At 36.1% G+C, this 144,179-nt stretch overlaps 3 protein-coding genes and 4 pseudogenes across 4 annotated transcripts; 6 read left to right on the forward strand and 1 right to left on the reverse strand.

The window, feature by feature from the left end:
* The first annotated feature begins 14,511 nt into the window (after positions 1-14,511).
* LOC118610130 lies at positions 14,512-14,630 on the forward strand (annotated as a pseudogene).
* Position 14,631: 1 nt separating this feature from the next.
* Positions 14,632-102,980, reverse strand: DEFB125 (defensin beta 125). 2 transcript variants are annotated; one of them, XR_001597429.2, is made up of 2 exons: positions 102,683-102,980; positions 14,632-15,769 (listed from the first exon to the last, which is right to left on the reverse strand). XR_001597429.2 is itself a non-coding variant. In XM_016148866.2 (2 exons), the coding sequence occupies exons 1-2, from the start codon at positions 22,531-22,533 to the stop codon at positions 15,435-15,437; spliced, it is 393 nt and encodes a 130-aa protein (XP_016004352.1). In that variant the 5' UTR covers positions 22,534-24,310; the 3' UTR covers positions 14,632-15,434. The 2 variants fall into 2 exon arrangements, 1 of the variants encoding a protein (XP_016004352.1); XM_016148866.2 differs by lacking the exon at positions 102,683-102,980 and adding an exon at positions 22,476-24,310.
* LOC107512893 (beta-defensin 127) lies at positions 83,998-84,545 on the forward strand. The gene has a single exon (XM_036229549.1). The coding sequence runs from the start codon at positions 83,998-84,000 to the stop codon at positions 84,343-84,345; it is 348 nt and encodes a 115-aa protein (XP_036085442.1). The 3' UTR covers positions 84,346-84,545.
* LOC118610593 lies at positions 89,948-90,066 on the forward strand (annotated as a pseudogene).
* LOC118610528 lies at positions 96,064-96,182 on the forward strand (annotated as a pseudogene).
* A 9,378-nt stretch (positions 102,981-112,358) lies between the features above and the next one.
* DEFB129 (defensin beta 129) lies at positions 112,359-114,691 on the forward strand. Its single transcript, XM_016148794.2, is given in 3 exon segments — positions 112,359-112,416; positions 114,200-114,521; positions 114,523-114,691. Coding segments are annotated over 3 exon segments (549 nt in total).
* A 21,750-nt stretch (positions 114,692-136,441) lies between these two features.
* On the forward strand, positions 136,442-136,560 carry LOC118610256 (annotated as a pseudogene).
* The last annotated feature ends 7,619 nt before the right edge of the window (positions 136,561-144,179 follow it).

The raw sequence follows: 144,179 nt of genomic DNA on the forward strand, positions 1-144,179 counted from the left end.
CCTATAGGCCTCACACTGAAGCTTGATAGCTCAGTACCTCTCCATATGTCCCTGGTGTTCAAGGAGCTGCCCCAACACTGGGGCTCAGAGCAAGCAAGTCTGTCAGTGAGTAAGACCAGGCATGAGCCCTGTAAGAGGAAAGTCTCCGCTTCCCGCAGCCCTCCATCTCACTCAGTTACAACTTCCGCTGTTTTTCACAGCCAGAAGTTGTGGGGACTTCTTTTCTCAGCACTGGAATCTAGGTTGGGGAGCCCAGTGAGTGGTCAAAACCTCTTGCTCCTCAGGTGGAGGTGGAGGCTCTGCAGCCAAGATAGCCCTCCCAATTCTTGATCACCACACGTGGTTGTGGGACAAGGTGTTTCACGTCTCTGTCCCTCCTACTATATTTAAGTGACCTAGTAGTTAGACTTCTGTTCAGCCAAATGTCTGGCAACTCCATGTACTGGTAGCTCTGTAGTTTTGTTACAATATTGGTGTGGTCACTAGAGGAGGTTTGTACAGCTTCTATCTTCTATGCTCTCTTGAATCTCTCCCTCTAACTGTTTTATATGCTATTATTGGAGGTATAAAATTAGGATGTTTATTTGTGATTTTCTTTTTTTCTTAATGTATGTATTTATCACTATAAGTTCCCTCTTGAAACTCCTTTTGCTACATCTCAGAAGTTTTGATATGTTGCGTTTCCATTTTCATTTGTTTCAAGGTATTTTTTATTTTGCTTCTGACTTCTTCATTGATCCATTAGTTGTTCACAAGTGTGTTGTTTAATCTTCACACATTTGAGAATTTTTAATTTTCCTCCTGTTATTGATTTCTACTTTCATAACATTGTGGTGGGAAAAGATACTTGGTATTATTTTAATCACCTTACCTTTGCAAAGGCTTATTTTGTGACTGGGATGATCTACCCATCATTGAAAGTTGGGTAGGTAAGGGTATAGGGGGTCAAATATATGGTGATAGAAGATTTGACTTTGTGTAGTAAACATACAATGCAATATATAGATGATGTATTATTATATTGTACACTTGAAATATATGTTTACTAACCAATATCACCCCAATACATTTAATTAAAAAAAGGAAATTGGATATTAAGTCCCCTTCTATTATTGTATTGTCTTCTAGTTTTCTCTTCAGATTTGTTATTATTTGCTTAGTATATTTAGATGTTCTCATGTTGGGTGTATATTTATTTACAATTGTTATATCCTCTTGATGAATTGACCCTTTCATCATTATATAATGGCCATCTTTGTCTCCTGCAAGTTTTTTGCTTAAAACCTATTTTGCTGGATATTAGCGTAGATACCCATGTTGTCTTTTTGTTTATGTTTGCATGGAATATCTTTTTGCATTCCTTCACTTGGCACATATGTGTCTCCTCAATGCTGCAGTCTCTTGTAGGTTGCATATAGTTGGTTCTTGCTTTTTAATTCATTCAACTACTCTATGTCTTTTTATTGGAGAATTTAATCCATTTACTTTTAAAGTAATTATTGATAGCTAAGTACTCACTAATGCCATCTTATTGTTTTCTGGATATTTTGTAGTTCCTTCAGTACTTTCTTCCCCTCTTGCTGTCTTCCTTGTGGGTTGATAGTTTTCCATAGTGGTTTGCCCTGATTTACTTCTATTTATCTTTGATAAAACCTACTGTAGGTTTTTGCTTCATGGCTACCATGAGGCTTTTATAAAACATCTTATAGATATAACAATCTATTTAAAACTGGTAACTTAAATTTGATTGCATACAAATACTATCCTCTTACTCCCTTCTCAAATTTGTTTTAATGTTACAATGTACCACTTTTTATATGATGTATCTATTAACAAATTATTGTAGCTTTAGTATTTTTGATACTTTTGTACTTTAATTTTTATATTAAAATGATTAACACCATATTACAGTATTAGAGTATTCTGAATTTGACTATATAATTGCCTTTACTAGTATGTTTTATATTTTTATATATTTTTATGATACTAATTAGCATTCTTTTATTTCAGCTTGAAGAACTCTTTTTAGTATTTTTTTCAACAAAGCAAGTCTAGTGGTGATGAACTCCCTCAGCTTTTGTTTGACATAGTCTTTATCTTTCCTTCATTCTTGAAAAAAACTTTGCTAAGTGAAGTATTCTTCATTAAAACTTTAAAAAAATTAGGTAAAATATTCTCATTTGGCAGGTTTTTTTCCTTACTAAATTTGAGTATATCATCCACTTTCCTCTGGCCTGCAATGTTTTTAAAAAACATTTTTAAGAAAATCACCAATAACTCTATGGAAGTTCCTTTATATGTGAGAATTTTTTCTTCCGCTTTAAAATTTTTCTCTTTGTCTTTGATTTTAGACAGTTTTATTATAATGTGCTTTTTGGGTTAAACTTTTAAGAGACCTATTAATTTCATGAACTTGCATGTTTAACTTTCCCTGTATTTGGGAAATTCTCATTTACTATTTCTTTAAATAAGTTTTCTGCTCCTTTATCTCTTTCTCTTCCTTCTAGAACTCCAGTAATGCATAGATAATTTCTCTTAATGGTAACCATAATTGATGTAAACTTTCTTCACTATTTTTCATCCTCTTTTCTTTTTGCTCTTCTGACGGGACCATTTTAAATGACCTATCTTATAGTTCACTAATTCTTCTGCTTGGTCAAATCTGATGTTGTAGGTTTCTATTGAATTCTTTAGTTCAGTCATTATATTCTTCGACTTTACGATTTCTGCTTGTTTTGCTTCATTGCTTATATTTCTTTGTTGCTTATATTGCTTATATTTCTTTTGTTCATGCATTGTTTTTATAATTTTATTTAGTTGTTTATGTTTTCTTAGTTCACTGAATTTCTTCAGAAGGATTATTCTGAATTATTTGTCAGACAGTTCATAGATCTTCATTTCTTTTGGGTCAATCATTGGAATGTTATTAATTTCCTATTGTGGTGTCATATTTCCCTGATTATTCATTATTCTTGGGGACTTGCTTTGGTGTCTGTACACTTGAGAAATAGACACCTCTTTCAGTCATTACAGCTTAACTTTGGAGGGCAAAGCCCTTACCAATCAGCCCATCCAGAGATTCTGGGTGGGCCATACAGTGGTGTTCCTGGGAAAGCTTGCTACTGGAATTTTGGGAGACCTGGTGCTGAGGTGTTGATAGCCTGGGATGGCAATAGTCAGCCTGGCACTGGGTCCTATTAGAATCCTGTGTTCACATTTGTCCCCCTGTAGTCTGAGTCTGCTGGTGTTTATTGGGAACCTATGACCTCAGGAGACACCCACATCTGCAGGAGCTAGCTGGTGCTGGAGTGTGCTGGGAGAATGGTGTCACAGGAGCCGTCTGAGCTCACTGTAGCCAACTGGTGCTATGGTGAGCCAGAAGGATGGATTTACAGGAAACTACCAGGGTCCTGGTTCCATGGAAGTGGCCAGTGCTAGAGTGCTGTAACGCTAGGAGTCTGGGTTTGTCAGAGCCCACTGGGATCCTAGGGCCACAGGAGCTGCCTAGGGCCATGGTAGCCAGAAGGCAGTATGGTAGATTTGGGGCCTGGGTTCATGAGGGCTCTCTAGAATCCTGGGGCCAAGGAAGCTTCCTGGAGCTGTGGTAGCCACCTGGTCACTACCTGGTACTGCTTGAATTTACAGGCACCTAGGTTCATAGGGGCCCTCGGAGAATCTGAAACTGAGGAAGCTGCCTGTGGCCTGGGGCCACAGGTGCTGGTAGGTGCCAGGGTGAGTTGGGGATCTGGATTTGCAGGAGCCTGCTGGGAATTTGGTGCTGCCAGAGTCGTCTGAAGCCTGGGAGCCTCTTGGAACCACTAGAGCCAGTAGACTCAGGGTGAGCTGGGCACTTCAGTTTATGGAAGCCTGTTGGGAACCTGGTGCTGTAGATGCTGCCCGGGGCCATTTCAATCTGTAGTTGCCGAGGTGAGCTGGGGACCTATATTTGTGGAAGCCCACTGGGAACTTAATGTCATAGATGTCACCTGGTGCAGTGGGAGCCATATGGAGCCATGAGAGCTGTATATTTCTTCTTTTAATTCTGTCAGTGTTTGCTTTCTATATTTAGGAGTTCATGTCCTGAAACTCCCATAGGACTATAGTCCCCTGGACCTCTCCCAAGGTGCAGTGCCCACCATCACTTTCAGTAGCCTCCAACCTGATATCCAGACTATGCCACCATTTCTGTCGATTCTATGAGTCAAACAAGGCAGAAACTAGTCCCTCAGGTGGCCCAAACACTAGCCAGAATAGTGTAAGCAAATCTCACTTTTTCCCTTCCATCTGGAGGGCAGAGCTGAGAATTGAGTGGTTTCCTCCCGACCATGTCATGTTGCACCAAGGAGTGGGTGAGGCAAAAATGAGCAAAAATGCCATAAATGTTCCTAACATTGTTGAGTGTGGTTCTTCATTTGGTGAGGTGTTTGCTTGGTTAATGAAACTTCTTAACTGGTTTCTAGGGTTCCTACAAAGTGTCTCTGGTCCATCTGCTGTTTATTTGGTGCTTCTGTCGGGGAAAGGAGGGCCTGAAGATTTCTTGTCTATCGTTCTTGCTGATGATGTCGCTCCAGAGTTCTGAGTCATGTAGCCCAGAAAGTAAAGTTTGGTTCTCTCCCTTGCCAGATTGGGGGCCTCAGCAGAAACATGGTCTCTTTTTTGTGTTTTAGTCTCCTTAATTGAAAAATGGAGATAACGACAGGTTGTTTTAAGTTTTCATTGAAGTAACATATAAAAATTTTTAGAACAAATTGTGTCAAATATTTGGTAGTAGTTATTATTTGCTGTCAAAAGGCCTTAATTTTGAGAAACTCAACTATTACTACTGATCAATGCTTATAGAATGCTGGGTATATGTCAGGAACTGTATCACTAAAGTATTTTTAGGCAAAAGGCTTGTATACACATGTATATACCTGAGAGATTGGTTTGCTGGCCTGTGCATTGATATATTGTTGTAAATGCACACCTATGGGTGTGTATACTAAATACATATGTCCATGCCAGTGTGCCAGTACCTGTTTCTGTGGAGGGCAAGTCACAGAGGGTTTCACGTGTAGTACATGTTAATCATTTCAAAACACAGAGGCACTGATAAACATGTGCACCAATATGTCTGTGTCCTGACCTGGAGTAGATCCTGGCTATTTTCAAAGAGTTAAGCGCTGAGGACACATATCTGTTCAGGCAAATGGGAATTTTCCCAACAATGTTCACATAGACAAACCTTGTAGTCTTAAACTCTCAGAAAAAATACCATTACCTAATAATAACATAGATGCCATTCTAAGAACTTACATTTATGAACTCATTTAATAATCACAAAAACCTAAAGAAGTAGTCTCTTTTATTATTATTGCCATTGTACAGATGAGAACAATGAAGGGACGGAGAGCTGAAGTTTCTTGTCCAAAGACCAAGATCTAGTAAATGACAGAGCCCAGGTTTGAATCTGGATGATTTCGATTCCAGCTCCTGTGTGCTTAACATTCATCTTCTGTTGTCATGGTTGCATAAAGTCTAACCATAGCCATGTTTTCCCTAGGAAGCACAAAAAAATTACCCCGCAAAAAGAAGACAATGAGTTTTGATGGTAAATGTGAGGGAGATAAAGGAATGTGCAGAAATAAATGCAAACAAACAGAAATTAAAATACACAACTGTGAAATCAACAAAATGTGCTGCATGAAATCATCTTCAGCCAATCCTACTAGTATAATTGTGGAAGATATTGACTCCCCAAAATATGTCACCGCCAAAAGTTAACCTTTTCACTGAAGATTCTCAACTGTTTCTTCTTCTAAACATCTTCCTGTCAAATATTTTCATTATAAAATTGCATTCCATCCTCTTGTTTCTGTCTTTTATTCTGTGAAGGTTCATTATTGAAAGAGAGAAGTAGGATGGGAGTCATAGAATTTGGCGAAAGATTCTCAGTCAAAAAAGTAAATAAAAATCTGGGAGAGTTCAATAGATGTAGAAGGTACAGAAATAGGGAGATTATATTTCGCCTTGCTTACAAAAGACAGTGAAAAAGACATGGACAGGCACTTCATAAAACTGAGTACTTAAATGGTCACTAACTATAACATGATATGTCAGTACTCATTAGCTATCAAGGAAAAGACAATTAAAATTTCAGTAAGATGTTATTCAGCATATGACAAAATGGATGAGCACATGACAATTCCATATGGTGGTGAGGACGAGAAGAAACTGGAATCCTCATATATTGCTCGGAGGTATATAAATTAAAAATTGAACATATGCATTCCATATGCTTCACTATACTCACTTTAAGCGTACACAAAACAGAAATGGTATATGTATATCAAATCATCACATTGTATATCAATTTATCATGCCTTAAGTTATACTATTTTATTTGTAAAAAAACATAAAGTAAATAAAAAGGTTTCTCTGGGAGGAAAATGAATGAGGAAGATATGTGGTTTAGGGTAGGTAAAAGTACTGTTAGGTGTTGCTTACAGAGAGAAGCATAACTTTGGTTTGTGAGAATCTTCCCAGGAAAAGGGGAAGCCTATCAAAAGGGGACAAGAAACAAATCAATTCCCAAGCGCAAAAGTAGCTTGTGAGCTCCATGGTAGGAACTGAAAGGGAGACTACCAAGGTGGGCAGGAGATTATTATAAAGGTAGTTTAGAATTGATTCCTGTAATTGTTCTATAGTTTTTGAAGGGTTTGAAAGGAAAAATTAAAATGTCTGATGGGTTTTAGATATGATCTGGCAACTGTATAGAAAGATTGGAGTGAGTCAAAGTTATAATGGGGGACAAAGAGACCAATAGGATGCAAATGTTATAGCATGTATGCACTAATTTGCTAGGACTACTATAACAAAGCACCACAGACCAGGTGTCTTAAACAACAGAAATTTATTTTTTCACAATACCTTAGGCTAAAAGTCCAAGATCAAGGTATTGGCAGAGTTGGTTTGTTCTGAGGTCTCTCTCCTTGACTTGTGGATAGCTATCTTTTCCCTGTATTTTCCTTTCTGTGTTTATCTGTGCCCTAATTTTCTTTTCTTATAAGGATGCCAATTCTATTAGATTAGCCACCCACAATGAACTCATTTTAACTTACTTACCTCTTTAAATTTGGACTTTATATTTAAATGCAGCCACATTCTTAGGTATTAGGAATTAGAACCAAAACAAATGAATTTTGATGAGACACAGTTTAGTCAATAATAATGGGCAAGGAAAGTAATGGTTGAAGTAGAACAGTAGAGGTAAGGATGGAGAATAGGTGTTACGGAGGCAGACTTGGAAAGTCTTTGTGGCTAACGTGATGTAAGGGGGACAGTGAGGAACAAGAAGGTATCTAAGATGTATTTTAGGATTATGGTTTGAATAGTTAGGTGGAAGCCACTTTCCTTTTCTCAGTCTCTCTCCATCCTTCACGCCTTTTCTCTCTAATGTGGAATCTTTTGAAGTTATAGGTAGAGAGTGGATTTTCACTGTAATTTCAAAAATGGAGAAGGCTTTAAGGGTTGAAAGTAATATGGAGTTTATAATATAGTCCAACATTTCCATTTGGGAGATAAGCAAACAGGCCTGGAGTAGTAAGGTGACGAGTTACATCCTATTAGTGCAACTGGATTTCCCCTGCACCCTTTTCACTTCTTTAGGACTAAGGATCTGGAGTCATATTTACCCAATTCTGTAAGACTCCTGGGTCTATTTGTGGGCAGAATTTCTCTAGACATAAATATATAAAAACTCTTGGTACAAAAACAAGAAAATCTAAGAATTTTCTGTAGTCATTAGGCGTAGTCTGGGTTGAAGGTGAAGTAGTAATTGGAATCACAGTGCCAATCTCAGACCAGAATCTGAGATCTGGTTTCTGAGTCACTCTCTAGATAGCCTAAGGATATCCATCAGCTTTGGAACATGAATGTTACTTCATAGATTGCAGTGAGGAAAAAAGAGAAAATTGATGGGAAAGTACTTTGAGAAATGAGTTGAAAGGTTAGATGCTACCATTATTGTGATGATTGCTGTATCTTGTCTTCAGACTGTGTTCTCCAAATAATTATGCTTACAAAAGCTAGGGATAATTTTCAACTTTAGACCTGACTGGCATTGACTTCTAAACTAAGATTGTCTGCTAAGTAGGAATAACATTCTCTTTAACTGCACCTCGATAATTTTTATTTATGCCACTTGGTGCTGGGTTCGTTCCGCATTTTAATCACGAGAAGGCTCATAAAGCTTTCCCTTTCACCACATCTACATTAAGGAAGTGGGTCCTGGGTGGGAAGTGTAGAGGGTAGTTTTTTTGTTTTATTTGTTTGTTTGTTTGTTTTTTACTACGACAATCATTTTCCATTTTGAGGAAGCATAATGTCTAAACTTGGATGCCATGGGTGGAAAGTCCTGCTATTGAACTGGCTCTCCGTGCCTTTTGGTGCAAGTAACGAAAACTCTCTGAGATTTAGTTTCCTCTTCTGGAAAAGGGGTGTAATTCACTACACAAGCATACGCCTCACAGATATTGTGGGTTTGGGTGGGGATTTTTTTGGTTTTTGTTTTTGTTTTTTACGAATTAAAAACTTGTGGCAACAATCGGCAAAATGATTATGACTTTCTGAAGGCTCAAATGATGGGTTAGGATTTTTTAGTTACAAAATATTTTTTACACTGTTTTTTAGACATAATGCTATTGCATAATTAATAGACTACAGTATAGTGTAAACAGAACTTTTATATGCCCTGAAAACCAAGAAATTTGTGTGACTCACTTTCTTGCAATATTTGCTTTATTTTGGTTCAGTCTGTAACAGAATCTACAGTATCTCTGTGGTATGCCTGTAGATCCAACATCATGGAGCTGTTAAGATAAAGTGAGCTTATGCATGTAAACTACTTAGGACAAGGCCTTGCACTCAGCAAGTTCTCAGTAAATGTTGAGTTGTTTTGTTTTTTTTTGTTTGTTTGTCTTTTACTATTTTTCCCTTCATTTGGTTAGGATGGAAATGGTTGCCTCCTGATCAGAGCGCATGCCAATCTTTGGAAAGCAAAGTGTGAATAGGGGATTGTGGTAAGGGGTAAATGCTGAGTGAAACCATGAGACAGAGCCTTGGGCTAAACCTTGAGCTAAATAAGCAAAAGAAGACCCCTGGATCACACTAGCCTATCTCAGCAATCCAGGATGAGATATTAGATGAAAATGTGTGGCCAAGGTGGAATATGCGTTTGTGTCAAAAACTTCCACATTCAGGGACCTAGTAGCACCTCATCAGAGGCTTAGGTATTCAGGATCCAGATCCTAAAAAATTGTCTTACTATGAGAATCAATGTTGTCAGTCATATCCTGGGACAACTTAGAGATGTCAGGCTACAGAGGACTAGAGACAAAAGATATAATGATAGCTGGAATGAGCGTATTTTCTTTAATGGATTATGTAAGGATTCAGCAGGAATCTAAGGACCTAAGGACCATGCAGGCACCTAGATAGTCATTTCACTGATTCATTATAAAGGCTGTTAAAATTCTTTTATCATGAGTCTTAAATAGATACCTAGTTGTACTTGTCACAGTCTTATATGTGTCCTTTGTTTCTTGGGAAGGTCTGATGATTTCTGCTTTACTAGAGGGATGCAGTAAAATCCCCCACCCAATTTTTCTTTCCTTTTTTCATTTTCTTTGCAAGATATCCTGCATCTGCCAATTCTATAATTTCACTTTTGGGCCCATCCATTTATCAAAATAATGAGAAGAATAAACAAAAATGTGAAAAAGAGTAAAGACTACTATACTAAGGGTATTGATAATTTTAGTAATAATGGTTAGAATGAACTATTGAAATATAATGACATTCTTGGGAAAATTCAATAAATGCATGCATGTTGAATGACTACTGCTGGTCTTGACATGAACTAGATATGAGTAGTTATTGTCCTTCCTTCAAATGGACTTTATTCCTTTACTTATAATATTTCCATAATTTTTCGCAGTGTCAACACTGGTTCCTCCTTGTCTCCAAATCTATGTGCTTGCCAAGGAATGGGCCTATACCTTCAATTATCTGTTTTCCTCCTCCATTCATTATTTACTCAGTAATGATTTCTTGGGCACCTACCATGTGATAGGCACTGTTCTAGGTGCATGCCCCAGATTATGCCTAGAGCAGGACTTCAAACATTGAGTGATAAATTTATATTGCTGACCTGTAGGTTTATGTTTTGGATGGTGTAACACTCTACCCTTATATAATTTATTGTTTTTGACTCAGCCCTACCTAGGTCAACAAAACACACAGTGTAGACCCAGCTTCCTTAGCATGTTGGGTTCAGTTGAGAAATCATAGTATTTTGATTTAAATTACAGATTCCTTCTATCTATTTTTCCCTAAAACTCCCCTACTGGTAGAGAATTCCCAATTCTCTCTTTCTCAACAGAATGTTCAGACTGGAAAAATCAGAGTCAAGATGAGTCTGATTCCATGAGTCAAGGTGTAGATTCATTCTCCAAAATGATTTTTGCATCTGTAACTCCCACTTCTATTCCAGTTGCCCTCACCAGAGTTTAAGGCAGGCTTAAACCAACTCAGGGTTAGTCCAGAATTACCTTCTTTTGCTTCTAGAACAACTGAGTGATTGACAAAGACTTTCAGTTTGGAAAGCTGATCCAAGAGAAGATGCGGCTTCCAACCAACATCGACAGCCCAAAGAAAAATCGTGGAATTAAAAATTATAAACTTTAGCATCTCCAGGAAACCTAAGTGGAAACATTTCCATTAGAAAGTTATTCACCACATGGCTATGAAACCAGTTGTATTTTTAGAGACCTCTGGCCATGTTCAATTTGGAATCTAGAAACTTTCGCACCACTTTGAACCTGTAGCTATCTAACATCAACATACAAATTTTTGCTATATATTCTAAGACAAGAGCAAGTGTCTCCTCCAATTGATTAAGAGGAGCATTTAAAGCCAAACAACAATGGAGAAGTGAAGTAATAGGACTGGTCACTGCAAGAGGAGGTATCAATTGGAAATGAGATTGAAGTGGAGATGCTTGAAACAAGACCCTGTTGGCACTTGGGCCAAAGATATTAAGGACACTAGAGATGTCATGGTTGCTTCTGCATATGGAAGGGACTTTATGCAAGATACCTTGGCTTCTGCTGATATATACCAGGCTCCCAATCAGAAGCACCATCATGGTCAAGTGTGACAGACTGCCCTTATTATAAGCCTTTTTACCAGATCTCAGCCATCCCTATAGGCTGTCCTCCCATACATTTTCAGTTTCTCAATGATTCTATGAGTGAGATTCCATTCTTATTCCCATTTCCCTCCTCTCCATAGTCTGGCTACCTAGAGAAGCCTGGGCCAGGACCTTGTGAGGACAGCTAATGCCAGGAACAATTTAATGTATCCTAACGGGTGAGGAATGATCTGGCAGCACACTGATTGTGCTGAGAAAAGTAGGTCCATACTACCCAAAGCAATCTATAGATTTGACACAATCCACATCAAAATTCTCATGGCATTTTTCACAGAACTAGAACAAATAATCCTAAAATTTACATGGACCCACAAAAGACCCAGAATAGTCATAGCAATCTTGAGAAAGAAGAACAAAGTTGGAGGTATTGAACTGTACTACAAGGTTATAGTAATCAAAATATCATGGTAAAGCAGACACATAGATTAAGGGAACAGAATAGAGAGCCCAGAAATAAGCCCACACCTATATGATCAATTAATCTATGATGAAGGAGGCAAGAATATACAATGGGGTAAAGATAATTTATTCAATAAATGGTAGTGGGAAAACTGGAAGATACCTGTGAAAAATGAAACCAGATCATCTTTTTACATCATATACAAAAAAAAAAAAAAAAACGAAATGGATTAAAGAATTAAATGTAAGACCTGAGACCATAAAACTCCTAGAAGAAAACATAGGCAATAAACTCTCTGGCATAGCTCATAGTAATACTTTTTTTGGTATATCTCCTTTGGCAAGGAAAAAGAAAGAAAAAAATAAACAAATGAGATTATATCAAACTAAGAAGTTTTTGTACAGCAAAGAAAACCATCAACTGAACAAGAAGACAACCTACTGAATGGGAGAAGATAGTCACCAATGATACATTTGATAAGGGATTAACACCCAAAATCTATAAGGAACACACATGACTAAACACACACACATGCGCGCGCGCGCACACACACACACACACACACACACACAAATCCAACTAAAAAATGATCAGAGAACCCGAATAGACACTTCTCCAAAGAGGACATACAGATGGCTAAGAGGCATATAAAAAGATACTCAATGTCACTAATCATCAGAGAAATGCAAATTTAAACCACAACGAGTTATCACTTACATCTGTCAGAATGGCCATTACCCATAAATTAACAAACAAGTGTTGGCGAGGATGTGGAGAAAAGCGATCTTCCATGCACTGTTGGTGGGATTGTAAATTGGTGCAGCCACTATGAAAAACAATGGAGGTTATTCAAAAAAATTAAAAATAGAACTACTTTATGACCCAGCAGTTTCACTTCTGGGTATGTATCTGAAGAAATCCAAAACATTAATTCAAAAATATATAAGCACCCCTATGTTCATTGCAGCATCATTTACAATAGCCAAAATATGGAAACAACCTAAGTGCCGATCAGTAGATGCTCGGATAAAGAAGAGGTGGAACATACATACAATAGAATATTACTTAGTCCCCCAAAAAGAATGAGATCCTATATTGACGACAAAATTAATGGACCTGGAAGGTATTATGGCAAGTGAAATAAGTCAGACTGAGAAAGACAAACATCATATGATCTCATTTACATGAGGAACCTAAAGAACAAAACAAACAAACAAATCAACGATTCAGGGAATAAGCTGATAGTTGCCAGATGGGAGGGGCACTGGGAAGCTGGGTGGAAAAGTTGAAAAGATTAAAAAGTACAGACTGGTAGTTACAAAATAATCATTGGGATATAAAGTAAAACATAGGGAATATAGTCAATAATATAGTAATATTAATTTATAGTGCCAGGTAGGTACTGGACTGAAGGAAATCACTTCATAAATTATGTGGATGTTTCACCACTATGTTATGTTGTACAGCTAAAACTAATATAAAATATTTAATGTCAACAATAATTTAAAAATCAAAAATGGGGGGAAAAGTGAAGGAAATAAGAGGTTTGAACATCTAGGCATAAAACAAATAAGTCATGGGGATGTGATGTGCAGCATAGGGAATATAGTCAATAACATTGTGATAGCATTGTACAGTGTCAAATGACTTAAAATGGTGATCACTTCTTTAGGTATATAAATGTTTAAAGACTATGGCTTTCATCTAAAATTAATATAATATTGTATGTTAGCTATATTTTAATATTTTTTTTAAATGCCCCAAGCATCATGAGAAGATCAGAAGTTGAGGGTCTAAAAATTGATACCCTTAAATTGTCAATGTACATGTCTTGGGAAAACTTTGTAACCAGTATCTCAGTTTGAGTATTAATCATATATATTTTGAGACCTTATATTTATTGAGATGACTGCATGAACATGTTCTCAAATTTTTATTTGAACATTTAGCATGTGATGGCACTGGTCTAGCAGCTTAAGACACAGCTATGAGCAGAATCAAGGTGTGAGGACTATGTGTACATTATGGTGGTTGTGACTGCCCATAAATAAGTAAATAATAGTTCTGAAGGAGTGTAAAGAAATATGCAAAATAATTTCAAAGAATGTAACTGATAGGAAGAAAATAATACAAATTTGAGTAAGGAGTGGTTGCAGGACCTAGATTCTTTCTAAAAAGATGGTATTTGAGGCAAAGATATGGAAAAAGAGTACTCTAGGTTGAGGCAAACTGGTAGCCTAGGAAGGCCTTTATGGTAAAGAAATGCCTCTGTGAAGAGTTGATATGTTACCTGTGTGATGAGCTGTCAGCCACACCAAGAAATAGAGAAGAGCAATTTAGGTTGAGATACACTTGTAAGAAGGTGATCAGTTTGTCCCATTTTGCTAAAGACTTTCTTAATTTTGGTACCCTAATTCCCATGATCTGGAAAGACCCTCAGTCCCAGCAAACTTGGATGATTTGTCCAATGGTCTAAAATCTATTAGAATTTGAGGTCTACTGAAGGGTCAGTAGTCTGGTGGCCAATATCCAAACTACAGCCATGGTCACTGGCAGCTTGATCTAAACAAAAATATAAAAATTAGGGTAATAAACCTTAATTCTGAGACATTTAGACATCTGATACTGTGGTTCTCAGTAGCATCCTAGCCTTATCCCAAAATGTTAATAATTAATTAACTTTATAGTTAATGACTGCTTCTCTTTGATATCAGAGAGCAAATTTGCTGACCCATCAGTTACCATATAAATAACACTCACATTCATATAGCCACACAAAACACAGATACCTTACACATAACTAGCATTCGTGGACAAAATGAAGATCTGAAGAGGCAAGCTATGAAATTATCACAGTTGGGTCTACAGCCATGCTACCCTGAAAAAGCCCAATTCCATCTGATCTCAGAAGCTAAGCAGGGTTGGGCCTGGTTAGTACTTGGATGGGTGACCATCTAGGAAGACCAGGTGCTGTAAGCATAAAAAATAAAAAATATGGGATTGTAAGCTGACAAGTTCCTTGCAATCTGTGAGGTCAACCAAGGGTTTCCTCACCTAAAAAAAAAAAAATCATCATAGTTGGAAGTTGGACTTTTGAATGAAAAGAGCATTGGAAAGATAAGTAGAATTTGTGACGCAGCTTTTAATTTTGTATGATGTGCTCTCAAGATAAGTCCTACTTTCATCTCTATCTAGTTAAACCAGTGTTTGTTCTGAATGAGGTAGTTTTTAACTTCAACTGTGTTAGTTCCTAGTTGAAGCCTTAAACAAAATTTGACCTCATGATACAGATAAGCATTTAAAGTCAGAGCTTACAATAAATGGTGGGGGTAGGGAAGGGAGGACTTGTCTCAAACTTTTTATGTGCCTACATAGATTCTTCCATACATGATCCTGGCAGTTCCACACCAAGGCCTTCTTCTTCTTCTTCTTCTTTTTTTTTTTCATGGAAAAATATACAAACACACAAATGTTCACTTTTGACCAGATATTAGACCATACATTTTAATACACGTGAGGGAAGACAACTCAAGAATTTAACCCCAATAAAGAGAATCCTCATATCTTCTACACACTCCTCTTTACACATCTCTAATTGTAAGATAACTCTTTTGACTCTCGTCTTGGCAATAGTATTATGTCCATCTTCATGTTATCCAATCCCCAAAAGAATTGACCCAGTAAAATAAAATCAGTAGAATTGGCTCCATGGATATTATTCTCAATTGTTATCTTGAGGGTCCCATATCCAGGAGGAAACATTAATTAGCTGTCATCATTGCTCTAAAAAGGATGTTCCACAGATGATGTAGTACTTTTCATCATGGGAGTTGTGGTCTCAGCAATTACTTGTTCTTCTTCATCTGTGCCAATTGTTATTTGATCATTTAACCTAGTCACGTGGGAACCAGAAAACTCATCCTGAGTAATAGAATCGACAGTAAAATCTTCTACAGGGAATGGGGGAAGTAGTGGCCTTCGAGTGTGTTCATCAAATTTTATGGGAGTGCAACAATTAAGCTTGTTCATACAGAGAATTCTGTACCTTTCAGTATATAAACATTGTCTTCTGCAGTATCCTACTTCATTCTTCCAGCATCTTTGAGTTTCCCAGCCAGCTGCAAAGAATATAAGTAGGTCAAGTGTTAAATTCTAGCAAACATGATAAAGTGTATATTTAAAATTGTGATATATGTCACCAAAGAAATTGGTTGAGGGGGGAGGGGAAAGAGAGAGAGGAAAGAAGAGGAGGAAGAAAAGACAGAGGAGGTAGACATACTAACAGCTGATTCTTAAGTCAAGGCAAGAAGGATAAAAGGAGCCCTCAAGGTACACAGGAGGCAAAGATTATTTCAGGAAAGGACCAGAAAATGTTCAGTCCAAGTGTTGAGAAACTGCATAGTGTCTTTAAGCTATCTAGAGAAAGCTGATGAGTCTAAAGTGTAATGTACAAAGAGTAAAGGAGCATGATATAAAATGAGCTTGAAGTAACAAAGCCGCCCCCTAGTCACTTCATGCCATTATTAAACATTTTTATTTCTTTCAAAATATAACATGAGCTAATTTACTTTATTTTCTAGATGGTTAGTTATGATGCATATGAAAATTAGACTAGGAAAAAGAAAGAATAGAATTAGGAACACATGTTAGAGGATTTGGTCAGGTAAGACATAATTGTGGTTGCACTGGGGCCGTGAGAGTTATGGAAAGAAGAGGACAGGTTTAAGTCCTCAATTGTTGGGATATAAAGTCAGAGGAAGATGGAGAAACCAAAGTGCACCACGTATTTCTGAACTGAGTTAGGGTAGATTAGTGATACTTGCCATGGACAGAATAGTAAACTGAGGAAAGAACAAGATTTGAAGGGAAGAAAAGAAGGTAAGCTCAAGTATATGCTTTGGGGCATATAACATATAATAGAATGTCATGTTCTCAGTAGACAAGTTTAGACTTCAGGTGTAAATTTTGGAATCATTGCTTATGTATAGCATTTAAAACTATAATGATAGATAAAATATAGTGAGTTGGAATAACATGAGAAAAAAAGAGGCCACAATTAAATTCTGGTGTGTGTCAGGAAGAAAAGACTCAAAAGGAACAACCAGATAAATTAGAGCAAAATAGGAGAATGAGATTAGATGAGATTAGATTAGTTTCCCAAAAAGCAGACCTTGGGGAAAAATTGAGTATAATAATTGAATTGAGAGATGTTCTCCACCACTCAAAATCATTTTGGAATGGGAAATTTGGGGAAGTAAGAAAGCCAAAAAGAGATGAGTTATACAGTTGGTTACCACTGCGATTGACTAAAGTACAACCCCAAAGGGAACTCTGGCGGCCAACATATGAAACGAGCCTCAGAGTGATCTTTCTTGAGGGTCGAAGGAGCTGGAGTATTTATCCACCATCCTACAAGCTAGTAGTTGATAGGTTATCCCAGAGTGAGCTGATAATTCCCCGTCATTTCTGGATTGCCCTGTATATGGGGTATTTCACAAATAATCAACCAAACTGTGGGGAGACTGCCAGTTACAGCTCAAGATGGCATGCATGAAAATGGCCAACATCAAAAGGATACAAGGAAAGTGGTCTCAGACATGACTAGATTATGCAAATGAGGAAAATGTCTTAAAGGAAGGGGTCAACATTTGTAGGACAAAACTGCTGAGAGGTTGAGTGAGATAAGGGCAAAAGTGTCCATTGCATTTAACTCAATGAGTGTCACTGGTAACATTGCAAGAGTAGTTGTAGGAGGAAAAGAAACAAAAGTGAAGTTGGTTGAAATGTCAATGAGGACAAAAAAAAGTAGTGCCTGTAGACAAAACTCTTAAGAAGGTTAGCTCTGAGGAAGAGCAGAGAAATACAGAAGTTCTTGAAGGAAAATATGGGATCAAGCGAGAGTTTTTCACATTTGTTTTTAGAATGGGAAATAGCAGAGCATGTTTGCAAACAATTAAGAGGAAACAAATAGAAAAGAAGAAATTGATATACAAAAGGGAAATAAAACGACAGAAGGGCATAATCCTGGATAAGGTGACAAGGATCAAAATCACTATATGGCAGATTGACTAAGATGGAGAAGACACCTCCTCAGCTATGTCAAGAAGGAAAGAGAAGATGGGTGCAAGGGCCTACTAGTGTGAATGTTGGCAGTAGTAAAAAGAAAACGTTCTATTTGAATTTTTTACAGCATGAAGTGTAGAATAAATGCATAAACTGGGAGGAAGTGTTACGCAGAAGAATGGAGCCAGAGAATGAAAATGAAAGGAAGGTCAATACAAAATAGCTGTCTATGAAAGAGAGGAGATGAGCTCACAAGAGAAATACATTAAGATTTCTCAATAGCACAATAATTCATTTCAGGGGTGCATATTTGAATCTAAAGTGAAACTCATCTGGTATATTATATGATCATTTATCAAGCAAACCACATGACCATCTTTCTCAGTAAATTACCTGAGAAGTATCAAGGTTAGTGTGTTCTAAACAAAGAAAGTTGCTAGAACAAAGTTTCTATTTTGAAGGAAGCCTGAGGAAGAGCAAGTAATTCTCAAAAAACCTGTTTTGGATTTAATTTGATAATGTATGAAAAGTACCTTTCATGGGTTGCATATATAGGGCTTGTGATAACTTGGCTCCTATAGCCTCCTCGGGACATGTTGATTTTATTCCACTTCTCCAATGATTCATTCTCTTATTTTCTAGCCCCAATTTTGTTGGGTCATAATAGAATTTTCTGTAAGTTTCAAATGTAGACATCCCACTTCTTTCATCCAAAACAAAAATCTAACATTGCTTCTTCATTCTTCACTTCTACAGATTAATTTTTCTTTTCCTCCAGGGTACCCATACTTGAAACCTGGAGCCTCTCAGCTCTTCTCGTCCCTTCCTAAACTCTTTAAATCATATTCTTCTGTCCATTTTTCTCCAAAATTGTTTCTCACTTGCATTACTCTCTATTTATTTTTAACTATTACCTCCAAAGTAAAATTTAGGGAACAGCCCCTTGTTCAACCCAGTAATGAGCCCCTAACAATGGTAGACTCTATTCTAGGACCTTGAGGTATATTTGTGAACTAAACAGACAAAATCTTATGGAGATTACTTTCTAGCAGGAGAAGACAGACAATAAAAAAGAAGTAAATTATCTTGTATGCAAGAAGGTGATAAGTGGTTTGTAGAAATAAGAGAATAACAGATTTAAGCAGAATCTATTTGGAATGTCACAGGCACAGATTGCCATTTCTTAAACAGCAGTTAGCGTAGGTCTTGAAAAAAGGTGACAATTAAACAATAACTTGAAGGAGGGAAAGGAATTAGCCACATCGGTATCTGAGGCAAATGCATTTCAAGCAGAAGAAACAAACAAATAGCCTGGGTTGAGCAAGGTTTGTGTGTTTGAGGAAGAGCATTGAGCTTAGTATGATAGTAGGAGATAAGGTGAGAGAGGTCATTAGGGCCAGATTATGGAGGGCCGAGTGGCCACTGTAAGGACCCAGATTATTGTTCTGAGTGAAGAGGGGGCCACTGAAGAGTTATGAGCAGAAGAGGCACACGGACTACAGGAGGAAAGGGTAGAAGGACAGAGACTTGTGAGGAAGCTACAGCAGTAACGGGTAAGAGGTCAGAGTGACTTGAATCAGTGGTAGCAATGGATATGTTGAAATTGGTTGGTTCTGGATACAATTTGCAAGGAGATGTAACAGATTTCCTGATAATTATGGATATCACAGCTAAAAATATCAAAGATAATTCCAAGAATATAGCTTAAGCAATACAATGATTGCAATTGGGAGTAATCTATAACAATATATTTTTTAGAATAGTCTGGAATTATTATGTGTTTAGGACTTGTGGCTTCCATCATCGATATCTCAGAATCAAAAAACTAAACAATATAAATAACAACTGTATTATTTCAGGCACATAAGCCATCTAGCTAAAACATTATCCTATGTGAATCCTCTCTAAAACATACCAGACATAGAATTAAACGATATCAACTTCAAGATAGCTATGACAGCAGTCCATTGATGGACAGGTTGACTTGGTGAAAAGTTTATTTACAGAGATATCAAATGCTATCTCACTCAAAAACACACAAAAATAAACTTAAATACATCAAATAGTTAAATTTCAAAACAATCTATAAGGCAAAATCTATATATCAATAGGTGTAAAAACTATACCCCCCAAATAAAAGGGAATAGTCAGAAGCAGATAACTTGCAGAAAAATTAAAATACACGAGAAATATATATTTAAAGTTCGACTTCTCCATAGTCAAAGGAATAGAAAATTTTATGCATTTAGGTATTTTTCTTCATTTAAAAAATTTGCAATATTCAGAAATTGAAAATACACTAAGCAGACAGGAATAAGGTGCATATCTAAGAATTTTATGTTGAATGTTCATGTTTAAGAATGATTATATAGAATCTACTTGTTATGAAACATAAATACACTTACTAGCAAAGTAATAAGAACCTAAATATATAATTATAAAATAATAAAAATAATTTATGGACATTTACTCCATAAAATTTTATGCTATTGAAAATTCAGTTTTTGGAAAATATTTAATATGTGGGAAAATACTAAAGATATGATAGAAAATTTTAAAGTAGGCTACACATTTTTATTCACATGGTATCCAAGACATGTGAGGAAGAGCAACAGAGCAAAACCTAATTTTACTTCTTTACTACTTCCAAACTTTCTAAAACTTTAGCAAATAGTTCACAACTAGAATTGAGGGCAGGTATTAACGCTTTACCTCACTTACTAAATCAACATATCTCCATGTGAATCAAGACATAGGATCATAGGCATATTTATGTTTATTTCATGGAAGCAAATACCTTTCTAAGCAAAATATAACATGTCCAAATTTTTAGTTAGTTTTCCTAGCATACAAAGAACTTTTACAAATCAATAGGAAAGCATTCAGAAATCCAATAGAACAGATGTTCAAACTCATTTATAATTGAAGTGTGACAAATTTAAACAAAAATGAGATATTTCCACACATCAAATGAAATAGTTGAAAAAAAAGTGTGATAAAAATGTAATGATAAGTACATGGGAAGCTGACACATGCTCGTGAGAAGAGTGAAAATTACTATAGCCCATTTGATGAGTTGTTTGGCAATCTTGTGTGTGTGTGTGTGTGTGTGTGTGTTTTCGTGAGTATAATCATGAAAGGAAAGACATTTGTTTACAAATATTTCCTACTGAACTGTTTCTGATAATTAGACTGCTTTTCCAGCAGTAGTGGATGAATTAAATTAAGTAAAAAAAAAAAAATTCCCGAAGTATCCTACTATAGATGATTGGATAAAGACGCTGTGGTACATATATACAATGTAATATTACTCAGCCGTAAGAAGAGATGAAATACTGCCATTTGTGACAACATGGATGGACCTTGAGATAATCATGCTAAGTGAAATAAGCCAGACAGAAAAGGTTGAAAATCACATGATATCACTTATATGTGGGATATAAACCTAACAGCAGAAAATGAACAAGACAAACAAACAAAGACTCATGGTCATGGACAACAGACTAGTGGTTACCAGAGGGTAGGGGGAAGAGGGGAAGGGCATGTAGACAGAGTAAGGGGGCCAAATATGTGGTGACAGAAAGAAATCTAATTATGGGAGGTGAACACACAGTGTAAATATATATATGTTTTACTGTTAAAGTGTACAGCTGAAACTTACTGGATTTTGTTAACCAATGTCACCATAAAAAAAATTCACCCACATACCCCCCTTAAATTCTATGAATGCATTAATAATAATGAAATTGGCTTATATATTGATAAGTCTTTAAGACATAGTGCTAGTATATTGCAAAAGAATCCACATTTTTCATTTACACAGGATTTTTAAAAAATCTAGGCAATATCATACATATATATTATATAATATATATTATGATATATATATATATATATATCAGCTTGGTAAAAAGTTTTTTTTACAAAACCATCAGATGCTGTCTCACTTGAAAATGCACATATATATATTCGTATCTGCAAAGATATACAAGTAATTGGTAAGAATGACTGATTTAGAGATTCTGAAAGGGAAGATTGAAAAACTATTATTCTAGGATAGGAGAGTACTTTTCCCTAAACTCATATAAACCTTATAATACTTGATACTTTTTAATAATTCCAAGTATATTTTTCAATAAAAATGTATAATTTTCAGAAGTATTATTATTAAAAAGAGGGAATAATCTCATTCATTTGGATTAATATCAGAAGCTCCCCATTAGTTACTTAACTTTTTACTCTACCTTAACTTATCCCTCCTTCTAACTTAAACTTATGTTTCTCTTTCTTATGACAGCTCTGCAGAATCTACAAACAGTATGATACACTGTTCACCTTATCTCAGAAAATAAAAATGAGGGCCTCCCTTAAAAGTATTGTCACGACAAAAGAGAATTCAAGATGGTGCTAGGAGGTGAACTAATAGGACACAACAATGAAATAGGTACAACAATTAAATAACTAAAATAGAAGTGAAGTGAGTCTGAGTTAACACTGGTTAGTTTTATAAAGAGACAGAGAGATGCTCAGAAGATTAAGGGAACTCTTGCCTTTGGAGAAATGTCTCAGAAGACACTCCGGCTTGCTGAGTGCCTCTAACATATTCTTAGAATAGGAACATGGAGCTGCCATAAAACAGCATTTTTACTGCTCTTTATTGGCCCAAGTCTTTTCTTGTGGACCCTCTTTTCCCTTCATGATACATGGGAGCTCAATAACTCATCTTAGTTCCAGCATCCCAATATTCTAGGATTCCCTTACCTTTGGTCACTAGAATTAGTAACCCACATATAATGAAGGTTGGCATCAGGAGATTCATGGCTTCTGAGAGAGAGAAAGCTCTGTATCCTGAGGAATCCAGGATACTTTGCACAGCTAGATCTCTAAGAGGTCACCTTTACTGGCCTATCATGAGTGATAAATCGGAGAGTGGAAAATGCTATGCCTTCAGAACATCAGACTATTACTTGCACCATTGAGTGTGCATGACAAAATAATGCCCTGTTCTAGAAACCACAAGAGGAAACTGAGGCCTTATAAAATGAGTTATAATTCTGAGGAAGTGTAGGATATGATGGAAAAAAACAATTCCCAAAGGATGACCTCCTTAACTCTATATGGGGCCTCTCTGATTGCAGCACCATATCTATACAATGATAGCAGAATGCTATGTAAAGATCCCATTTGTTTCAGACCGATAGCTCATGACATCTAGTAGAGTATCCTCCTTTCCATTTGAGTAATTGCCCCAATCCACTTTGTATTCATTTTTATATAAGGTATAAAGTTTAGTTTGGGGTGGATTTTTCTAAACTGTGGATATCTAATTTCTGCAGTAGCCATTTGCTGAAAGGACTATTCTTCCATTGAATTGCTTTAGCATGTTTGTCAAAAATTTCTTGGCTATACTTGGTTCTCTATTCTCTTCCATTGGTTATATGCCTATTCTGCTGTCAATACAACACAAGATAATACAATACAAAACACTCTTGATTACTGTAGCTGTAGAATATACCTTGAGATAATGCAGTGATTCCTCCTGCTGTAGTCTTTAAAAAAAAAATTGCTGTAGCTATACCAGTTCCTTTACCTTTCAATAAAAATTTTAGGATAGTCTTGTGTATTTCTATGTAAGATTTCACTGGGATTATAATAGCAGTTGAGTGAGTTAAACCTGCATATTAGTTTGGGGAGAAATGATTTTTGCTATGTCGAATCTTTCAATCCATGAACATGTGTGTCTATCACTTCACTTACATCTTTTTAAAATTTCTTTCATTAGCATTTTGTAGTTTTTAGAAAATAAGACCTAAAGTCTTATATTACACTATTAACAATCAGGATATTAATGCTGATACATCCTACCAATCTTATTCTAATTCCCCAGTTTTTCTGGCTATTATTTGTGTATGCATCTGTGTATTATGATAATGCATGTGTATGTCAGCCCATAAAATTTTATCCCACCTGTAAGTTCGTGTATCTACCATCTCACTCAAAGTACAAAATGGTTCCATCACCACAAAGATCCTTCCTTTAATTTATTTTGGACCTTGTCAAAAATCAGTTGAGCATATTTGTATGGCCTATTTCTGGGCTAATTTCTTCCACTGATACACATTTATTCCTCCACTAATACCACATTGCCTTGACTATTTTACCTAAGCTTTGATATTAGATAGAAAGATACTTCCAAATGTATTCTTCTCTGTCAGTATGGTTTTAATACTCTGGGGCCCATGTTTTTAAAAATCAACTTTATAATAAACTTGTTTTGGCATGGATTTCTTTGAGTTATCCCATTTGTGGTTTACTCAGCTTCTGGACTGTAGGTTATTATCTTTTGCCACACTTGGGAGTATTTCTTCAAATACTTTTTCAGTCCAACTCCCTCTCTCTGTTATTCTTGGGATCTGGTGATTTAAATATTAGCTTTTTTTGTCAATGACCAATAAGACAACATACAAAGGAAAGGACATCCTTTCTGCTCTAGGTTGGAATATTTTGCCACACCAGTCTTGGGTGATGTGAGGCATTAAGGAAACCCAGAGAACTCAGCCCCATGTAGTAGTTCAAGTCCTGAGTAGTATCAGCCGTCCACTTTCCTCTCTCCACCTTTCAGAGTCATACAATGCCTGTTTATTGTATCAAGTCGAGAGTACTTTAGAAATAAGAGAGAGGACCTGGAAGGAATGGGCTATGCCACCTTGGTGGAATTGGAAGACAGTTTAGTTATTTATTTTTGTTTTGCCTTTTCCTGTCATACTCTTAGTGGGCACTTTCAATTAGAGAACTCACTTTTTGTATCTTTAAATGTTTTCTTTTTTGGGTAATTTTAGTATTTGTTCCACCCCAGGGTCTGATTGTACTGGCAGCCTGCGGGCATACCACAAGTTCTGTGGAACATCACGGAGTGCAGGAGAGGAACTGCAAGTTCATACCATCATCTGTGAAAGAGTAGGCTAGAGATGGAGCAGATAGAAGTGCTCTGTTGAGAGGTGATCTGTGCCACTGCTGACAAGTTAAGTCAGCTGATGAATTTTGGCAGCCGATATCAACCTACAGTCCCTGGAACACAGAGGGGCTTCTCAAAAAGTGTCTCATACTAGAACACAATAAATGGTCAGGCAACACTCTTAGTGTCGGTGAGATGCTATTCAATGTTAAAATACTTTATTGAAACTTTTCTATTGCTCTGCTCACTGCTTCAACCTCAGTTACCAACAAGGTTCCATTTGGTTTGTTTTTGATTTAGCAAATAATTCATATAGATAGGATAACTAGGTTCCAAAGTTAACAATCAGAAAAAGATTACCTTGATTCACATGCAGAGATGCTGTAAGAAAAATGTAAAATAGCAGTCATAAGCATATCATCTAATATATGTTCTAAAAACTAATACCACAAATTAAAATGAAATATTAGATGACTGTTATTATTTAATAATTAATATGCCTTATCTACTTTAGATGTCATTTATTAGCTGTCTTCTGTGGTAGATGATGGTGTATCTCACTTATACATTTTCTCTGGAACCTTTTTTCCTTCTTCTATATAAACTAGTTTCTTGATACACAAGTTAAAGATATGTCATTCTAGACTTTGAATTACTCAGCTCCTGAGTTGGCATAAATAGTTTTGATGTTGTATTTTCATCTTTTTAAAAAATTAATCCGTCTTTCTGCTGGAGTACATTTTGTAAAGAAAATGGGCTTGCAGGTCCTCTCCTGCACTCCGTGATGTTCCACAGAATTCGTGGTATGCCCGCAGGCTGCCAGTTCTCTGATTGAAGGTGCCCACTAAGAGCGTGACAGGAAAAGGCAAAACAAAAATAAATAACGAAAACTGTCTTCCAATTCCACCAAGGTGGCGTAGCCCATTCCTTCCAGGTCCTCTCTCTTATTTCTAAAGTACTCTCATCTTGATACAACAAACAGGCATTGTATGACTCTGAAAGATGGAGAGAGGAAAGTGGACGGCTGATACTACTTAGGACTTGAACTACTACGTGGGGCTGAGTTCTCTGGGTTTCCTAATGCCTCAAAATAATTATTCTAAAGGTGTGTGATAAAAATTCACCAATTTTAAGAAAGGTATTGGCAAAGTGGATAAAGTACTAAAGTGTGATACAACGATATACTATCTACAGAAAACTTAGTCAAGTGCAATGAGATAAGTAAATTGAACGTAAAAGGATGCAAGAAAAATGCATGAAAACATTGTTTTTAAGAAAAGCAGGAGTGGTCACATTAATATTAGGTAAAGAGATTTCAGAACAAAGAAAATCACTACAAGCAAAAAAAGGACAGTACATAATGATAAAAAGTCAATCCACCTTGAGGCATAATATTTCTAAATGTAATCTCAAAATTATAGCTTCAAAACACGTGAAACAAAAGCTTACACAGCTGGATATACAAATACACAAATCCACACTCATAATCAGGGACTTCAGCATACCACTGTCAAAAGTACTGCATAAAATCAGCAAGGATTGAATCAGAAGAATTGAACAACACTATAAACAAAGAATCTCTAAACTCAGAAAATCAAACACACACTTCTAAATAAGCAAGGGGACAAAGAGAATTTCTCAAATAAAAAATATATATTATGTATTACATGAATGAAAAATAAAGCACGATTTGTCAAAATATGTGGGCTACATCTAATGTGATAATTAGAAGGAAGTTTATAGCACTTTATGCTTATCATTGAAAAGAGAAAAGATCTCAATAATTCAAAATCCTACCTCAAAACTAGAAAGAGAGCAAAATTAACCCAAATCAAGCAGAATAAAGGAAATAATAAATCTATACTTATTGTTTACTTTACATTTTCTACAAATTACATTGTTCTGCCTATTTTTCTCTTATTTTGGGGGGAGGATAGTTTTTAATCCTGTTGATTTATAGATTTTCCCTTATAAGTTCTGTTTTAAATATTAACTATTTAATGTATTTGAGTTTATTTTTGTGTGTTTTCAAGTGAGACAGGATCTGATGGTTTTGTAAAAAAACTTTTTACCAAGTCAAGCTGCCCATCAACAAACTACTGTCAATAGCTATCTTGAAGATGATGCTACTCAAAGAGGTAGAAAATTCTAGATTGCAGATAAAAACAAGAATATGGGTTAGAAAAAGAAAGAATGGGTTCTATAACCAGTATGTTTTAGAGAGAATTCACACATGGAATGATGTTTTGGCTAGATAGCTTATGTGCCTGAAATAATACATGCATTATTATTCATATTTTTTAGTTTTATGGTTTTGAAATATTGGTGATGTAGATCACAAGTCCCTTTTGTGGCAGAATTCTTAAGCATTTTTATTTTCTTATTCTTATAATTCACCAGGCCGGCTGCTAGAGACCTCCCTTTGGTTTCCAGAAGCTGGTCCTATAGCTCCAATTTGCTGTTTCTCTCCTGCCCAATAGACCCTGGCTTCTTTTGTTGAGAGTACTCTGATTAATGAAACTGCTGTGGCTGCTGCTATGGGGAGCCCACACAAGAATCCATAAGTAGGGTGGGGAGAGGTATGGTAAGTTTAGCACTGGGATTGTAGGTACCAATACACCTGGTGGGGAGACAGATCCTGGAGTGGGTTACTCCCAGAGGCTTGTGAGCAGATTAAATACTGATGTCCTGAAGCATTCAACAGGAATCACTTTATTTTAATGTCCTTTGTTTTTCTCATCTGCCTCCTTCCCTTTCTCCTCCCTCCTTTCAGTCTTGAGGGTCCTGCCTCAGTACTCTAGATTCTTCTGGAAAGAAATGGGTTTCTCAAGCCACAACTTGTACAGCTGGGGTGGTGGGGGAACTCGAGCACTGCTTACCACCACCTCAGCAGGATAGGTTGCTACCAAGCTAAACAGCTTTGCCACCCCCACCACCTGCAGTGGTTTTCTGGTATAAGGGGAGGGAGGGCTCTGGTGGAACTCCTCCCTCTCCACTGAATCCAAACTCATATCTTCCTGCTCCAATGGTGTGCTGAAATCTCCTTCAAATAGGCTGGACTTCCACAAATTCTCTATAGATTGATTTGCAATTTCTAGAATACCATATAAATGACATTGGTCTTGACAACAATATTTGGATATAACACCAAAAGCACAAGCAACAAAAGCAAAATTAACAAGTGGGACTTCATCAAACTTAAAAACCTCTAAAAAGAAATGATCGACAAAATGAAAAGGGCAACCTACAGAATGGGAGAAAATATTTGCAAACCATATATTGAATAAGGGCTTAATATCCAAAGTATATTTAAAAAGTCATATAACTCAATACCAAACCAAACCAAACAAAACCTCATTTAAAACTTAGGGGAAGACTTGAATAGACATTTCTCCAGAAAAGACATCCAAATGGACAACAGGTACATCAAAAGATGTTTAACATCACTAATCATCAGGGAAATGCAAATCAAAATCAAAATGAAATGTTTTGATGCCCATCTGTTAGAATGCCCATCATCAAGAAGACAAGAAATAACAAATATTGGAAAACATGTGGACAAAAGAAAATCCTGTGTGCCCTTGGTGGCAATGTAAATTGGTACAGCTGCTATGGAAAACAGTATGGAAGTTCTTCAAAAAATGAAAAATAAAAGTACCATATGATCCAGCAATTCTATCTGAGTATATACCCAAAGGGAATAAAATAGGATATCAAAAAGATATCTGCACTCTCATGTTTATTACAGCATTAATCACAATAGCCAAGATATGAAAACAATCTAAGTGTCCACTGGTGGATAAACAAATAAACATGTGAGATATATATATATATATATTATATATATATATATATAATATATATATATATAATATATATATAAATCTGCATTCAACCATCAGAAAGAAGGAAATCCTGCCATCTGTGACAAGGATGGACTTTAAGGGCATTATGCTATGAGAGACAAGTTAGACAGAGAAAGACAAATACTCTATGGTATTACTTATATGTGCAACCTAAAAAAACCAAACTCAGAGAAACAGAGTTAAGAATGGTGATTACCAGGCACTACTAAAAGGGGTAATTGGAAATATTGCAGGTAGAAGATGAATAAGTTCTGGAGATGTGATGCACAGCATTGGGATTATAATCAATAATACTGTATTAATATACTTCAAAGTTGCTAAGAAACTGGATCTTAAATATTCTCATCACAAAAAAAGAAAAGATAACTATGTGACATGATAGAGGCGTTAGCTAATGCTATAGTGGATATCACTGCAGTATTTAAATGTATCAAATCACCACACCATATACCTTAAACTTACACAATATTATATGTCAATTTTTTCAATAAAAATAACCAAAAAAACTTTCAGCCCAAGATGGTGGGGGTAGGAAGATCCTGAATTCCCCTAAATTCCATGAACACATGGAATTTATACCTACAGACAGAGTAATTACCCCTGAAGAAGAACTGAGGTCCGACCGAACAGCTTCTGCACAACAAAGGAGAGAGATGACACAGAAACAGAGAAGAGCCAGACATGGCAATTTCCTGTGGCTGGGAAAGATCTTGGAAGGGTCTGTGCAGACTCCCGTGCCTTGGTAACAAGGAAAAAAACAGTGGTTTATAGGACACCTAGGCTATACAGGAAGGAAATCCATTTCTTAACCCTATAGCATCTGCCAAGTAGGAGGGGAGCTACAGAAACTCACTGTGGGCTCACCATTTGTGGCCCTCCCCTCCCCTCTTGATCACAAGGGCAGGAGCTAGATCCTGGTGCTCTGGCTGCAGGCTAAAGCCATCCCAGTGCACTCCATGCCCATAGCTGCTCGCCCTTGTTTGTTCCATCCACAGCTCTGGGCCTGTGCAGCTTGTCCCCAGGGCTCCCCATGGCTCTCACTCCAGCTTCCAGCTAGCCTAACAAAGCACCACAGCGCAGCTTGTCCCTATGACTCCCCTGGGCTGGCGCCCACTCCAGCTACAGCTCTAGCCTAGGTATGGCTTGTCCCTAGGACTTCTTGCAGACCATGCCTGCTTCAGCTACAGCCCCAGTGGCTTACCCCTAGGAATCCCTGTGGCTCGCAGCCACTCCAATGTCAGTTCCAGGCATCAGTGTGGCTTGCCCCCAGGACTACCCAAGGCCTGAGCCCACTCCAGCTACGACTCCAACTGCCTACCAAGGGGATCCTGTGCAGCTTGCCCACAGGACTTCCCTCAGCCTGTGCCTACTCCAGCTTCAGTTCTGGACCCCAGTGAAAATTTCCCCTGAAACTCCCTACAGACAAAAAGTCAGAGAGCTGGAAGACAAGGACATGGAAATCACCCAATCAAGACAGCAAAAGAAAAAAAAAAGAATTAAAAAAAATGAGCATACTTTAAGGGACCTCTGGGACAACATCAAGTGTACCAACATTCAAACCATAGGGATCCCAGAAGGCGAAGAGAGAAAGGGACAAAAAACCTATTTAAAACCAGACATCCAGGTTCAGAAAGCACAGAGAGTCCCAAAGAAGGTGAAGCCAAAGAGGTCCATGCCAAAACACATCATAATTAGAATGCCAAAAGTTAAATCAACAAGGACTTTGTTTTACTTCAAAGTCAGAAACAAACAGAAACAAAACTGTACATCAAACAGGTAACAACCATATTAAAGAAAAATAGAAAAGAAAGAATCCAAATAACTTTTAGCTATAGTACTTTTACTCCCCTCAGTCTGAAGATAAAAGGACCAAAAGAACTACAAAGAAAACTTAAATTTGACTTACTAGGCTATTAGGTTTATTGTTAATAGTGGTATAAGTGTAGTAATTCTGAAACAAGTTTATGTGTATTGTAGAAATGAGCAAAGGAAATAATATATTGATCTTTTGGGGAGTCAGACTTCTCACAGTGAGAGAAAGGAGCTAAAAATATAAAATGGTGAAAGGTAAGAATGATACATAATGGATATTTCCCCTAGTCTGTCCACTGAAATGACATGAACAATAACACCTTAGTGGCAAAGACCACACCTAGTTTCCAAATCATGCATTCTAATATTACTCCCCATTACAAAGAACCAGGGGTTCTTAGCAAAATGACCGAGTCCAGGGCTGGGGCTGGGAGAGTAAGCCTAGACCATCTTGCATAAGAAGAAAGAGTATGCTCAAAGAATGACAGGCAAAGAAGCCAGCTTGAAGGAGCTCCCACTGGCCAAATACAGGATGAGCATAAAAATAAGTAATGATAGCAATGGATTATAATCCATTGAATAAATCAGACTCTATGGATCCATATTGACAAAAGCAATAAGAAAGAAGGGAAGGTTCTTACAGTAAAATGTTAACTAATAAATGCAGAAGGAATGATAGAGTTTTCAAATCACTATTTGGCAATTATTATAGTAATTTGATTCAAGCAAGAGCCATCAATGTACTATATGGAACAGGATATTCACATAGCTTCAGATAATCTCCCCACAGGTTAGTTATTAATTACAAAGGGAAAAATAGTAACTAAGTAGAGAAATTTGGAGGACATGCCCAGGACTTGGTGATCGAAGTTAACATCACCAGGATGGGAACAAGCAACAATTGTCTGCCATCTGATAGTATCAATGAAAAAACATAGATAGTATCACTTTTGGGGTATTTCTGCCACTATGCATAGCCTGAATCTAATGAAACAATAGATGAACCGAAATTGAGAAACTTTCTACAACATACTGGCTCCATCTCTTCAAAATGTCAAAGTCGAGAAGGACAAAGAAAGACAGATTAAGACTGAAGCAACCAAAGTGTCCTACAATAGATGATTGGATAAAGGAGTTGTGATACATATATACAATGGAATATTAAAATACTACCATTTGCAACAACATAGATGGATCTTGAGATGATCCTGCTAAGTGAAATAAGCCAGATAGATAAAGTTGAAAACCACATGATATAACTTATATGTAGGATATAAATCTAAAAGCAACAAATGATCAGGACAAACAAACAGAGACTCATGGACATGAACAATAGACTAGTGGTTACCAGATGTTGGGGGGAAAGGAGGTAGATGGGCTAAAAGGGGTCAAACATGTGGTGACAGACAGAAATCTAACTATGGTTGGTAAACACACAGTGCAATATATATATGACTTACTGTTGAATTGTACACTTGAAATTTATTGGATTTTGTTAATCAATGTCACTATAATAAATAATATATATAGGTATATGTAGGAAGACACAACCCACTGCACTCTTTTTAGCAGATGAATAATATTAAATCGTGTAGATGCACTTCATTTAGTAATATTCTGTTGATGAACTCAAAAGAAGATTTGAAGACATCTTTATACATATATCTTTGAGTACTTATGTCTTTAAAAAAATGCTTTTAAAAATACCTATTATCAAAAAAGCATTAATTTGTTCATTCAACAAACAATTACATAGGTACTTCCCTGTGCCCATTACTAGTAAACAGAAAAAAAATCATATGTAGAGTGTCCCGAAGGACACCTTATTTTAGGGGAAGGGACAAACAAGTGAGCAAACTGTCACAATACAATTAGATAAACACCAACAGTAACAACACAGGAGCTATGACAAAAACAGGTAGAGGTACCCAGCCTTGAGGGATCAGAATAAATTACTCTTCTACATGTTCTTTCTCTCCAAATCACCGTACTATTCTGCACCTTCTCCTCTGTCTTTTACATTCCCCCAAGGCATGCTTAGTTTAAGACTGAACGGTGGTGCCTCAATTAGGGCTGCTGGCCAATGGACTGAAGTTATGTTTGGCACAGTACTTATATCCTTCTGGTCCACTGACCGAGCTCAACCCCACTTAAGGAGGATAATAAAGGCTTGAGTTCAGAGGCACACTGAATAGAGAGCTGGATTCCATAGAATCTACTGCCTGTCTACTGTCTTTCAGGAGCCATGAAGTCCCTATTACTTACTTTTGCTATATGTTTTTGCTCCTGGCCCAGTTGGTCTCAAGTAAATAGAATCTCGGGAAAGGAGAAACACCAACCTACAACAGGTCCTGCATATGGAGCCTGTATTACCAAACTGGCCATGGGAGTGGGGCACAGCTCTCACTGGGTGGCAAGCCCATGTTCACCTCACTTCTTCAAAACACCTCTATTATAAGAGACCTCAAGGCTCTAACAGTTAGAGCAGTGTCTATGATAGGAGCTGAGGGAGAATATTGAAAAGCCAAGGACAGAAATGATCCTGACATCTCAAATTTCTATCACTTAGGGCCAGTCCAATCCAGCAATGCCTCACTTCACTTTGTACAGCACTGGGTATTACTTCCTGAAGCAACAATTCTATGAAATTACATCTCCCAATTTTCTTGGTCTTACGGAGAAGGTCTCTGCTTCACCCTTCCTTGTTGTTGTTCTTAGATGTGGTGAACTAAACAAGGAAGCCTGTTTCTAAATACTTGTAGGACGCTAAGGTAGAAAAGGGAAGAAAACTATTATAGGTGGACACTGGGAAAAGATTCAGAACTTTTGGAAGTCTTATGTCATATTTCAGCCCTATTTGTCTAAGCATTCCTTCTTTTTGATTAATTCTATAATTTATATTTGTAAAATTAAGAGAGGAACACTGTAAGAATTTGGGAAATAAAAAAATTGGCTACAATTTTATTATCTCTTATATTTTCTAAGTTTTGACCAAGTTATATACATGTTTCTAAATGGATTTTTCAACTTAACATTTTATCAGAAAAAAATGTTCAGATCTGTAAATATTCCTTGAAGACACAAATTTTAATAGATGTTTATTTATTTTCGTACCAGTATTTACTTGGAAAAACCTCTATTGTGTCATTTAAGCTGTTTTTTCTAATGCATCAGTATTATAAATAGTGTCATAATCTAGTTCATAAATCATTGTGGGATTTCTGATATATAAATATAAGCTAGTTTTAGAAGCTCCATTTCCAGAATATGACATATTATTTCTTTTACAGGAACTGTTATATATTTTCAAGTGTTTACTCTTAGTTTATTAGTGTTTTCTTACTAATTTGTTTGTTTTACTTGATAAGTATATTAACTTTAATATTTGATATTACTATAAATAGTATGTGCTGGTTTTTAATACCTTTGTTGATATATAAATTCATATCTATATCACAAGGTATTTTTTAAGAGAAATGGCATACATTTTCAAATGGTTACTCTTAGTAATTAGTACTTTCTTACTAATTTGTTACTTTTACTTGACAGTATATTAACTTTGACATTTTATATATTGTAAAATATTGTGTGCCGGTTATTTTTAACACCTTTATTGATACAGAATTTATAGTCCATACAGTTCACCTATTATAATGTAAAAACTAATCAATGCCTTTTAGTATAATTAGAAAGTTGTGTAATAATCACCATAAACTAAATTTAGAACCTCTTCATCATCCTAAAAGGAAATCTTGCACTCATTAGTAGTCACTCCTCACTTGGTCCCACCAGCCCAAGTCAATCATTTATTAGTTACTTTTCAAATTTTTTAATTAATTTATGGAAGCACAAAATTTTCATTTTCATTTTAAATCTATTGATATTTAACTTTTCATTCTCCACTAGCTTAGAAAGTTCTTCCTCATATTGAGAAGTTATTCATACATGTTTTATATTTTCTATGGTTCTATTTTTTTAATACTGGACTATATCTCATTTCTAATATTTTAATATATGCACAAAGTGACAAACTAATTTTTTCAGGAAGAACTTTCTAACAGAAAGAGAGTTGTATAATAACTCTACAGCTTTCCTCTAGATATAGTTTTTGTTCTCAGCCAATAGGAGACTGTTAAAATTTATGGATGAGAGGAAATTAATAATGGTATGAAAGTTCCCTTAGAAGATATTTCTGGTCTATTGTATCCATGAAATTCTATGAATTTAGATTAAATTATTTCTCTCTCTCTGCTGCTGCTGGAATATTGATGACTTATATTACGTACTCTCATGGCCTTTTATTTCTAAACCAAAGAACCCCGAGAAAACTCCGAGTCCCTTTCTAGACAAACACAAGCAATTCAGGATTATTTCGTGAGATTAGCTAATTCATCTCCAGAATCCAGTGCCATTAGAAATAGAACATTTGATGTTTGGGATTTTTTTTTAAATTAAATTTGTTGGAGTGGCACTGGTTAATAATATTTATAGGTTTCAAGTGTACAATTCAGTGATACATCCTATATATATTGCATTGTATATTCACCACCCAAAGTTAAACTTTTTCCATCACTATATATTTGACTCTCTTTACCCAAAGTTTGAAGTACTTTTTAAAAATATTTTTAAAATTTTATTTTCTGTTATTTTTAATATTATTAAAAATTTTTAAATATTTTTCCTTTTTAACGTGGCAAAATAAAGATTGATTTTGACTTGCCTTAAAAAATAAATGGAACACTTAGAAAGAATATATGGAAGGAAGAACCAACAAAATGCCAAGAAACATGAAACATCAGGAATGGAAAGAAAGAAACAATAACTTGATCTGGGATTTTCATTCATATATCTGAACCGAAGAAAAACATTTGAGTGTCATGTCCATGGAGAAGTTTGTGAGAATGAGGAAAGAGAGGATAAGGAAGTTTGGAAAGTGGCTAGAAAGGAAGTTTAAGTTCAAGCACTGTTGTGGAGTGTCCTTGAGATATATAGAAGAATATGAAAAGGAAGACAAGTCATAAATACAACAGAAGTTCCTCAGATACATCAAGCTCTTCACCAGTTCATGGCTTTGCATATGCTATTCCTCTTGCTTCTAACAATCTTCTTCTAGCTCTTCACATAACTGAATTCTTTCTGTCTTTCATGTCTAGCCTTGTATATCGCTTCCTTGGGATAATTTCCTATATTTCCCTATCAGTAGTAAACTATTCAGTTTTCCTCTATTATATCACATTATTTCTTTTCTTAATCATAATTTTATCAATGTGTAATCATTTATTTATTTATTTTTTTCTCCTCTTCTCTAATGTAAAGCCCCTGACATTGTCTATCTTTCTCAGTAGGTATTGATTATATATTTTTTGGTTGAATAAAAAAATAAATAACTCAACTTAGAACAATGCAGGGAAGAATTGGAACTGTTCAGAGCCTTCTATATGTTAAACCATGTGAAGGGAGACTTTATACATATGTATAATATGTACATAAATATAGGCACACCCCGTAGAATGTCTCTCTGATTAATATATTCCTAGTAAAATAACTCTTGCATATTTTATTCTTAAAATTACAAAGAAGTGCATTATTTCAGTGTTATATATATAATCAATGTTTATATATTAAGTTTATAGATACTTGTCTATAACTCAATACAACATTTTGAACAATGCAATATGTAATGCAAGCATAGAGTTACATTACAAATACAATTTGTAAGACCTCAGAAACATGAAAAGACATCTTGAAAATCACACCAAGTATCAACAAAAGCTGCTTGTGTTTTGGGTAATTCTGAGAAGCATTACACCAATGATTTAAGTATTTCACATTTTAAAATGACAACTTGTGAGTACTATTTAAATGTTTAAGTATGTTGTTGGTTACATTTTGGAAGATTGGTTGGAAATTTTGTGTTGATATGATATATTTTTTCCCCATTTAAAAAAATGAGGATTCTGGAGAAAGTTTGCATACAGATTTCAAGAATGGTAAATCCATATACATATCTATAAATCATTATGTTTACATATGCATAAAATCTTATTTATTCCATAGAGGTGGTTTCACTATTAGGATGATTATATCAAAGCAACTGGTAAATAGTTGAGTTAAATAGTCAATGCTCAAAAACTTGCTGTTTTAAATTTATTTTGATAAATATCTTTGTCTTAATGATCTACATAATTCTTTTATGCAGGTAATTGGCTTTTGAGAAGGTGTGAAAACAAAAATGGGCGTTGCAATAAAAACTGCAGTAATGGAGATTTTCAGAATTATCTTTCTAAATGGAAATGTGGCAATGTTATAAGATATGCTGTGTTTGGAATATTGCAATTAAACCCTTAAGTTCTGGTAATAAAATCTCTATGTGAACTGTTAAGAACTGACAACTATCAACTAAGAAACTAGAATCTATAGTAACGGTGACCACTACTTATACTGTTTGAACATTCCAGCTTCTGTCTCCTGACATAGGATTCCTGGTTCATTAAAGTAAAGGGGCTCATTCTGGGGTCCATCTTCCCTCTATAACCCCCTCCCCAGTGTTCCTCTACTCAACAGTATTTAGGAGAGCATCACGTCTCCATAGCACTAGCAGACCCAGGGTAGGGATGCAAATGAGTGAGGAACAAATGAGGGTTAGTCCAAAACACCCATTAAGACTGATGTCATCATCGATGACACTTCCCAGCCCACAGGCCCATGACCTAATTGCAGTTGTGATTATCAAACTTTAATTTGCATCAGAAACATCTATAGGGGCTGCTAAAAAACAGATTTCTGGTCCTCATTTCCTGATTTTGTGGTATAGCCTAAGAATTAGTATTACTCACAAATTCCTAGGTGATGCTGATATTGTAGTGAAAGAAGCACATGCTGAGAACCACTAGCCTACAGTACGGAATGACTGAAGACCTCCTCCTACATATTGAAGGCATTTGCTACAAATTTTCGAAATGGTTAGTAATACAAAAGCAGTACTATAGAGTGCTTTCATATTCATGTTCTTATTGGATTTCCTACAACAACCTTAAAATGTAGGTATTGTGACCTCACTTCAGAAAAGAGAAACATTGATTTGTAGACATTAGAACTGACACACACTTAATTGACTATTAAGAGCACTTAGTCAATACATTGTGATATCCAATTCTCTTCTCTACCCAGATATCTACATTCATATAAATTGCAAACTTAGAAAAGATAGAAGGTAGATCAAGAGCTCTGGCGTATGAGCTCAATACTGGAATAGGCACTCATGGTTAACCATAGGACTTTTTCCTTAAGATCTCTGCCCACACAAGTCAGAGAAAGTAATCAAAACAAAATCTCCCTTTATTTATTCTCTTTACCAGGAAACAAGCCTCTGCCTCCTTCAAGAGACACATCTATTTCTAGATCATTATCTAGTACAAGAGATTTGAGGGTGGGTAGACAAAACTAATAGGACATTGTTGTCTTTCATACTCATGACTATCATGTAGGTATAACTCATGAACTCCCACAAGAAGATGAGAGCATAGAGATGGGTCACTGCAGCAGATGAGGATAGTAGAAAAGTCATGAACTTGAGAGTCAGACATATACAAGGTCATTCAGGGTCCCACCATGCATTCAGCCTTAGATTGTGGACAATTGGTTTCCTATCTTTGAGCCTAAGTTTCTGAACTGGAAGAATAAAGAAAGTATTTACTCCCACTCAGGCTACTTGGAGGGTTGCTAGAGTAGAATGTTCAAATTTACCCATATCATAGGGACTTAGCTAGCATGTTATTGATTCTTGGATGAAGAACAGGAAGGCACATTTCCTGAGGGCCCTGCCCACTGGACCATGGCTGCTCTGCAAGGGTCTGGAAGATTATAAGCCATGTTTCACCTGGGGGAAAGCTCGTTGCTCTGTGGGGAAGAGCGTGACAGAGGTTAGGATGATAGGATCGCTTTGAGCGCTCAGATGGAGTTATAAAGGCTCCTGGTAGAACTCACTGTGCTTTCTTCTCAGCAGTCACCCTAATCACTACCTTGAAAACATCCTAGAGCTATGAACACTGTACTACAAATAAGGAATATGATCTTAGCGCTGCAGTCTGAAACTTTACCTTCCTGTTTTCTTGCCTTACATCCATTCCTTCTTCCTCCCATGCTTGAACTTAAGTGGCAAATAACCTTTCCCCATCTTGGAGTTTGGGGGAGAAAAGCGGCCTTCATTGTAAGAGAACCCACAATAGGCCAAGCATATTGATGCACATCTCATTAAACAAAATCATTATATAATAATTATAGTAACACAGTTAAAGCAGAGGAAACTAGAGCAAAACATTTATTGGTTTTCCATTTACTACTTTTACTTATCATGTGGTATCTACCAAAATTTCTTCATTAGTAAAACAGGTATAATCACAAACCTACTTTGTAGAATAAGTCTGAAGATTAAATAAAATAAGGTACATTGAACATTGAACACAGTCTCTAGCACCTATGAAACACTAAGAAATGTGAGCTTTGAAAAAGTTTATGAGGTATAGGTTATTACCATTTCAAATATGAAAAATCCGAGTTTATATACGAAAAGAATCTTGAACAAGAATAGACAACCACATTTGGGAGGCAGTTTTGCCTGCTCCCAAGGCCACATATCTCTAACCCATTTCATGCTAATCCTGAAGATATCGTCTAAGCTGACTTTTAACTTCTTAGCTTTTCATCTTGCATAGCCATATAGTCCTCAAGAATAAGCTTTGCAAACCCTGCAAATTTATCAGTATGTGTCCAGGCTCCAGGGTCTTTGAATAAATCCTTGCTTTAATTAAATTAGAAATCAATTTCCATCCTCGCCGGTATTTGATTCTAATATAATATTCAAAAGTTTGATTCCAAGCCTTATGATAACCATAAAGTAAAAATCTATAATAGAAAAGTACACAAAATATAAAAGGAATCAAAGCATCCCACTGCAGAAAATCATCAAATCACAAAAGAAGACAGCAAGAGAGGAAGAAAGGAACAAGAGATCTGCAAAATACCAAGAAAGTGATGAACAAAAAGGAAATGGTAAGTTTCCTTATCAATAATTATTCAGCTTAAAAAAAGAAGAGAGGAGGGAGAAATATGAAAATAAAATATTTTTAACATTTTTTAATTAAAAAATTAAAAATTAAACAAAGGAAATCCTGTCGTTTGCAACAATACAGATGAACCTGGAAGACATTATGCTAAATGAAATAAGCCAGACACAGAAAGGCAAATATCACATGACCTCACTTATATATGGAATCAAAAGTCAAACTTATAGTAACAGAGAATAGAATGTAGTTACCAGAGAGTGGAAGTGAGGGAAAAGGAAAGATACTGACCAAAAAGTACAAACCTCTAGTTGTAAGATTAATAATAACTTCTGAGAGACCTGATGTTTAGCATGATGACTATAGTTAATAATATTTTTTATTATTAAATTTGTTGGGGTGACATTGGTTAATAAAATCATATAGGTTTCAAGTGTACAATTCAATAATATGTTATATGTATATTGCATTTTGTATTCACCACCCAAAGTTAAACTTCCTTCCGTCACTATGTTTTTGACCCCTTTAACCCTTATCTACCCCACCCTATTCCCGCTTCCCTGTGGTAATCACTAAACTCTTGTCTGTCTCCATGAGTCTCTGTTTGTCTTGTCTGTTGCTTTCAGTTTTATATCCCACCTATGAGTAAAATCGACTTTTTCTGTATGACTTATTTCAGAACACTTTAATTCTACTCAACCTTCTCAATCTATTTCCTACATATAGTATTCTTTAAGTATGTTTTTAAATCTTACAAAACATTCTTATTTAACCTTGCCAGTTCTTAATTTGATTTATCCAATTTTATCACATTCTTCATTGCTTTTCTATCACAGACTTTCATCACAGAAAAATGTGGTCAACTAAAGTACACCCTTCAGAATTTCCTTTCATCCTTTCATGAGATCTGCTGATGTCCATATCTCTGGGAATTTTTCCTTTTGAAAAATATCAGGAAAAGCTGTATTTATGTTTTATTTTTAAACTATTTTTGATAGATACAAATTTTTAGGTTGTATTTACTTTTTAAAATATTTTGAAGAAATTATTTCACTGGATTATGGCTTTGATTGTTGCTGGTGAAAAAATCATCTCTCAGTGTAAAAGTTATTCTGTCAAAGGTAAGTACTTCCTTTTTCCCTCTGGCTGTTTTTTAGCTTTCTGTCTCTTGATTTTATCTAGAAAATCACCATTCTTATTTATTATCTGCAATAGTGTTACTTAGAGCATTCTGGGAAAAATGTAAGCTCCATTATCTTTTCAAATTCATCTAACTTTTTATAATTCCTCTCCTCGATTTTTTTCTGTCTTTCCCTTTGAAAACCAGATATTAATCAGATCCCTGATTATCAGATATCAGCTCTCCTGAATTGACAATCTATCTCATATATTTTGCTTATATCTTCCACTTGGATTTAAATTTCAAATATTCCCTCACATTGTCTTTAAACATGCATGTTATTTTAAAAATCATATTTATAATTTTGAGAAGTTTGCCCTTTTTCCTTGTTTGTTTTATTTTTATTTATTTATTTTTCAAAGATCTGATTGGCTTCATTTTTCTAATTAAATAATTAATTAAAAATTTTTTTCTGGTGACATTGGTTAACGAAACCCAATAAGTTTCAGCTGTACACTTTAACAGTAAGGATTTCTTGTTCTTTTTACATAGCATCATATTATTGTTTGTGGTTAGGATATACTCTTGAATCTATTTAAAGATGTGGATTATAATTTATTTGTCACTGTTTATTGGCTTATTCCCAAATAATATGACTTTTTAAAATTTATTTTTAGTCATAGTCCAGATTTTTCTTAAGTAGTTGCTAATCCTAGATTTCCAATTCATTAGTACTATACATAATAAGGCTAATTTTAAGCCATTTTTATATGTGCAAGCTTGTTCTTGGTTAGATTTTTATTTACAATGGTTGAGCTATGAAGATAGAAAAAATATTTATGGTAGAATGAATAGTAATGAAGTTTACGTCTTACATCCTCTCTTAAAAAGAAGTCATTTGAGCAAAAAGAGGTAGTAATTGAAAAATATGACTTCCAAGAACATTTGTGCCAACTCAGGAGATTAGTAAAACAAAAGTATAAGATGACAGCTGTGTAGCCTGTATAGCAACAACCAGTTCACACTAGAGAAGGAAGAAAGAAGATTCCAGAGATATAGTTAAGATACATCCTCATCTAACGTATCTGTAAGATAAACAGATGAGCTCAAAAGTTAATGAATTAGAGTCAAATACATGTATATGTGTATATATAGACATGTATACCATAATAGTATTAAATAATAATAATAATTCAATATTTTATTTTGTTCGATGGCCTTTTTTTCTGGAATATATATTTGACCATCTGTTTATTACATGTGTTACTTTATTTATGTTACAGCATTTTTCCATGAAACTAAGCTAATCATGTTCATATTATAAATTTTAGAAAGGATTCATACTGTCTTTGTCAATTTATTTGCTAAAACAAAACAAAATAGTAACAAGAACAAAAAGTCTAGGTGGGATAGAGACAAGAAGAATGAACCAGGAAATAGGTTGCTTGAATTAAAATATTTTAGTTCTGATTATTTTCTCACCAACACTAACAGTTTGATCTGGTCATGTATTGTATCATAGGATGGCAGGTCTTTTGAGGAGCCCCTGTGTGTTTTAGGGAAAGCAGATTAGTATTACCAATCAAAATTCCTCAGCTGACTTAAATCGTCAGTAGAGGCACTGATCACCTGTCAACAAAGCTCTTATGTTTCACATCTCTAGCATGCTCCTTTCTCGGATGGTGCTATGAACATGCAATTCCTCACCTGACCCTCTGTGATGTTTCACAAAGTTCAGGATATGCCTGCAGGCTTCCAGAACATTAGATTTTGATGTTCCAAGAAAAGGATCATTAGTTTGATATGCCAACTTTCTTGGAGAACTCAGTGTGCTATTTGACTTAGAGGTAATGAGGCCAACAAATATACGCAAACACACAAACACACACACAATTAAAGTCAGCCAAGGCTATGTTTGGGGTAATAAGGACATATATCACCCTCTCCCAGCCAGAGTTGTACCAGTAGAAACTTCATGGGAAGCCTGAAATCCCACTCCTACCCAATAATAATAAAGAGCTCCTCATCATTCATGTCCACAGAGACCAATCGAAGAAACTGGACTTCCATCTCTATCTATAAAGATATGATTGTGTCAATAGAGTGGTATTAGAATAGGCTTGACAAAACAAAACAAAAAATTAATTAAGATCCAGGATCTCATGACATAATATACAAAATGTCCAGGTTTCAATCTAGAAAACCATAACACTAAAACAGGAATATCTTAACTTGAATGAGAAAAGAGAATCAATCAATGAATGGCAACGCAGAGATGATACAAATATTTGAACTATGTGACAAGGGTTTTAAAGTAGTCATCATAAAAATGTGTCAACAAACAATAATTAACATGCTCGAGCAATTTTGTAAATGGGAAAGAAAGATCATAAACAAATAGCCTTAGCAAAGAAATAGGAGACAATAAGAATCAAATGAAAATTTTAAAACCGAAAAATTCAATAGACAAAGTAGATAGGTTTGGCAGAAGAATGCAGGGAACAGAAGAAAGAATCAATAAACATGAGTACAGAACAGAAGAAATTACTCAGTCTGAACAACAGGGAAAATAGACTGAAAATTAATGAATGAAGCCTCCATAATCTGTTGGATTATAGCAAAAATATATAACATTTAAGTCACTGGACTCTCAAAAAGAATTTAAAAAAAAAATTGTGTGGCTGCAAATTATTCAAGGAAAAAATGGCTAAACTCTCCTTGTTTGAAAAAAGACAAACCTACAGATTTAAGATGACTAAAGTTAGAATAAACCACTATCCAAAATATGCACCCTAAGACAAATCAAATTCACTTTTCTGAAACTAAATACAAAGAAAAATATCTTTAAAACTGACATAGAAAACACTCATACCTATCAATATAAGAAAAACAATTCAAAAGACAACAGATTTCTATAAGAATCTATGGAGACCAGGAAGAAGTGGCAAAACATATTTAAAGTGCTGAAAGAATATTAGTTTCAATCCAGATATCTTTTTAGAGTGAGGAGCAGAGAAACATGTTCTCAATTGAAGCTTGAAAACAGGAAAAAAAAATGGCCACAAGTTAGCCAATCTAAAAGATTGGCTAACGGAAGTTCTCCACACAGAAAAGAAGTGAAAAAAAAAAAAAAAAAAAGGTATCTTGGAATATCGGTAAAAGTAAAATAAAATATCAATAAAAGTAAAACCTTTTCAGTTTTTTAAATTACATTTAACAGTCGAAGCAAAAATTATAATGCTCTAGTGTAGTTCTCAACATAGATAAAGGAAATGTTTGAGTCAATAATATATTAAATAGGGAAAGACGAAAAGACATAGGAAAATGAGGTTTTTAAACCTCACCTAAACTAGTAAAATAAGGTATTGGTAGACTGATAAGTTATGGATATAAATGTGATACTGAAAGCAACCACTGCAAAAGTTATACTTAAAGGTACACTAAAAAATACTATAAAGTTGTGTGAGTTCTTTGTATATTTTGGATATTAGCCCATTATGAGAGATATTGTTTACAAATATCTTCTCCCATTTGGTTGGTTGCCTTTTAGTTTTGTCAATGGTTTATTTTGCTGTGCAGAAGCATTTTAATTTTATATAATCCCATTTTTTTTAGTTTTGCTTTTACTTCCCTTGAAAGAAATAAAAGTGGAATTCTAAATAATGTCCAGGTAACTCAGAATGAAGGGAAAAGGAAGACAGAGAAACAAAAAATAAAGAAAGCAAAAATAGTGTGAAATATTTAAGGCGTATCATATCATTAATTATGTTTAAATTTATATGATCTAAATACACAAATGAAAACATGGATAATGTCAGAGTATATTAAACAATAACCCAAATATATGCAGTCTATAAGAAATTCACATCAAATATAATGATATAAGTAGGTTGCAAGTAACAGAATGGGAGAAGATATACCATGCAAACATTAATCAGAAGATATCAGGAGTGACTATATTAATATCAGATAAAGTACACTTTAGGGCAAAGAACATTATCAAGATTATAGAAGTCATTACATAATGATATAAGGACAAATACACCAAGAAGACAGTGCAACCTTAATGTGTATACTCCAAACAGCAAAGCTGCAAAATATGTAAAGATATAATAGCAAGAGTTGACAAGGAAAAATAGACATATACACAATTATATTTGAAGACATCACTACTCTTCTCAGCAACTGACAGAACAATAAGAAAAAAAATCATTAGCATCAACAGAGGAACTCAACAATACCATCAACTGTAGGATCTAAGTGCCATTTATAGGGCACTCCACCAGGTACAGCAAAATATTTCTTTCAAGCTCTGTTGGTTGTATAGCAAGGTAGACTATATCTTATGCCATAAAATGAGCCTCAACTAATTGCAAAGAATTGGAAACACACAGAGTTTGTTCTCTGTATGACTGACCACAGTGGATGCTGATGAGAAATCAGTAGCAAAAATAAAACAGAAAAATCTCCACACACACGGAAACTATACAACACACTTCTAGGTCAAAGAGGAAATCTGAAAGGAAATAAAATACATATAAAATTAAATGAAAATAAAAATTCAACTTGTTCAAAATTTGTGCTAAATTAGTGCTGAGGGGAGAATTTAGAGCACTAAATACTTATATTAGAATAGAGAAAAAGTGTTAAATCATTATTCTGAGTTCTTAATTAGAAAAAGTAATTGACATAAGTGATAAATACTAATAAGCAATTAATACTTTTAGTATCCTTTAACATTTGTAACATCAACAGTCATCACTGGGAGTTGCCTGAGGTCTGGCTGAATAGAAGTCCTACAGCTGGGGACATATAGAGGAGGTCACCTTGAGACTGGTAGGAGGGGTGGAGTCATGAAACAGGCCAATCCTGCAATGGCATGTGGAGGTTGAGAATCAAGAGGGATATCTCAACTGTGGAGGTCCACCCCAGAGGCCCCACACCAGGCTCCCCAGCTCAGGGTTCCAGTGACAGGAAGAGAAATCCCTACAACCTCTGGCTGTGAAAAACAGCAGAGATTATGGCTGAATGAGATGAAGGGCTGCAGGAGTTGCAGATCTTCCTCTTAAAGAGCCTAAGTGGGGATTTATTCACTGACAGACTCACTCACTCTGAGTTCCAGTATTGGGGTAGTTGTTCAAAAAGCACCAGGGACATGTGGGGAAGAACTGAATTGTGTTGCTTCAGGGTGTTGGCTGGAGGGGCTTCCTCCCAGAGAGAAGTACTGGCAAAATTCATTATTCCTTTGTTGAGCCCTCCCCTCTCCTCACCTACAGACATAGGCGCCACCATATCTGAGCTCCATCAACCAGGCTAACACAGGTCACCCTATTCAGGTAAATTCCCTGAGACTCCACCAGTCCCAACTTGCAGGCCCACCCAAACTGCCTCCAGTGGCTTTTCCACACAAATGGCCTGTTTGGGCTTATACTGCAGACTTTCCAAAAATCTCTCAAAGGTTCACAAAACCCGAACAAGCAGCATCTGGCCTCAGCATGCCCATACCTCTTGCTGAGCAACCCCAAGCCTGACACTAGTGGCAGCAGGCCTCAGTTCACAGCTTGGTCTCTCAATGCACTGTTAAACCCAGCAAGAGTGACGGCCATCGGCAGATTGCTTGGAGACTTGCCAGGTAGCCCCAGGCAGGGCACAGACTGTAGCTGAAATTGCCCTGTGGCAGGGCCCTTCTCAGGAGGCCCTGGGGCCAGCATACATGGTGGCTAGCATCAAACTGAAGTGGAGCAACGCCTGGCGATGCATCCAAGGATGACACACCAAAAGGGAATACAAGACAGGCACCAGAGCCCTGTTAAAGAGAATCCTGCTCCATAGGGTCAATGTCTACACAACAGTTTTTCCTCTACAGCCACAAGCCGGTCCTGATAACCAATCACCTTAAAGGTCAATCCCTCCCATCAATATTCAAACAGCAACCCAGGCTCAACAACAACAGGATGGCACACATAATCCATACAAAGGACATACCTGGAGCACCTAGTTCAGGTGACCAGGGATGACCGCACCATGGGGGCCCACGGGGCATCTATTACATAATGCCACTCTACTAAAACTGAGAAACATAGAAACCCTACCTCATACTTAGAAAAAACACAGGGAGGCAGCTAAAATGGGGATACAAAGAAACATGTCCCACATGAAAGCATAGAACAAAGCTCCAGAAAAAAAAAAACTGAACAAAATGGAGATAAGCAATCTACCAAATGCAGAGTTTGAAATAATGGTTATATGGATGTTCGATAAACTTAGGGGAAGAGTAAAGAAACTCAGTGAGAATTTTAACAAAGAAATAGAAACATAAAAATGGAGATTAAAAAAACATAAAAAGAAAGAAAGAATATAATAACAAAAATAAATAACACATTAGAGAGAATCAACATTAGATTACATAAAGCAGAGGACTGAATCGGCAATTTAGAAAATAAAGTAGGAGAAAACACCCAATCAGAACAGCAACAAGAAAAAAAGAATAAAAAAAATGAGGATAGTTTAAGGGGCCTCTGGTACATTAGGCATAACAACATTCACGTCATAGGGAACCAGAAGAAGAAGAGAGAGTAAAGAATTGAAAACCCATTTCAAGATATGATGACTGAAAACTTCCCTAACCTGGTGAAAGAAAAAAACTTACAAGCCCAGGAAGCGCAGAGCCCAAACAAGATTAAACCAAAGAGACACACACCAAGACCCATAATAATAAAAATGATGAATGTTAAAGACAAAGAGAGACTCTTAAAAGTAGCAAGAGAAAAGCAGTTAGTTACCTACAAGAGAATTTCAATAAGACTGTCAAATGTAAAAAAATTAAATGCTCCAAACAAAAGTTAAGGTCGCTAAATGGATAAGAAAACAAGGCACTTACACACACAGCCTACAAGGAACTTACTCAGATTTAATTACACACACAAACTGAAAGTAAAGGGATGAAAAAAATATTTAATGAAAATGGAAACCAAAAAAAAAAAAATTGGATTAGCAATACTTATACCAGACAAAATAGACTTTAAAACAAAAGCTATAACAAGGGACAAAGAAGGACCCAGTAATCCCACTTTTATTTATCTGAAGAACCCCAAAATATTACTTTGAAGGGACATGTGTATCCATGTGTTCTGCAGCATTATTTACAATAGCTAAGATATGGAGGCAACCTGAGTGTTCATAAACAGATGAAAAAATAAAAAGAGGTGATGCAGTGTTTGGAGAAACATGGCAGAGTGAGAGATGTCCCCAGATCTCTCCCCTTGAAATAACAATAAGCTGAACATCTAAAACTCAACAACAACAACAACAACAACAAAAACACCCAAACTGCCCATCAGCAAGTCTGAGCATGGGATCTGTGTGTAAGAGCTACCATAAGTCAGAACCCTAGGTGTCAGGCAGTGGACTGGGAGAAATAAAAAGGCTTCCTCTTGCAGCTGGAGCTCCCTGTAGAAGAAAGGGGAGGAAAAAAGGATTGACGAGTTCCCTGAAGAGCCCTGCCTGAGAGAGTTGTGAGCTACACACGGCTGGTGGCAGGTCCCAGTTATCAGGGCAGAAAGCAGAGAAGCAGGACAGCAGAGAAAGAACAGTTCATTTTTATCAGCTGCAGTTGCAAAATCAAGGCTAAACCACAGCCTCCACTCCTAACCCAGAGGGCCCTTCCCTCCATATCCTCTGAGACAAACACCATGGAGCTCCAGGGGAATCTGAGCAAACACTACCAAAACCATCACTAATACTGACAGAGTCTGAGACTGAGGGTAGCAAGTATGATTAAATGTCTACAAGAAAATAAAAAGGCATTATTAGGCATTATACAAAGTAGAAATCCAAGAGCCTTAGTCACCACCTACTGGAAGCCAAAAGAAAAGTGCCTTCTTTGCACAGGCTAACGAGACACCTTTATATAATAAATCTTCTTTCTGGAAAATAAGTAGGATACATTTCCATTAATGCCCAGGTAGAAAAATAGTCCATTAAACACCATGAACAATCAAGGTGGCAAGGTATTTAAGAAATAAAGAGAAAAATCTCCAGAAAATAAATTTACAGACATAGAAATATGCAACTTAAATGTAGAGTATTCAGGATGGTACTTCCGAAAAAATTCAGTGTTCAATAGGGACAGATCATCCAAACAGAAAATCAATAAGAAAATCACATCCTTTAATGACACATTGGATCCACTAGACATAATTGCCATTTACAGAACCTTTCATCCCAAAAGAGTTGCTTATACATTCTTCTCTAGTGCACATGGAATATTCTCAAGGATTGACATACTTGGAAACAGAGAAAGCTTCAACAAATATAAAAGGGTTGAAATCATACCAACCATATTCTCTGATCATAATGCCTTGAAACTAGAGATCAACTGCAAAAAGTAGTAAGAACCAAAAATACATGGAGAGTAAACAACATGCAACTGGGTCAGAGAAGAAATCAAAAGACAGATCAAGAGATACACAGAAACGAACGATAATGATAGTACAATGTATCAAAACTTTTGGGACACAGCAAAAGTGGTCAGAAGAGGAAAGTTCACATCATTACAGGCCTATCTCCAAAAAGAAAAAGAACAAGCCCAAATAAACAACTTAACACTTCATCTTAAAAAAACTAGAAAAGAACAAATGAAGCCTAAAGTCAGCATAAGGAAAGAAATAATCAGAATTAGAGCAGATATAAATGGAATTGAAAACAAACAAAAAAAAATAGAAAAATAAATGAAACAAAGAGCTGGTTCTTTGAGAAGGTTAATAAAATTGACAAACCCCTTGCTAGACTCACTAAAGAAAAAAGAGAATGAATGTAAATAAACAAAATTAGGGATGAAAGAGAGGAAATCACGACACTACAGAAATACAAAGGATCATACAAAAATACTATGAAAAAGTATACAACCCCAAAGTTAATAACCTAGAAGAAATGGACCACTACTTAGAAAAAGTAGACTGAATCAAGAAGAATTGGAAACTCTAAATAGACCGATTAGCAGCATGGAAATCGAAACAATCATCAAAAACCTACCAAAGGTAAAAGCCCAGGACCAGACAGCTTCACCAGTGAATTCTACCAAACATTCGAAGATTTAGTATCTATTCTCCTCAAACTCTTCCAAAAATTTGAAGAGGAGGCAATACTTACCAACTCATTTTATGCAACCAATATCACTGTGATATCAAAACCTGATAAAAATAACATAAAAAAAAGTGCATACCTATACATTTCATGAACACAGATGCAAAAATTCTAAATAAGATACTAGTGAATCACATACGCCAACATATTAAAAAGATTATACACGACGATCAAATGGGCTTCATCCCAGAGGAACAGGGATGATTCAACATATGTAAATTGATTAATACACCACATAAACAAATTAAAAAATAAGAATTATATGATCATATCATAGATGTAGAAAAAGCCTTTAACAAGATACAACATCCATTAATGATCAAAACATTTCACAAAATCAGTATAGAAGGAAAGTACCTGAACATAATAAAGATATATGACAAACCCTCCGCCAACATTATATTTAATGGTAAAAAACTAAAAACTTCCCTTCTAAGATCAGGAACAAGACAAGTCTGTCCACTCTCTCCAGTGTTATTCAGTATAACATTGGAGGTCCTAGTTAGTGTAATCAGGCAAGAGAAAAGATATAAAAGGCATTCAAATAGGAAACGAAGAAGTCAAACTGTCACTATTTGTGGATGACATGGTTCTCTATATAGAAAACCCTAAAGACGCCACAAGAACACTACTAGAAACAATAAGCAAATATAGTAAAGTTTCTGGATACAAAATCAACGTTCAAAAATACATAACTTTCCTATACTCTAATAATGAAGTGTCAGAAAAAGAAGTGGAAAAAATAATTCCTTTTGCAATTGCAACAAAAAGAATAAAATACCTAGGAATAAATTTAACAAAACATATGAAGGACCAATATAATGAAAACTACAAAACCTTATTGAAAGAAATCGAAGAAGATGCAAAGAAATAGAAAGATATCTCATGTTCTTGGGTTGGAAGAATCAACATAGTTAAAATGACCATATTACCCAAAGCATTATACAGATTTAATATTGCCATCAAAATCCCATTGGCATTTTTTTAAAGAAATAGAACAAAAAAATCATCAGATTTGTATGGCAGCACAAAAGATCCCGAATTTCCAAAGCCATCCTGAGAAATAAGAAAGAGGCTGGAGGCATCACTCTGCCCAACTTCAAATTATACTACAAAGTGACAGTAATCAAAACGACATTGTATTGGCAGCAAAACAGGCACATGGACCAGTGGAACAGAATCAAGAGTCCAGAAGTAAAGCCGTATTTATATGGGCAAATTTCTGACAAAAAGGCTAAAAACATACAGTGGAAAAGGAAAACTTCTTCAATGAATGGTGCTAGAAAAACTGGAAAGTCACCTGCAAAAGAATGAAACTAGACTGTTGTCTATTACCACACACCAAAACTAACTCAAAATGAATTAAGGACCCGAATATAAAACCTGAAACAACAAAATGCATAGAAAAAAAACAGGAACTAAACTCAAGGACCTTGGATTTAAGGAGAATTTTATAAATTTGACCTCAAAGGTAAGAGAAGTAAAAGCAAAAATAAATGAATGGGACTACATCAAACTAAAAAGCTTCTGCTCAGCAAAAGAAATCACCAACAAGGTAAAGAGACAATCATTCAAATGGGAAAAATATATTTGCAAGTAGCACCTTTGAAAAGGGCCTAATATCCAAAATATACAAAGAATGATTCAATAACAACAAAAAAGCAAATGATCCAATAAAAAAAATGGGCAGAGGACCTGAACAGGCACTTCTCCCTAGAGGTCATACAAGTGGCCATCAAATATTTGAAAAAATGCTCAACATTGCTAGCTATTAGGAAAATGCAAATCAAAACCACAATGAGATACCACCTCACACCTGTTAGAATAGCTATAATCAACAGGACAAGTAATAATAAATGCTGGAGAGGATGCGGAGAAAAAGGAACCCTCATACACTGCTGGTGGGACTGCAAATTGGTACAGTCACTATGGAAAACAGTATGAAGTTTCCTCAAAAAACTAAGAATTGATCTATGTACGATATGTAATAACATGGATGGACCTCAAGATAACCATTCTAAGTGAAATAAGCCAGACAGAAAAAGTTGAAAATCACATGATATCACTCATATGCGGGATATAAACCTAAAAGCAACAAATGAACAGTACAAAGAAACAGAGACTTATGAACATGGACTATAGACTAGTGGTTACCAGAGGGCAGGGGGAGCGGGGGAGGTAGATGGGGTAAAGGGGGTCAAATATGTGTGACAGTAAGAAATCTAACTATGGGAGGTGAATACACAGTGTAAATATATATGTATGTATGTATGTACATATATATGTATATATATGTGCATGTGTGTGTGTGTGTGTGTGTGTGTCTTACTGTTAAAGTATACAATTGGAACTTACTGGATTTCATTAACCAATATCACCATCAAAATTAATTAATTAATTATCTAAAAAAAAGAGGTGATGCATATATACAGTGGAATATTACTCTAGTAAAAAATAGGTTTTTTTACAGAATGAAATATTGCCATTTGAAACAACAGAAATGCACCTAGAGGGTATTGTGCTGAGTGGTATAAGTCAGACAGAGAAAGACAAATGCCATATGATTTTACTTACATATGGATTCTAAAGAACAAAATAAACAAAAAACAGAAACAAACTCAGAGATACAGAAAATTTTTTGAGGGTTGCCAGATAGGAAAAGGGTAAAAATAGGAAAGAGATTAAGTACAAATTGGTAGTTACAAAATAGTCATGGGGATGTACAGTACAGCATAGGAATATAGTCGATAATATTGTAATAACTATGTATGGCATTAGAAGGGTGCTAGACTTATTGGTCTGATCACTTTGTAAGTTATATAAATGTCTAATTATCATGTGCACACCTGAAACTAATATAATATTTTATGCCAACTATAATTGGAAACTAAAAAGTTATCATAAAAAAAAGATAATCAATATCCTGATATCTAACAACGTAGCTCAGTTTACCTATTATTGTACTTTGCATAAGTGGACTCATCACTCTGGTTCTTTTGCACAAAATAACATTTATAAAATACTCTCTGGAATATTTTTCTTTGGAACATTGTCACTATTGGCTATAGATTCTTCCTTTTCATTGCTCTGTAGTGTTGTATATTTTAAATAAAACATATCATAATATAGATAGCCTTCATACTATTGAGACAATTTTGGGTAGTTTTCATATGTAAGCTATTAGATATTACATATTCATATTACAGCTATTCAAAATAGTTTAGCATTAACTATTTTTATAGGTCTTTTGATGAATATATGGATACATTTCTACTGGATAGAATTTTATATATCAAACTTTGGGTGATACTACCAATTTCCCAATGTAATTATACCTACTTACTCTGCACAAGCAATGTTAATGACTTATAATTGCTGAACAGGATTATCAAAACTTATTATTTACTGTATTCCCTTTTGAGTCATTCTCTTGGATATGTAATAGGATATCACAGTCGTTTTTAAATTTTTATTTTATTATTAGTTTCAAGTACACAGTATACTCAAAATTAATAATATAGTATCTATAGTTTATGTAGTTTATAAATGATTCCCCTGTTTGCTCTTAATTTGAGCTTCCCTCATGACTAGTGAAATTGAGCACCTTTTCATATATTTATTGGCCATTAACACGTCCTCTTTTGTTAAGTGTCTGTTCAAGCCTGTGGTAACATTTTTATTGGGTTGATCCTTTTCTTACAGATTTGTAAATATTTTTTAACTACTTTATATATTAGTTCTTCATGATATATATATGTATTCTGAATATTTTTCCCACACTATGTCTTTTCACTCTTTTACTGTTGTAAATTTATGACCGAAATCTAGATTTTAATAAATTTCAAATTATAGTTTGTTTCTTTATGATTTTTGCTTTCCAGAGTCTATTTAAGAAAAATTGAAGACTCTCTTCTCTACTCTCTTCTAAAATCTTTATTCTTTTACTTTTCACATCTATATCTGCAACCATCTGGCACTGATTTTTGTATAAGCTGTGAAAGGAGAGTCAAGGCTAATTTTCTGCTCTATGAATATCCAAATCACCAGGCACTGTTTATTGAAAAAGATATTCTTTATTCAGTGCACTGCAGTGCCACTTTTACAATAATTGGATGACTACATAAAAATATACATGATTCTGTTACTGGTTTAACTATATCTTTCTTACTAAAATCTTATATCTTATTATTGGATATTCGGTCTCCAGTTTTGTACTTCTTCTTCAAGATTACATTAGCTATTATTTATTCTTTGAATTTTTATATAATTTTGATGATTAGATTGCCAATTCCTGTTAAAGAGAAACAAACTTAATAGAATTTAAACAGTTTGGGATTGCATTTGTAGATTTCTTTAATTTATACAATGTATAATTTAAGAACATTACAATATTGAATATAACAATATTCAATATTGTTGAAGGTATACTCCTTCTTTAATTTCCCTTAATTTTCTTTTATATTTTTACCTAGATTTTGAAGGGTTTAATACTACTATATTTAAAATTTTTTAATTCTACTTGTGTTTGCTAGCATGTAAAAAATAATAATTTTTTTATTTTATAACTTTATTTATTAAATTTAACATTTTATTTTTATATTATTTGTGTTTTCTATGGTATCAGTTACTGTGAAAAATGTTTTCTATTATAAAACCCTTGTATATGAGTTGAGCTTTGATTTCTATCCACTTTACCCAGGGATAGCATCCAAAACTTTTTTTTAAATTAACTACACTTAGCAGGCCATCAGATCAAAAGTAACTTGTAGTCCAATTTACTCTCTATTAATTTTTCTGCCCTTTTAGCTAGAAACATCTTTACTCTCTTGTCATTCAATAATGTTTTCTAGACAATATAAAAAGCATTACCATGCTTTTCAGTTATTTTTAATTAAAATGTAGGTCTGAAAACCTAGCCCACTGATAATATAAAATAGAAACCCATAAAATTCATTTTTAATAAAAATGTTAGGGTTTTGTTTGTGCCTAAGATAAAATCAAAAGGACTGGATTTACTCTCTCACCTCAAACTAAAAAATTGGACAAAATATACGACACAACAATTTTAAATCACTGAGAAATAGGAACTTCAATACAGTGACCTGTGAGAAGGAAAACTGACAAGGCAAAGCCTACAATTGCCCCAGTTAACTGCCTGGAGAAATTTTCCAACTTGCAGTACAGAAAGACAAAAGCCAAAAGAGTTTGGAGGTTTCCATGAGCTGCAGAGATAGAGTTACTATGTCAGTTCTTCCAAACTTTATCTTTAAATTCAGTGCAATCCAAATACCAGGAAGTTATTTTGTGGATATTGACAGACTGATTCTACAGTTTACATGGAAAGGCAAAAGACCCAAAATAGCCAACACAATATTACCCAACTTCAAGACTCACTATCGAACTACAATAATCATGATAGTGTAGTATAGGTAAAAGAATAGACAAATAGATTAGTGGAACAGAATAAAGGGTTCATAGACAAACAAAAACAGTTAATTGATCTTCACAAAGGAGCAAAGGCAATACAATGAAGATAGTCTTTTCAACAAATGGTACTAGAGCAATTGGATATCCACATGCAAAAAAATTTATCTAGACACAAATATCACATCTTTCACAAAAATTAACTCAAAACAGATAATATACCTAAATGCAAAATGCAAAAGTACAAACTCTTAGAAAATATGTAAGAGAAAATCTAGGTGACCTTGGGTTTGGTAATGTTTTTCATTTTATTTTTATTTTTCACTTTTTACTTATTGTCTCTTTAAAAATGTCAACAAAGATATAATTCCCATTTCTCATATGAGAAAACAGGTCTTAATGATGTCAAGCAACTTCTCTGAGAAACGATATGAAGTATCAAAGCCAGGATCCAAGGCCAGTTTATCTGCATCCAAGTGCCTGACATATAATAGAAACTTTTTAAATTAAGTTTATTGGGATGACATTAGTTAATAAAATTATATAGTTTTCAAGTGTACAATTTAATAATATATCATATGTATATTGCATTGTGTGTTCACTACCTAAAGTAAAAGGAATCCAAATTTCTTTCTGTCACCTTACATTTGACCCCTTTTACCCTTACTTTCTGCCTCTGAGAACCACAAAATGATGATATCTTTTTACATTCAACACCAAAAGCATGATCAATGAAAGGAAAACTCGATAAGCTGGACTTCAATAAAATTAAAAACTGCTGCTCTGTCAAAAACATTGTTAAGAGAATGAAAAAAAATAAGCTATAGACTAGAATATATTTGCAAAACACATATCTGATAAAAAGACTTGTATTGAATGTATACTACAAACTCTTAAAATTCAGCAATGAGAAAACAGAGGAGTGACATCAGCAAGATAGCTAAAAGATGTCTCCTTCTTATATTCTCTTTGAACAACAATAATTTGGCATCCATCTGTGTACAAAAATGCCTTTTTGGGAACTCTGAGATCCAGAAGATTGTGAAACCCTGGTGCAGTCCAAGACTGAGGAGGACTGTTTTTGGGAAAGCAGGCCCACACCCTGGCAGCTGACTCAATGACTGTGGTCCCATCTACAGACCCAGAAAAAGCTCTCTACCTCTAAGGACTCAACTACAGCTCTATTCGTCTTGGTCCTATCACCTGTGCCATATACCAAGGGGCCCAAGAGGAGTCACACCCACGCATGCATAGGATAATAGGCATACAGAACTCAGTCCTGGCTGTAGACTCAAAAGTGGCCTAAGAATTCGCTCCAGCCCCTATTGCCATAGTCTGGGAACCCCTGGAGACAAGCCTGCCAAATTCAGTCAGACAGTGAACCCTGAAAGGATCATGTAACTGAATTCCAGCCATCCTAGCCATGGTCCATGACAGTCCTGCTGGCACAGACCAGAAATGTTCCTGTCTTTGCCCCTGAAAATCTTGAAACGGCTCTATAGTTGGTTCCAGCCCCTCACAGCCACAGTCTGACAGCAGTCCTGAGAGTGCAAAGTCCCAGTGGGAGATGCTCCTGTTTGCATCCCCAGAGAACCTGAAAACCCCTATACTCAGTTCCAAACCTTCCCACTAATAGTCCATGAAAAGTCTGCTGGCATAGAGGACCAGAAGGAGATACAACTATACCTTAGGAGATCCAGAAAGAACTCTATAGTTTGCTCCAACCACTCCAGCAATGGTCAGGGAGCAGTCCGGCTTAAGGACCTGGTAGAAAACATGCTCATTCATGTCTCCAAAACTAGACATGCAGACTTCGGTCTTGGCTGTAGAACTTGAAATAACCCTGGGCCTTAGTTCCAGGCCCTCTTAGCCACAGTTCAGGGCCAATACTGCTCTCACAGGAAAACATCCAGTGACAAGGCAGGGCCCTCTCAGGGATCTAGTGGGAGCCACACTCATCAGTGTGCCTGATTACAGTCCCACTGAGCATTCAGCTGTGGACACTGAAGTGGACACTTGTTTCAGTGCCACCATACAGAACAAGGTACTGGAGGAAGTCCTATCTATCCAAGGACAAGAAAGGATCCATGCCTGCCTGAGTCTCTGGTAATAAGCATGCTAACTATGGACCCACCCCACTGCAGAGCCAGAGATAGGTTCAAAATCTACTCCGATTCAGCACGACTAAAACTCAGAGGTAATCTTATCAGCCCAGGGAACCAAGAGAAGGTTTTTACTTACTGAAACCAGTCTATAGAGACTGAAAGAGCTGTTTGATCTTTCAAATGCAGACACAGTTACAAGGCTACATGGATAATAAAGAATCAGGCAAATGTGACCCTACAAAAGGAAACTAAGAAAGTGCCAATAACTGACCTCAAAGAAATGGATATTTATGATTTGCCTTACAAAGAATTCAAAATAATCATTTTAAAGAAATTCAGTAAAATGCAAGAGAACACAGATAGACAACTGAAAAAATTAGGAAAACAATGCATCAACAAAATAAGAAGTTTAATAAAAAACAGAAACCATAAAAAAAAAAAACAGAAATCCTAGAGCAGAAGACAATGACAACTGAAAAATTCAATAGAGAACCTCAACAACAGACTTGAAATATACAGAAGAAAAATCAGCAAACTCAAAGACAGAGCATTTGAAATTAGCCAAAGAGAAAAAATAAAACAATGAAACAGACTGAATTGTGGGATACCATCGACTGCACAAATATCTACATTGTGGGAGTTCCAGAAAGAGAAGAGAAAAAAAGGAAGAAAATTTATTTAAAGAAATAACAACTGAATACTTCCAAAATTTTGGGAGAGAGATGAATATCCAGGTACAGGAAACTCAAAGGAACCTGAGCAGGATAAACCCAAAGATAACTGTGAGACACTTTATAATCAAGCTGTTAAAGGTCAAAGGCGAGAATTTTCAAAGCAGCATGAAAAAAATTACACATCACATATAATGGAACCCCATAAAACTATCAGTGGATTTCTTTGTAGAAACCTTGAAAGCCAGGAGGAAAGGGAATGATATAACCAAAGTAATGGAAAAAAAATTGCTAACAAAGACTACTATAACTGGCAATACTGTCCTTTAGAAATTAAGGAGAAAGAAAGACATTCCCAGACAAACAAAAGCTGGGAATTCAAAACCACTAGACCTGTCTTACAAGAAATGCTAAAGGGAGTTCTTCGATACAACCACAAAGAAAAAACCTGTAATCGATAAATAAAAAAAAAATTAATTAAAGCATACACATCATAAAAATGAAATCACAAAAGAAAACAGGAAGAGAATAAAGGAACTAAGGACCTATAAACACTGAGAAAACAATTAACAAGATGGGAATAGAAACTCTATTAATAATGAATAATAATAAATGAATGAAATAATAAATGAATGAAATTTTCCAATCAAAACAGAGTGGACTCATTTTAGCTTTAGGAACACATATAGGCTGAAAATGAAGGGATAGAATAAAAACTCCCATGTAAATGGTAACCAAGAGAGAGCAAGAGTTGCTATGCTTACATTGGATAAAATAGATTTTCACTTGAAATCAGTCATAAGAAGCAAAAAGATCACTACATAGCAAAAAAGAGATCAATTAATCAAGAGGATATGACAATTATAAATATATATGCACTCAAATTTGGAGCAACTAAATATTTCAAGCAAATAGACTATCAACATGCCACAAATGAAACAACAGAAGAAAACTCTAAAAAATAAGCTAAATGAAATGGAGGCAAGCAACCTCTCAGAGACAGTGTTCAGAATAACGGTTATAAGGATGCTCAATGAACTTATGGGAAGAATGGATGAGCACAATGAGAACATCGACAGAGAGATAGTAAGCATAAAAAAGGACAAAGAACCCATAAAAAAGAATCAGACAGAAATGAGGAACACAGTAACTGAAATGAAGAATACACTAGAAGAATTCAACAGTAGATAGAACAAAGCAGAAGATCAAATCAGTGAGTTGGAAGACAAAGTAGAATAAACTCAATCAGAACAACAAAAAGAAAAAATAATTTTAAAAAATGAGGATAGTTTAAGAGACAACATGAAGCAACATGAAGAGTAAAAATATTCAGATCATAGGAGTACCTGAAAAGAAAGAAAGAGCTCAAGAGATTGAGAATCTATTTGAAAAAATAATGGCAGTAAACTTCCCTAATCTGGCAAAAGAATTAGATATACAAGTTCAGAAAGCAAGAGTCCTAAACAAGAGGAATTCAAACATATCTACACCAAGTCACATCATAATTAAAATGCCAAAGGTCAAAGACAAGGAGAGAATCTTAAAAGCAGCAAGAGAAAGGAAACTTCTTACAAGGGTACTCCCATAAGAATGTCTGCTAACTTTTCAAAGGAAACTTTGCAAGCCAGAAGGGAATGGCAAGAAATAGTAAAGTTATGAAAACCAAGAATCTACAACCACAAACACTCTACCCACCAAGGCTTTCAATTAAAATGAAAGATGAGATAAAGAGCTTCCCACGAGGATAAAGCTTAAGGAATTCATCACCAACAAGCCAGCATTACAAGAAATGTTAAAGGGTCTTCTGTAAAAAGAGAGGAAGTGAAAAAGAAAATAGAAATAACAAATACAAATAATAAAATGGCAGTAAGAGTGCACTTATCAATAATCATTTTAAATGTAAATGTATTAAATGTTCCAATCAAAAGACAGGATAACCAAATGGATAAGAAAACAAGACCCATGCATATGCTGCCTATAAGAGACCCACTTCAGATTAAATGACACTCAGACTGAAAGTAAAGGGATGGAAAATATTTCATGCAAACAGAAATGAAAAAAAGCTAGGGTAGCAATACTTATATCAGATAAAATAGACTTTAAAACAAAGGCTATAATGAGACCAAAAAAAAGACATTACATAATGATAAAGAGATTGATAAATCAAGAGAACATAATCCTAGTAAACATATACACACTCAACATAGGTGAACCGATATACATAAAGCAATTATTGACTGATGTTAAAGGAGAGATCAATAGTAATACACTTATAGTAGGAGACTTTAATACTCCACTGACGCCAATGGACAGGCCTTCCAAAGAATCAACAAGGAAACAATGGGCTTAAAAGATACACTAGAACAGATGGATATAATAGGGATTTTCTGAGCATTTTACCCCAAAGCAGCAAAAAACACATTCTTGTCAAGTACACATAGAACATTTTCAAGGATAGACCACATGTTAGGACACAAATTAAGTCTCAATAAATTTAAGAAGACTGAAATTATATCAACCGTCTTCTCTGATCATAATGGTATGAAACTAGATATAAACTACAAGAAAAAAAACTAAAAAATACACAAACACATGGAGGCTAATAACATGTTACTGAACAATGAATGCGTTATTAATGAGATCAAGAAGAAATCAAAAGATACCTAGAGACAAATGAAAATGAAAACGCAACAACTCCAAATTTATGGGACACGGCAAAAGCAGCCCTAAAAGGGAAATTCATAGTAATACAGGCCTACCTCAAGAAACAAGAAAAAGCTCAAATAAACACTCTAATCCTACAATTAAAAGAACTAGAAAAAGAACAGTAAACAAAGCCCAAAGTGAATAGAAGGAAGGAAATAATAAAGATCAGAGCAGAAATAAATGAAATAGAGTCTAAAAAAAAAATACAAAAGATTAATGAAACCAAGAGCTGGTTCTTTGAAGGCATAAACAAAATTGACAGACCCTTAGCCAGACTCATCAAGAAAAAAAGAGAGAGGACTCAAATAAATAAAATTAGAAATGAAAGAAGAGAAATAACTAGACTCTACAGAAATACAATGGATCATAAGAAAATACTATGAGCAATTGTATGCCAACAAACAGGACAATCTGGAAGAGACACATTCCTAGAAACATGCAATCTTCGAAGCCTGAGTCAAGAAGAAACAGAAAATCTAAATCAACTGATTACCACAAATGAAATGGAATCAATAATCAAAAACCTCCCAAAAAACAAAAGCCCTGGACCAGATGGCTCATAGGCAAATTTTACCAAACATTCAAAGAAAAATTATCACCTATTCTTCTCAAACTATTCCAAAAAATTCAAAAAGAAGGAAAGCTCCCTAAGTCCTTTTATGAGGCCACCATTACTTGATTCCAAAACCAGACAATGACATTACAAAAAAAAAAGAGAAAACTATAAGCAGATATCTCTTATAAACATTGATGCAAAAATCCTCAATAAAATAGTAGCAAACCTTATTCAGCAATACATTAAAAATATCATACACCATGATCAAGTTTATTTCTGGGATGCAAGGTTGGTACAATATCCACAAATCAATTAATGTGATATACCACATTAACAAATCAAAATATAAAAACCATATGATCATATCAATAGATGCAGAAATAGCATTCAACAAAATCCAGCATCTATTTATGATAAAAACTCTCAGCAAAGTGGGAATAGAGGGAATATACCTCAACTTAATAAGGGCCATATATGACAAACATACAGCTAACATCATACTCACTGAGGAAAGGCTAAAAGCACTTTCCTTAAGATCAGGAACAAGTCAAGGATGCCCACTTTCACCACTCCTCTTCAGTATGGTATTGGAGGTCTTAGCCACAGCAATAAGACAAGAAAGAGAAATAAAAAAGCATCTGAACTGGAAAGGAAGAGTAAAACTCTCATTATTACCCAATGACATGATACTATATAGAAGCAACCCTAAAGATTTCACGAAAGAACTGTTAGAACTGATCAATGAATCTAGTAAAGTAGCAGGTTACAAAATAAAAATTCAGAAGTCAGTGGCATTTTTATACTCCAATGATGAACTTTCAGAAAGAGAAGTTAAGAAAACAATCCCATTTACAATTGTGTCAAAAACTATAAAATACCTGGAAATCAAATTAACCAAGAAGGTAAAAGCCTTGTTTTCAGAAAATTATGTCATCGAAAAAAGAAATTGAAGAAGATTCAAATAAATGGAAGCATATACTATGTTCATGGGTAGAAAGAACCAACATTATTAAAATGGCTATACTACCCAAAGCAATCTATAGATTCAATGCAATCCCTATCAAAATACCAATGACATTTTTCAGAGAGCTAGAATTAAATAATCCTAAAATTTATATGGAGCCATAAAAAAAAACCTGAATAGCCACAGCAATCTTGAGTAAGAGCAAAGTTAGAGGTATCACTCTACCTGATACCAAACTATACTATAAGATGACAGTAGTCAAAATAGTATGGTACTGGCATAAAAACAGATACATTGATCAATAGGACAGACTAGAGAGCCCAGAAATAAATCCATGCCTATACACTCACTTAATATATGACAAAGAAGGTAAGAATATACACTGGAGTAAAGACAATCTCTTCAATAAATGATGTTGGGAAAATTGGACAGATACATGCAAAAAAAAAGAAGCTGGATTGCCTTCTTACACAGTATAGAAAAATAGACTCAAAATGAATTAACGACTTACATATTAGACCCGAAACCATAAAATTTCTAGAAGAAAACATAGGCAGTAAACTCTCTGATATTACTAACAGGAATTTCTTTTCAGATATATCTCCTCAGGCAAGGAAAACAACAGAAAAAATAAATAGGACTACATCAAACTAAAAAATGTTTGTACAGCAAAGGAAATCATCAACAAAACAAAAAAACAACCAGTGTTTGAGAGAAGATATTTGCTAATGATACATCTGATAAGGGGTTAATATCCAAAATATATAAAGAACTTATACAACTCAACAACAATAAAAACAAACGATCCAATTAAAAAATAGGCAGAAGACCTGAACAAATCCTTCTAAGAGGAAATACAGATGGGTAATAGACATATGAAAAGATGCTCAAAGTCACTAATCATCAGAGAAATGCAAATTAAAGCCACAATGAGATATCACCTCACATCTGTCAGAATGGCTATCGACAATAAATCAAAAAACAAGTGTTGGTAAGGATGTGAAGAAAAGGGAACCCTCATACATTGTTGGTGAGATTGAAAATTGGTACAGCTGCTATGAAAAACAGTATGGACCTTTCTCGAAATATTTTAAATGGATATACCTTTGACCCAGCAATTGCACTTCTGTGTATTTATCCAAAGAAAACCAAAACAATAATTCGTAATGATCTATGCATCCAAATATTCATGGCAGCACAATTTACAATAGCCAAGATATGGAAGCAACCTAAATGTCCATCAACAGATGATTGGATAAAGAAATTATGGTTCATATATACAATAGAATATTACTCAGCCATTAAAAAAATGAAATCCTACCATTTGCAATGACGTAGATGAACCTAGAGGTTATTATGTTGAGTAAAATAAGCCAGATAGAAAAAAAGAAATACCATATTATTTCACTTATATGCAGAATCTAAGGAACAAAAAGAGCAAACTAATCAAAAACAGACTCACAAATACAGTGGACAATTTGGTGACGGACATAGGGGAAGGGGTTTGGGGAGGCTGGAAGAATGGGGTGAAGGATCAAAGAAGTACAAATTAGTAGTTGATAGTTGGTCACAGGGTTGGGGAGCATGGCACAGGGAATGCAGTTAGTACTAATATGATGGCTAGGTGGAGGGCCTAGGAAGAGAGGGAGCAATTGGGGGATCCTTTTATGAACTATATAGATGTCTAACCAATGCACTGTATACTCGAAACTAATTTAAATAAATAATTTTTTAGAAAAAAGAGTGGATGGTGGCTATTAAGAGCGGAGGAACAAGGAAATGGAGAGGTACTAATCGACAGGCGTAAAGTTTCAATTAAGCAAGATAAATCAGTTATATTGTATGCTTAAATATTTGTTAAGGGAGTAGATTTCATGTTAAGTGTTCTTACCACAATAATATATTTTTAAAAAGGAAGAGGATTTAAATATTTAAAAGAAATCAAATAGTAAAAGTTTAACTTAAAATATTCACAAATTCTACATGTCAAAAATCATAAATTACAAAATAGTCTGATTTTGGTGTAGGAATAGAAAAGCAGAACTATGAGAACAGATGTGATTGTCCAGACCCAAGTGTACATACAAACTAATAAATGATTAAGGTGGCATTTTTAATGAGTGAGGAAAGAATAGATTAATGGGAAATCAATGAAGTTCGACCCATAAATCTCACCATATGTGCAAATAAATCCAATTGGATTAAATATTTAAATGTGAAAAATAAGTTTATAGAAGTTCTGGGTCCAAAAATATATAGTATATAAAGCTATACACTATGTTATATATAATTATAGTTATACATTATAGTATAATACACCTATATATCAGAATAGAGAATACAGAAGTAGACCCATATATTCAATAGGAAAAGGATAATATTAAATGCTGGGACATTTGCATAGCCTTAAGTAAAAAAAAAAATGACTTGATTCTTACCTCACTCTATCTAAAAATTAACTCAAAAACTAAATATAGATTTAAATGAAAGATATAAAACTTTCCCTATAAGTTTTCTTCTGAAAAACATAAATATATATGACTATTGTCATAAATATATATGCCAATAGCTTCTTAATGACACAAAAAGTCTCAAAATATAAAATTTACAAATAAATAAATTGGATTTCATCAAAATAAAAAATAATCATTAAAATATACTGTTATGGAAATGAAAAGGCGAGCCACAGACTGAGACAATATTTGCAAGTCATATATCTGACAAAGTTCTTGTATCTAGAATGAATAAAAGCAACAGAATTCTATAATAAGGAGAATAAAAATCTAATAAAATATGGGGAAAATATTTAAACAGACACTTCTCTAAGGAAGATATGTGGGCGGCAAATATTACATGAAAAGATGATCAGTATATTTCATCACCAGAAAAATGCATATTAAAATCACAATGAAATACCATTACACGCTGATTAAAATGGCTAAAACAAAAACAAACAAACAAAAAACCCTAATGTCAAGTATTAATGAAGATATGGAGAGAAATCAACTATCATATATTGCTGGTGGGAATACAAAATGGCACAGCTATTTGGAAAACAGTTCGGTAGTTTCTTAATAAGTAGAATATACACCTACCCTGTGACTCAGTCATTCTACACCTGGGTGTTTACCAAAGAGTAATGAAAGCATTTATCCACTCAAAGACTTGTACACAAATAATCAATGGCAGCTTTATTTGTAATAGCTAGTATCTGGAAGCTATCAAAATGTCCATTAAGAGATGGTTGAATAAACAGATTATTATATATCTATAAAAAAAGAATAGCAGCAATAAAAAGAAATAAACTATTAATTCACACAATCACATGAATGAATCTCAAAATAATTACCCTGGATGAAAGAAGTCAGGCAGGGTCATATGGTAATTCTATTCCTAATTTTTTGAGGAAACTTCACACTGGTTTCCATAATGGCTGTACCAATTTGCATTCCATCGTCCCAATAAGTTTAATAATAATTTAAAAGCTTGGCAGAAAAGGATGCATAATGTATGACCGTATTTCTAGAATATTCTAGAAAATGCGAACAAAGCTATAAAGACAAATAGCAGATCAGGGTTGCCGGGTATCATGGAGCTGAGGGGATAAAAAGGATGGTTACCAAAGGGGCATGATGAACTTTTCGAGGGTGAAGGATGTATGCATTGTGTTGATTCTGGTGATGGTTTCACAAGTGCATCATTTGTCAAACTTATTGAATTGTACACTCTGATGGATTTCCATGTACGTCAATTATTATATCTCGCTAATTTTTAAAAAGGAAAATTAAAACTCCTTGCAAAGAATAAAATCTCCAGGCCCTTATGGCTTCCAGTCACATTCCACCAAGCCACTCAGAAAAAATTTTAACAACACAAAATCATCTTTGAATGCCTGCCTCAAACTCATTCAGAAAACAACTATTTTTAGCATAAAAGTGCCTTGCACTTTTATTTAATGCATTTACTTACATATAAAATACATAACTTCTTCACATAAATTAGAATCATTACTGAAAATGTACTATAATGTTCCTTTTTTTACTCAAAAATATCTTTAGTAAGACAGAATCTGCTGCACTCTTCTTAAGGCACAGTATTAAATCATACAGATGTACTTCACTTTATGATGCTCTATTGCTGGACTCAAGTGGAGACTTAAAGACATCTTTACATATATCTTTGAGCACTGATTTCCTTTTCTTTCTTTTCTTTATTTCCTGCCCTCTAATTCCACCCCTGGATCTCTGAAGGCGGGGTACGGGCCGTGGCTCGAACCCAAGACCTTCTGTGTATAAAGCAGACATGCTAACCACTACTCTATGGAACCACTGCACTGATTTATTTCTTTAAAAAATACTTAATTATTTGCCATATAATTACCTTTTCATTCAACAAATAATTGCTTAGATACTTCTTTATACCCAGAACTAATATACAAAAAATAATACTATGTAGTCAGGGTGCAAAATAATACATTGTATTTTAGGGGTATAAGCATGTAAGTGAACAGACTATCACAATGCAGTAAAATAAATCCTGACAGAACCAACACAGGAGACTGTGGGAAATAGGAGTACCCAGTCTTGGAGAAATCATCATAAATTCTTCTTGTGTCTTTCTCTCCAAATTGCCAAACACTTCAGAAGGGTGTGCACCTTCTCTTCTAAGTCTTTCTCTTTCCCCCAAGGCATGCCTAGAACAAGGCTCTTGAATAGTGATGCCTCAATTAGAACTGCTGGCCAATGGACTGAAGTTATGTTTGGCACAATATCCTATATCCTTCTGGTCCACTGGCTGAGCCCAACCCCTCCCAGGGAGGACAATAAAGACCTGAGTTCAGAGTCAAACTGAATAGAGAGTTCTGGACTCCACAGAACCTACTGCCTGTCTACTATCTTTCAGGAGCCATGAAGTCCCTACTACTCACTCTTGCAACATTTTTGCTCCTAGCCCAGTTGGTCTCAGGTAAATAGAATCTTGGGGAAGGAGAAACACCAACCTACAACAGGTCCTGCATATGGAGTCCCTATTACCAAACTGGCCATGGGAGTGGGGCACAGCTCTCACTGGGGGGGAGGCAAATGTTCACATCGCTTCTTCAAAACACCTCTATTATAAGTGACCTCAAGCCTGTCATAGTTGAGCAGTGTCTATGATTGAAGGTGAGAAAGGATAATGAGAAGCCAAGGACAGAGATGACCCTGACATCCCAAACTTCCCTCTATCCTATCACTTTGGGCCAGTTCAGTCACTTTGTATGGTACTAGCTATTACCTCCTGAAGGAACAATTATAAAACAGCTTCTCTCAATTTTCTTGGTCTTACAGAGAGGGTCTCCCATTTTTTTATTCTTGGAGGTGATCGACAGAGAAAGTTATTTCTAAGTATCTATAAAACTGTAAGGTAAAAAAGGGAAGAAAAATATTCAGAGTGAACAGGGGGAAAAGATTCAAGACTGTAGGGAGTTCTATGTCAGATTTCTGCTCTACTTGTGTAAGTGTTCCTTCTTTTTAATTAATTCTTTAGTTTATATTTACAGAATTAAGACAGGAACACTGAAAGTATTTTAAAAATAAAGAAATTGGCCACCATTTCATCACTGTTTAGATTTTTTAAATTGTGACTAACTGATGTACAAATTTATAATCTTCCCTTTTTTAATTTAAGATTGCATCAGGAAACTTTTCACAGGTCTTTAAATTTTCCTTGAAAATACAATTTGCAGTCAGTATTTATTATTTTGTAATATTTTTGAACCAATATTAACTTGGAGAGTCCCTTAGTGTATGTCATTTGGATTATTTTTTCCACTGTTTCACTATTGTCAATAACATTGTACAACCTATTAATATATCATTGTAAGATTCTCTGTTTATATAGGTAAATTTTAGAAGTTTCATTGCTTGGTCAAAAGGTAATAAAAGAAACTAGCATATATTGCAAAATGTTATTATTATTAGTGTGTTATTATTTTTAAACTTTCTATTTCATTTAAACTTTCTCTTTTTTTGCAAATGTTTTCTAATACATTGGTTACTTCTAAAATATTTTCCCCCTCTTTATTTCACACCATCCCCTCACTCCCACGCCTGATCTATGGATGTTGCCATTTCTCTTTTTAAGAACTGGATCTCTGAAGGCAAGGCATCTCCTCCCACAGGCTTGGGGTGTGCATCCCAGGGCCTGGTGTCCCGGGGGCCTAGCACCCCTGGCGCACTGGGGACCTGGCATCTCCCGGGGTATGTTCTGTGGCTCCACTTGGGGCGTGAACCCAGAACCTCCTGCATGTAAAGCAGACATGCTAATAACTGTTACACTATGGAGCCACCTTTAAAATTTTTTATTGATTTATTTGAGACATAAAATTTTCATTTTCATGTTGTCAGATTTATTGGTATTTCCTTTGCATTTTCCATTAGCTTAGAAAGTTCTCCACCATGTTGAGAACAGTTTAGTTTATTCACCATTCTTAATTTTTTAAATTCTATTTTTATATTGTACTCAACTCATATTTTATATATGACACAAAGTGAGAAATAATCTTTTTTGAGGTAGAATTTCCTAAAAGGTAGAGAATTGTGTAACGTTGTACCTGCCACTAGAGATAATATTTAACATTCTCTAATTTGCAGAACTGTTTAGATTGATGGTGGAAAAGAAGAAATTAATAACAGTATGAGGTTTGCCTCAGAAGATATTTCAGATCTATTGCATTCTTGAAATTCTATGAGTTTAGATTACCTAATTTCTCCCTTTGCCTCTGGAACATGGCTGGCATGCATCACATTTATTCTCAGGTGTCCCCTTTCTAAACCAAAGGGCCTGAGAAAACTTCTCAGTTCTCTTTCTAGACAAACACAAATAATTCAGGATTATTCTGTAGGATTATCTAAATCTAACCCAAGATCTAGAGGCATTAGAAATGCCACCCTTAAAAGGACATTTGAAAGGAAGAATAAACAAAAACATCAGGGCCAACAGAAGATCAGAGGAAAAGGAAGGAAACTTGAGCTGAGGTTTTCATCTACATATCCCAGCTGAAGAAAGGTGAAGAAAAACATGTGAATGTTATCTCCATGGAGATATTTAGGATAGTGAGAAGGAAAGGGATTGCGAAGGGAGTGGCTACAGAGGAAGTGGACGACCAAGGAGCATTATGGAGAGCCCTTGCAGATACAAAAGAAGAAAATGAGGAGACAGAGTAAGAAAAATCATGAAAACAAAGAAGTCAAGCAATCTTTCTGTTCCCCAAAATATCAGGTTCTTCCCCTGCTCGTGGCTTTTGACTATACTATTCCTTTTCTGAACACTCCTAGATTTTCACGTAGCTGGATAGTTTTCATCCTTTTTGTCTAGGATTGAATGTCATTTCCTGAGAGATAAATTCCTCAGTGATCCCATGCAGAATTCTGATTTTAGGAATGAGAGGGCTATTTATGTATATAAATGTATGTACATAAATATTATGTATGTAGAATTTCATTTAGTCCTCAGAGGAGGATTAAACAGTTGATAAGGGATAATAGCAGTGGTAATAGAACTCGAAAATGATTGCTTTGTTCACTTACTCTCTGCTCCATCATATTATTTTTTAATTTGTTGTACTTATCATAACCTGTAGTTATTTTATTTATTCATTTCCTTGTTTATTTTCTCTCTCCCCCTCCCCAATATAAGCTTCTCAGACCCTGTCTTTCTGTTTATTGTTTATTCTCATTTCTCATCATCTTACAGACTTCTTGACATAGTGGGCATTCATTATATATTTGTTAGTTGAATAGAAGAATAAGTTAAGCAACATAGAACAAGATAAGAAAGAGTTCCAACATCTGTTCAGGGCCTTCTATGTGTTATACCATGTGATGAGAGCATTTTAAAATATATTTATATAATATGTACACATATGTAGCTACATTCTGCAGAATATCTCCTTAATGAATATATTTCTAGTAGAATGTCTTTTGGTTTTTTATTTCTAAAGTTTTGTAGAATGTATTTATATGTCAATATTATATAGGTATAGCTTTATATACATCTACATATAGATATACGATAAAATTATATTTATATTTAACATGACAATATATAAGACAAACCTAGATTACATTTCAAATATAATTTGTAGGACCTCAGAAACATGTAAAGACATTTTGAAAATCTCACTAAGCATCAACAAAAGCCATGTGTGTTTGGGTAATAGTGAGAGACATTACAGCAATGATCGTTGAGCATTTCATATTTTAAAATGATTGGTTTTTTACTTTTATTTAGGTGTTAATGTGTGTTTTAGTTATGTTTTTTGAAATTGGTTATGGGTTTTATATTCATAAGTAATAATGTGTTATATATTTTCCCACTTAAAATGGTAAACAGATAACTGATGTATGCTTAGGTGTAGAATTTTGGTTTCAGAAAGGCTCATACATATCTAAAAGTTTTATGTGTATATATTTATAAAATCTCATTTAATCCTCAGAGTAGGTCTTTATGATTAGGAAAGTATAACAAAGGCAATGTTCAAAAAATTATTATTTTTTTCCTTTTGTAACAGATCTCTGGTCTAAGTGATCTAAATAATTCTTTTATGCAGGTAGTTGGTATGTGAAAAAGTGTGCAAACAAACTGGGAAATTGCAGGAACAGCTGCAGAACTGGAGAGATACAGATACAGCCTCCTACTGGGATGTGCAGCAAGGGAAAACAGTGCTGTATTCTGTCTGGCAAAGATTTGCATCCTCTTATCTGTGCAGACAACTTAAAAACCACAGCCGCACCACATGCTGCAGAAACTGAGAGTGGGGCATCGATGGGGCCGGAAGCGAGTGCGGTGACTACCGGGAATATGGCGTCTATGGGATCTATGGGGTCTATGGCGTCTATGGCGTCTATGGCGTCTATGGCGTCTACGGCGTCTATGGCGTCTATGGCAGCTACGATGCCTGGGGCGAACACGCAGGCCACGGTGATGACAGCTGCTACTTCTAATGCTCCTAGCTAGCATTTGAGCATTCCAGCTTCTGTCTCCTGACATGAGATCCCTGGTTCATTAAAGCAAAGGACCTTATTTTGGTGTCGGTCTGCTCACTCCTCCCCACTCTTCCTCCACACGACAGTGTTTGGATTGGAAAATCATCACATCTCCATAGCACCCATGGTTCCAGGGTAGGCCACGCACAGGTGACAGTTAGTCCAAAACACCCATTAAGGACAGATGGAAAGAAATGGTGTCATCCTTGAAGACAGTTCCCAGCCCACAGGCCCACGATCTGACTATAGCAGTCATTATCAGAATTTAAAGTGCATCAGAAACTGGAGGGACTGCTAAAACACAGACTATTGAGCCTCATCTCCAGTTTCTGATTTTGTGGGAGAGCCTGAGAATTGCATTGTTCATAGTTCCAGGTGATGCCAGTGTTTCTTGTCCAGGGACCACACTTTGAGAACCTCAGGCCTATAATATGAATGATCGAAGGCCTCTTTCTACAGATTGAAGTCATTTCCTATGTATTTTTGAAATGGTTAGTGATATAAAAGCATTTCTACAGAGTAGAGTCATTTTCTCATTAGATTTCCTATAACAACCTCAGAATGTAGATATTATGATCTCATTTCACAGAATAAGAAACTTAACGCGTATTAGAACTAAAACAAATTTAAATGACTACTGAGAGCATTCTATGACTATACCTTGATGTCTAATTTTCTCCTCTCCCTGGAAATCCTCAGTCACAGAATCCAACTTAGATAGGATGGATGATCAAGATCTCTATGGTGTGACCCAAAGACTGGGATAGACTCTCACCTTACTTAAGCTGTAAAATTTTTCCCTTAAGAGCTCTTCTTGCACCAATAAGAGAATATGGTTCATAATAGTCATCCATCTATGCCTCAGGCCCACTTCCTTGATACTTGGACAGGAAGAATAGGAAACGTAGTTGCCTTCACTTTCTGGACACCTATAATGGCCATATTTATCAGTGTCGGTTTGCCCATTTATGAAAAAATAGGGTTGGAATGAGTGTCTTTCTCCTCATCCTTGTCATGCTGATGTCCTTCTGATTCTAAAACTATAAATTTAGATTATGCCTTGTTGGGTCAACTTCACTTTTGATCTGATTAGGGGCCAAAGATTTAGTGGTGAGACCTAAAAGTGAGCGAAAACATTGGTGGAAGGGTTATTTCCACTATAAAACAAGTCCATGAGTGCCATCACAAAATCCTTTTCCTTCTTCTCTTGATCCCACATCTAGCTACTAATAGATCCATGTCCATCTACCACCATGACTTCCACTTCCATTGCTAATGTAAAGATTCAACCCTCAAGACTTGCCCTGGGATTATTGCAATAGCCTTCCCATTAATCACTCCGCATTTCTTTCACACATATATTCATCCATTCTCTACACTGATAGCCAGAGCCATGTTTCTGAAACGAATCTAATAATTAAACTCTCCTCTGGCATTGTGCCACAAGGTCCTAGCCAACATTTCCGTTCAGACCTTAGATGACATTTCCAGGTTTATCTCCTGTCACTCTCCCATAGGACATCCTGTACTCCTGCTACACATGCTTATGGGTGATTGATTTGAACTCACTAGATTGTTTCTGGATTTGAGTTTTTATACATACTCTTCTCCCTTCACCTAACCCTGCCTAGAAAAATCCTTATTATCTTCCAGAGAACATTGATAACCACACTGTTTCACATAAAACAGAACTACCACAACCTCTTGTTCTCTATTATTTTGGTTTATTCAGAATTTGTCATCATGTCACATCATGTTCTATGCATCTGTTTGTATGTTATTTTCTCCTCTAATGAACTATGAAATTTTAGTCAAGGAAAAGAACTTTTTCTATTTCTCTTTCTCCTATCATAACCGAACTGGATTCTATATTAATAGTTGTTGAATTAATAAAAGGGGTTCTTGAAGGCCTGGAAGATTTTTGGATGTTAGTGAAATCCCACCTTCATTTATTCTAGATCTTTTCCAGGAGACAGGCCTCTGCCTCCTTCAAGAGACACATCTGTAATCACCATCATTGTCTAATACAAGAGATTTGAGGGTGGGTAGACAAAATTAGTAGGACATTGTTGTCTTTTATTCTCCTGGCTATTATGTAGGTATAACTTATGAACTCTCACAAGGTGATGAGAGCATAGAGGTGGGCCACTTCAACAGAGGAGAATGGTAGAAAAAGTCATGAACTTGAGAATCAGACTTATATAAGGTCAATCAATGTCCCACCATGCATTCAGCCTTAGATTGTGGACAATTGATTTCCCATCTTTGAGCCTAAGTTTCTGAACTGGAAGAATAAAGTATTTACTCCCACTCAGGCTACTTGGAGGGTTGCTAGAGTAGTATGTTCAAATTTACCCATATCATAGGGACTTAGCTAGCATGTTATTGATTCTTGGATGAAGAACAGGAAGGCACATTTCCTGAGGGCCCTGCCCACTGGACCATGGCTGCTCTGCAAGGGTCTGGATGATTATAAGCCATGTTTCACCTGGGGGAAAGCTCATTGCTCTGTGAGGAAGAGTGTGACAGAGGTTAGGATGATAGGATCTCTTTGAGCAGTCAGATGGAGCTATAAAGGTTCCTGGTAGAACACACTGTGCTTTCTTCTCAGCAGTCACCCTAATCACTACCTTGAAAACATCCTAGAGCTATGAACACTGTACTACAAATAAGGAATATGATCTTAGTGCTGCAGTCTGAAACTTTACCCTCCTATCATCTTTCCTTATCTCTATTCCTTCTTCCTCCCATGTTTGAATTTAGGGGGAAAATAACCTTTCCCTATTGGATGTGGGGAATAAAAGGGCCTTCGATGTATGAAAATCCACAATGGATCAAGCACACTGATGGCCAATCTCACTCAACAAAAGCATTATGTAATAATTACAATAACATGATTAAAGCTACATCTAGGTTTCTTCTCACCTCTATCTCAGTTTTTCAGCTGGTAAGACAGATATAATCGTACACCTACCTCCTAAAGTCACTCTAAAAATTATAATAGGTAAGGCATACAGAATATCACAGTCTCTGGAAACCATGAAACTCTGAGACATATAGGCTTAGTGAGGTATAAATTATTTCCACTTAAAATATGGAAAATCTAAGCTTCATGGATGAAGAGGATCTCACACAATTACTTGTCAAAAGCAGTTCTGCCTGCTTCCAAGGCCACATCTCTAACCCATCTCGTGCTCATATTGAAAATATCCTCAAAACTGAATTCTACCTCTTTAGCGTGTCATTTTGCATAACCATATAGTTCTCAAAAATGAGCTCTACAAACTATGCAGAATAATCTGGATTTCAAAAGGAGAAGAGAAGAAGACAGAGACAGAAAGTTTGTTTAAAAAAGTAATAGCTGAGAACTTCCAAAACCATGAACTTAGACATTTAAGTTCACGAAGCTAACAGATCACCGTATCATCTCCGTGGAAAAAGACGTTCTTCAAAATACATTATAGTGAAACTTTCAAAAGTCATATATATATATATATATATAGTATCCTAAAGGCAGCCAAGATAAAAACAAGTATAAGTTACAAAGAAACCCCATTAGGCCATCAGCAGATTTCTCAGCGGAAACCCTTACAGGCTAGGAGTTGGTGGAATGACATAGTAAATGTTGAAATATAAAAATTGCCAACCAAAAATATTCTATTCAGCAAAGTTATTCTTCAGATATGAAGGAGAAATACTTTCCCACAGAAACAAAAGCTGAGGGAGTTCATCCATCACTACTAGACCTGCCTTGCAAAAAATACTAATAGGTATTCTGAAATGAAAAGACACTAATCAACAACATGAAAATATATGAAAGCATAAAAAATATAAAGTCAGGTTTAGAAAACTCTAATTCTATAACAAGATGGTTAATTAACCACTTAACTATAGTATAAGGTTAAAGAAAAATAGTATTTAAAAAAATTATAGCTACTATAATTTGTTAATGAATATATAACATAGAAAGAGGTTAATCGTGATATTAAAAATACAAAAGAGAGAAGAAAAAGGGTAGAGGCTTTGTAAGTGAACAAAGATAAATTGCTATCAGCATAAAATGGGCTGTTTTGTCTATGAAATGTTTTAGGTAACCTCATGGAAACCACAAGCAAAAATCTAAGACGGAGTCACAAACGATTTTTTTAAAAGGGGAACAGAGAACATATCGCCGAAGAAAATCACCAATTTACAATGGCAGAAGCAGAGGAAAAAAGAAACAATGGAAATACAAAACAACCAGAAAGCAATCAATAAAATGGCAGTAGTAAGTCCTTACAAAACAATAACTACTCTAAATGTAAATGGATTGAATTCATCAAAGGTACAGAGTGGCTGGCTGGATTAAAAAAACAAAAAACAAAAAACAAAACAGAATTGTTGGAAATTTTGGGGTTAGGGAGACATTGTAAGAATACAAACTTACTAGTGCAACTAGTAGATAAACAAACCTGGAGATCTAATGCATAGTATTGTGATTATAGACAACAATATTGCATTATAGACATTAAACTTGCTAAGAGACTACATCTTAATTATTCCTACCACAAAAAGGAAATAATAATTATATGATGTGAAAGAGGTGCTAGCTAGTGTTACAATGGCAATCATATTACAATATATAAATATATTAATCAACATGTATGCTTCAAACTTATACAATGTTACATGTCAAACATACTTCAATTTTAAAAAGTTAAAAATAAACCATCCATTTAGAAAAAGTCAAGACATGAAGAGATTTTTCACCAGAGAGGATATTCAGATGGCAAATAATCACATGAAAACATATTTAACATTATTAGCAAATAGGGAAATGCAAATTAAGATCACTATAAGATATCATAACATACCTATCAAAACAGTAAAAATGAAATATAGTGACAACCTGGAATACTGGCAAATATGAGGAAAAACTGGATCTTTCATATAGTGCTGGTGGCAATGTAAAATGGTACAGCCATTCTGGAAAATAATTGGATAGTTTCCAAAAATAAGAAGATGTACACTTACTTATTACACAAACCAGAAATTGTCCTCCTGGGCATTTATCCCTGAGAAATAAAAACATGTCCACACAAAACTTGATGATTATTCATAACAATTTCACATGTAACAGAGTAACCAAAATGTCCCATAAGAGGTGAATATTTAAACAACGTACAGACTTGCCAAGAATACTACTCAGTGACCAAAAAAAAAAAAAAAGACTATGGATACATGCAGTATTATAACTGTGGATATGTTAGGATTTTTCCTGCTCTCTTTTTATGCCCTGCTTATTTCTCATATCATAGATTCCATTGGATAGATCACATTTTCTCCTACTGATTTGAACATTATACATTTCGTTTTGAAGCATTTGTATATTTTTTATTTATTAGTGATTTGTCCTTACTATTAAGACCCGTATTTATGCATATGTTTACCATTATTAACTTACCAACAACCTTCAGAAATAACACTTAAACAATACGAAGCTTTATATACTTCTCATAACTCCTCAGACTTAACTGATTGTCTTTACTTGATGCTTATAGGTGATTCCACAGCAAGTCACCTAAAGAGGAAATTCATGTCCACAAGAAGACTATCAATAATAACACCAATTTCTTGACTAGAGCTTACACTGTGTAAAGGCTCAGGGCAAAGGTGAAGAGTGGTGATCTTGGGACCTCTTAAATTTACATTTACATTAATTCTTTTAAATTTACATTTGCCTCCAATAAAGATTTCTTCTATGCCAATTTCTTTTGATGTAAAAGATATTCCTGTGAAAAATTACTGTATTGCCTGAGTGATGGAGATAGTTTTCATCTAAGCCAACTGGTTTGTTTATTTTTTATCTTTTTGATATGCATATCAATGATTCACAGGGTTGAAAGTTTTTGAAAAATGAAATCAACTGTCTAAGGATAATCTAGGTAAATACCTCCCCCTAGTGGAGACTTTCGATTTAGCGAAAGTCTGATACCTTAAGAGGTTTTCAATTACAGAACTCTCTTTCTCACGCATACATACACATTTAAATAATAATAGAATAAATAAAATAACAAAGATAAATATTACATATGTTAAAAGAAAATTAAAAGGTAAAAATTATTTTCTCAAAGACAAGGAATATCTAGTAAAAAAATAATTCCTCTTGCATCGCTTTTTAAAATTGTGGTAAAATATATATAACATAAAATTGCCATTTTAAGTGTACAATTTGGTGACATTAAATACATTCAGAATGTGCAACCATCGCTGCTATATTTTCCAAATTCCTCTCGTGACCCCCCCCAAAACCGCTGTAATTATTAAGCAATAACTCTCATTTTTCTCTCCCCTCAGGCCTTGATGACTTCTAATGTATTTTCTCTCTCTCTTAGAATTTGCCTAGTCTAGATGTTTTATATCAGTGAAATAATACAATATAATTCCTATTATGTCCAACTTATTTTGATTAGCAGAGTGTTTTCGAGTTTTATCCATCCTGGAGAATGTAATCTGAACTTCATTTCTTTCTATGGCTGAATAATATTCCTTTGTATGTATAGATCACATTTTGTTTACCCATTCTTCTATTGATGAACATTTGGGTTATTTCTAACTTTTGGCTATTGTGATTACTGTTGTTATGCACATTTATGTACAAGTATCTGTTCACATCCCTGTTTTCAATTTTGAGGGGCAAATACATAAATTTTAGGTACATATCTAGTGAAATTGTTGGATCATATTGTAATTTTACATTTAAGCTTATTTGGAAGTGTGAAATTGTTTTCAATAGTGGCTGCATAATTTTATATTTCAGTCAACAATGCAGGAAGCTTCCAATTTCTTCATATCCTCACCAACATTTTTTATTTTTCTTTTTTAAAATTTTAACTATACTAGTAAGTGTGAAGTATTATCTGATTTTGGTTTTGACTTGCATTTTTTATATCTTCATGTTGAACTGACTCTATTATTAATAGATAATGTTCCACTATGTCTCATAACAGATTTTGACTTAAAGTCTATTTTGTCTGACATTAATAAGGCCATCTCAGCTCTCTTTTGGTTACTGTTTGTATGAAGTACCTTTTTCCATCTTTTCATTTCTCACTTATTTGTTTCTTGAAGCTAAATGAGTCTCTCTTAGGCAACATATAATTAGATCATGTCTTGGGAATTTTTAAAATCAATTTTGCCAATCTCTGTCATTCAATTGGAGCGTTTAATCCATTTACATTTAAAGTAATTACTAATAATAAATGGTTTTATATACCATTTTGCTGTTTAGATGTATATTTAGTTCCTCTGCCCATTTTTTAAATTAAATTGGGTTATATGAGTTCATCATATATTTTGGCTTTAATTTCTTATCTGGCATATTATTTGTATATACAGTTCCCATTCTGTAAGTTGCTTTTCATTTTGTTGATTGTTTCTTTTGCTGCACAGAAACCTTTTAGTTTAGCGTAGTCCCACTGTTGATTTTTGCTTTTGTTGCTTCCACTTTTGGTATCACATAAAAAAAACATTGCCCAGATCAATATCAAGGAGCTTCTTCCTTATGTTTTCTTTTAGGAGTTTTATAATACCAGGTCTTATGTTTAAGTCTTTGAATCATTATGAGTTAATATTTGTAAGTGGTAAGAGTCCAATTTTATTTTTCTGATATGGTTATCTAGTTTTCCCAACACCATTTATTGAAGAAACTATCCTTTCCCCATTAGTATTCTTGACTCCTTTGTCAAATATTAGTTGACTATATATGCAGGGGTTTATTTCTGGCTTCTCTATTCTGTCCCATTGGTCTATTTGTCTATTTTTGTGCCAATCATACTGTTTTGATTGTTATAGCTTTGTCCTTCTTTCTCAGGATTGCTTTATCTACTCAGGGTCTTTTATGGTTCCACACAAATTTTAAGATTATTTTTTCTATTTCTATGAGAAATGTCATTAGAATTTTGATAGAGATTGCATTGAATCTCTAGATGGCTTTGGGTGGTATGCACATTTTAACAATATTAATTCTTCCAATTTATGACCACTGGCATATCTTTCCATTTGTTTGTGTCTTCTTCAGTTATTTTCATCAGGGTCCAAGAGATTTTACTGCAAACATCTTTTACTTCCCTGGTTAAATTTAATTTTATTGTTTTTGATGCTACTGTGAATGGGATAGTTTTCTTTATTTTTCAGATGTTTTGTTGTTAGTTACATTTAGAAATGTAACTGATTTCTCTATACTGATTCTATATCCTGAAACTTTATTGCCTCATTTCTTAAGGAAACTACCTGGAAAAACTGTTTGCTTATATGCTATACCTTAAAAAAAAAAAAAAAAAAAAAGTAGTTGTGTAAATCAAAGAGGAAAATCTTCATTCAAGAACACCCTTACATTGATGAAGCCTAGGGAAAAATGCAAATGGAGGCCCACATACCATAAGTACTTAAAAATTATAAATTACACAAATTACTAAATAAAATAGATTGTATCCTCTTACTTAGACAAATACATCTGCGAAGCCAAATTTAAATTTTATATTTCTAGACTCTTTGGAGTTTTATCCCAGAACATGGGATCCCAAACAGAATGGAACTCAGGGCTCCAGATTCTATCATGCAACTTGATTCTTTTTACTGCCCAAACTGTGAGGGGCCTTGGGAAGATATATGTAAACACATACAAACTTGGGAAGGATGCCACAGACATTTAGAGTATGTATTCTGGGTCCACGTTACCCAGAGCACAATCTAGAAGGATAAAGCAGTGAAAGCAGTGTCTAGATTAACATATCCCTTTGGCTTCAGTGACATTTTGCACTGCAGGAAGAGATGTAGCCAGATGAGGGCAAGAATAGGAACTCTCCAGAGCATACGACCTAGGGTGGGGGAACCTTTTGCTTAGGCATAAGTGTGATACTTACCTAAACTAAGAGAAAACTCATCTATCTGATGAAAGGAGCAGCACTCCTGCTTCCTTCAAAATTAGCCCTTATCCATAAGAACACCTTGCCCAGGTTTGAAAAATCATCCTATTGTATTCTTTCTATTCTGCTCTCTGTGAAGACAGAGAATTCAGAAGACCAGTATATGCTTAAGAATGTAAACATCTCTGGAACTAGCAGAGATTTGAAGGACCCTAGACTTTCAAAAGCCATGAAGTGGAAGTGTGAGACAATTTTACTGCATCTTTTCTGTTAACCAGGAAAATCCCATAAGCTGATATCTGGGTTAAACAATAAAGCTATTTTCATTCTATTAAAGAAAAATTTTAGAATGTTATACAACCTTTTTCCAGATGTTTTATTTAGATAGTAGTCATGTTGCTGATTATTTCTTTTCTTCTTTTGATTTTTGTATTTCTTGATTCTTGTTAATAAATCACATGTTACATAATAAATCTATTTTTAAATATTGTTTTTAATTGACATTAAAAGAAATATAAAACAAAAATCTTTCAAACAAACACAACTTCGTTGGCTGACTCATTTAAATAATCAAATGCCTAGTTATATATAGATTTTCAACTTTGCAAGGGCCAGCACCCCTAAACTTCACATTGTTCAATGATCAACTGTAATTTGTTCTCCTAACTCTTCAACTCAATGGAGCTTGTTGGATAAATTACCCAGAAATTTATTATACTTATGCTCTTTTATAAGTAGCATATAAAACATTTTGTACTTTTCAATGTCCTAGTGAACTTTGAGATCCTTAGATTTAACAGTATGTACGGATTGGTAATTTCTTCATCACTAAGAAACATTGCGTTCTTTATTCATGCCATCTTGCTCGTAGGAACACCTACTGGTCAAGCCCCAAGAGGATTTGGGGAAAAAGAAGACTCTTAATGGGATCAATCTAGGAAATCTAGGTTCATTGACTCTGGCAACAGGGGACAGAAAAGACACACATATAGACATGCACACACACATACAAGCACACACATTACTGAAGTGGGAGTAGAGAGACACCATTTTTTCTAAGATGCAGCCTTAATGCTTGTTATCTGTGCGACAAAGGAATGTGAGTTTTCTAATCAAGTAGTTGATGAAGAAGATAGTACAGGTTAAGTACAGAATGTTCTCTCCATCTTCAAAACTCAAAGATCAATTTATCAGAACTGCCCTGTTTATATTTCTCTCCCTATGAAAAATAGAGTCCATGATTTACTTCAATAAAACTTCAGCCAATAACTAGGACTCCTTCGTTTCTCTTCCTTTAGACATTTAACTCCTTGGGCACACTACAACCCTGTAGTAACCCAACTATTTGTTGTACATTTCTATATTTAGATAGGCAAGTGTTGCCAGTGGAATTACACAAAAGCATACATTGATACTACTATAAATTCATGGTGGTCAATCCCAATTAGTTCATCTACACAGTCCTGAGGCTATTGTATTGAACCGCATACAGTCAGGGCCTGACTGAAAGGTTGTTAAACTAAGGGCTATACAGGTGGTATAATCCCTCAAGTTTATTTTATCAATTACAGTACCCCAATTGGAATACAAGATAAATTGTTATGATTCAAAAAGATTTCTAGGTTCGTCTTAGACATGAAAATGACTGAAAGCCAGTCAAAAGAAAGTCTGTCTTTCAAAAGAGTTATAATGCCATAGAAGTCAAAGTTTGTGTAACAAAATTATTCACATAGTCTCCTAAACCTGCACTAACAAGAAATGCGTTGCTAAAGTAGCAGAGTCCCCAGGAGAATTTGCCCCCTCCTTTGACCTCCTCCAAGATATGGCCTCTGAGATCAATGACCAAGGGAAATCTTCACAGAAAAGAAAACAGAAAGAATATAAATTAACTAAAGAGTTCTCTACACTGGTCGGTGGGCAGAGGAGAATCTTGCTATTATAGTCCATCAGGACAATGCTTTATGCTATGTTATCTCTGTATTTTCTTCATTTTTTGCTGTTTCTAAATAAAATTTTTATTTTAGTCATCCTATTATTCTTCGTCATTTTACATTGCTTGTCTTTGAATAATTAATCCAGGATATGAATGTGAAAATGGTTACCATTTGGATTAACTGAAATGACAGTCACCCAGAGATCCTAGACTTAGCTGAATGCAGTAAATGGAATGGGTTTCATTATTTATATTGCCTCATTCATTCATAGAAGTGAGTACATGTCTGCCTTGGTCTAGCTGGGCAGGCAGCCAAAGTAGAGAAAGCACGGATTCTTCTTACCAGCAGTCCACGGCCCACAGAATGGCATCAGGTATGATGAAATGGAACATGCCGTGTCTCTGAATCCCATGTGGGGGTAAAATGGGTGACCTCAAATTTCCTGTGCCTGCCCACATGATGCAAAGTCCACAGTTCAGAAGTGTGGGGGCACACTTCATATCGTACCATGTGTTCTGGTTCAGTGCATAAGAATTCAAGTCTCTGAGGAAGGTGACATGGTGTGCAATTCACTGGACCAAGAGCTTTGGCTGCCACCTCCTTTGGGAAGCCTGGCCATGAGGCTCATCCTGATCATTGCAATTCTGCTATTCCAGAAATCCACAGGTAATCCAGAGCTTTCCAGGGGCTCACGCAAATCAACAACGGGATGCAATATTTTTAAGAACCTGAGATAATTTCATAAGTCACAGTAAAAGAAGATAGATCCACTAGAGATAGCTGAAGTCTACCAAACATCATCAGAAATTCCCTCTTCTTCTACCATGGTACTAGTCTTAAAAAAGAGTACTTGGAGCTGAAAAGAGATCTTAATTTCCTCTGGGAAGGTTGCATTATAGAAAGAAATGAGCTCAATATCTAGGGATGCCCTTATTTCTGTGGGTACAGGTTTTACTCTGGCCTGCAACCATATTCCATATATGTATTAGTCTATTTTACTACACTGTGTAAATAGTGGAAGAAACACAGACTTTGGAGTCAGGTTTGAGACACGTGGCTTCAGTGTTTACTACTAGTTTGTCAATTTTCAATAAATGGTGAAGAATCTCTGAGCCCGTTTTGTCACTTGTGGAGATAATGACATCTGGCTCAGTGGGGCTTTGTTAAATTATATATTTGTGAAACATCTAGCTTGACACATATTAAAAACTTAAAAATTAGTTTTCCTTTCTCTTTCAAAACCAGATCTCTTACATTTGTCTCTTATTATAGGAATAGTAATGGTCTTTCCCTGGCCCCCTAAACTCTTAAGAATCAAAGGAGCTCTAGAACCTGGGGTTGGAGACGGCCTCTTTGTTTTCAGTCATCATCCTCTAGGGTCTATTCCAGGAGATTGTGCAATCCCCAGAGCCAAAATTTGAACATCCTAACTTTTAGGTCATTGAAAATATTTCAGATCACTAAAGGAAAGAATATATATCAAGGTGAGCAAAGGTCTAAGGCTGAATATTAGAGGCATTCTTGCCTATGGAGGTGGAGGAAAAATGAGGAGTTGTAAAGGTATAAAATCAAGATTATTGTGATGACGTAAAGCCAAAGGAAGATATGCATTGGGAAAATGTACAATGCTAAGAATTAATAGGAGAGGAAGATTATTGAGGGAGAGTATATATGACTAGACAATAAGGAAGTTATTCTTGGCCATGTTAGTGAGCCTGAACCCAAGACCATAGTTTGACTCAGACATACATACATAGTAAAGAAATTATTATTCTCTGGGTATCAGAGGTGGGGCAATAGTAAAAAAGTAGTATCCTGGGAACATTCAAATGGAGGTAGATTTGCTGAGGTTCCCAGATGGAGCATAGTGTCACAGCCTAAAGAATTCAGCTCCTTTATTTTCCCAAACGAGATCTGATGCTCTTAGTGGAGTCCACTAGATGTTTCTTGGAGGAACTAAATATGAGCAATGAGTTAGACAGACACTGAAGTTTATCTTCTTGGGGCATCCTTTGTGGTATATTTTGAGTATATGCCTCGTGGATCTCCTATACATCTAATCCCTACAAAAATTTTCTATCCACCCCATGTTCAAAGTTCCCTTTTGGTCTCAAACACTGACTTTGGCTTATTGTTCTTTGTGTGCACAGTAACTGAACAACTTAAGAAATGCTGGGGTGAATATATACAAGGACACTGCAGGAAAATATGCAAAATAAGTGAAATACGTCAAGTACTATGTGCAAATGGGAGATATTGTTGCCTCAATATCGTGGAACTGGAAGCACGTAAAAAAATTACAAAGCCACCTCGTCCAAAGCCAATGACATATGCATTGACTTTGCCTCAAGACTATGATACAAATATAGAAAGTGATTAACCCCCAAGACAAATTCTACATAAATTAAGTATAATTTTTCATTCATTTATTTCTTAATGTTTCAAAACACTAAAGCGAAGAGATCCACATCTTTTCTCTTCTGATTCCTTAATCCCTAGAAGACCCTAAAGCAGATTCTAATAAAGCTCATTGCCAGTTTTCTGACTGATTTGTTCTTTAACCAGAGATTGAGCATTCGATATAACAAGTGATCTAAGAACAACTTAGATCCTCCCCTTGAAAAGTAGTTATAACCAATGCAATAAAAAAAAAAAAAATCTATAATTGGAAGACTGGAACAAGAAACTCAGGAAAGTATACATATAATTCAGGGGAGGGAAAGGTGAAGCCGAGTATTCAGGGGAAATGCATGAGTGAGTTTAAAGTGGTGCCTTGTGAAATGTGTCGGATTTCAACAGGTGACTGTTAGCAGAGAAGGTGATTTGAGTGAACAGAATGAAATCAACAAATGGAAGGAAATTAGAAAAGACTGGATATTTTAGAAGAATATACATACACTTTTTTTGGCTTAAGAATAACACATCCAAAGTTGAACTATGAGGAAGTCTAATTTTTTTAGTTCCTATGTAAAAGTAGTGAGTTAGGAAGAAAGAGATGAATAGGATTCCACTATCATGGAGTCACTATATAAGGTGGAGGCAGACATAAATATGTAACTCCAAGACAGAGTAGCTTCTTTGTTATTGTTGTGTTTTACGTGTTACCACCAGTAATGCATTCTTTTGGTGATTGAGGCCCTTTGGGGTTTGGAGAAAATGTAAAGGACCTAGGAATTGGTCTGAATTGCAGTACTAGAAGGGTCAAAATCCAAAATACTGACACCACCAAATGCTGGCAAGGCTGTGGAGCAAAATTCTCATTTATTACTGGGGAAGATGCAAAGTTGTAGAACCAGTATGGAAGACAGTTTGGCAGTTTCTCATAAAAGTAAGCACACCCTTAGCATACAATTCAGCAACTGCAGTCGTTGGTATCTACCTGGATGAGCTGAAAACTGTCTACACAAAAATTTGCACCCAGGTGTTTATAATTTTTATCTATTATTGCTAAAACTTGGAAGAAACCGAGATGTCCTTCAGTAAGTGAATGAATAAATAAACTGTGGTACCTCCAAAAATGAAATATTATTCAACACTAAAAAGAAATGAAATGTTGAGTCATGAAAAGACATGAAGGAATCTTAAATGCATGTTACTACGTGAAAGAAGCCAACCTGAAAAGGCTACATTCTGTGTGATTCCAACTATAGGACATTCTGGAAAAGACAAAACTAGGGGGACAATAAAAAGATCAAAGAGGAAAGAACAGGTAAAACATGGAGGATTTTTAGGGCTGTGAAACTATTCTATACTGTAGATACCAACATGTAGATATGTGTCATTATATTTTTGTCAAAGCCCATAAAATGTGCAACACCAAGAGTGAACCCTAATGTAAACTGTGGACATTGAGTGCTAATGTGTTGGTATAGGTTTATAAATGCCAGATGTTGATAGTGGGGGAGGCTGTGTATGTGTGGGGAAGGGGGTGTATGGGAAATCTCTGTACCTCCCACTCAATTTTGTTGTGAACCTAAAACTACTCTAAAAAAATAAACTCTATCAAAAAATATATATAATATATATTATCAAAACTCAACAGTTACTACAGCAATTGTTTAGAACTTAAATAAACAAAAGTTTTTGGGGGAGGTGTATTTTATCAGACATGGTTTAGAATTTCCAACACATGGCAATAATAAAAAAGCAGACTCTTAGCTCGTTTTATTAGTGTTCTTAAAATTGCTACAGACAATTTATGTCCTTATTACCTACTCAAAGGCTAACCAGTCTGTCCACCAGTTTCCCTACAGGTCAATAAAGCAAACCAGAAAAAAAGTCACCTTGCATCAAGTTAAAAAAAAAAAAAATATATATATATATATATATATATATATATATATATATATATATATATATATATATATTAGGATATGATTACAGTCTGAACAGCCATGATAAACCAGCTCTCAGGGTGGAGAGGGGAACCTATTTCCTGATTTAAAGGATTTGCTATGTTCCTGGTATAAGTTCTCCCACACAGCTGATCTCAAGCTACAATGTAAAGTCACTGAATGTGGAGTTGGGAAGTAATGCTCACAATCGGCTCCATCTAGCCAGTACAGCCCCCACTAGCACACCAATACCCAGTGTGCCAATGCAGTAATTAGAGCATATGTTACTCACTGAAGCCATGCAGCTGCTGCATGAACATGCCTTCTTGGCTCTTCTGACAAGGAGCTTTCCAGAGCCTGGCAGACAACAGTACTAGCTACACCCAAACACAACCTGGATGCTGGGATGCATGTCTTGTGGGCAGTGTACACACTTCGCATTCACTCCCACCACCCAGGTAAGGCAATCACATTAGGTTCTGAGTCTGGAGTGAATGTTAGGAATCAAGCCTCAGAAAACAATGAGTAATGACAAAGGCGATCTCAGAAGACTCTTGGGTTGCAGTCAGGGCAGGGGGCTCAGGTAGGTATGTGTGTGTCAGTAAATATGTGCAAGTTCTCCTGAATGTGTATGATCTTGTGCACAAGGATGAGTTAAAAACAACCAATCATGTGAGGCAGTCTTAGAGGGAAAGGCATCTTAGAATCAGAGACGTCCTTTCCTCCATTTCAATACACCAGAGTCGCAGTTCTAACCTGCACAAGGGAAGTGGGAAGATAAGACCTTTGAACTGGTATAAGATTGGAACTTTGAAAAAGAGAAAAAGTGGACAAAAATGTGTTGAATCTGACCAGGATAGAAGTCATTAGGAAACACTACTCAGCAAAAAAGGGGAATTTAATTTGGTTCAGTTGGAAAGAAATCGTATAATAATTCATAAAACCAGTTATGAGAAATTTTAATAAACTGCCTGTGTTTTGCGAGGGCCCACTCGTCATACCTTCCAACGGTGTGGTGTCAACTGCTCTTAATGTTTTCTTTGCTTCATAAAGTCTACTAGTAACTGACTACCCAAGCTCTTGCTCCCTACTAGCTAAAGGAGCAATTAACACACATTTGGACTGACCAAGTAAATGAAAGTTGAGATAAAACTGAATAATGAGTAGAGGTTGTTATTTTAAAAAGAAGTTTGTGGGGAAAGGACATAGAAAGAGAATTTAATGCATAGAAAACAGCTCATGCTAAGGCCCTGAGGTGGGAGGAATATGGCATGGTTGAAGAAACAGGGTTCACGAATAGAGGACAGGAGAAAGGATGGTTGGAGAGATAAGCAGAGACCAGTTAGACTTATTAGGGGTAAGAGACTGTGCTAAAGATTTCGATCTTTAACTGAAGAGGAATAGGTGGTAGCCATCAAATATTTTAAGCAAAGAATGATGTGGTCAGGTCTGTACTTTTTAATCACTCTGTATTGAGTGCATATTAAAACTGGAAGTAGATATGGAGAGATCAAAGGTTATTACAATGGGCCAGGTGAGAGGTGGGGTGGTTTGGATCACAGTCGAAGTAGTGAAGAGGAAACAGAGTAGGTAGATTCAAGATCTATTTGGCTGCTCTAATTTATAATAGTTGATTATTCACTGGATGTGGTGGGAATGAGGATAACTCCCAGGTTTCAGCCCACAGTGACATGAGAAACTGGGTGATTATGATGTCATTCACTGAAGGATAGTATATATGTAGTATACATATTCCCTGAAAGGGAATATGTGTATATTTTTGTCTTACCTCATTATCACAACTCCAACTGCTGATTTAAATATCTTGAATGAATTGTGGAAGCCATGAATTGAAACAATGATATAGTTTTAACAGTTATGATACATAGAGTTAATAAGTGAATGCTCAGTGAGATCCTGCCAATATGCCAAGAAGGCAGCAGGATCCTACATTTGAAGTATACAATAATTCTGCTAGAATTATAAATAAATCTTCCTTTATTTAAGTGACTATAAATGGTGCTGATTCTACCTCCTTCGATATAGTAATTCTAGGTCATCTACTCGCTCTTCCCAGAATCCCCTGACTTGTTATCACTTCATGCTCCAATTCACTCTTTCCCCTCAACTAGCCCAATTTCAGAAGGAAAGGAGACTGTGTCTTCACTATGCCTGAAAATATGGTTTGATCAAGGGTGAGGTGGCTCTCTGAAACAGAGACAATGCCCAGGGAAATACAGTTTTTTTCCCCTGAACTATTACCTAATATAATTGTCTCCTTTTTTCTAAAAAGCAAGCACTATTCGTTGTAGTGCAGTATCTCCTCACAACACATCTGAACTTGCAGATCAGAACAAGCCAACCATGTTAACGAATAGATGCTGGTCAAGCAATATTATAAACGTGATTCTGTATGGGACCTTGTAGAAGACAGATTTTATTTCAGCACTTTCTGCCTACTTTTGTTTTGTTTTGTTTTGCTCTTATTCAGCTGGAAATTTAGCTTCCACTTAATTTAGATTATTCCCCCCCACCACCAAGGAATCTTACTTGAAAAGCAAGGTCCCTATCTTTGTTCTTCTGGCCAGGGATCTCAACAAACTTCTTAGCAGATTCAATGCTATGAAACATAGCAAATGTTGATCCCTTAAATGCTTTGTGCAGTGTTCTTCTCATCTGAATATTCAGTACTTGACCTTTATCTTCTAACCACTCTTTTATGCCAACAAGGGTTGCATCAGTTGGGAAGCTTTTAAAATAGGTGTTTTTTACATTATTTTTACACTCATCAGTCACTTCAGAGAAGGGTTTGCTTGGAAATCTGATTCTAGTTTTAGCTTCGCTTATTTCCATGAGTTCTGCCTTTGATATGCTCAATGCTTCTACTATTACATCAAAGATTTAACCTGCTAAATTTCATCATTATCTTCAAAGTTACCCAGCCTTCATCCAATTTGATCTTTTTCTTTAAAATTATTTTCTGGGGCAAATTGAAATTACCAAAATAACACTCAATGTGATGATAAATTCTGGCTATCTTTAAGGTCCTGATCCCACCAAGCTACATCACAAGATCACTACTAGTGATAACAACAGCTCAGTTTCCCTTCGCCACTGGCTGGCCTAACACACTTAAAGAAGACGAGAGTCATCTTTTCTTCCTTTTTAAATTGGGTTGTTATTTTATTATTGAGTTTCAATTGTTCTTTATGTATTGTAGAAAAAGTCTCTATCAGATATATGATTTGCCAAAATTTTCCACCATTCTGTGGGTTATCACTGTATGGTGTCCTTTGAAGCACCAAAGTTTTTAGTTTTGGTAATGTTCAGTTGTTCACTGTACTCTTAATTTTTTAAAATAAAGGTAGACTCCATGCAAACTCTGGGGGGTGTGCAGTGTGTTTGTGCAAGTCATCAGATGTGTTACTTGAAATAAGCTTTTTTACTCCCCAGCATGGTAATGCTTACCATGTCACTGTTCTTAACTAAAATATACTGTACGTTGCTAAATTTTTATTTTACTACTTCAAACTGGTTAACTACATTTTACTTTATCTAAGAACCATAATTCATTTTAATTTGTAGAAGTTATGTTTAATTGCCTTCCAAATCTTACCAGGTTGAAACACAACAAGAAATCCTAAAAGAGTCTATGGCCATGCCACCTTGAACAAGCCCGATCCCGTCTGACCGTGGAAGCTAAGCAGGATCAGGCCTGGTTAGTACTTGGATGAGAGACCACCTAGGAAGACCAGGTGCTATAAGCATAAAAAAATTAAAATAATAATAAAAAATAAGGGATTGTAAGCTGACAAAGTCCTTGCAATCTGTGAAGTCAACCAAGGGTTGCCTCCCCTCAAAAAATAAAAAAATAATAATAAAAAAAATCCTAAAAGATTGTTATTCTGTCATTTGCATACTTCTGTTTTGACATAAGGTAGAGATTTCAGATGTGTCTAAGTCCTAGGTAACCAACCTGATTCTCAGACTCAGGAAATATCATTTAATGGCATCTGGGTTTTTGATATTTATCTGACATGCACTATTTGAATAGGGGCTATTTAATGGTAATACCTGAAATATTATTTATGATTATTTTCTACTAGTTTATCTATATTTTCTAATAGTATTAATTGGCTATTTTTTGAAAGCTTGAAAAGTACCACACTGGTAATGAATATCTATATATTCTCAAGAACCACTGATTAATTGAGGCTAAATTAGAACGTATGAACATAAAATATCATCATGAAGTTGTTTTGATCATGACTTGTCTTAAAAGTCTCATGCTCTGCCAACTGAGCTAGCCAGGCCTCAGCTGATCATAGCTTGTCTTAAATACTTGGTTGTCTCTAAAACCAATTGTTGAAGTGGATCTTAATTGTTGTCACTGTCATAATCCTAGTCTTCCTAATTATTACTAAAGAGAAAATCCTCTATTTGTACCTCTAATACACAATTTATCAGGTCTTAGATATGAGGTCATAGGAAACATAAGCCCACTAAAACTCATTTCAGAAAAGGAGGACCTATTATAAGAAATGATAACAATCACACGAGGCCTTAGGGACTAGAACCAATAGAATCAAAAGGAATTGGAAATCGATCTCAATTTCTCTCTCTCTCTCTCCTCCTTTCCTGTCCCCCTCTCTCCATCTTTTCTAATTCAGTAGTGTACCGGGACCCAACTTGAATATACATAAAAGTAGGTTCAGCCTCTATATACACATCTGTTACCCACCCTGGTCAAATTACTCATAGCCAAGATAGCAGGGTTATCTTGTCCTCCACTCTCTTGCCAGAGCCCATAGAAATGGATTCCCTGAGATGATCTATGAGCAAATTTTCTAAGAAGGGATGAGTATGAATGGGAAATAATTAATATCTCCTGCATCTTTTATGAGCATTGTCTAAGACCCCTAGAGAGATGGGTGGCCCTAATTGCTGCTATGTAGTAGAAAACTGACTGGAACATTCTGGCAATTGAAAAATGTCCTATAAATAAGATTTTGGAGAACGCTCTAAAAACAGATCCAAGAATAATAAGGTACCAATAATATTGCCTATACCAAAATTGTGTATAATAAAAATATAGGATTTCAATTTAATTTTGCACATGAAAATAAAGTGGACAAATAAACATGCATCCAACAATTACTGACCACACCTACTTCTCCTATAAGTATGAAGGAATATAAGAAGGATAGTAGAGGAAAAGTCAAAGCAAAAATTAGATCTACGCAAAGTAGAATTCAAGGCTTCATTTTCTGTTCAGTTCATTATAACCCTCTCTTCCCAACACAGGAAATGCTTCACTGGTTGCTCTGATACTAAGCCAAATGGATTCTTGTATCTAATTTATCTGCGGATTCATGTAGAATAGAGGACCCATGTAGAATAAAGACAATGGGCAAGACCCATCTTTACATCATAGTGACAAAATAGATCCTCCCTAAAAATGCCCTTTATGATCCACAGTGATGGAAGACTGAAAAAGACAGGAGCTTGTGAAGTGTCGCAATAAAGAAAGGGCTTCCTATATGAGCCTTTAAAAAAAAAAAACTCTGAGAATTAGATTGAAATAGTTATCCACTAGCTTCTAAGGTGCTCATATCATCAACAAAAATTTCAAAAATTCTATAACCTTGTTTCCCATACACTTCTCCAAAATTCTCAGAAGGCACACTTAAAACATTAACTTACCCAGCTAAATATTTGTCTCCCTGTTCTCCCAGTGAAACAAAATGGTGAGCTGCTCATAGAGGAATAGGCTCATTTATTTTTTTATCCCAGATGAATAAAAATATCAGCTCTACTAAAATTATTTATGACCTGTACTTGAACCAATCAATATCAATGAATGTCACCACAAAATGATATGTTCTGTTCATCTGGAGAGCATTTCCATCCAACCATCATGACCTACTAAAACTGTATTTACCTCATAAGAACCTTCTTAAACATGGCCTCCTTATTTACAATGCTTTAAATTTCATACTATTTTTTTATTTCAGCTTTACAAAATTATAAGTTATTTAAAGTGTATATTGTGGTGGTTTGATGTACATGACTCCTTCATCTAGTTAATTAACAATCATCACCTCATATATTTATCTTTCTCTCTCTTTTTTATTGGTGGGGTGGGAGTGAGGGGCAGTGAGATCATTTAAGTACTACTCTCCTAGCAAATTTCAATTATATAATACAGTGTTTTAACTATAGTCACCATATTTTACCCTAGATCCTCTGACCTTATTCATCTTATAAAAGAAAGTTTATAAATTGTGTACTATTGAAACAAACAGAATATATAATGACTTCAAAGATCCTAAGAGTAATATTCATCTAAAAAAAGTGTCAACTGGTTGTTCAAAATGCTACTAAAAAAGGAAATGAAGCATGCCTATTAAATGAGCTTCAAATGATGTATTGAAATTAATACCAGCTGTCATTATTGTCCATTAGACCTGCCCCAATAAACGGTATTAAAAGGTTCAAATATCTTGCTTTTCTCTAAAGAAAACTTGCTTGTTAGAATAACCTTCTGTACTTGTCCCTAGACACACAAAGTTGGGACATTCAGATCTGCTTAGATATAAGAAACTTCATTAAAAATAGGAGTAATACCTGAAATGCTATAAAATTGGAGGGACTAATTTCTACTCCCACCAACATGTTCACTTCATCCCTGTATCACCCATCTTACTAGTATAATGCCCAGAACACGATTAACTATTCATTTATGTTTGAAGTGTTCAAAAAAGCGAGTGAATACATTAATAAATAAATTCAGAGAAGCACAGGACTTTATTACGTAGAGAATTAAGTTCACAGAAGGAAGTAGATAAATCTCTTGCCCCAGCCTGTTGTATTAGGTGGCACTTTTGATTTAGGAAGAGTAGAGACCAGTGGAGCAAGCACTTGATTTACGGTTGGATTGTGAGAACTGTGATGGTGGGTAAAATGATATAGTCCAGCTTCTGATCGGTCAGCAATGGAGCCTGAAGTACATCTTTGGCTTCCTCCTGTTTTTTGTTTCTGCCTTCATTAACACAACATAATTTCCCATTTAGACATGACATTTCAGATATTTCCCCCATTTCACATTTCTTCCTGCAGTAGCCTGCTATATTGTTAAAGCACTTTTTGGGTCGCACGGCATCTGTGCACAAGAAACAACAGTGAACCCAGATTAGTTCCTGAAGCAGACTGGAAAAAGTGAGTGATTCTCCACACGCTTATGGTCTCCTGTGGTCCCAGGGTAAACTTTATGCTGATACAGGAAAACTCAGGGCCTCCCCCTTGAAAAACATACTAAATTAAAGACACTCAAAACTCCAGCTCCTAGCCAATGCACAACTATATCTGAGAACATTAGAACTTATATGACAAAAGTGAAGAAAGAACACCATTTATGGTTCTTGAATGAAGCTATATCCAACCCCTAGGATCCTGGCAGATCTGACTTTATCTTCCATGCTTCAAAGTCAGCACTTCCTCAGTCCTACTCAGTCCAGTGTCCTCAGAGAGTATCAACTTGTCACCGTGGCACTATTAAAAACCAAATTAACTTTTAAGAGTATCACAGACAGGACTTTTTAAGTTAACTGTGCAATTGGGTTTCACACTGACACGGGCAGCAGCAATCTCCCTCTACCAAAACTTCATGGGTCTCAGCAGTAAATGCTGTTGAGAACTTCTTCCCTTATTCAACCTTTATAATTTTTCCATAACCTGCTCCCCGCCTCACTTGCTCGCTTGCACTCTCTCCCCCGCCCCTCACTCCTCTCTCCATCCTCTTTTTGATCTCAGAATAATGTGTTGCCCAGAGATCAAACTCAATTCCATGTATACCTTTTTCCCTAGAGATCCAAATTGTCATCTATACAAAGTATTGCATTGAGGTCCTAAATCTCCTGTTTCCTATTTGCCCTGTATACAAGCCCATGGAATTAAGATGGAGAACGAACACAAGGTACTCCCTATAATAAATTCCAGAACCAGGGAGCATCTTTGAAGGTTGGAAAGGTATTTTTAGAGCCCCAAAAAGACCATATGCTTTCCTACAGTGGCAAGGGAGAAGGGAGCTCTCACTGACAGAGCTCCTACCATGAACTTGGTGCTTCACATTTGTAAACTCATGTAATCCTCACATGAAATACAATTATTATAAAATTTAGCCATTATACTCACTTAACAGATGAGAAAACTGAGATTCAGACAACTAGTCTCTGATGAAGATATATTTTGACTTCACATCTATGTGACTCCAAAGCTTGTCCTGTTCTCCTTACTGCTGTAGTATAGACCAAACATGAATGAATGGAAAAAGAGATGGCCAGGTTCCTGGGTGAAAATTTTGTTGTACATTATAAAGATAATTTTAGATAATGGGCTCATTTTACCTTTAGAGAGGACTTCCGAGAGTATGGCCCTGATCTATTTTTACCTCCCTAGATGCTCTCTTCTAAGACACAGACTCAAGTCAGGCACCCAGGATACTTTCTATGGTATTGGTAAGATATCAACAATCTTGAATGCCCTGACCCCATCCCTATGGACAGTAACATCTCCTAGGAGTTCATGGTACATTTGGACAAGTTACCTGTTGGTACCTCAAACAGCAGAATAATGAGAACCAGAAACAGCTTCATGTTTACAGACTTCTCAAGAAAATAGGCAGCAGGATTTCTTTGTCCCGTAATCTGTGTCACACAGAATCTTTCGAGATGAGCCAGAGTTTTGGATGCTATCGGCATTCCGAGCTCTCGTTTTAATCCACATGAATAAACAGAAAATCTAAGTCTACCTCCACCTACATTCCCAAATATGTTCATAATCACAGAATGTTCCATCATATCACGCCCACTCCTCCTTCCTCAGGATGTGAGCTTCCAGAGGAAAAATAATTTCTCCAACTTGGCCATCAGTCCATGAGGGTCAAGTTTGTTGGTCATACGTCTGGTCTGAGTGGGACATTCTAGTTCATTCTTATTGTTCCAATGTCCCATCCAGCTAGTGCCATCTTTCACTCAAAAAAGTAACCCAGTTTGAAAAATTAATTAAATTATTAACTAATCTAGGTAGACATATAAACCATCCAATAATATTTTTTAATGTATAAAACTTCCAGAAAATCATCTAGGAGTAAGATTACTTTTAGGTTTGGCTAGATAAATTAATATTATTTCAGAGTTTCTCATTCAGTACAACTCAGTTCTACAGCCGAAGTCTTTCAGAAAATTACATCTCTTTAAAACAGTATTTGACTCATGAACTGGTCCCTGCTGCCCTCTCCCACAGCATTTTATGGAGCCACTTAATGTTTCTGCCAAATTAGTGTGGGTGTCCCTACCAACCTGTTACTTCCATAACCTGTTTCTTTGCACATTTAAATCTCTCTTAACAAATTATATTATGCTCACCTATCCTATCCATCTAATTGGCCCTGTTAATCTCCTAATTTTCCTTTAAAACCAAGTTCAATTTTCTCCACATCTGTGAAAGATTCCCTGACTCAACTAAATAGAGCTTCAAAGTCCCTTTTTTGTGCCACCACGGTATCTTGTACATATTTTTCTTGGTGGTCACATCATGTTATGTTCCAATTATTTGTTTATTTGCAATAATCTATGAGTAGGCCACTGGTTTTGTTCAATTTGGAGTTCTTAACACACAAAACTCATGGTATATCCTTAGTACAAAGTTTTCAGATGAATTATTGCAAAGTACTGAACAAATTATTGCTAGATAAAATGCCTCAAGTCTATGGCTATGCCACCCTGAACGTGTTCAATCTCATCTGATCTCGGAAGCCAAGCAGAATCGGGCCTGGTTAGTACATGGATGGGAGACCACCTAAGAATACCAGGTACTGTAGGCATTTAAAAATAATAATAAAACAAAAAAATAAAATAAAATACCTCAAGACAGTAATAAAGTTAATTTAAGCATATCCTGAAGAATACAATTTACCTCATTTCACAATTTCTGGACACTAGAACTTTGAATTTATAGTAACTAGGGCCCATCCAAATATCTTTCCGTGATACTACCTGGAAGAAAATGGAATTTGTGAAGGCTTTATAAATATATGTTAATGGTTAAACTCATATCATAACATAGGGTTAGGGTTAGGAATAAGTATTATGTATGACTTATTGTGTTTCTCAGTAACCAGAGTGAATTAAGTTTATCAAGAAGAGAGTGTATCAAATGCTGCTGATATGTCAAGAGAGGGATGAGAATTGACTGATGGCCCCATTAGATTTGCATTAGGCCATTGGTCTCAGCTCTGTGACATGTTAATATGTACCTATTAGATGACAAATTCATTTTACATATTTATATTATTTAAGTCCTCTATATTACCTAAACACACTATGAAATAGAAATTAATACCACTCTTTTTAAAATTGGAAAACCACAATTTAGAAAATGGTAATGTGCCCAATGTCACACAACTAGTAAAGAATGAGCTAGGATCAACACAGGGTAGCATAAACCTATAAGTAAAGGTCTTGCTATCAAGATGGCAGAGTATATAAACTCTGTGCTCTCGCCTCCTCCCACAATCACATCATAATTACAACTAAACTACAGAGCAACCATCATTAAGAATTGCCTGAAGTCTTGTTGCACAGAAGTTCGATAACTAGGGATATACTGAAGAAGCCATGTCGAGACTAGTAGAAGAGACAGAGATGAAGAATAGGCTAGTTGCACATCCATGTGTGGCAGTTAAAAATTAGGAGGGATATCTAGTTAAAAATCAGAAGTCTCTCAAAAGAGTGAAAGGTCCCAGCCCCACATCAGGCTCCCCAGCTCAGGGTTCCAGTTCTGGGAAGAGAAGTGCTGTGAAAAACAGCGGAGATGGTGGCTAAGTACTGGGGCTGGAGTCCCAAGCACTCCACTTAAAAAAACTGACACACAGACTCAGTCACTGACAGATTCACTCACTCTAAGCTCCAGTGCTGGAGTGCTGGAGCAGCAGCTCAAAAGGTGCCAAAAGAATCATATGAGGAGAAACTGAATTATCTGGCTTCAGGGCGAGAGCTAGAGAAGCAGCTTTCTCCCAGACAGAAGTGCTGGAAAATGCCATTCCTCCTTTGTTGAGCCCTCTCCTCACCTGGCCTGCACACACAGGTGGGTGTCATATCTAATTCTTCATCAACCTAGCTAACAATGTTCTCCCCACCCTGGTGATTTCCTAAGACCCCGACCCACCCAGATTGTGCGCCCACCCAAGCCTCTTCCAGTGACTCTTTCATACAAAAAGCCTGTCTTAGCTCATACTGTAGACTTTCCTAAAATCTCTCAAAGGTTCACAAACCCCAAACAAGCAGCATCTGGCCTCAGCATATCCCATACTTTTTGCTAAGCAGCCCCAAGCCCAGCACAAGTGGTAACCATCTACAGATCACTGTGTAACTCATACTAAGTGGCCCTGGAGAGGGCACAGGCAGTGACTGACCTCAGCCTACACCAGAGCTCCTCCCAAGAGGCCTCAGAACTAGTATATCCAGTGGACAGCTCCAGACCACACCATACTACCACCCAACCACCTCCACAAATGACACCCAAAGGACAGACTTGGCAGGCACCAGAGCCCTACTAACACGATCCATAGGGTCAGTTCCTATCCAATAGCTACTCCACTGTAGTCACAGCCAGTCCTCACAACAAATCAACCTGAAAGGTCAATCTCTTCCACTGACATGCCAACAGCAATCAAGACTCAACTACAGCAGGAGGGCACACACAATCCACACAAAGGACATACCTGGAGCACCCGGCTCAGGCGACCAAGGAGACTGAGCCACTGGGCCCCACAGGACACTTACAACATAAGGTCACTTTACCAAGAGCAGGAGACATAGCAGATCTACCTAATTCATATAAACAAACACAGGGAAGCAGCCAAAATAAGGAGACAAAGAAACATGTCCCAAATTGAAGAACAGAAGTAAACTCCAGAAAAAGAACAAAATAAAATGGAGACATGCAATCTACCAGATACAGAGTTCAAAACACTAGTTTTACGGATGCTTAGTGATCTCAGTGAGAACTTCAACAAAGCAATAGGAAACATAAAAGTGGAGACTGAGCCACTTTTCTCTGAGAATTTTCCAAGGTTTTAAAATCAAAACCAGAGACACATTTTATCTTTTGATAGGACATCCCAGAGAGATCAGAGATATCTCTAGGCCAACTTACACCCAGCTACCAAATGAGGAAAACATGTGTTCACAGAAGGACTCTACATATACCTTCAAATGTTCAGAAAAATGAAGGAATTTTTTCTACTAAAATAATTTTGGCATCAAAATGTTATTTTGAAAATTCATCTATGTATTAATAGAAAATTATGTATGTAGGTAAAGCACAACATAATACCTATCTCATCTAGAGTCACTGATGCTTACTTTAGGTATAAAACAATAATTGTTAAATAATTGTAAGATAATTATAAAATTTTGGGAGCAATAATATTGATATACCTCAAAAAGTACAGATGACCTTTCAGGTTAGCCAAAATCGTGTTCTTAATCCATCCCCTTCCTGTCAAACCAATAGGCAATAGGAGATATTAGAAATGTTTTTCACAGTTGAAATACTTCATTCAATATTTCTGCAATCCTTGCAAAATCCATTGTGATCATGCTTCTTTCCTCTTTCTTCCATCTAAACCGCTTCAACAGCCAGCCCCAGTTTTCATTGCTTTTCATTCAAGTGTCAAATTCAGGTATTCTGGATTTCAAGTACCACCTAGTAGTCAAAGCAAATTCTCTTCCTAGCTGTCCAGACATTCCAAAACGTCAAGATAGCTCCCTGGAAGTGATGAATATCACGATCCTGTAGTTGTGCTGCCGGGTGTCCATGGACATCTAGAGACTTTAAAAATATTAACAAAAGAGCTCTCTAATGTTGGGGAAAACTTTAAAAAATTCAAAAGATCTAGAGACTATTATATATTTTTTTACCCTGTCCAGGCAACTGTCAACAAATTTGTGTACACGATTATATTTTCTGAAATAAAAAATCACTTCAATGGAGAGGTAAGTTGTCTCAAACATGCCCATAGCACACCCACGTCGAGCAAATGCTATGTTATAAGAAAGGTCTAAATTGACTGGTCCCGGGGGGAATCTTAATTTGAATAAACCAGCGGTGTAAAAAAAAATGGGGGAACAATTGGAGATATTTGCAAATGGAATGAGCTGTAAATGCTGTCAAAGAAATGTTATGAATTTTGCTGAATGTGATTATATTATGTTGGCTATGTTGGCAAATACTCTTATTTTTCAAAAATGTTTACTGAGATATGTAGGAATGAATATCATGGTGTTTGTAATTTAACTTAAAATATTTCAGCAAAAGATAATAACATGAGTTCTAAAAAGAAGGGGAGAAAATATTCCGAAGAGCCAAACCCTTTTTGAAATATTGACCTACCACTTAAGAATGTTTTTCTTTTAATGAACTCTTATCCATCATAGCCCTAAAAGTGTTATAGATAATAGAATATTTATTGAGCACCATGTATGGACCACAAGCTATATTATACATATGTCTTTATTATAGACATTTTACTTGAAGATAAGAAATACATATCTGGTGTCAAATAAACAAAGCAACTAAAAATTAACAACAAAAATACTTTTTGAGAACTGGTTGGGGGAAATTAATAAATGAAAACAAAATAAAGGACAAAGCTAATGTGATTGTACAATAATGTAAGTCCTTTAGAAAATAAACACTAAAGATGCCTCTCAGAAAAATTTTAGTGCACTAAGTACTGTTTATTGTTGCTGCTAGTAATGGTGGTGGTCTGTCTCTATTCATCTCTTGATGGACATTAGAGAGAGAGAAGGAGAAAGGGGAGCAAGAAGGGAAGGAGAACAAGAAGGAGAAGACATGAGACTAAAGCTGCTGCACAAGAAACAGAGTTTGCAGTTCAAGTACAGCCGGGAAAATTACTGGTAAAATAAAGGAAAAATACTAGAGAAATAGAACAGAATGCAGTCTTTCCATAATTTACACCCATGATGTGCAGAATACAATCCAAAATTGCACAGCATGTGAAGAATTTTTTAAATGAAACACATTATCAAGGGAAAATAAAATCAACTGAAACCAGCCATGAGAAAACCAGACATTAGAACTAATAGACAAAGAGTTTGAAGCAATTATTATAACTAACCATAATGAAGCAAAACAGAATGTGTTTTTAATGAAAATTTTCAGCCAAGAAATGGGAAGTTTCAACAAAGAAAAAATAGAAACAATCAGGAAAGAACCAAATGGATTTATAGAATTAAAAATTTAATTTTTGAAATGAAAATATTTCCCTGGATGAATCTGCAAAAATATGAGAGGGAAAAAGATGTGAATTTGAAAATAGATCAATAGAAATTATCCAAAGTGAAAAACAAAGATATTTTTTAAAAATGAATGAACTCATGAACCTGTTAGATACCAAAAAGTGAAGCACATATATAATTGAAATGATAGAAGTAGGATAGAAAAAGAATGAGGCAGAAACAAAAAATTAAGATATAACGGCTAAAATTTTCTTAAATTTAATAAAAAATAAAAATTTGCATATATAATCGCTAATCAAACACCAAGTAGAATAAACACCAAGAAGCCCACACTGAAACACATTATAGTCAAGATGTTGTAACTCACAGATAAGAGAAAATCTTGAAAACAACAAGAAAAAAAATGATATATTTCTACAGGGAATAACAATATGATTAATAGCTAACTTCTCTTCAGTAAATTTAACAACCAGAGAAGAGTGGAAAAATATAATTTAAGTGCTAAAAGAAAAAAATAATAGTCAACTCTGAATTCTATATCCAGTAAAGATATTCAAGAATTAAAAATAAAATAAATATATTCTGAGATTATTTTATCAATCATCACCAACAGACCTATGCTACAATAAGTGTCAAAGGGCTAAAGGGAAATGATATCAGATGGAAGACAGCTCTTCCCAAAAGGAACAAGAGCATTGGAAATGATCATTGGGAGGGGGATTGTATCCCCTACCACATACCCTAGTGACTGGACCAGATACCTAAAAGTTTCATCCTCAGCTTTCTCTCTCCTGGCCACTCCCAGACTCTTCACACACATGCCCCACTCTCCACTTCCACTTTATCCTCTCTGGTTCATTCTTCATTACCTCCTGCTTGTTCTTGCAGATCTCTCTTTCCTGGCCTTCCTACCACTAATCGTGTATTCCAACAACCAGAGTGATTCATTTTTGACATAGTTTTACATATAATCCATTGTGTTTTTTTAAATGACAAAACACTATATAATTTTATATAAAAATTAAACTGAACTAATCTAGAAGTATACAACTAGGAAAGTGAAGGCCAAACACACTGCCCATAGCACTTGGGAAAATAAGATCTACAATAAAGAGAAGACTAGAATTCATCCTTCAAGAAACAAAGTAGACCTGAAAAAAATCCTGTGACTCCCTTAGAGGGTGCTCTAGGACATTCATGTGCTCCCCGATGTAGTGGTAGATTATTGTAAAATATTATGTTCTTGCGAAATGCATTATGCCACTCTACTACCTAATATAAGAGCCTCTCCTGATCTAGACTAACAAGGACTGTTATGATGTACAGTAACACAGGGATTTGGGTTCACATTAACTACAATGCAGAAAGACATTGCGAGAATCTCACTTGTAGAGATCACTATCATATATGTACAGCCTTCCCACCTGGATCTACATCTCCCACTGCAAGACCTCAATCCTGATCATTTAACAACTTCATACACCTGCTGTATGTTTCTCTCATAAACAGATCAATGTGGTCCAGACTGTTGGTGCAAGTGTACAGAAACATAAAAAAATCATCTCTCATTCTTAAAAGCTTTTTCCCCAGAAAATTAGCAGCTTTTAGTCATGATGGTGTAGTAGGTGAATGCTGAGCTTGTCTCCTCTCACAACCACATCAAAGTTACAACTAAACTACAAAATAGCCATTATTGGGAGTCACCTAAAGTCTAGCTGAACAGAAGTCCTACAATGAGGGACATACAGAATAGGCCATCTGGAGACTGATAGGGGGAGCAGAGATGTGAAATGGGCTGGTCCAATCCCCGCATGTGGTGGTTGAGAATTGGGAGAAAAATCTTAGTTGTGGAGATCCTCTCGCCAAAAGAGCAAGGGGTCCTGGCCTCACACTGGGCTCCCCAACCCAGGGTTCCGGTGTTAGGAAGAGAAGTCCCCACAACTTCTGCCTATGAAAACAAGCAGAGATTGTGGCTGAATGAGATGAAAAACTGAGACAGTCACAGACTTTCCTCTTAAAGGGCCCACACGTGAACTTACTCGGTGACAGACTCACTCACCTCAAGCTCCAGCGCTGGGGAGATGACTTGAAAGGTACTATGGACATATGGAGAGGAATTGAGTTGTCTGGCTTCAGGGCAAGGGCTGGAGGGCAGCTTTCTCCCAGGCAGATGTGCCGGCAAAGGCCATTATTCCTTTTTTGAGCCCTCCCCAATTGGGCTTGCAGACCCAGGTGGCTGCCATATCTGCGTCTCCATCAAAGTAGCTAACACTGGTTACTCTGCCTGGTGATTCCCTTGTTGTGGAGACGGTTTGGAAGAAAAGTCGGAGTCTGGAAATGTTTAACTAACATGGATAAGGGAGAGGAAGAATGGCAATGCTAGCATCCCCCACCCCTGTCTCCATGGCTTTTTATTCTCTCTCACAATGCTGGCCTTGTAATTTATTAATGGTTACTATCAGGTTAGTAAATACAAGCTACAGTCAATTCCCAGATTCAGCCTCAAGGCCACCACCATGTTTTCAGCTATTTCTACTCAAGTATCTTTTTCTTATCCTCTAAAGTATCCTTTTCTCATCCCTAGAGCAAGAAGTCTCAGAATTGGTCAGGCGTGTGCGCCCTCCCTGCAATGTGTCCTTGTGTGCAAGTCTACATCTGCTTCTGATGACCTTGTTGCTCCAAGCACCAGGCATCCTGCCAGGACTGCAAGCATCTCTCACAACATTCTCTGAGACCCCACCCTGCCCAACACGCAGGTCACCAACCTACTTTCAGTGAATTTTTCATACAAATGGCCTATCATGGCTCATGTTGCAGACTTTCCTAAAGTCTCTCAAAGGATCGCAAAACCTAAACAAGCAGCATTTGGCCTTGGTGTGCCCTGTACCTCTTGCTGAGCAGCCCCAAGCCCTGCACTAGTGGCAGCAGGCCTTGGTTCGTGGCGTGGTCTCTCGAAGCACTTCCAAACCCAGTGTGGGTGGTAGCCATCTGCAGATTACTTTGATGACTCATTCCATGTGGCCCTGGAAAGGGCACAGGCTGCAGCTTAACTTGGCCTGCAGCATGGCACCCTCCCCAGACAAGGAGGCCCTGGCCTGATCACCTGGTGTCCAGCTTCAGTCTGAGCCGAACACCAGGAACACCACCCAGGGTCACATCTGAGGATGACACACCCAAAGGGCAGACAAGGCAGGCACCAGAGCCTGCTAAAGTGAATCCTGCTCTGTAGGGTCAGCCTCTGCACAACAGCTTCTCCACTGGTCACAGCCAGCTGTCACAACCAATCAGCCCAAGGGTCAGTCCCTCCCATTGACAAGCAGATAGCAACCAAAGCTCAACTACAACAAGAGGGCACACACAACCTTTAAAGGGACATACCTGGTGATCAGGGAAGACTGTGCCACTGGGACCTATATAGCACACCTACTACAGAAGGCCACTCTACTAAGACTGGGAAACACAGCATCCCTACCTAATACATAGGAACAAACACAAGTAGGCAGCCAAAATGGAGATACAAGAAAACACATCCCAAATGAAAGAACAGAACAAAGCTCCAGAAAAAGAACTAAACAAAACAGAGACAAGCAATCTACCAGCTGCAGAGTTCAAAACATTTCACATAAGCATGCTCAATGAACTTAGAGGAAGAGTTTATGAACCCAGTGAGAACTTTGACAAAGAGATAGAAAACATAAAAGTGAAGATAGAAAACATAAAAAAGAATCAGTCAGAAATAAAGAATTTATTAGAGGGAATCAATGGTAGATGAAGCGGACGAACAAATAAGCAATTTGGAAGATAAGGTAGCAGAAAACACCCATTCAGAACAATAATAAGAAAAAAAATCCAAAAAGTGAGGATAGTTTAAGGAGCCTCTGGGACGGCAAGTGTAACAACATTTGCATCATAGGGAAACCAGAAGGAGAAGAGAGAGTAAGGAATTGTGAACCTATTTCAAGAAATAATGACTGAAAACTTCCCTAACCTGGTGAAAGAAATAGACTTACAAACCCAGGAAGCACAGAGACCCAAACAAGATGAAACCAAAGAGACCCACACCAAGTCATATCATAATAAAAATGATAAATGTTGAAGACAAAGAGACACTCTTAAAAGTAGCAAGAAAAAAGCAGTTAGTTACGTACAAGGGAACTCCTATAAGATTGTCAGGTGATTTCTCAACAAAAACTTTGCAGGCCAAAAGGGATTGGGAAGAAATATTTAAAATGATGAAAAGCAAGGACCTACAACTAAGATTACCCAGTAAAGCTATCATTTAGAATTGAAGAATAGATAAAGAACTTCCTAGACAAAACAAAAAAAACGAAAGGAGTTCATCATCACCAAGCCAATATTACAGAAAATGTTAGACTTTTTTAAGAAGAAAAAAGTATAAAAAATATGAATAACAAAATGGCAATAACTAGATATCTAGCAATGATAACTTTATTTTAATTAAGTTATTTTTATAGTAACATTGGTTAATGAAATTTAATAAGTTTCAGCTGTACACTTTAACAGTAAGGCATATATGTGTTTATACTGTGTGCTTATCTCTCATAGTTAGATTTCTTTCTATCACCACTTATTTGACCTCCTTTACCCCATCTATCACCCCCCTCCCCCAACCCTCTACCTTCTGGTAACTACTAATCTATAGTCCACATCCATGAGTCTCTGTTTCTTTGTCCTGTTCGTTTGTTGTTTTTAGGTTTATATCCCATATATAAGTGATATCATGTGATTTTCAACTTTTCTGTCTAGCTTATTTCACTTAGCATGATTATCTTGAGGTCCAACCATGTTGTCACAAATGGCAATATTTCATCTCTTCTTATGGCCGAGTAATATTCCATTCTATATATGTACCACAGCTTCTTTAGTCAATCATCTATCATAGGACACTTTGGTTGTTTCCATGTCCTAGCCACTGTGAATAATGCTGCTATGAACATTGGTGTGCAAATATCTTTTCGGATATAAGTTTTCAAGTCTTTGGGGTAAATACCTAGTAGAGGTATTGCTGTGTCATATGGTACATCAATTCTTAATTTTTTGAGGAACCTCCATACTGTTTTCCATTGTGGCTGTACCAATTTGCAGTTCCACAAGAAGTGTATGAGGGTTCCTTTTTCTCAACATCCTCTCCAGCATTTAATCAACGATTACTTTAAATCGAAAGATAGGGTGGCCGAGTGGATAAGAAAACAAGACCTTTAAATACACTACCTACAAGAGACTCACTTCAGATTAAAAAACACCCATGGACTGAAAGTAAAGGGATGAAAAAAAAATGTTTCGTGAAAATGGAAACAAACAGAAAAAAAAAATCTGGAGTAGCAATGCTTGTGCCAGACAAAATAGACTTTAAACAAAGGCTGTAACAGAAAACAAAGCAGGAACCAGTTATCCCACTTCTGGGTATTTATCTGAAGAAACCCAAAACACTACTTTGAAGGGACATATGAATCTATGTTTATTGCAGCATTATTTACAGTAGTCAAGATATGGAGGCAACCTGAGTGTCCATCAATGGATGATTGGAGATAAAATACACACACACACACACACACACACACACACACACACACACACAGATATCTATATACACACATATAGATGTAGATATAGATGTATACATACATATATCTATATATATACACACACGCTGATATATATATGTGTGTGTGTACACACACACACACACATATACAATGGAATATTACTCAGCCATAAAAAAGGCTGAAATCTTGCCATCTACGACAACATGGAGGGTGTTGTGCTGAATGGATTAAGTCAGACAGAGAAAGTCAAAGGTCATATGGCGAATCTGGAGAACAGGATAAGCAAACAAACAACTGAAACAACTTCATAGATATAGAGAGCATTTTGATAGTTATCAAATTGGGGAATGGGGTGGGGATTGAGAGTTACAAATAGGTAATTACAAAATAGTCATGGGGTTGTAGAGGATGGCACGGTCAATATAATCAGCAGTATTGTAATAACTATGTATGGTGTCAGATGGGTACTGGATTTATTGGGGCGATCACTTCAAAAGTTATACAGCCAATCACTGTGTTGTACACCTGAAACTAATATAATATTGCATGTCAACTATAATTGAAATTATCTATGCATAATCTCAGTAACACACATAAGATATGCTGCACTGTCTTTGCTGGAGGGATTAGGGGAAATCTTTTCTAAAACTTTGCTCTCTGTACCAAGCAGAAGTATATAAACATGAGTGGTTGCATGCATATCGTGCTGTCCCCAGGATGAGGGCCCATTAGTAGGAGAGATAAGTCACAGGTTAAGTAGTTTGAAATCTGTCCAAACAGAAAGAAAGGTTATTAGAAGCTCCCTAAAGAGTTCATTTTACTTTCCACTGGACTATCTTGATCACTGAAATCACACTAGAATCATATAACCTAGAGGAAGGAACTGACCTTGCTGCTAAGCCCTTCTTCTGAGGTCTTTTATCTTTTAGTTCCCTAAGCTGTTTTTTCAGGACACCTTTATATTCCTTTTTTTCCCCAGGGACAATAACCCTGTTAGGACTCTAACAATAGGGATGGGAAAGGGAAAGAATAAAGGCAGACGGCAAGGTGGCATCAAGGAGAGATGAGCTAATATTCTGCAGGCACCAACCATGTCCTGAGTACTTCCACTTAAGTTAACACACTTAAAACTTATAACACTTGGGTTTGGCGTCATGGCCAGCACTTTTTTCAACTTAAAAAATATCTACTTTATTCACGTGTAATTTATGTACACTGAAGTGCAGCAATTTAAATTATACAACTGGATGAGTTTGGCAGCTGTATACACATGCAAAACCACCTCCACAATCAAGGTACAGAACATTTTCATCACCCCAAAAAATATTCCTCATGCACCTTTGCAGTCCACACCTCCCTCCACCCTAGACTTCTAGGCCTGGACAACAAGTAGCCTGTATTTTTTCACTAGAGATTAATTCACATTTTCAAGAATTTAGTATAAATGGAATTGCATAGTATATGCTATTTTCTGTATGGCTTCTTTCATCAGCATCATTGAGATTCATTCATGTTGTTGTGTGTATCAGTAGTTCCTTTTTAAATTGCTCATTAGTAGTCTCTTGTATAAATATGTCACAATTTTGTTTGCCAGCCTTTTTAAAATTAGAAAAGTGAGGCTCAGAGGTATGAGCCTTTTCAAGAGTATTTTCAAGAGTCTCATTAATGCATCAGCAGTGTAAGCGGAATTGAACCTATTCTTCCTAACACTACCTTCTCTGATTACACCCACACACATGTTCAGCTTCTTCATTTTGTTATTATAAAACAGCTTCTCTTTAAATTTATCAAGACATACTCCCTTACTCAAATACATTCCAAGTGCCAAACAGATCCTTCCTCACTTTTCTTTATGAACCTCAACTCCATGATTCATCACTTCACCTACCCTCTTGTCAATATCTTAACAGCCCAAACATTATTATTTTATGAGCCCATCTGTATGAAAAAAGGCCAACATCAATGCTTGTGAAAATCCCATAACTGTGTACATTAGTGGCATCTAAATTCGTTATTTTCAATTTTTACAGAGATTCGATTCCCTATATGCCTCCTTCAACAAAAGTTTTATGAAGATAAGACTATCTGGTTTTGCTCATATTTTAAAGACCAATTAATGTAAGCTCCATGATGGTAGACACTGCTTATGGTATACATTACTATATTACCAGCACCTAAGACAGTTTCTAGAACATGACACATGCTCAATAAATATCTAATGAAATAAATAAATAAATAAATAAATAAATAAATGCTTGAAATAAAAGGATCAACAGTAATCCAGGGTTTAAAGAGCCTTTCTTTAGAAATTACAATTAAGCAGAGACTTGAGAGATAAATAGGAGTAAGTTCATGAGAGAAGGTGGAAAGGAACGTATTAAAGGAAAACTGAGCAGCACTTCTATGATCCTTCCTTCCCACCTTCTACACAATTGTTCTGAATACTCTTTCTACTCGAAGGTCTTCCATTCTCTCCAGCCCACTGTCACTCCTATGAACCCACTCAGATTCAATTTCTACTTTGCAACCATAGTGATATCCCCCAAATGCACTTTGCTGTTGAAGTAAGCAAGATGGTGATATAGGAGGTCTTTATATCTAGTCCTCACAGAAATACAAATTAGTAACAATGCACAAACAAAATGTATTTTTGAAAATCCCAGAAGATGGAGTGAGGTATAGAGTATAAAAACCAAAAAAAATTTTTATTAAAAGGGTAAGAGGGCAGGTTCATTTTGACTACAACTCCCACCCTCCCAGGCCAGGATGGCCCCATACTGAGAGTGATCTCCTCGACCTACAATTTCTCCAGTGGAGAAAAAAGAACCCAAGGAAGAATTCAGTTTTCCTAGCCTTTCTTAAACATTTTTTGTAGGCCCACTTCTATTTTGGAGAACCCTAGGGCAATTAACAAACATAGACCACATGAAGGCAACTGGAACAAAAAAGGGAGCAGGTCTCGCAGTAATCAGTGAGTGAATCTTGGCAATAGAGCACATCCCAGCTAGTAACTTTGCCCAGAGAGACCAGTCAGTGGCTCCTCCCACCTCCAAAAACAAGTCAACAGTCCCTTTAGCCAGGGAGCACAGTTAGCATGAAAAATGCAAATGCATATTACTAAGTGGAAGAAGCCAATCTCAAAAAGACACAAACTGTACGATTACAACTCTATGACATTCATTAAAAGGAAAAACTATGGAGACAATAGTGTTGTCAGAGATTGGAGTGGAGGGATGGGTAAATAAGTAGAACATAGTGGATATTTCTATGATATCATAATGATGAATCTACATCATTATGTCACAATACATTTGTCTAAACATAAAAAGCACAACACCAAGAACAAACCATAATATAAACTATAAACTCGGGTGATTATAATATGTCATACATTCATCAACTGAAGCAAGAGAACTGCTTTGGTGGAGTATGTCGATAATGGAAAAACTATGCATGTGTCGGGATAGGGAATTCAGTAGACATTTTCAATGTTAGATTCGATGAAACAGGAGAAAAAATTAGCAAACTCAAAGGCAGGTAATTTAAATTTACCCAGTCAAAAGAACAAAAAAATTTTTGAAGAATAGCAAAGAATGAAGAAAACCTATGAGACTTATGAGACACCATCAAATGACATAATGTATGCAACTTTTATTCAAAATAATATTGGAAGTCCTAGCTAGAGCAATTAAGCAAGGAAAAGAAAGAAAGTCATCCATATCAGAAAGGAAGAAATAAAACAGTCACTATTTACAAGTGGCATGATAATACATAGAGAAAACCCCAAAGATTCCATAAAAAAAAAAAAAACTGATAGAATTAATAAACAAATTTAGTAAAGTTGCAGGATACAAAATTAATATACCAAAATCAGTAATGAACTATCAGAAAGACAAATTAAGAAAACAACCCCATTTTAAATTGCATCAAAAAGAATAAGGTACTCAGGAGTTAATTTAATCAAAGAGGCAATCTATACATTCGTAACCTATACTGAGACACTGATGAAAGAAATTGGAGACTCCAACAAGTGAAAAAATATTCCACGCTCTGAGATTGGAAGAATTAGTGTTGTTAAAATGTCCATACTACAGATTCAGTGCAAAACCTATCAAAATTCCAATGGTTTTTTTCACAGATATAGAAAAGATACTCCTAAAACTTATATATAACTACAAAAGAACCTGAATAGCCAAAGCAATCCTGACAAAGGACAAAGCTGAGGCTTCATGCTTTCTGATTTCAAACTATATTACAAAGCTATAGTAAACAAAACAGTATAGTACAAGTATAAGAACAGACACATAGATTAATAAAACAGAATAAAGAGGCCAAAAATAAACCCATGCATATATGGTTAATTAATTTAAGCCAAAAAAGTGAAGAATATACAATGGAGAAATGAAAGTCTCTTCAATAAATGATGTTGGGAAACCTGGACAGACACATATAAAAGAATAAAACTGAACCACTATCTTACAGGGAACACAAAAAATAACTCAAAGCGGATTAAATACTTACACGTAGGACTTGAAACCATAAAGTTCCTAGAAAAAAACATAGGCAGTAAGCTTCTCAACATTGGTCTTGGCAATAATTTTTTGAATTTGACAACAAAAGCAAAGGCAACAAAAATAAACAAGTGGGACTGCCTAAAACTAAAAATTCTACACTGCAAAGAAAACCAGCAACAAAATTAAAAGGCAACCTACCAAATGGGAGAAAATATTTGCAATCCATTAATCTAATAAGAGGTTAATATCCAAAATATATAAAGAACTCCTGCAACTCAATAGCTAAAAAAGAAAAAATCTAATTTAAAAATGGACAGAAGATCTAAATAGACGTTTTTTCAAAGACATGCACCTGTTAAAATGGCTATAATCAAAAAGACAAGAAATAATAAGTGTTGGTGATGTGTGAAGAAAAGGGAATCCTTATGCACTGCTAGTGGGAATGCTATTAGTGCAGCTACTATGGAAAATGGTACAAAGTTTCCTCAAAAAATTACAAATAAAACTACCACATGAGCCAGAAATTCCATTTCTGGGTATTTTTCTGAAGGAAATAAAGACATTCTCAAAAAGATATATGCACCTTTATGTTCATTGCACCATTATTTAAAATAGCCAGATATCAAAGCAATCTAAATGCCCACTGATGAATGAATGAATGAATGAATGAATGAATAAAGTATGAAATATATATTGGAATATTATTTAGCCATAAGAAAAATTGTGCCATTTGCAACAACATGTATGGACCTTAAGAGTGTTATGCTAGTGAAATAAGTCAGACAAAGACAAATACCATATGATCCCACTTATATGTCCACCTTAAAACAAAACAAACAAACAAAAAACTCATAGAAAGAAGAGATTGATGGTTGCCAGAGGTGGATAGCAAAATGGATGAAGGTGGTCAAAATGTACAAACATCCAGTTATAAGTTCTGGGGATGTAATGTACAGTAGAGTGACTATAGTTGATAATATTGTACTATATATATGAAAGTTGCTAAGAGAGTAAATCTTAAAAGTTCTCATCGCAAGGATAAACAATTACAACTATAAGCAGTGATGGATGTTAACTGGAAATTGTGATCATTTCACAATATATACAAATATCAAATCATCGTTTGTATACTTGAAACTAAAAATGTGACATCTCAATAAAAAAGAAAAAGTTATGCCAAGAGATGCCTTTCACAAACTCACTCAACAAACATGTACTGAGTTTTTATGTTGACCCAGGATCTATGTTGGCCATTGGAGACATCAGGACAAAAAAGACAGTTTCTATTCTCCAGGAATCCAAAATAGCAATTTCTGCTCTTCTGGTTCTCATACTCTGAAAGTCTTAGGCATAATTAGTTTACAAATAGTGAAGAAAATACATTACTCTTGCCCTGCTCAAACTTTAAGGAGATGCAAAGGACTTGCACTTCATTTCTTATATTTCTTGTATTTCCCCAGGATCAAGAGCAGGAAATGTGTTGGATAAAGGTGTTTGGGAAAAAATTGTTCTCAAACAGAATCAGAGGAAATACACTGCTGTGAGCTTTGGATGTACTTCACTGATCATGGCCTAAGGCCACGAAGAGGCCAATAAAAGCTGGAGTTCAAGAATACCAACCCAGATCCAAGCCTTCCTCTCTGGCACCCCAGTCATGAAACTCCTTTATCCAATCTTTGACAGCCTCATGCTACAGTTCCAGGTGAACACAGGTAATGTGGAATCCTGAGTTTAAGAGGAGTCAGTATAAAGAAGCAGGGTCCATGACACTGGGAACCCAAAGAGATGCTGAAAGATGAATTGCCTAAAGAGATGGCTGAAGACTCTCTACCTGTTGCATCAGTCATGCATCATCCCCCATACATCCCCACAGTCCCTAACCCCAGACTGTCTGATGGAGACACACCGAGAGCTCACCACAGCAAAAGCAAGGTGCTTTTTGTGTGTGTGCTCAGAAACTACCCAACATACAAAGCTGCATTCCAACCCTCTACATAGCTATCATCTGAGACTCAATCCAAGTCTCCCTCATTTTTGCTCCATTTCTAATTTAAACCATCTCTTGAAGCAAAGGTTCCTGTCAGTTTGTACTTGGGTGTAATAAGGAGGAAGTCTTTACCCTTGTGCCCTCCAAAATTTCTTTTTAAGATCCAGTAAACAGATCTACATTCTCTATCTCAAACTTTTTCAGAATTTTACAGTTTCATCCTTTCTATTAGCCTTTGTTGTCTTAGAAACCCCTAAATTATCCATAAGAGCATCTAGGAATACATTGTAGCAAAAGGCTGAACCAGAGGCGTGGCCATCATTTCTTGAAAAGAAGAGAGAAGCATTGAGACTTGTTTCAGAAATAAGTGGTTACCAGAGGGAAATGGGGGAGGGGAAATAGATAAGGGTAAAGGGGTCAAATACAGGGTGACAGAAGAAAATTTAACTTTGGGTGGTGAACACACAATGGAATATACATGTGATATATTATTTAATTGTATACTTAAAATCTATATAATTTTATTAACCAATGTCACCCTAATAAATATAACTTTAAAAAAAAATTTCAAAAATCATTTACTGCATTATCTTGCATAAAGTCACTAAGCCACCTTGAGCCTCAAATTCCACATGACTGTAATGGGGTTAATCAATGTCGCTGCTTAAAATATGAGAATTTTACTGTTTTGTCTTTGATGAGAAACAATGTTGCAATGTATGTGACCATTAGATGCTGCGTAAATTTCCTATTATTTTAGAAAATCAGTCAAATTGTTAAGATGAGTGAGAGAGAACTTTTTAAATTCAGAATGAAAGGTGAATCATTGGAATAGAAAAATCATCCAGATAATGAAGATGAAGTACTAAACTGAACAGAGAGGTCAGAGATATAGATGACAGCATGGAAATTCTCTTGATAGAGGTGAGATTACGCCTATGATAATGAATAAGACTACTAAGGGACAGAGTGTCCAGAGAGGCTGAGAATGATAGAACACCATGCTCCAGGAACCACAGGTCAGGCAATTATTGAAGAGGGTGAGGTTATAGACCACTGGCTTTGGAAAGAAGCCAGCACTCCTGAAAGTTGTATTGATTCTCTTGAAATTCTTTCTTGGATTTGTTTTATGGCAGATATTACTCTCATTGGTATTTCCTAGAATCATCAGGAGAGAAAGCAATGTCCTACAAGTGTCTAAGATGATAAGTTGGAGGTAGAAAATCCTATCTGAAAGAAAATAATTGGGTTCCCTTTTCTCCTTTCCTCTATGTGCCCTAGATTTTTAAAGTTACTCAATGAAGGGAGACTAGAGATTTATTCTGAATTTTAGAGGTGTATAGAAATTATCTTGGCCTTCCAGGTGCCTCCACCAACACCTCTAAACTCTGTACTTAAAATTTAGTATTAACAAAGTTTCTCTTACTCTATTCCTCTCCCTCTAGCAGTTTCAAGATCATATCTAGTTATTAACCTTAGCCCAGTGGTTTTCTCTTTCTTTTGTGCAGAATTCTTTGGCTTGAGAAGATGTTTGATGGGTTTAGGGAGACACAAAGACCACTGCACTGTGAGTGAAAAAGAGGTACAGAAATGCAAGAAGAAAAAATGTTGTGCTGACCCAAAAATGGTTCAATTGATAAATAACTACCTTCAAAATGAAATGTCTCACACACTTGAAGAAGACTCCCAACAACTACTAAAAACTACCAAGAAGTCTAGGGCTGTAATACAAACAAAATATATTTTATTTCATCTCAAAAGAAGCAAAAGCCATTTTGCTAACATCAACACCATCATCATCTCAAATGCCAACACCGTGAACTCTGCTACCACCTATGATCACAGGAAAGATTACATACCCTGCTACTTCTACCAAGAGTTCTCACAGGAGCCTCACAGAGGAGATAGAGCTGGAAAGGAATGGAATTTTAGTTTACATACCCAAGAGAAAGAAAATACCAGGAATGATGACTACAGCATTGAATTTGACCCAGGGATGATCCAAATTAGGTCTCTGTAACAAGAATTTACGGTGGTCATATGGTAGTCTTTTCTTAAAGCGACAGGAAGAAAAATATCAAAAGATATGTTTTCCTTTTTCCTAGATTAGGGGGAAAAGGCCCATACGCAAAATAGAATATGTGGAGACCAAGTCTACCTTCTGCACAGAAGAACATAACCTAATTCATGGAGCCATTTAAGATGAGAATATGGGGAATAGAGGAGGGGAAGGGGTAAAAGTATAATAGAGAAGTGCTTCCAATAGATAAAAAATGCAGACTACAAATGCAAACGATGTAGATAATTTTGAATTTTCTAGTAGCCACATTTTAAAAAGAAAAAGAAATAGGTGAAATGAATGTTAATAATACATTTATTTAATGTGGTAAATTGAAAACATCATTTCAATACATAATCAATATAAAAATTATTTGAGACATTTCGCATTCTTTTTTTTTTTTTGCACTAAGACTTTGAAATTGTTATGCCCCGACTCGTATCTCCACGAACCACCAAGAAGCCGACACCGATGCAAGAGCAAGAGGGAGTTTATTTCAGACTCGAGTCTGGACCGCAGTCCGCACACCGTTGCAGCAGTGAGTAGGAGGCGATCCCGAACATGAGGCTTCAGGGGTATTTGAAGGGAAAAATCGTAAGCATAGGGAGCGATGTCTTGGCGTTACAAGATTGGCACAATGAGCTTGTCTCTTAGCAGGATTGGCTGGGTGATGGCGCCAAGGAACAAGGCGGGGAATTTGGAGAGTTACTTTCCATAGCTGCTCTGAATAGCTGAGTCTAGGGTGGGGTGATCGCCTTGCTATCTGCAGCTTTTCCAGGAACTGGCCTGTGCTTAAGATGGAGTCTTATATTTAAGATGGAGTCACTTTGGTTGTTCAAAATTTCATATGTATATTATAAATTACAAATAGTTCTATAATTCCCATTCATACTAGCCACATTTCAAGTGCTCAGTAGCCCCATGTGGCTAGCATATTGGATAGCACCACGTTAGAGTTCTGAGGGCACAAGTAGCTTTAGGACTATTAGACAAATGGGATGATGCTAATATAAAGAGGACAGCCATATTTTTGAGGGCTATATAGAATTAAGAGTATAGAAATTCAGGTCCGACGCTTCCTAAGACACCCTGAGCCTCTGCCTTTGTTATGGGTTTATCAATCACTGGCCCTGGGAAAAGGTGAGCAAACAGTAGGATTGTTATACTCATATCCAAGATATCAGTTTATATGATGTCATTGTCAGCCTTTACTATATATTGTTAATTGTGAGAATAAAACCTACAGATGCAGATTGGAAGGCAGCGAGCACAGAATAACTCTTAATTGTTGTCAAATAATTTGAATATTTCCACAGAAACTAAGTTTGAATCTACTAGTAAATCCAAAAATTGCTAGTTTCAGGGGAAAAGAAAAAAGAGTACATTTGTGCTCAGGGTACTGGGCACACACTTTGCAAGTGACAGCACCATGAATCTAACTTCTACTTCCAGATTATGAGTGGAATAGATCACGGCAGCTATTATTGTTGGTGGGACAGCTGCAATTGGTTATCTATCTGACAAAAGATTTAATGTTAAAGATGATCACTATTGCACACTTACTATAAGCCAGCACTGTGAAAAATCATTTACATAGATCATCTCATTTAATCCTTAAACAATCCTATTATGAAGGAACAATTACCTCCATATGACAGGCGATGAAACCGAGACTTGAAGGAGTTGAGTTGCCTAAAATCACAAAGCCAGTGAGTGGTAGAGCTAAAGCTCTTATTTAGGCTATCTGATCCCTGAGTAAACATATTAACCCCTTGCACAAGACTTATTCCTCAGCATCAGGGAGAGAAAGACATAGAAGAGAAGCATCCTTTTTCTTCCAGGACTCCCAACTTGGCAGGGACGAGGACGAGAAACCATTTTCTTCATGAATTTCTTAAAGTCTCAACCCAGTCTGTTAGCTCAAAAACCCAATTCTGTCATCACACTAAGAGTGACTCTATTTTTCACACTAAGTGAGTTCAGGAGAAATAAATACACATCAGCTTCCTCTTTTATAAATCACAGAGACCAAAATATTCAAATCCCAAATAATAAATAGATTCTTTCCTTGTAACCACAACTATCCAGAAAGACAGACATAATTAGAAGTTTGTTGTGTCAGGACAATGGAAATTAATTTTATTAGTTAAGAGCTTAGTATAGCCCTATGGATCCACTAGAATGTCAGCTCCTGGAGGTTAGATATACATTTTGTGCCTAGTACAGAGCCTAGTAGTAGGTGATCAACAAACATGTGGTGAATTAATGAATGAAAGAACATATGCTATAATAAGATTGTCTTGCCAATGAGGCTGGAAATACTTAAAATTCTATGGCAATCTCCCCCTGATCTATAAAAATGCCATGTTCCACATTAACCTCTGGGGCTCTCATTTGTCCACACTTCCTCTGCAGACCTTACCCTTCTGTTCAGTGCGATCTGCTTGCTTTTCATGTTCTTTCTTTAGCTAGATGAGTTACCCCTGTGGTCTTCACTCTGCTTTCTCTTCCTGCTACCTCATAAGAAAGGATTCCTGATTCGCATCCTCTGGTTGCAGCCCCACTTTCTAACATTACTGTTCTTGCCCCAGTCATGGCCTTGACATCATTCCTCCTGCTGAGGGGCCAGCCTCTCAAACACACAATCCCCATGGAGTCAGATTGACATAGGTGTAAATATTACCTCTGCCACTGACCCATTTAGGACCTCTACTGAGAATTCCCATTGCCTACACTTCTTAACATGCAAAATGGCAAGAATATTCTTTGCCTTGAATAATTGCCGAAAGTACTAAATAATATAACTGAAACACCTATGGCCCGCAATTATACTCAATAAAAATAGTTCTTTTTCTTTGCATGTCATAAGTCAGGTCAGCCCTGTGTTCCTCTTACAAGTTTCTGACCTTTCATTCACTCATTTCACAACTATTTAATGAGGACCTGCTATGTGTCAGGTAAGTGCTAAATTCTTGGGACTCTGAAGTGAACAAGATAAACAAGGTTTTGCCCCCATGAGGACTGCATTCTAAAGACAGAGGACAGACATAATTAAAAACAAATTAGTTTGATATGTTGAAAAATAAAGTATGTCCTTTAACTGGTCCCATGCACTATGCAGCGTAGCATTTAGCATTTCCTTCCATCCCTGGGTCTCTGAACCTTTGTTCTCTTGGACATGAATTTCTTTCCCATGGGAAGGAGCTGTTCACTTCCATCTACTCTCTGTCCCTTCTCTGTTCATTGGTCCTCCAGTGGACTGTATCTGACCCTCCAGCAATGGCCATCCTGACCGTTCCAATTTACATCAGTAAGAATTAGCCTGGGGCCCTTTCTCAGATTCACACAGCTTTCTTCTTTCCCTCAGGGTCAAGTGTGCTTACTCTATGCCAAGGTGGGCTAGCACAGTGGAAAAGACATAATTTCTTCCCCTTAGGAACTCTCAGTTCAAAGATGTAAGACACTTTCCTCTTGAGAATTCTTCAGGGAGCTATAAAGCAGCGGTCCCCAACCTTTTTGGCACCAGGGACCGGTGCTCCTATGAGAATCTAATGCCTAATGATCTGAGATGGAGCTGAGGCAATGATGCTGGCACTGGGGAGTGGTTGCAAATACAGATAAAGCTTTGCTCGTTTGCCTACCACTCACCTCCTGCTGTGTGGTCCAGTTCCTAACAGGCCACGGACTGATACTGGTCTGTGGCCTAGGGTTTGGGGACCCCTTCTATAAAGTACCACATCACAGGGGTTCAGAGCTGACCTGCTTCCGACTCTAAAAGAAATCAGTACCTCATCAACAATGGATCTCCTGAACTCTGAAGATAAATAAATGCTGAAGTGAGTTTAAATGCACATGAATCCAGTCTCTCTGAGCACTGCTCCATCAAAAAACTTCCTCTCTCGATCTTGGCAGATCCTCTGGACAGAGCTCTAGAAAGTTCAGTTAGGGTAAGAAAAATATCTGAGTAAGAACAAGCAAAAAATGGGAGAGAGGAGGTGGTCCTAACCATGATCTAACTACCCACTGCAAGAATTTGTTGCTACTCAGGAGTAATTTGTTTCTGCCCAATCTCATGAATGCTTATTTATAGAATAGTTTCATAGACCTAAACCCAAAACTACATCTCTGATGAAGCACCTAAAGGTGTCATCATGCCCTTCAAAGTTAGCAACCACCTACCTAAAGAAACCTGAACTGTCCTCATGGGTCGAGCCAAACTCCTCTTGATTTTCACACATAATAGCATTTTCTAGTAAATAGTAGCTCCCTTCTCTGCAGAGATGACTCCACTAAGTAACTCCTAAGTAACTTCTCCTGGGAAAGAGAGCAGCTTTGACTTTGTTTAGCTTTATTTTGTTTTAATTTGAGAGGGGAGAGAGAGTACGTTGGTAAGTGGCACTTAAAGGACTTCCTCTAAGCTCTGAAAAGGCTCCCTGGTACCAGAGCCTTGGGGTTTGTTGTACAGATCTGAGGTCCATGTCATCATCAACTTGAGGTTTCTCGAATTGGCTTTGTCTTTCTAGATAACTTATACATGTTCACATAGGTGATTTTTTTAATGATCATAGAAAGACTAAAGAAATGACTTAAAAGAAAAGGAGAGGCAAGACACATTTTAGAGGAAGAATTACACTAAAAATAATTTTGTTTGGGGAAGGAACAAGAGGATTGTATGGTTTTAGCTTGTAGACTGATCTTTATCAGGTTAAAAAGGGTACATTCTATTCCTAGTGTGGTAGGATTGTCTTGATGACTGTTGTTTTACAGTTAAGTTTTGAAATCAGAAAATGAAAGTTCTTCCACTTTGTTCTTTTTAAAAAATTGTTATTATATTTTTTGCCTTATATAAATGATAAGATCAGCTTGTCAATTTCTGGCAAAAAATCCTGCTCAAATTCTAATAGGGATTGTGTTGACTCTATAGCCAACAAAACATAAGAAGAAATACTCAAATTCACTGGTAATCAGAGAAAAACAAATCAAACCAACAATAATATTGGTAAAATTAGAAAGCTGAATAATGGTACATGTTAGGGAAGATGTAGGAATATAGAAAACCTTAAACACCTCTTGTAGAAATATAGATAATTCATTTTTCTTGAGAAAAATCTGCTACTACTTAGTCATATTCACCATACATTTATCTTATGACCCAAGAACTCTACTGTTTAATACATTCCAGATATTCTTACCCAAGAGGACTTGTAAGACAAAATGGTGTGCATGTACTGCAAAGTCTACTAGGTGAAAACAAACTGCTTAAGAACTACACAATGGGTAATCATCGATACTGATGGCAACAGCTTCCTCTCTTGAGAGAGTCTGAGCAAAGAAAGGAAACAGAACTCACTGTGCTTCCTGCCTTCCGTTCTCCATCTCAGATTTCAACTTTTGAGCACAATCCCAGAAATTAACATGTAAGCATAATGAAAGTACCATTTGATGCTAGTGGTTAAGATCACAGTGGCTCTAGAGCTTCTATGCATCTATGACAAAGAACCTCTTATGACAGTGGATTCAGTATCTCCAAGGCTTATCACTGTTGTGTCCTAACTCTCAGAGAATGTGAGAATTGAAAATTGATCCTGGTGAACAGATCAATAAATAGAAGGTCAGTCCAAAGGCAACCCAATGAATTAATAAGTTCTCTATCACAATACCAAAGAGTATTAAAGAAAGAACAGCAATCTGGAGGAAGATCTATAGAAAAGCTATATTAATAATAAGAATATCTAAAACTGATAGAGCATTTTTTAAGTGCTGGGCACAGTACTGAAGACTTTGACTATAACATCTCATTTAGTCCTTACAACAACCACCCTACATGTTATATAAATAATACAACCGAGGATTAAGTTGAACTGCTGAAGGTCACAGATTAATAGAACCAGAACTTGAATCCAAGTCTATCAAACATCAAAGCTCCTTAGTTGCCAAGCTACCTTGACTCCCAGTTACAACTTTGGATCATGTGCCCAGTGCCAATTATATAATAAGGCGTCTACATTAATACCCCCATCTCATACCTTTAGCAATGGTTTGAAAGAAGCTCTAGAAGACTTGATTATTACATCTGCTGGTGGCGCAGTATAAAGAGGAGGAAGCATGAATATCTATCATTAAAGACTTCGACAAATGCAATTGCCAAATTCAAGTGACCTGGTTAGTTCACAATTGGATTATTGCCTTTACTCTGGCCACCACACTATAAGAGAAATTTAGAGGAGATAGAGTTAGAGTACAGAACAGGAGCCATGATAATGAAAGTATTTAAAAATTCCATTAAGAAACATATACATTCTTCATAAATCATAAATTCAGTGATAATACCTCTCAATGCTTTTACTTTAAGAGATGAGAAAGAAAGGGTTAACAACAGTCCTATAGTCCATTCTCTTCCTTTACCAGGAATGCTCCTGGAAGGAAAAGAAAAAAATGAAAAAAAACAAAGTTGACTCTATGGGATCCCTTTTATAAACATGCTAAGGACAGACTTCCTGGTGAACTTACTAATGATATTAACATAGTCTTTATTTAGCAAAATGCATCTGTTCTGTTCAGAATTGTCTCTGGTAAACAAACCTAAAATCTATGGATTTACAAGGTACGGCTCCTTGAAAAATGTCATGTAATTACCATGCTACCTAATTTTCATAGAATAAAATGCAGATGGTTCTCACTCCAAGTAGTCTTGTTTTTGTAAGCGATATGCTTTCACATATCACTTAGACATCACTTAGAGATCTCCAGAGTTAAAGCCAACCCACAGATCATTCTAATAAGGCAAAGAAGGACCTAGGAAGCAGTGTGAATATTTTACCTGTGTTTCATGATTACTTGTATCTTTGAAATTTTTACTAAAGCTTAATATGAGAAAGATATCTGAAGTCTGTGAATCTGATTTGAATCTAATCAATCTTTTGTGTTAATCAGGAAAGAAAGCAATACTTCTGTGTGTATATATTCATCTCAAAATTTTCAAAAAAGATGTTTTCCTTACATGGATAGTTTGAGTTTTTTTTATTATGAAGTTACATACAGTCATAGTATAACATTCAGATGAAACAAAGTAATGAAAGGTAAAATTAAAATTACAAATAATCTTTACCACGGATAAAAACCCTTAAAATTTTTGATATATATCCTTCCAGATTATTTTTTAATATTTTATCCTTCCAGATTATTTTTAATATATATATGTAACAAAAACTATTCATACTATGCATACTTTCTCATAATTTTCCTTTTATACCTTATATATATATATATATATATCATTGATGGCTTTTTATGTCATAAATCCTTAATTATCACTATTGTTTAAAGATCATGGAAATTCTAATGTGTTATGTACCATAAATTACCAAATTCTCTATTGATGAATGTTAAGATTTTCAAATCCTTGTTATGAGTAATATTAAGAAGGAAATATAGTACTTATATCCTTGTGAATTTATCAATATGGCTTACTGCCCGACTTTTGATCTCATTTGGAGTCCAATAAAGATAGGAGCTCCAGGCAAGTGACACAGGTAGCTCTGTCCTATCCATCTCATTGCACTCTCCCCAGTCATGTTCCCATCCTTCAGGCATGAAGTTCTTGCTTCTGGCTTTTGCAGTTCTCTTGTTCCTGGCTTCAGTGACCTTACATAACTTGGAGTCATCCATATTGAAAAGACAGTGATAGAGACTGAAACAAAGTATTAGATATATCTATTTTTTAAAGAAAGGGAAACTTTTAAATGGACATCTATAGGGGAGGGGTTAAAAACAACCATTTAAAGTTTCTGGAAATTTACCTAAGGGTATATAGCAAATCAAGACGCATTTATTCAAGAAAATCTACCAAATCTCAGTAAGATTATGGAAGTGTGTGGCATTAGGGCCAAAATAATTCACATGTTGAAGTCCTAATTCCCAATGTGATTGTATTTGAAAACAGAACCTCTAAAGAAGTAATTAAGGTAAAGTGAGGTCATAAGTATAGGTCCCTAATCTGATGCAATGCATTTTCTCATAAGAAGAGACATCAGAGGGCCATGGCCCTTATTCTATTACAAGACTTGCTTAGAATTGGTTCTACAATATCAAAAGGACAGACTTCACTGGGGATAGGCTGTTATAAGCTGAGATGTGTCCCTCCACAAAATTCATATGTGGCCATATTTGGAGATAGGGTATTTAAAGAGGCAATTAAATTAAAGTGGGGCCATTTGGGGAGGCCCTAATCCAATATGACTGCTGTCCTTAGAAAAAGAGGAAATTTGGCCACAAACACATACAGAGGGAAGATAATATGAAGACACAAAGAGAAGACAGCCATCGACAAGTCAAGGAAAGAGGTCTGGAACAGATTCTTCCTTCACGGCCCTTCAGAAGAAACCAATCCTATAGACACTTGATCTCAAACTGTGAGAAAATCAATTTCTACATTTAAGGGTAAAAAAAAGGAAGAGATACTAGAGAGCTCACTCACTCTCTATGCATGCACACCAAGTAAAGAAGGGCATGTGAAGACATAGTGAGAAGGCAGTCATTTACAAGCCAGGAAGAGAACTCTAAACAGAAACCAACCATGCCGGCACCTTGCTCTTGGACTACCAGCCTCCAGAACTGTGAGGAGATTAATTTCTGCTTTTAAAAAAGAAAGAGACCGCTTCCAAGGTGGTGAACACATTGAGATTCATGGAGTAGTATGCCTGGAGAGGGCATCGAAGCTACATCCTTTTTCTCCATACCTTGCCTGTGTATCTCTTCCATGTAGCTATTCCTGGGTTGTATCCTTTTATAATAAAGTGATAATCTAGTAAGTAAAATGTTTCTGAGTTCTGTGAACCACTCTAGCAAATTAATTGAACCATAGGAGGTGATTGTGGAAACCCCTGCTATACATTCAGTTGAACAGAAGCACAGGTGACAACCTAGACTTGTGTTTGGTGTCTGATAGGGGTGAGGAGGGGATCCCGATACCATCTCCAGGTAGATAGTGTCAGAATTGAATTGTTTGCTTGGTAACATTGGTAGATACACATTCAGTGTCAGAACCAGGATTTGCTAGAATTATCCTAGCTCATGAACATAAGCGGTTTTAAAAGAAAAAGCATGAAAGAATAGGGAATGGGGAATGGGGTGGCCAGGTGGTCACCTATGGTATTAATGCAGGGAGGAGGCAGGAGAATTAAAAATGTTCCTCAAGCCACATTCAGAGACTGCAATATGCTGATCAGCTCTGCAGCCAGGCCAGGAGGACACCCACAGAACAAAGGAAGATTTCTGCTGGGATTACTAACAAACCATTTCCCCACACCTGTGAAGGGGAAACAGCAACCAAGAGTCATTCCCTATGGCGAAAACCATGGGGAACTTATGAATTAAAGGCTGGGAACTGCCAGCAAGCTTTTCACCCTACAGAATCTTACGTTTTCACACTATACACTCTTTCCCTTCCTCACTATATGTCCATATCAAAGGAAATGGATTAACAAAGTCTTTTAAAATATATAATTCACAGGTTCTAAAGAATGATTTATAACCGAATTCTCCTAATACTCAGGGTCCCTCTCAGTGTCTTGGCTCTGTTTCTCTCACTGTCATCGTTTCTCCCTATTGTTGTTGCAGAAAAATCCCAAAACCAGTCCAGCAAAAAACCAAGCAGTAACTCGGAGAGAAAGAGAACTGTTTTATTACACGCAGTCCCAGAGGAGCTAGTGCTCTGAAGATCTGGGCAGTGTGCTCAGTGGCAACATTCCTTATATAGAAGGATTTTACACAAGCTGATTGGTCACGTTTGAACTCAAACTGTTGTGAGCCGTTGCAAGCGGTGGGAGTTGCTATGGGATTGCAAGTAGTGATGTTGGAGAAGGGCAGGAATTGCTATGGATAACCAATGAATACAAATTGTTACAAGAAACAGGATTTGCCAAGGTACGAGGCGCTACAAGAGGTGGAGGCCGCTATGGGTACAAACAATTGCATTTACAAGTCGAGCAAAGTGCAGGTGAGCTCTTGCATGAGCTCCTGCATACAGCAAGCATATTCACAGAAGCAGAACAAAGAACTGATTAGCTTTTTGATGGAAATTCCTCTTCATCGTCACTATCCCTCTCACTTTTTCTCTCTCCACCTCTGAGAGGAGACCACACTGTGTACGTGGAGTGTTATCCTTTTCTGATAAACTTTCCTTTTGACTAACTTTGGAGTGTGTGTTGAATTCTTTCTACGCTCTCTGCCTAAGGACCCTCTTCTCTTGGTCTCCCCGACTCCCAGTCGGGGAAATTTGCCCTGTCCTGTATCGGTATGGAGCAGTAGCTGTGCTGCAATCAGTTACTAAAGATAAAAGTTACCAATGGAATTTAGAGATGGATCCAACTCCTGGGGAATTGGTTCCAATGGATGCATAAGGAAATGCAAACTAATAAGAAAAAGGCAAAATATTCAATCCCTTAGTTATTGTTGTCTGTAATAGCTAAACTAAAAGAGAAGTTTATCAAACCTTGATGCTAAACTCAGATTTCAGTAAATCTGAGCTTGTATCACTAGCTTCAAAGCTGCCTCCTGAGAGAAAAAATATGCAGGAACTACAGGAAATATCTCTAACACCTCTTGTCACCAAGAAGGTAATCAACATGGGATAGGGTAAAAATAACTATTTCAAGGAACTATTGAAACCAGAGCATCTTAGTGTAAAGGAGTTGTTTTATTTTGTGGATCAGTATCATCAACTCCCTGAAGAACCTTTACTAAAATGGATTATGAGAGTAACTAATTTGGAAGAGGGGGGCCGTATCTTTGATTTTGAATGATTCAGAATGGAAGAATATACTGGGTTTATATAGGATGCACTATGGAACAATCACAGATGGCTACAAATGTTCCAGAAACAAAGCAAGGTATTCCTGAAGGAACAGCCAGCCTGGTCAACTGGATAAAAGTAAGGTGTGTTTACCCTGAAAAGGTAGACTATTCCCCTTCCACTGTGAATACAAGTGGAACACACAGATGAAGCAGCTGATGTGTTTTGTATGCAAGCCATGGGATTGGTTTATAGTGACCAGGATTGTCACCTGCTGAATATGCCCATTACTCAGGTCAAGGGAAATGCAGTGGTGAATGGGGCCCCTTTCACATGGACACCCATAAAAGTTTATTGCTGCAAATTCAAAAAACAGATAGGGAAGCCTTCTTTAATGTTCTGTCACAGCTTCCCCTCCTGGGTCTTATAGATGCTAATAAAAACATTAGATTAATTACAAGAGAATGGAAGGAGACTGAGGGGAGAGTTCAGGAACTCTTCCCAACAAGGTAGAATTTTTTAAATGGTTATTAAGAAATAAGGTGGATGAAGCAAATATTGATAAGAGCTAAGAAAGGAAGAAACAGAAAGAGAAGAATCCCAGGACTCATCCCAACAGGATAGAAATCTTTAGATGGTTGTTAAGAAATGGAATAAATAAAATGGACATTGATAGGGTTAAAACAAAGGTTTTAATGTGACACTATCAAAGATTGGGTGAGACAAAGGGACCCCTTGCTGGTTCCCCAACATTAAAGGATCCCAAGTCTGCTCTGTCTACCCCAGTTTGGAGAAATTTAAAAAGCCAGAAGGCAGAGATTACAACGAGACACCTGGCGTGAGAGACCTGGCACGTGCACTCCCTTGGGGCAGTGGTTAGGCTGTTAATCAAAATAAAGGTAGATGGAAGAGCCAGAGTCCCTTGGTTCCACCCCTCACTAAGGACCCAAAGCCTTTTTGCATAAGAGTGGGTAAAATGGTCAAAGGGTAGAGAAGTTTCCAAGACTCCTTTATATAGGAGTCCCACAAGCAGTGGTACCAAAACCCATTCGTGAAACCCTGACTCAGGCTACAGTTAGATCAAAATAATGTGAAAATGTAATGGTTTATAGAATTTTGAAAATTGGAATGTTTAATCAAGTGTTATGTAAAGAAGTTGTGTCCACTTTACCTGAATGTTTTATGGGAATGGATATTATGTCTGGCTGGGGAACGCTTCCCTTACCTTCTATTGTGGATGATGTTCTAATAGAGGCTATAGTTAAAAATATAAGAATTCATGGAATTAAGTAAAAGTTTGTAGGAGAATCGTTTATGTTTAAACAAGCTTTATGTGAAAGGGTTCTGATTCTTCTACCTGATTGTGTTATGGGGATGGACACTTTATTTGACTGGGGAAAGTTTCCCTTACCTATCACTGTGAAATGAAATACACGTAAATCTGCCTTTCAAGCAGTGTTAATTGGACATGATAAATGAGAATCTGTAAGACTGCCCAAGCTCACACAGTGTAGAAAAGAAGCTGGAGTGTTGGTCAGAACAAGCTCTCTGTGCCATAATCCTATGTGGAACGTAGACTAGGGATTATAGCAAAACCCTATTATTGCCTCCCAACAAAGACTTACCCAGATTTCGGACTAGAAATTTTCCAGTAGAGGGGAACTTGCTGCCTTGCTACTGGACATTACTAATTGATGCTACCATATGACTGAAGGACATAAAGTGATCTTAAAAATCATAATGTCTAGGACAACGTCAGAGAAACACTCAAGTGGCAGTGTTCAGAAAAGTTCCAAAATAAAATGAAAATGGGTTATACAGATTCATGCTGTCTGGGGAATGCAAGAAGAGACAAGCAGGGAGCCTCTTTGCCCCTAGTTCTGATTCTGGAGCTGTGTGAGGAGCTGCTGGAGTCTAGCATCACTTGGACAGTGCCTAACGAGAAGAGCCCTCTATTGACCAAGAAGAGCTGCTTGGCTTGTGGACCGCAGTTCCAAGGTGAGACAACAATATCTCATTTGGAAATCCTCCATTCTCATGGAAGAACATATAAATAATCAGCTCAGGAGGCTGAACTGCATGCTGTTTTCCTCACAGTTATGGAAGAATTGAATAATTCAAAAGCCCCCATGTTTGAGTTTTTACTGACTCATGGGCAGTGGCCAATGGCCACTCCAGGGAGAGGAAGGAGGCTAATGGAAGGTTTAATCAATCAAGCCTATGTAATGAAGCCTCCATAGAAACCTAAAAGAATGGGATTCGAAGAATTTTTGCATTAGAGAGCGGTGCCCTCAGAGAAAACATAGAAGCTCTGTGTCCTTTCCCACGTAACTTGCTCTATGCGTCTCTTTCATCTGGCTGTTCCTGAGTTATACCTTTTAATAATAAACCAGTAATCCAGTACATGAAATGTAAAATGAGAAAGAGCAGATGAAAAAGCAAAAGAGATAAAATGCTAATCATAGCTGAAAGTGGGAAAATAATAAGAAAGTGTTCCTTGTATATTTGCATTTCGCAGTTTATTGTAGGCTTTAAATAATTCCCAAATAAAAAGATTTTTCAATGGGTTGAAGAAAGTGGGATGGCTCAAATTAATGATGAAATCCAAAGGATTCTGCATGCTAAACAGAAACAAGGAAAAAAGTGTCATTATTGCTTAACAAGTGAGATTAAAAGGCAATTAATTTGTGGGAGAAAATACAAACAAAAAAAAACCCCACAAAATCTTTGGTTCTATATCTATAGATTTACCAGGGGCTTGAAGGAGATTAAAGGCATTTTAGGATTATAATTTATCATATTCAATTGAAGAAATTATAGAATCTGAAAGATATTTGCAAATTTGAGCAACTTCTAAAGTCTGGGGTCATTTTCTTACCAAATCCTGGATCTTTCTGATCAGGAAAAAGTGATGCTAAAGCTGCTTTACTCAACTGGCCCGCATCAGGATTTACCAAATAATTCTCTTAAATTACGGGCACCCCTTTGGATAAAGGATTTAGGAAAACTAGCACTTGGACACAAAGAAAGAACCTGGACGGTAAATAGACTCAAATGCATTCAACGTAAAAAAAAATTTCTTGAGATGAATGTGGAGATGACAAACTCTTATTTCCAGAAACCTCAAACTAAGAGAAAAATGCAAAAATTTGGGAATGAGAGTATTCATATTGAAACTCAAACAAAAAGTAATTTTCCTATACAAATACCTTCTCTTTTTCTAATAATCAAAGTACTCATAATCTTTCCCCAAACTCAGATATTACACACAGACATATAATCAGATGCTTCTTTTTCAAAGATTCTATCATACTAGTTATATATATATTAATTATAGCCTATTTTTATATTTTATGATAATTTTTAATGACTACATTGTGTTCTATTATATTCTATATTTTATTGTGTTCACATTTTATCACTATTTATGTTGCTTTTGATTTTCTGCTATTATAAGCAATGTTGAAATAAACTTCTTTATGTACTTGTGCAATTATTTCCACTAGACAAAAGTCCAAGGAACAGAGTTTCTGAATCAAAAGGCAGTTATTTTTTGTGTGTTTAAAATGTTTGAGTTTTTTATAAATTTATTGATTTATTTTAATTAGTTTCAAGTATATAGTACATTGGTTAGACATCTATAGATTTTATAAAATGATCCCCCTGATTGTGCTTTCTCTCCTCTGGCTCTACACACAGCCATTACATTACTGCTGACTGCATTCCCTATGCTGTGCTCCTCATCCCCATGACCGTCTATCAGCTGCTAATTTGTACTTCTTTAACCCTTCACACCATTCTCCCAGCCCCACAACCATCCCCTCCCCTGTTTGTTACCAAATTGTCCACTATATTTGTGAGTCTGTTTCTAATTAGTTTGTTCTTTTTATTCCTTAGATTCTGCATATAAGTGAAATCTTATGGTATTTATCTCCATCTGACTTATTTCACCAAGCATAATAACCTCTAGCAGGCATTTTTAAGACTCCTGATGTGTATTGTCGAATGGCTCTCCAAAAGCAAAACTATACCAATTAACACCCCCAGCAACTTTTCCTAGACCCTCACCAAGACTGGCTGGAAAGTTGGGGTGCTATGAATCTATATTGTCATTCCGAACAGCCTAGAATACAGGTGCTCGATAATCAATCCAGGCTGCAATCTAGTAGACATTCTGATCTAATCTAGCTGCTACGGGTGGCAGAGAACTCCCCCTCTGATTCACTGCCAAGTATCCTGCGTCATGTAGATCCTATAAAGGCAGCAGCTTCGAACACATTTCACAGAATCCCCTGACTCCACTAACCCACCACCTGCACCCCAGGCTATGCCTTCAGCCATGAAGCTCCTGCTCCTGGTCTTTGCAGCCCTGGGATTTCTGGTAACCCCAGGTAAACTGGATGGAGAAGGGAAAAGTAGAGCTTTGGGCCAGGAACACTAGCAGATCTGGTCACTGTGGTGACAGACAAGTCAGGTTGGAAGTCGGCAGGGCTCACCCCCACTGAATTCCAGCTTAAGGTAGGGATCGTCCCACATCTGCCACTGACCTTGTACCCTATACACAGCCACCACTTTAAACAACTATATATAAGAAGCAGTTCCAAAATTTTATTTTCTGTTCTAAAATGAAAGTCTGCCTTGACCTGGTCCAAAATATTTTTCCTTCATTTTATATACACTCCCTACATCCTAGTTTTTAAGATGCTGAGAAGGCACCTCTCTTCACCATCTTCATCCTTTGAGATTAGCACTGGGTTAGTGCTCAGAGGTGAGCATGAGCCTGGGAGGAAGTGACTTAGGGGTCGGTATTTCATCCCCATGCCCAACACAGGGCTGGCAGACAGGGCGATGAGACCTCTGAAAAGGTAAGTTCACACAAGATGGCAAACAAGGTGTTCGGCTCTACAGGAGAGGAGAGAATGAAGAACCAGAGAGAGAAAGAAATCAGAGTAGCAGGCAGTGGATGTAGAGAGCCTGAGAAGGAAAAATGCTCAGATGCCTCCAGTGCTGTGAGCTGATGGCAGACACAGAGCCGAGATAAAGCCCCCAGTTTTAATCAGAAGATGGTGTCTGGTGCTGGGCAGTGTCTGAATGAAAAAATACCCTGTAGGTAGCAACTATTAGTTAATAATACTTTAGGGGGATGATGTGACAAATTTTTTTTTGCTGTTTTCACTGATATTTACAGCTGTAAATTCCCTGAGAACAAATGAAGCAGTAACACTATGAAAGGGGAGGCTGTGGAGAGAATAATAGCCTCAATGCCCTCTTGTCAGTGTTCATGCAATGAAGACCTGGCTCCTCATCCTGTTTTTACCCATACATTCTGCGGTACCAACTATTGCAAAATTACGGGCCTTCACTAGAGCTGCAAAGATACAGATACTGGCAGAAAAAACGGTGCTCAGAGTTCCCAGAAGCTGTCATTTAAGGGAGATTGTGTCTGTGCTTCATAATCCTTCCTAAGTCTCATTTGCCAACATCTCAAGCATACATCTCAAAATAAAAAGCCAAATGCTCCCACCTGGCCCCAACCATTTGGCAGTCCCTTTTGCTGCTTCTAACCTTGACTTCTCTGGTCTTTTCCCCTTCCTTCCCTTGCAGCCAGTGGAGGCGGGACCAGCTGCATGTTCTCCGGACACTGCAAAGTGGAATGTGGCGAATTTGAAAGGTCTATATTCAGGTGTAACAGATACAAAATGTGCTGTGTCAAGTACGATGTTAAACCAAAGCCCAGGGTGCCACCACCTGTCCATAAATCTAAGAACGCACGCAGAAAAACTACAAAAAGACAAAAATAAGAAGAGAGTAACATCTATAACACCAAAACCACTATTATCTCCAAAGACTCAGTGCGCTACTCCCTCCCCATAAATTGTTGCGGCTTCCTCCTTCTGGGATTTCAACTTAAGATCGAGCTCTTGTCTTCTACATCAGTCTGTCATTCATTTAAAAAATAATTTGAAGTTCATATCTGTCCTACAGGAGTTAATGCCATGTGGTTCCATCCATTGGTTATGTGTCAGTTTAGGTCCTCCAAGAACCATGCCAAGACAGAATTAGACCTGAAAAAATTTACTAAGGAGAAACCCTATGATGGACAAAGGTGAGAGGGAGCAGGAGGAGAGAGAGCCTTCAGACTGCAATGCTAGTCTTATACTTGTATAATGAGAGAGGGACAGAAGGAGGGCTGGATAGATGGAGCCTGAGACTACAGATCTAAGGAAGTCTCAGCCATGAGCCTACGGATGGGGAGCGGCCAAAGCAAGAATTGCCCCTCAGAGAAGCCCTACCACAGAAGCAGTGATGTACAGGCTCTACATCCCACTGGCTTCAGTCACTGTCTTGGAGCAATCCCTGGAGAACATGGCCTTGGGATGAATGCTACTATAGATCTGGAGGTATGGCAGCTGGGGACTGTCCACCAATTACATCCTGGCAGTAGGTTCTCTCTTTTTTTTAATTTATTTTCATTAGTTTCAAGTATATAGTACATTGGTTAGACATCTATATAGTTTATAAAACAATCCCCCCAATTGCTGTCTTTGTCCCCTGAACCTCCACCTAGCCAACGTATTAATGCTAACCGTATTTCCTATGCTGTGCTCCCCATCCCCGTGACCATCCACCAGCTACTAATTTGTACTTCTTTAACCATTCACTCCATCCTCCTAGCCCCCTAAACCTCCTCCCCTCTCTCTGTCACCAAATTGCCCACTGTATTTGTGAGTCTGTTTTTGATTAGTTTGGTCTTTTTGTTCCTTAGATTCCGCATATAAGTGAAATCATATAGTGTTTATCTTTCTCTGTCTGACTTAAATGCCTTCTAGGTCCATCAAAGCAATATCTTTTTCCATCCCTTTCCTTTTAATCTGTGTATCTTTTAATCTAAAGTGAGTTTTTTGTAGGCAGCATATGTAGGGGTCTTGTTTTCTTATCCTTTCAGCCACTCTATCTTTTGGTCGGAGCACTTAATTCTTTTCCATGTGAGGTATTTATTAATAGGAATGTAGTTGTTACTATTCTTTATCCCTGTTGTTGATACATGTTTTTTCTTCTTAAAGAAAAGTCCCTCCAAAATTTCCTGTAATATTGGCTTGGTGGTGATAAATTCCTTTGCTTATTTTTGTCTGGGAAGCTCTTTATCTGTCCTTCGACTCTAAATGATAGCTTTGCTGGATAAAGTATTCTCGGTTGTAGATCCTGGGTCTTCATTACATCGAATATTTTGTGCCAAGCCCTTCTCTCCTGCATAGTTTCTTTTGAGAAATCAGCTGCCAATCTTACGGATGTTCCCTTATAGGTTTTCTCTTTCTGATTTTAATATTCTTTCTTTGTATTTAACCTTCAGCATTTTAATTATGATGTGTCTTGGTGTGGGTCTCTTTGGATCTCTGGTTTGAGGGATTCTCTGAGCTTCCTTGGGTTTTATGTCCATTTCTTTGACTAAGTTAAGGAAGTTTTTCATCATTATTTCTTCAAACAGCTGTTCAACATTTTGATTTTCTTCAGGTACACCGATAAGACAGCTATTTGGACCCTTAATAGTGTCCCATGTGCTTTTTAAATTATTTTTATATCCTTGGCATCTTTTTTTCTTGCCATTCTGATTGAGTGTCCTTGGCTTTTCTGTCCTCTAGATAAGTCATTTGATCCTTTTCTTTATTCACTTTGTTTATTCCTTTGATTATTGCACTTAATATATTTCTCATCTCAGATAATGTGTTCTTCATTTCAGACTGGTTCTTTTTTTATAATTTTCATTTCCATTTTTATGTTTTTTATCCCTTTGTTGAAGTTCTCACTGAATTCATCTACACTTCATAAAAGTTCATTGAGTTCATTTTTATAACCAATGTTTTGAACTCTGCATCTCTTAGATTACCTGACTCCATTATATCTGGATCCCTGTTCTCTTCTCTCATATTGTTTCTGCTTTATTGTCTTCCCATATTAGCTGCTTTTCCATGTCTGTTTCTATGTACTAAGCAAAGCTCCTAAGTCTCCTGGTCTTATCAGTGTGGAATTGTGAAGTAGGTGTCCAGTGGCACAGTTCTGAGAGGGGTTCAGCTGCAGGCCAAATTTAGTCCAAGCTTCTGCCCCCCCAGGGCCACCTGTTAAGATTCAGCAAGGAATCCACAGATGCTGTGCTTATAGTTGCTCAAAATGCCACACCAGAAATTGAGGCCAGCTGCCTCCAGTGTGAGTCTAGGTGCTGCTCAGCAAGGAGCACCTGACTCACTGAGGATATACCTGGATGTGACTCGGGTGGGGCCACAAGTTGGAGAAGGCAGAGTTTCAGAGAATCTCCTGGGCAGAGCAACCTCTGTTATCCATTTTGAAGACATCTCAACTATGGCGGCTCTGTGTCTGGTGCATTGGTAGCAGGGAGGGCTCAACAGGGAACAATGGATATTGCAGGCACTTCTGTACCCAGCAAGTCTTGCCTTAGCCCTCACTCTGACAACATCTCCCTGTAAGTCCCTGGGGCCCCCTGCACACAGCTGAATGGGCACTGGTGCTCAGAGCAAGCAGGTCGGTCACTGTGGAAGTCTGCTTGTGGATGTGGCCTCTTTAAGAGACATCTGGTGCTGCTGCTGCTGTTGCTGCTGCCCCAGCCTCCATCCCACTCAGCTGCTTGAGACCTGGCAACCCTGCATCCTCTCCTCGTCCCACCTTCTGCTGTCACAGGGTGATTTCTTGGGTTTCTCCCTAGTTGTATGGCTTGTTCATCAAGATTTCAGGAAACTTTTCCTTGCTCCTTGTTTCCATCACAACTTTGATTTGGTCACCAGAGGAGTGAACAGAGCCTTTATCATCTATGCCATTTTTTTTCCTCCTCTGGCAGTAGGTTCTCTTGAAGGGAAATATGAGTGGAGCACCCCATGGCTGCCACAGATTGTTAAGAGAGACGGAAAGGAGCTGAAAGTGTATGTTTGGCCAGCCATATAGATTGACTGATTAGGTATTCATTTACTCATTTGTATAATAAAATGGTGAAAATGCATAGATCCAACATAGGCAATACTCTCTGAAAGCAAAGCTGCAAAGACAATGGTAACTCAAATGTGCCCACCCAAATATAAAATTGGCATAACACTGTTGGAAAGTCAAGTGGAAATAAGCACAAAGAAACAGAACTTCTGATGTTTTAATCCAGTTAACAGTACCTCTGGGAATCTATCCATCATAAGCTATTCCAAAGAAGCAAAATGTTATGGGAACAAATGGTTTCAATACAATGTTATTTAAATGGCAAGAAAATGAGAACACTCTAAATGATGAAATATTGTATATTAACAACATGTATAATTATGGACAAATGAAAATACTTACAGAATAATAGTACATACTAATAGCATTATTCAAAATAGCATTTATACTATGGTTACTATTATGGCAAAATTGACTCTTCAAATGATACAATGAAACTCTCATGAAAATTATGACTTTCTTATTTGGTTAGAAAGCAGGACCATGCATACATTTCCTCATACATTTCCTCATAATTGTGTATAACATTTATGTAACAGGTATCAAATTTGACCTGAGAACAAACCAGAACACTTGGGCCTAAACAATTCAAAGCAATCATGGAAACTAGTTACCCATACAAAAAATTTTAAATGCCAATTCACTACCTCATATCTTAGATCAAATTAATTACAGATATTTTAAAAATGACAGGGTGAAAAATAAAGTATGAGAAGATTATATGGTTTAATATTTAATTTGGGAGCAAGGAAGTTCTAAGTAAGTATGGCAATAAAGGTAAAACGCATGTAAAAATAAACTGATTATATAGCATAAAATGTCAAAAGATATCATTTTTAAATGTATCTATATGGTTTCATAAATCAATAGTACTAATTTATGAGTGCTATTCTGTTGTAATATGCCACAATTTATTTATCCACTGATTTGTTGATGGACATTTGGGTTGTTCCCAGTTGGGAGATGTTACAAATAAAATATCTGTGAACATTCACGTACAAGTCTTTGTATGGAACTGTTTTCATTTCTCTTAGGTAAATACCTAGGAATGGAATGGCTGGGTCACGTAATAAGTAAATGCTTAATTTTTTAAAGAAAATATCAAACTGTTTTCCAAGATGGTTGTATCATTATACATTCCTACAAGCAGTATATAAAAATTCTAGTTGCTCCTCATCTTCACCATTTGGTATCATCAGTCCTTTTCATTTTAACCATTCTAATAGGCTGTAGTGTATCTCATTGTGTTTTTAATTTGCATTTCTTTAATAACTAATTACCCCCCAAAAATATATCCAGTATGATTCCATTTATATAAAATTCCAGAAAATCCAAGTAAGCTCTAATGACAGAAGGCAGATCAGTGGTTGCCTGGGGATATGAAGGGTGGGCAGAGACGACTGGTGGGAGAAATTACAAAGGGGCATGAGACACTTTGAGGGGTGATAAGTGTTCATTATCTGATTGTGGTAATGGCTTAACAAGAATATACATAAGTAAAAAACTTACCAAATTGTACACTTTAAATTAATGCAATTTATTGTATGTCAACTGTACCTCGGAAAACTATTAAAATAAAATAAATTTCAAAGTGAAACAGAAAAATTAAAGTATCCTAAATAGTTAAGAGAAATGACAAGACGAAACATATATAATGAAGTGTTGATACCCTAAAATATACAGCTAGTTAACATAAAGTAACAAGGAAAACATGAAACCTCTAGGAGGAAATGAATAAGTGACATGAACTAGCAACTCAATAACTAGAATGGCCAAAAACATGGGCAAAATATATATATATATGTGTGTGTGTGTGTCTTATTGTAATCAAATAAATGCAAATTAAAACTATGATGAGATCTCATTTTTTATCTATTAGATTTTCAGAGATTTAAAATCTTTGCAGTCTACAGCCATGCTACCCTGAACATGCCCGATCCTGTCTGATCTTAGAAACTGAGCAGGGTCGGGCCTGGTTAGTACTTGGATGGGAAACCACCTAGGAAGACCAGGTGCTGTAGGCATAAAGAAAAATAAGGGATTGTAAGCTGACAATGTCCTTGCAATGTGTGAGGTCAACCTAAAAAATAACATATATATATATATATATATATATATATATATATATACACTAGAGAGATTTTATTCTGTTAAATCTACTCAAAATTTTAGTGTTTATATATATGTGTGTATATAAATATATTAGTGTTTATATATATATGTGTGTGTATATATATATATAAACACTAAAATTTTCTGAGTAGATTAACAGAATAAAATCTCTCTAGTAATTCTTAACATTAAATTACTTGCATTGATGTTATATTTTCTATTTTAAAATGCCTTTTGAGACTTTAATAAAACACAACGATAAGTACTCATGTATATCTAAAGACTTTTTAAAATTGGAATCTAAAGCTATCAAATTATAAAAAGTTAAAAAAGGACATATTGCCTGCCACCTCATAGTCTTTGTGTAAGCTTTATTAATACTTATAGTCTAAATGTAAACATCCTAATTTTTCTGAAGTCCTAAACGAGATAGTGCACTGTAGGTATTATCTTAAAAATATGCTTAAATTAGATTTAATTGTTTTTAATTAAGATTGTTTTCAAGGTTTCAATAATGTTACATCTTAAACATATTCTTTGATATGAAAATACAGATAACATTAAGATGGTAATATGATAATAACTAAGATTTAAGATTGTCATAGAAGTTTTGAGTTAGAAGAAGAATGAGAAAAATCAGAAAAAGAAAAAAGTAATAGTAAAACTTTAATATTTGGATAATATATTTTTAACTGTAACCAATAGTTTGAGTACTCATTTTTTTCAAAGAAAAAATGGCAAGCCTTTTACATGGGACAACTACAGCCACCTGCAGCTTCTGAGCACATGAAATACCATCTCCATATGTCAGTTTCTACAGATACGGCCTTGGTCACAAGGCAGCTGAATGTGAGATTATACCTCCTAGAACACAAAGAACACACTGCCCCTTTTTCCTACTAAAGAAATGACAGTTATCTTTTTCCATGGGAAATTGACGGAACCAAACTACCTATTTATCAAAACTAATTTCTTTCCCTCCTTGGTATATCTAGACTACATCTCATGGACTATTTTGCAGTTAAGAGGGTCATGTGACTGAGTTCTGACCAACAGAATGTAAGTGGAAGTGATTATGCCACTTTTTGGTGACCTGTAAAATCCTTCTGTGTAGTATCCCACTCTCTTTCATCAAATACCTTCAGGAGAATTGCGATACCCAGGTGACCTTGGTAGCCACATGTCGAAGATAACAAGGCCTCCATCGACTTAGATCCCTGACTGACTACTCAAAGGAACAAATCACACCTAACGCTACGGATTGGGATGTACTGAGAAGTAAATTAGGTTAAACTGCTGAATTGGGGAGTTTGTTATATGGGTTAACATTGCCATGACTAATACAAAAAAAAAAAGACAAGAAATAGAGACAAAATATTTTACAGTACTGACCTCTCCTCTGTCAAAGAAGAGAGTCTTCAAATAACAGGCACTACGATAATCTAGATGTAAAAGAAAAGAGTTACCTAGATGATCAGTGGCCACGTGCATCTTCTTAGGTTACTACCTAGGTAGATTCTGTAAGCCTATATTTAAAAGTAAAAAAGTATTTGCCACAAAAATAAAAAAAAAAGTTTGATCACTACAAGAATAAAGTATTCTTATTTAATTATGTACTTATGTGTAAAAATTACAAAGACTTAACTTAGAATCCCTTACTCTGCCTTTTTACCATAGCATTTATTACCTTTTTAAAATCACTTTATTGAGGTATAATTGACATACAAAAAGCTGTAGATATTTAATGTGTACAACCTGATGTATTTAGAGATAAGTATACACACAAGAAACTATCACCACAATCAAAGCCATACATTTCTCCATCATAGTACCTTCTAATATAGCATATAATTTACTTACTTGTGATGTTTGTTTATTCTCTACCTTCCCTTACTTAATAATCAGCTTCCCAAGGGCAGGAATCTTTGTTTTGTTTACAGATTTATCTAAGAGCCTAAAACAGGACCTTGCAAACAGTGTTTGTTAGATGAATGAATGAATGAGTTCCAATTGTAACATAGGTATATAAACTACTTTCAATGTTTCTAAATGTTGGATCTGCTCTCATGTGCCTCAAAAAAACTAAGGGATAAATCCTCATAAGGACTGTACCTGCTGTCTGCGATAATATGAGTAATAATGAAACAGCCAGAGATAAACATTATAGGTCACATTCTAAAGAGGATGCCAAGCAAAATTCTTCAGCAAAATAGCTTACATCCACCTAATTACACCAGAGAAAAGTTAGGGTACATCCCTAGGACCAGCAGATTATTAGGAAGACCAGGGAAAATTGCATAAAGTATATTAGTAATACTAGTAATTATCTTGTAATGCTGAGTACAATACACCGATCCAGCTGCCACTGGTCTCCTGGATAGTCCTTGAACATACCCCAGACATGCTCTTAGGGGCTTTGCACAGTAACAGTTCCTTGTTACTGAAACGACCCTTCTTTGCTTTGTGTAGGTCTTTGACCAAATGTCACCTTGGTGAGGTCTTCTCTGACTGCCCTATTTAAAATTAAACACCTTTAGCCTAGAAATTCCCTATTCCCTTTTCCTGTTATATTATTCTCCATAGGTGTAATGCCATCTAACATGTTAGGTATGTTATATATTTATTTTGATTTTTTTGTTGTTTCCTGCTACACACTAGAATGTAAACTCCATAAAGATAAATAGTCTTGTGTCTTTAATTCATTGTTGAAATCCCAGGGCCTAGAATAATTGGCATGTAGTAGTGCTCAATAAATAGTTGTTCAATGAGTACATAAATGACCAAATAAAATAATATTTAAACAAGATAGCTGAAAATTACAATTTTATCAGGCAGGATAAGCTAGAACAGCAGATCTCAAATATTTTTGGTCTCTGGACCCCTTCTTACTCTTAAAAATTATTGAGGACCTAAAAGAGCTTTTGTTTATGTGGACTATATTTATCAATAATTACTACATTTGAAGTTAAAATTAAGGAATTTTTAATAACATACAATGGAATATTTACTCAGTCATAAAAAAAATGAAATCTTACCATTACAACAACATGAATGGATCTAGAGGGTATTATGCTATGTAAAATGGATCAGACAGAAAAAGACAAATACCATATCTTCTCCCTTATATGTGGAATCTAAGGAACAAAATAAATGAACAAAATGAAAACAGACTCATAGATACATAGATACAGAGAACAAACTGGTTATTGCCAGACTGGAGGAAGGGGCTGAGGGTCTAAGTGAAAAAGGTGAAGGGATTAAGAAGTACAAATTGGTAGTTACAAAATAGTCATGAGGATGTGAAGTACAGCATAGGGAATGTAGTCAATAATATTGTAATAATCATGTATAGTGCCAGGTGGGTACTAGATTAACTAGGGGGATCACTTTGTAAATTATATAAATGTCTAACCACTATGCAGTACACCTGAAACGAATATAAAATAATATATTAACTGTCATCTCTAACTGAAAATTTTCTAACTAAAAATAAATGGAAGATGCTTAAAATAATTTTTAGTATTTCTTTATTGATTTAAAAATAGCAACAATAAACTCATTACATGCTAACATAAAAATATTTATTATGAAAAATAAGTATATTTTGAAAAAATCAAATAAGAAAAAATGTGTTCTTTTTATTTTCTGCAAATCTCTTTCATAGATTTAATGGAAAACAGTAGAATTCTCATATTTTTTCTGTATTCATTCTGCTGCCATATGTTGTTTTGGTTGACATATGTATAGTTAAAAAAGGAAGGAATATTTTAATAGCTTTTTTAGATACTTATGGATAGTCTTCTTTCATATTACGCCAAAATTCAACAAATGGTAGTTTCTTACAGGTTAGTTGCAACATGGAATCTGAAACTGCGTCAAAGAAATATCTTGTGTTCTGTTACATTAAAATGCATTGGTCTGTTTTATTCTTTAAATGGATCTGTTACCCATGCATGATTTGGTCACTTCCTGCACTGATCCCTTAGAAAAACTGTTATACAGACCTTCCACATTTTGACATGTTTCATTATACAAGACAAAATATCATATTCATTAATATAACTACTTATTAGAAAAGGCTTTAAGATCTGAGAAGCTTCAAACTCATAGTGGTGGATTCACGTTGAATTTTATTGTTGCCATAAATACTGGCAGTTGTTTACCTTTAAATGAATGGCTCACTTGGAGCACTTGTAAAAAAAATATTTAGCAAACGCCAAAGTCTGGATAGCCATAGTTTGTCTGTAAGTCATTCATTCAAGTAAAAATGGTGTTTCATGAAAGAAGTGGCCGGTCCAGCTCACAACTCAGTGACACAAGTTCTTTTTCCTTGAGAGGACCATTACACTTCAAAATTGTTTTTGATGTATTTCCAATTTCATCATACAGAATATTAAAAAAGATACATACTTGAAGGGTGAAATTTGATAAAAATTATAATTCTAAACAAGGATATTCTTAAATAAAACTAGTTTTGGGGTTTTATGTAGGTGTTTTGCTTGCTGGTTTGTTTTTACTGTGAGAGGAAGGTGAAGAAGACTACAACTTAGCAACGCTATCTTGATTCCTGCTACAGCGCTAGCAGTTTGATTTACTTTTACTTTTGCCCCATGACTACAAATGTCAACACAGCAAACAAGGCAAATAACGTCTTTGTGTCCTTAGGAAAAGTTTGACCCCTTTGAGGACCACCTTAAGGGTTTTAGAGGGCCTCCAGGAGTCTTCTGACCACACCTTGAGGACAGCTAGGCTAGGGTATGCCACAGGAACAACAACCTTGAAATTTCAATGATCTTAAAGAAAAAAGGTTTCTTTCTCCCTCATGCTACCTGTCCATTACATGTCAATAGGCTGTTCTATTCCTCATTGTCCTCAGGACCCAGGATGGCTGTTAATATTGCCAGCTACCATTCCAGCAGTAAAAGCAACTCTGCAGGGCCTCACACTGGCAATTAAATGCTCCAGTGCTCAAGTGACAGTACGTGCTTCTCACAATGCATTGTCAGAATTAGTCACACGGTTCTACTCAACCACAAGGGAAAAAACAAGTCAAAACTTACCATGTACCCAGAAGCAACAATAATTACTATCATAAGGTTTACATACCAAAATCTTGGACGTTATAAAAAATTAAAATGATGTTTTAAACCTTATATTTTTAAAACATGGAATCTGTTATAGATTTGTGTTTGAAAAAAAGTGAGGCTATAAAAAAGATAAATATAGATAAAATGTGGGAAACTCCTTTGTTAGGATTAAATCCAGCTTCATATAATAAAGAAATCTAAAATCAAAATTTTATTTATCTCATGTAGAAAGTAGTTGAGGGAATGATTTGACAAATCCACCATGTCATTAATAATACAGGTTGCTACTTTGCTGCTGCACTATCCCTAGTGAATAAACTCCAAACTCAGGGTTACCTCGTGGCACAAAATAGGAGCTGGCTCTCCAGCCATCATGCTTTTTTTCTAGAGAACAGAAGGAATGGGAGAGGAGAAAAGGGACCTCATCCCACCCCCTTTAAGAGACCTTCTCAAAATTCCCACACAACAATTCTGCTTACATACTACCGGCCAGAACATAGTAATATGACCACCCCAGCTTCAAGGAAAGATAAAAAATGTTGTCTTAATTCCTAGAGCCAATGTGTCCCGCTAAAATTTGGAGTTTTGTTACTAAGAAAAGAGTCTTTGCCATGGTCTTTGCCATGGTCCTTCTAAATAGAGTGATGGATATATAAAGGAAATAGAAATAGTACTTTAATATGCTTTAAACATATACAATTGTACTTACCAATTATTCTTAATAAAGTGATAGGAGGGTGAAAGCAGAATCTTGAAGAGATATTTACACACCAGTTTTCATAGCAGCACTAATCACAAGCAACCCACATGTCTAGCAATGGATGAATGGATAACCAAGATGTGGTACAGACAAAGAATGGAATGTCATTCATCCTTTAAAAGAAAGGAAATTCCGACACATGCTACAATGTGGATGAACTTTAAGGACATTATGCTAAGTGAAAAAAGTTAGTTATAGAAAAGACGACTACTGTGTGATTCTACTTAACTGAAATATCTAGTCGCATTCATAGAAACAGTAGAATAGTGGTTGTCAGGGGCTGGAGGGAGGGGAAAGTGAAAAGTTGTAACCTAATGTGTATCAAGCTTCAGTTTTACAAGTTGAAAAAGTTCTGGATGTTAGTTGCACAACAATGTGTATATACTTAAAACTAAATTATCCACCTAGAAATGGTTAAAACACTAAATTTTATGTTGTTTCATCACAATTTAAAAAATAACATTCTTAATTTTATAATTTTTCTTTTTATAGAAATATATCATGAAAATAAGATAAGTGAATGGATGATGGACCAATGTAGAGATTCATGAAAGAAAGTATAATAAATTGTTAAAAATAGAATCTAGGTGATTAGGGGAAAGGTGTTCACTGTAAAATTCAACTTTGTTGAGTGTTTGATAATTTTCAAAAGAAAATGTTGAATAAAAAGAGTCTGGTATTAAATGAAGGCTGTGAATGACTAATCACTTAGGTTTTTTCTCACTCAAGAGTACCTTTTCCTTTTAAGGCAAAGGGAATTCAAGGTCTTTTAAGGCACTTTCAAGTGCTTTCCCTCTCCCTCCTGGGCAGCTGCCTTTGGTCATGGTTCCCTGCGAAACCTTGTTTAATCTGAAGATGCCTGGCTGCCAAAACAACTCTGAAGAGGAGGATGCCTGGGGAGTTCCTCCCATGTACCTTAAAGGCAGACCCTTTCTCCCAGGACCTATACTTGGTGCCATTCTTACTCAGACAAAGAGTCCCTCTGAGAAGCATCCTACCTGTTACCTGTGGACACAGTGTGTCCCTCTTGATATTTTTAACAAAAAATTCGGGCATAATTTTAGCACCCGTAACTCTTCGGGCATGCCAGTAAATAATTTTTAAATTTGGCATGAACATTAAAAAGCCGAGTTCACTAGAGCAATGCAAGCCAGAAGAGAACGTTCCAGCAGTTATTCAAGTTCTTCTCCCACACCATCATTTATCAGTCAAACACAATGAAATAAGTAAAAGATGTGACATTTCTCCATGCTTGTACCCTTAATCATCATCCAGTGTGTCCTGAGGCTATGATACATGACATGGAAATTCATTCTCATAGAATCAGACAGTAGAAATGCAAGCTGGTGACATAAATCTGATGAAGAATGCATTTTGGGTTCTGCAAACCCAAAAATTGGGGGACTTAAGGAATATGAGATTCAAACTTGTTGGATTTCAGTCAGTATGAAACGCATAATTCACAGGGCCCAGTGCAAAATAAAAATGTGGGTCCCTTGTTCTAAAATTATTAAAAATTTCAAGGTGGCTATGATAAAATATTAAACCCAATAGAGAGTTCTTTTGACTATGGGGACCTGTGTGACTACACAGATCACACATCCATGAAGCCAGCGCTAGCCCCCATTGTTAACAAGGTAATTATCTTCACTGATGGGACAAAACATCAGAGTAAGCTGAACTC

This window comes from Rousettus aegyptiacus, unplaced genomic scaffold, assembly GCF_014176215.1.
Source record: "Rousettus aegyptiacus isolate mRouAeg1 unplaced genomic scaffold, mRouAeg1.p scaffold_m13_p_12, whole genome shotgun sequence".
NCBI lineage: Eukaryota > Metazoa > Chordata > Mammalia > Chiroptera > Pteropodidae > Rousettus > Rousettus aegyptiacus.

Coding starts and splice junctions, on each gene's coding strand:
- DEFB125 (XM_016148866.2), bottom strand. CDS start 22,533: ATGAATCTCCTGATGCCAACCTTCATTATATGTGGGTTACTAATTCTA. Junction 15,770..22,475: donor ACTAATTCTAGTGACCAAAG/GTAAGGGAATCC, acceptor TATTCTTTGCAG/CTGGCTGGGAAACTCAAAGA.
- LOC107512893 (XM_036229549.1), top strand. CDS start 83,998: ATGCCTCGTGGATCTCCTATACATCTAATCCCTACAAAAATTTTCTAT.